The 144,179-nt window shown below is 42.6% G+C and overlaps 1 pseudogene; it reads left to right on the forward strand.

Moving 5' to 3' along the window:
- The first annotated feature begins 9,188 nt into the window (after positions 1-9,188).
- On the forward strand, positions 9,189-61,406 carry LOC127123816 (uncharacterized; annotated as a pseudogene).
- Positions 61,407-144,179: the final 82,773 nt, after the last annotated feature.

The following is a 144,179-nucleotide window of genomic DNA, read 5'->3' on the forward strand; positions in this document are numbered from 1 at the left end:
TGAATACTTTCATCTTCTTTCATCCTCAAATTCTTAAACTTAGTAATAAGTAGCTGCAATCTAGACATTTTCACTCTAGAGGTACCTTCATGAGTGGTTTTGAGAATATTCCAAGCATCTTTAGCCACCTCACAGTTTGTATGCGTGTAGGTGTACGTGTACGTGTGTGTGTGTGTGTGTATGCATGTGTGTGTATGTATGTGTGTGTGTATGCGTGTTTGTGTACGTGTATGTGTGTATGCATGTGTATATGTGTGTGTGTGTGTGTGTGTGCGTGCATGCGTGTGTATGTACACGTGCATGCCTGTGTATGTGTGATTTCGTGTGTGCCTTGTATTGACATTACATGACATGCATTCCATTCACATAAATATATGAAAATTCAATTCATTTTTGGAGGGAAAAATTCAAGTTCAAAATTGGTGAGTTATTTGCACATGCTACTATCACCATTGGTCTTAAAACATTATTTTGAGTGAAATCAAGGCCAAAAACGTGCACTATTCACATGCCATGTCCATGCATAAGGTGAAAAGTTCAATTTTGCACTTACACTCTAAATTCCCTAATTTTCATTAGCATTTGGTTAAGCATGATTAGGACTTGATTAGGAGGGACTATAAATGCCTAACCCTAACAGAATTTCATAACCACACTTCACAAATTTCAGATCTACAAAATTTCTCTAAAACTTTCTCTCAATTTTCCTTCACAATTCTTCAATCCAATTGCATTTTCCTTGCCAAATTCATCATCTAGCATCATCATAGAGCAAGATGCAAGCAAGAATCACATGAATTCGTGGAGTTTGAAGCCTATGCAAGCTTGAAGATCATCAATGGTGGAATTCAAAATCTGTTGAATCGTGCTCAATTGAATATCAAGACTTCATCCATTCACTCATACAAGCTTTGTAGAGGAAGATTTAAGCATAGCCAGGCCTGGAAAACGCGAATTCAAGAACTGCTCTTCAAGAGGTCATAAATTCGTGTCTCTTATTTCTCAATTTTGTTATGCTAAACTTGTAGATCTTGATTGTGTGAGCATGCTGAGCTTTGAATCACTTAAAACCGTGCATTATTCACTGAGATTCATTGATTTAAAGTTTGCATGATAAATGTTGATTTGCTCGATCCACATGATTCTTGATGTTAAATGCCATTCCATTAATTGATTCTTGCTTCTTGATGTGTAAGCTACATGATGATGTATTAGTTTTTAAGATCTGGAGATTTTGTTCTTGGAGTGTTCTTGAGTGTGTTGTTCATGTGTGTCGCGTTTAAGAAGATGAAGTGCAGGTCCTAAGGCAACGGTTTTGATTTTAAATATGCTACAGAAATCCGTTGTCAAAAGTTTCGCTAAACCGTTGCCTTTGCTCTTAGGGTTGCGCGCTATTGGCCCATGCAGCACTCCATGCGTGCTCGCTGATTGGCCAGCGTTTCCACTTATTGAAACGCGGCGTTTAGGTAGCGCGCCAAGAGCCAATTTCAAATTTAATTCATATTATTTCTTTATTTCATTTCCTTTGTTCAATTTTCATTTCATTTTTTTGCATCTTTAAAAAATCATAATAAATCAAAGAATGATCCAAATAATATGGGAATTTTTGCTATGGTTTTCTCTTTTCCTCTAGTTTTTCATCAGCATGATAATCAAAGTTGTGCCTGGCCTGAATTTAATTTTGCCTAGGGTTCTTGTATGTGTGTGCATTTTGCTATTGCTTTGCCTTTTCCTTTGTGAAATAATGGTTGTTAATCCAATGCTTTTGAAATTTTACATGCTTAAACTAAACATCTTGCTGGACATTTTGGTGTTGAGTTTGCATTTTTATCGTTTGTGGTTGCTGAGGTATGCTCATGTTAATGTAGGTGTGACAATGTGTGTCACACCTTTGCTTGTCCAACTTGTTTAATTTCTTTGCCATGCCAAATAAATTCCAATTGATGTTATTTTTTGTATGATGCTTCCTATGCATGTTGTGAATGCTCATGAATTGTCTTGTAATTTTTGGAATCATTTCTGATTTGTTTGAGATTTTTCTTTCTGGATTGTCATTTGTGAGCCTTTGAATGGTCTTGAACTTCAATGATTTATGAAATTATGGTTGTTTCTCCTATGAATGTGAAATTTTGCACATTGTTTCTAGACATGTTGATGTTTATTGTGGCTTTGGTTTGAGGTCTTTATCATTTGCCATTTCTGTTCTGGGCTTGTGTTAAGTTGATGTGCCAAATTGTGCCCCATTTGAGCTTGCTTTGGTTGCCTTGACTTGATGGATTTGATTACGATGCCTAATCATGTCCAATTGCCCTAATTTTTTGTGTAATGATCATGTTGTGTGTTCTGTTTACCCATGATTTTTTCCAAAATTAATTGAAGCATTTTTGAATTAATGTGCATTTGTTCATTCTGTTGTCACAATGTGCTTTCAATGTGCATACCTTGCCATATTTTGTTCATGAAATGGAATTGGTAATAGATATTGATGTGGGATTTTTTGGATGAAGTTCTTAATTGATTAAAGTTGATTCATGTCAATTTTCATGTTCTGTTTTGAATTTTTTTCTCCCTCTTTGACCCTAGGCCTTGACCTAGTGGTTTGTCTCATCTTTGAGCTTTGATTTCAGGTTGAACATCCAAGTTATATGGTTCATGATGCAATCTCACTTGAGCATTTGATGCTTGCTTTTGACTACTAACATTGTGTGTTTTGTAGGATTGTTAACTCATTTGAGTTTGACTTGTGGCTTATGCCTTTGCTCATTGGGTTTGACTGTTGATGTTCATGTTGTCTGTTTGTCTGTACAGTTTAACTGATTTGTGTGATGTTTCTACAGGTACATAAGTTGCTTAAGTTCAATTTGAACTTGCTTTTGCTTGGTTGCTTAACCACATAAGTATAACTCTCTGACTTCATGTAGTCTGGAAGACCTGTCCTGTTACTTGGGCAGGCACCTGTCTGAAGCCCTCCTTAAGAGGCAATGCTTGTGTTTGATTATCTTTGTGCCAAGCAGGAAAAGTCCTTTGATAAGGCAATTGGCAGATAAAAGAGATGTGTAATTCATCTCCTGCTATTCAGTGTGTCTTCCACTTTGCTCACACACCTTGTGTTGATGCATTGTGGATATTAACCCAAGATCTTTGTTGAGTCAGTCATATGTGGAGAAGAGTTCCAACTTTCTGAACTCCCACACTTTCATTTGTCTGAAGCTCTCCCAGGCCAGGGATAAGAGCTGTGAGGTCTTACCCTCACTTCCCATTTCATCTGCTTCACCCTAACTCTCAATGTTAGGGTTAAGAGCTAACTACACCCGATTCCAGTTGGCTTGTGTTTCACAGCCTAACCTTGTGTGAGCCCACTTTGTTTGTATATAGTGTGTGCTAATTGTGTGTATGTTTGCTTTGCCCGTGCTATTTAGGATAGCTTGCTGCCTGTGCAAGTTAGATAGAAACCTCAACCTAGGACCATTGTGGATTACATGATAACTATTAGGCTCGAGTCAGTCTCCCTTCTAGTTTGTCATTTCCCAGTCTCTGGTTAGGAGAAAGTTTCTCCCCTGTTAAGGGGAACTACGTTGCCCTGATCCTCATACCAGATGAGGTACGTAGGCAGGAGATCGTACGAGATCTCTCCGGGCACCTTTTTTCTTTTTGTGTGTGTTTGCTTGACAGTTATTAGGCTCGAGTTCCAGACTCCCTATTAACTTGTTTGGTTGTTAACCCTTCTCTTGTGTGTTAGGAGATGGATGTAAGACCAGCGATTGGCATTCCGTATCCTATTGGTGTTTGTTTGTGTGGAGTCTGACGTAAGTCCAGCGATTGGCAGTTGGTTTCCGGTGTGGGTTTGTTTGGTTCGGAGCCTGATGTAAGTCCAACGATTGGCGTTCGGTTTCCATGTTTGCCTGTATGCGTGTGTTTTGTTTCGGTGTGCGTGAGCCGAACTACGATAGCTCTGATTCTCATTCCAGATGAGATACGTAGGCATAGGATGCGATATCCTAGCGAGCCCGTTCCCCTTTCCTCCCACCTGTGTTGTTTCCAGTGTGTGTGTGTGTGCATTCTTTTGAGCAGCGTTTAGCAACCTTTTTCTTTCCTTTTGAGCGTGGATCCCGTCGAGTACGACGGATGCGTAGGGGTGCTAATACCTTCCCTTCGCATAACCGACTCCCGATCCCATCTCTCTTTGGTCGCGAGACCATGTCTTTTCCAGGTTTACTTCGAGCGTTTCCTTTCCCTCTTTGGGATAAATAACGCACGGTGGCGGCTCTGTTTGTTTTTGTTTTAGCCCGCCGATTGTTTTTCGCGGATGCGACAGCTGACGACTCTGCTGGGGACTAGAAGTTGACCTATTGCTGGTCCATCTTCCCTAAGCGAGTCTCTCCTAGCGCTCTCTAGGATAGTTTAGGTTGCTTGTGTTGCTCTATTTATTGCATTTATGATTATTATGTTGTGTATATATTTGCATAAATATTTGCATGCATCATACTATCATGTTGTTGTTCTCTGTACAGGTGGTTCCTCTATTATGGGGGGTGTTCTGAGTGGGGCTAAAACCCAGGCCCGAGTATACACCTAGGATTAGTGTGGTCTCACGTTCCTCACATGTTGGTTGGGCATGTTGTTGCGACGTGACATACCACAAGCCGGACGAGGTTCATCTGAGAGAGCTCTTCCATTGTGGAGTATTCCACTTTGGTTGGGTTACCTCTTTTGAGCTATTGACTTCGGTGACCGTTCTTTCCCGGATCTTTGGTTTAGACGATCTTATGAGAGCTGCAACGGCACACCCGAAAGGGCAAACCCGTTGAGTATCTTTGCCTGATTGTCGAGATTATTATCCGCCTTAGGATGACCTGATTAGAATTCACCTGTGAGGGGAGGGTTGATTCTTACAGATGCATGTTCTGATGGTGACTTTGTTGGTGACTAATGGTTCAGCCGTTGATCAGAGTCCTATTTATAAGTCGGATTTATGGACATTTATTTCTGAGACGCCGGAGTTCTGTCCGTGTTATTTATCAGTGGGGATCCGTTTATTTCAGGATTCCCCGGGCTGGTTCAGAGGGTCTTGTGGTTATCTGTTCAGAGGACTTTCTGGTGATGATGATGGTGTATCTTTTAGTTTCGTTTATTTCGGAACTCCCAAGTCAGATTTGTGGTTGCTCAGTACCTCAGATGGTTGTGATCAGTTCAGAGGCCGTAACTCAGTGCAACAAACGATCAGATGACTTGGAGGATGGCACTATGCATTGCATTCATACATCAGCATCATTCTCATTTTGCATTTATCCACATCTAACTCATGTTTATCCATATGCAGGGACATTCTTCATTAAGATCCTGGTTGAGAGACTCCTTTGTTCAGACATGAGGCCTGGTTTGAAAGACGATGTTGTCTATAGTTTCTTTGACCCAGAGATCAGTGTGCTAAAGGAGATGATAGCATTGATTACACCTGACCATGTGGGGATGTTCCGTGAGATGTATGGGGGTATTCTGAAGATGGTTTTCAGGCTCACTGACAGGGATAGGAGCGCCATCCATACTTTTCTCCAGTTTTATGACCCTGGTTTGAGGTGTTTCGTCTTCCCGGATTACTTATTGGGGCCTTTGATGGAGGACTATGCTGGTATTTTGGGCATTCAGATCAGAAATCAGGTTCCTTTCTATGCTACTAAGGAAGAACCAGATATTGGTGGGATCTCCCGTGCTCTGTATTTGAGTCCAGAGGTGACTAAAGGAGGTCTGAAAGAGAAGGGGAAGTTGCCTGGTTTTCATTTGAGTTTCCTAGAAGCTAAGGCCAAGGAGCATGCTGAGTTGGGTAACTGAAAAGTTGTCTGTGCTTTGATTGCTGTGGGCATCTATGGTATCGTCCTATTCCCTAACCAGAAGAACTTTGTGGATATTAATGTCGTCTGTTTGTTTGTTCAGAGGAATCCTATCCCTACTTTGGTGGGAGATGTTTATTACTCGGTCCACAATCGGAACGAGAAGAGGCGTGGAGGATTGATTAGATGTTGCGCTCAGTTATTATACAAACGGTTCATGGGATATTTGCCTTCCAGGGGTGCTTTTGTTCTCCTTGACCATACTGTCAATTGGGCGACCAAGTTGATGGGTTTGCGGGCCAAAGACATAGCTTGGACTCACAGTAGTGGGGTTGGACAGGACTTCATTTGCAGTTGTGGGAGTTTTCCCAATGTACCTCTTATAGGAGTTCAGGGTTGCATTAATTATAACCCGGCGCTTCTTAAAAGGCAAATGGGATTCGCTATGGAGGTTCCTCCTCTCAAGAGTGAGATTCAGGAAACTTTGTACTTCCCGGTTGAGGGCAATCAGGCTAGGTTGAGGCAAGTATCTGATGCATGGCGCAGTATTCAAAGGAAAGGCAAGTTTTCTTGGGGTAGAGCTAATAACAGGTCTTTTCCTCCGTTTGATGACTGGCTCAGCAAGAGAGTGGAGCTCACTTGTCTACCGTTTCCTGTGGTTGATCCTTGGTATCCGTTGATTGAGGAATCTCCTTCTTCTGTCAGTATGAGAGAATTCCTAGAGATGAAGAAGGAGAGAGATCATCTGCAGGCAGAGAAGACTGAATTAGAGATGAGTGTCGCTAGAGTCCAATTGGCTAATCAGGAAATCAAAGGGAGGATGGAAGATCAGGATAAGAGACATGCTCTTGTGTTGAAGCGCTTTGAGATGGATACCGCTTACTATGGCAAGGTCAGCCAAGCTTTAGAGTCATCCATAAGGGAGCACGACATCACCAAGGAGAGGTTGGCCAGAGCTTTGAAGGTCATTGAAGATGAGAAGAGGAGGCAAATCCTTGTGAGGGATCAGAGGGAAGACAGAGTCAGAGTCCTTATCGCTGAGTGGGAGGCAAAACTGAAGATTAAGGAAACCGAGAAGGTAAAGATCATTGCTGAGAGGGATCATTATATCGCCGAGAGAGATCATTATCTTGCTGAGAGGGATCATTACTTCAGACAGATGAAGATTCACCAGAAGGAGGTGGGGAGATTGCAGCAGGAGAACACTGAGCTTAGGTTCGCGGTGAAGTTTACCAAGATGGTAGATGATGCGGAGTCGTCTGTGGGGCCTTCTTCAGTGTAGCCTTTTGGTTATCATTTGTGTGGATTACCGTCAGGCTTGTTGACGGAATTTACTTGTTTGTATTTCCTTTCTGATTCTGGAGAATTGTATTTGATTTGTATCAGACTTGATGTATGACTCTGTCACTTATTGTGCACTTTTGATGTGCAATGATTGTTTTCATTCAGTGGTCGATCTTCAAGCTTTATTTGCTTTCCTGTATGCTCTCACATAGCACACACATGGTTGGATGGTATTTTGTTAAATCATATATCTCTGATCTGTATGATGAATCATTCGATGAACGTCAGAATACTACTGCCGGATTATTATCTGTCTCGATGAAGCCAGGATCGAAAGACAGAGTGTTCCTCATGTGGATAGATATTGCATTCATGCATTATCATAATAACTTGTCTTTTATTTTGCAGGTATCAGTTCTAATGTGCTTGATTGTTTCAGGAATCATTGCTCGTGCACGTAGAGTTGCACCCTTGCATTCAACACGTCCACACAGATACTTCACCAGACGCAACACATCAAGGCTGATGGATCTACCTAACATAGATGTTCTCGAGCTGAAGGAGAAGATGAATGAGTTGATTAACATCATGCAAGGTTTTGCTATGGGCCAGAAAGCACTGGCTGATAAAGTTGAGAAGCTCGAGCGGGCTTCGGCTGCCAACAGTGGTGTCAATCTGGATGGTGTCTCTAACCAGGGTCTTGGTGGTTCTAGGAACGGTGGAAAGAGGACAACTGTGGGTGTAGTGACTAATAATGCCGGTGGTTTTGGCGCTGCCACAGGTGGTGGACCCGGTCAGATGGGCAATAATATGAAGGATAGTTTGTTTCCTCCTTTCTTCGGGGCTAAGGATGATAGAGAGGAAGACAGAGAAGCAGATCAATTCTCCATGCATAATGAACCATTTGGGCAGTATGGTGTCCAACCACCAAACAAGGAGATCCAGTTGCTGGCGGAGAAAATCAGAGCTCTAGAAAGCTATGCCACTCCAGGGGTTGTGAATATGTCAAATATGGGGCTGGTTGAGGGGATTGTGATCCCACAGAAGTTCAAGGCGCCCGCATTTGATAAGTACAATGGGAGTTCTTGCCCGGAGACTCACCTTCAAGCTTTTGTCCGCAAGATTTCTGCATATACGATGGATCAGAAGCTGTGGATGTACTTCTTCCAGGACAGTCTGTCCGGAGGATCCCTGGAATGGTACACCAAGCTGAAGTCTTCTGACATTAAGAGCTGGCAGGATCTTGGAGATGCATTCTTTAAACAGTATCAGTTCAACGCTGACATGGCTCCTAGTCGTACCCAGCTGCAGGGTATGTCTCAGAAGCCTAGTGAGGGGTTTAAGGAGTATGCTCAAAGGTGGAGGGAGCTGGCTGCCAGAGTGCAACCTCCATTGGTGGACCAAGAGATGTCGGACTTGTTTATGGGTACCCTTCAGGGGACATTTGCTGAAAGGATGGTTGGATGCCCGGTTACTAATTTTGCCGATATTGTGGTGGTCGGGGAGAGAATAGAGAGTTGGTTGAAGCTGGGGAAAATCCAGGGTGGTAATGCTTCGTCGTCTGGATCGAAGAAGCCCTTCGGAAATGGTCAGAGGAAGAAGGAGGGTGATACAAGTGTTGTGTATACCCAAAGAGGACCGAGTAGGGATCGTTACTATCAGCACACTGCTGCAGTAACCATTCCTGCTGATAATCAGCCTGCACAAAAACAGCAACAACCGCAACAACAACGACAACCATTTCAGCAGAGACCGCAGAGGGCCGGGTATCAAGTCAGAGGGCGAATGAATGATCGTCATTTCGATAGGCCACCTGTGACTTATTCATTCCTGTTGAAAAAGCTGAAGGATTTGGGGTTGGTACAATTGAGAACTTTGGCACCTTTGAGACCTGATCAGAGGCCAACCAGTTTTGATGAGAATGCTAAATGTGAATTTCACTCGGGTGCACCTGGACACAACGTAGAAAACTGCAAAGCTTTTAAGCATGTGGTCCAGGACTTGGTGGATTCTAAGGCGATCAATTTTGCACCGTCTCCAAATGTGAATGCTAATCCCATGCCCGCGCATGGTCAAATGGGGGTGAATGCAATCTCTGATGAGGGTAGAATTGGGCTATTGCATGTGGACCAGTTGAAGACTCCGTTGGCTGAAGTCAAGAGGTATTTGTTGAAGAACGGGGTCTTTCCGGGCTGTGATGTTGGTTATGCTGCGTGCACTGTTGTTCCGAATGGGTGTATACTATTAAGGGAGGCTGTCCAGAGGCTGATGGACGAGGGAAGTCTCAGGTTTGAGAAGGCTGATTTGGGGAAGGAGGATGTCTCTACCATAACCATCTACTTCGACCCGGTTGATTTGTCAACGCTGGCAGATGCGGCTCCAGTTACTATCACGGTACCTGGGCCAATTCCTTATGACAAAGATGATGTCGTGCCGTGGCATTATGGTGGGGAGGTTTATTGTAATGGAGAGAAGTTGGAGGACCAGACTGCGGATGAAACCACCGTTTCAAAGGTGGATAATGTCGGACCTAGTGGTTTCACTCGCAGTGGAAGGCTATTTGCTCCTGATGCTTTGAGGGGTGGAGACGGAGAAAAAGAAAAGAAAGAAAAGGCCGAGGCTTTAGCCAGGGCAAGAGGAAAACAAGTAGTGAATGAAGGTACTCCTGTGGTGACACCGGCGCCTGGTGGGTCGGAGAGAGAACTTGATGATGAAGCAGAAGAATTCCTTAGAATCATCAAGAAGTTAGAGTACAAACTTGTTGACCATCTGCAGCAGACGCCGTCTAAGATTTCGATCTTGTCATTGTTGCTAAGCTCTGAGGGGCATAGAGAGGCTTTATTGAAAATTCTGAAGAGAGCCTATGTTCCTCAAGAGATCACGATCAATCAGTTGGAGACGGTGGTGTCGAATGTCAATGCCAGTCATGGGTTGGGTTTCACCGATTTGGATCTGACTGTGGATGGGAGGAATCATAACCGGGCTTTGCACATTGCAATGGAATGTAAAGGAGCCGTGCTTTCACACGTGTTGGTTGATACCGGCTCCTCATTAAATGTGTTGCCAAAGAAAGCCTTGGCAAAGCTGGACTGTGAAGGGTTGATCCTGACGCCCACTGACCTGATAGTGAGGGCTTTTGATGGTTCAAAGCGGGCGGTATTTGGAGAGGTAGAGCTCCCGGTGAAGATCGGACCCGAGGTGTTTAAGTCAGTATTCTATGTCATGGATATTCAGCCGGCATACAGTTTCCTGTTGGGTCGTCCATGGATTCATGCTGTTGGGGCAGTGACTTCGACTTTGCACCAGAAACTGAAGTATATCTGGGACGGGCAGGTCGTCACCGTTTGTGGAGAGGAGGACATCTTCGTCAGCCACCTATCCTCGTTCAAGTACGTGGAAATGGACGGTGAGATATGGGAAACCCCGAGTCAAGCATTCGAAACCATCAAGGTGGAGAATGCTCTTTTTGCTAAAGAAGAGGAGAAACCGTCCATTTCTTCATATAAGCAGGCCGCTGAGGTGGTGAAGAGTGGAGAAGCTCCTGGTTGGGGGAAGATGATGGACATCTCCGCCAAGAAAGACAGGTTCGGAGTGGGTTATCAGCCGGGCCGAGGCTCGTCTGGACAAGGAAGAGGACGTCGTCCATCGTTCACATTCACCAGTGCTGGAATGCTGGATCCATATCACATTTGTATGGTGGATGGGGAAGTTGACAGTGACTGTGAGATGGATCGATGGATAAAGCCGTGCGCACCAGGGATGGGAGTCCAGAACTGGAAGGCTGAAAAGATCATCACTGTCACTCTACTTGAAGAGTAATATTTTCTTGTTTTTCAATTTTATTTGCATGGAAACCATACGTTTTGCCCGAAACGTAATGGTTCATTATAAGGGTCACCTCATGTTTCATTTTGCAACTTTTTGCATCATAAATAAAAGGATGTTTTTCAATTAAAAGCGGTGTTCCCTATTTATCGTTTATTTTTGCAGTTTAAAAATAAAAACAAAAATAAAAATGGCAATGTTTTCATTTTTCTTTTCAATTTGTCTCGCTCCGGTTCTAAAGCAATGCATGAATCAACATTCATGCAGATGCGATCGTTCGCCGGATCTCATTGATAACAATCCTGTTACACCCTCGTATGACTTCGACAATCCGATCTATCATGCCGAAGAAGAAGGCGAAGAAGATTGTGAACTGCCGGAGGATTTAGCCAGGTTGTTGAAACAAGAGGAGAGGGTGATTCAGCCGCATGAGGAGCAAGTTGAAATTGTGAATCTGGGTACCGACGAGGTCAGAAAGGAAGTGAAAGTTGGGGCTGCTTTGGAGGCGAGTGTCAAGAACAGACTGGTAGCTTTGTTGAAAGAGTATGTCGACATCTTTGCCTGGTCTTATCAAGATATGCCAGGGTTGGATACCGATATCGTTGTACACAAGCTACCGTTGAGAGCAGATTGTCCTCCTGTGAAGCAGAAGTTGCGCAGAACTCGACCTGAGATGGCCATGAAAATTAAAGAGGAAGTGCAGAAGCAGTGGGATGCTGGTTTCCTTGCTGTCACTAATTATCCGCCTTGGGTTGCGAACATTGTGCCAGTGCCGAAGAAGGATGGGAAGGTGAGAATGTGTGTGGACTACCGGGATTTGAACAGAGCTAGCCCGAAGGATGATTTCCCATTACCACACATTGATGTGTTGGTAGATAATACAGCTTAATTGTCGGTGTTTTCCTTCATGGACGGCTTTTCTGGCTATAATCAAATCAAAATGTCGCCAGATGATATGGAAAAAACAACGTTCATCACACCGTGGGGCACTTTTTGTTACAAGGTGATGCCATTTGGTCTCAAGAACGCCGGTGCTACTTATCAGAGAGCCATGGTGACTTTGTTTCATGATATGATTCATCATGAAATCGAATGCTATGTTGATGACATGATAGCAAAGTCTCAAACAGAAGAGGGGCATTTGGTGGATCTGGCCAAGTTGTTTGACCGACTGAGACAATTTAGACTGAGGTTGAATCCGAATAAGTTCACTTTCGGGGTGCGGTCCGGTAAACTGCTGGGGTTTATTGTAAGTGAAAAAGGAATCGAGGTTGATCCTGCTAAAGTAAAAGCAATAAGAGAAATGCCTGAACCGAGGACGGAGAAGGAGGTTCGTGGTTTCTTAGGTAGATTGAACTACATTTCACGGTTCATATCTCATCTAACAGCCACATGTGAACCTATATTCAAGTTGTTGAGAAAAAATTAAACGGTCAGGTGGAATAATGATTACCAAGCGGCATTTGAAAAAATAAAAGAGTATTTGCAGGAGCCTCCGATTCTGATGCCTCCTGTGGATGGACGACCGTTAATTCTGTACTTGACGGTCCTCGAGGGGTCTATGGGGTGTCTATTGGGGCAGCATGACGAGTCTGGTCGAAAAGAGCATGCTATATACCACCTTAGCAAAAAGTTTACCGACTGTGAAACAAGATATTCACTGCTCGAGAAAACTTGATGTGCTTTGGTCTGGGCTGCTCGCCGACTGAGGCAGTATATGCTGGTTCATACCACTTTGTTGATTTCCAAGATGGATCCAATCAAGTACATTTTTGAGAAGCCAGCATTGACCGGACGGGTTGCGAGGTGGCAAATGATTTTGACTGAATATGATATCCAGTATACCTCTCAGAAAGCAATCAAGGGGAGTGTATTGTCTGATTACCTCGCCCAGCAACCTATTGAGGATTATCAACCGATGAAGTTTGAATTCCCTGATGAGGACATCATGTTTCTCAAATCGAAAGATTGTGAGGAACCAATCCCGGAGGAGGGGCCTGACCCTGAATCCGAATGGATTCTGATGTTTGATGGGGCCGTTAACGTGAATGGTAGCGGTGTTGGTGCTGTTTTGGTTACGCCGAAAGGATCCCACATTCCTTTTGCTGCCCGGCTAACATTTGAGTGTACCAACAACGTGGCTAAATACGAAGCTTGTATCCTGGGGATTGAAGAGGCGATTGATTTGAGGATCAAGAACCTTGTTATATATGGAGATTCAACTTTGGTTGTGAATCAGGTTAACGGAAAATGGTATACGCATCAGTCTCATTTAGTGCCATACCGGGATTATACGAGGAGATTGTTGACGTTTTTCACCAAGGTGAAAATGCATCATGTGCCTAGAGAAGAGAATCCGTTGGCAGATGCTTTGGCTACTCTGGCTGCTTTGATTAAGGTACAATGGTGGAATCAGTTCCCCAGTGTTGAGGTAGGACGTCTGGATAGACCGGCTTATGTGTTTGTTGTTGATACAGCGCTTGATGATGAGAAGCCGTGGTATTACGATATCAAGCGCTATCTGGAAACTCAAGAGTATCCTGAGGGAGCATCCAAAAAGGACCGAAAGACTCTGCGGAGGTTGGCCATGGTGTTCTACTTGAATAAGGATGGGGTTTTGTACAAGAGAAATTTCGATTGGGTCTTGCTCAGATGTGTTGATGATAAAGAAGTAAGCCAATTGATGAAAGAGGTTCACGAGGGATCGTTTGGTACCCATGCCAGTGGGAATGCGATGGTGAAGAAGCTGCTGAGGGCAGGTTATTATTGGATGACAATGGAGGCCCAATGTTTCAATTTCGTGCGGAAGTGTCATAAATGCCAGATTTATGCTGACAAGGTGCACGTGCCTCCAAATCCGTTGAGCTTAATGTCGTCTCCGTGGCCGTTTGCTATGTGGGGCATCGATATGATTAGGAAGATTGAGCCTACGGCTTCGAATGGACACCGGTTCATATTAGTGGCTATTGATTACTTCACCAAGTGGGTTGAAGCAGCCTCTTATACGAATGTGACGAAGCAGGTCGTTGCCCGATTCCTGAAGAGAGACATCATTTGCCGATATGGGGTTCCCGAAAGAATCATTACTGATAATGGTTCTAATTTGAACAACAAGATGATGGCAGAACTGTGCCGGGAATTCAAGATCGAACATCACAATTCTTCTCCTTATCGTCCGAAGATGAATTGGGCGGTTGAGGCAGCCAATAAGAATATAAAGAAGATTGTGCAGAAGATGGTCGTGACCTATAAAGACTGGCATGAGATGTTGCCGTTTGCATTGCATGGGTATCGAACTTCGGTGCGTACATCTACTGGGGCAACGCCTTTCTCGCTGGTATATGGAATGGAAGCCGTGCTACCGGTTGAGGTTCAAATTCCCTCTTTGAGAGTCCTAATGGACGTGAAATTGCAAGAGGCGGAATGGGTAAGGACCCGGTATGAAGAGTTGAGCCTGATTGAGGAAAAGAGGATGGCAGCCATCTGTCATGGGCAGTTGTACCAGCAGCGGATGAAGCGTGCTTTCGACCGAAAGGTGTGACCTCGGGTATATCACGTAGGTGATATGGTGCTGAAAAGGATCCTTCCTCCTCAGAACGATCGTAGGGGCAAATGGACACCCAATTATGAAGGTTCATTCGTGGTCAAGAAGGTTTTCTCTGGCGGAGCCTTGTTGTTAACGACCATGGATGGCGAGGATTTTCCATTCCCTGTGAATGCGGACGCAGTTAAAAAATACTTCGTATAAAGAGACCCGCTGGACGATAAGAATAAAATAGTCCAAGCAAAAATGGGCATCCCGGCGAACCGAAAAAATGATGAAAAGGTTCGGGCAAAAATTAGGGATAAAATGAAAAAATTGTACACCCGACAAGTCGAAAACCTGAAAAGGCAGCTGGGGCAAAAAAGGGTATCCCGGTGGACTGAAAACCTGAAAGGGCGGTTCAGGCAAAAGAGGGATTGAAACGAACAACTGCGTCTGGCATGATCGTTTGTACTTTGGATATGACACGTGGATAATACCCGGTGGGGATCAGTCGGAAGCGTCTTGTTCAGAAGGTAGAAAGCACGGAAAGTCTGAGGACATATGGGGTGTAACCGAGTTGAAACTTGATGAGATCACGGTCTCACATTGCCATTAGGATAGATTTTTCCTTTTGTGCGCAATTACCTCTTTTCAGGAATTGCTTCCTTTGTATTGCTCAATTTGAGCCACACTTTTCAATCAATAAAATGCATATTCAGTAAAATAATTTCGTTTTTGTTTTTCATTACTGCTTTGATTGCAAAAACATCCAATTGTTTGTGATAAAGAATCTTGCATTTTAAGACATACAGGTCCCTTCCAATGCATGCTTATAAGATTGAAAACTTGAAATCTTATTCGGAAGGTTGAGTGACTCAAGTGTTAAATCTTGACACGCCTGGGGCACGTTTTTATCTAACGATCTCTTTTGCAGGTACTGTTAGATATTTTCACTCACTTGCAGGTTGTGATGTGGAAGCTTTTGATAAAAGATCCCCGTGGAGTCCGATCAGGGAAGAAGGAATTGAGGAATGGTAAAAGACGGCGGGAGACGGACGACGATCCTGGATATTAATCAAGAAGACTCTTCAAAGTCTGAAGATTAGAAAGGTTGTACCAATCTAAGGAGTTCGCTCTCCGTAGAGTACGGAGAAGTCGGGAATACAAGGTGATGAATCAGAAAAGTCCAGACGAGTCTGGGAGTTCTAAAAATTGGAAAGCTGACAGTGGATTTAGACGGTGAATGCCATGGTTCGATGAGTCGACGGGTGTTCTGTGCCAGAATTTCCTGGTTTCCCCAAGCAGAGTGGGGATTGTTACCTCCTCAGCAGATTCAAGGTCTGTGTCTTCCCTAGCAGGGTCGGGATGGTTATCTCCCCCAGCAGGTTTGAGATCGGTGTTTCCTCAGCAGCCAGGTCTGAAGGTTGCTATCTCCCAGTGAAGGTATCTATTGGTATTAGTTTCTCCAGGCAGGGTCGAGATTATTGTATCCCCAGCAAGCCAGAGACTGGTGTTATCCCCACAGAGTGCGTTGGTGGTTCTTTCCCCAGCGAAGTCCCCCAAGCGGATCGGGTGCAGAGGAGTTCATCCCTGGTAAGGGTGGCCTATTTCCCAGCAGCAGTGTTATTCCCCAGCAGGGTGGAGATCGGAGTGTTGGCGAGTTCCTCAGCAGAGTGCCTTGAGCTCCCCAGAAGAGTCCCTTAAGGGGGATACGTTGTTATGCATTCATCATGTAGACAAGCATAGCATATTGCATAATAAATCGCGTAGCATTTCCATGATTATGGAGCATTACGCTGAAAAAAATCATGCATCATCATTGCAAGCATAAGCTAGTCTCGAGCCGTGGTTACCGTTTGAGATTTGGTTTTGCCAGTGGGTGAAGATGCTAACTCAAGCCGTGGTTACCATCCAAGAATGGGTTTTGCCGGTCGGTGAAGATGATACTCCGAGGAGTTCAGCATCGTGATGTTGGGTCAACAATATTCCCCAGTAGTGCGATACTGGAGGAAATTTCTGTCGTGCGAGATAGAATTTGGAGGTGTTACTCTGAGGAGTTTAGCATCATGACGTCAGGTTAGCAATGTTCCCCAGTAGTGCGATATTGGAGGAAACTTTTCCGTTGGGCGGAGATGGAAATAAAATCAAAGGACGTTACGCGATCAGCGCGAAAATACAGTTCAATTGGAGAAAAGGAAGTGTTGAGACATTTTCTGGAGAGCGGGGTTCAAATGGAGATTGGAGTTGAAGATTATATCCGGGATGAGGTCCTCAGGATTATCTTCTGTTCATGTGTCACCTTAGACTTTGGCTGAGGTCAACAGAGGTCGTTATGGGTGTCTTCTGAGGAAGAGATGCACATGTTACCTTCCTTTTGTAAAGGTGTACCCTCTGATATGTCGCCATCAGAGTGGTATTTTGGTGTTATTTCCGACGTTGCCAGCGGAATTATCACAAGTTTCTGGAGAGCGGGGTTCAAATGGAGAAAAGGAAGTGTTGAGGAATTTTCTGGAGAACGGGGTCCAAATGGAGAAAGGGAGACACAGGGTGTTTTCTGGAGAACGGGGTTCACAATGGCGATCACGAGTTATCGTCAGGCGACTGGGGTTCAAAATGGAGAGCGGGGTTCATTATTTGGCAAACAAGACAACTATGAAGTTGTCGGGGTTCGACTGCGGTGGTCCGGGATCATGCGCGCAAAAGGAAATATTGGTTCGGGGTTCAAGAAAACGAAAAAAATATCACTCAGAAAGTTTCGGGGTTCAAGAAAAGTAAAAAAAAAATAATAATAATCCCCAGCGGATGTGGTGTTCAGGCCATGGTTATTCTTGTGTTACCATTTATTTTGGTATCCAGTCCATATTATGTCCGGTGTTCAGGCCGACTTTTCTCCGTACCAGACGGATTCTTCTTTCAAGATTGCTTCTTTGCCGATTCTGACAGGCATTGTTAATTATTTCCCATCAGAGTGCAAATTGTTCGTCTGTTCTTGGTATTCAATCACTCTTCACCCTGATCATCTGAAAGCCGAGGCTTCCTATCGACAAGTTCACAGTGGATTGAATAGGGGTAGCTGTAACACCTCAAAATTTGCCCTCCTCTCTTGGGACTAGCTTAGCATACTGCATTTCATCTTTTAGGACATTAGTCATTGTATCTTTGCATATCATGTGGAAACAATAAGCAAGTCATCCTCCTAGGTCTTTCTCAGAAGATGGAGGAGTTAAAAGATTCAAGCCTGAGGGTCTCATGAATTGATCACTAGCCATCTGAGGGTTTGTGCTTCCATTAGGGTTTCTTGGTTCCTCAAGGAGATTGATCATTATCTTGGTTGAAGTGGTACACCATCATCATGGATATATCATCATCATCACCAAGAGGTTCATTGTGCCTGGTCATGTTCCTTGAGATTAGGGTTTTTGACCTCGGGTCAACCCTAATCAGTTGTGTTATGCCAATCAGGGTTTTGCAAGGAGATGAGGTCTTTATTGAGATGGGGATCATCGTATGCTTTTATTGAGCTTGTGAAGGCTAGGGTTTCATTTTGGAGCCATTTCATCAAGAGATTGAGGCTCAAATTCATCTGTGCATGACCAAGTCATTTATCAACTGAAAAAGTCAACCAAAAGTCAACTGTTGGATTTGGAGGTGGGAAGTGGTTAGAAATACTTCATTCATGTTTAAACAAGTTTCATTTGACATTTCAAACATCAACATTGAAGAAAATAAAGTCAGGACAAAACTTTCCAAAAATAGAAAGTGACTTATAATTTGAAATTGCCAAAAATGGAAAGGTTTTCAACTCAAGATTACAACATCAAGAAAGCTTCAAATGAAATTTTGTTGAACATGAAAGTTGTAGATATTGTTCTCCCATTTCCAAAAAGTCCAAGATCATGAATTTCTCATGTGTGGTTGAGGAGATATGGATCAATCTTGGCCAAGTGAACATTGAACTTCAAAGGGGCATAACTTTCAAACCATAAGTCCAAATCATGTGGCTCTTTTTGAAACATTCTTGTTTTAATTTCTAGTTTCCAAAATTGGCATTACATGACATGCATTCCATTCACATAAATATATGAAAATTCAATTCATTTTTGGAGGGAAAAATTCAAGTTCAAAATTGGTGAGTTATTTGCACATGCTACTATCACCATTGGTCTTAAAACATTATTTTGAGTGAAATCAAGGCCAAAAACGTGCACTATTCACATGCCATGTCCATGCATAAGGTGAAAAGTTCAATTTTGCACTTACACTCTAAATTCCCTAATTTTCATTAGCATTTGGTTAAGCATGATTAGGACTTGATTAGGAGGGACTATAAATGCCTAACCCTAACAGAATTTCATAACCACACTTCACAAATTTCAGATCTACAAAATTTCTCTAAAACTTTCTCTCAATTTTCCTTCACAATTCTTCAATCCAATTGCATTTTCCTTGCCAAATTCATCATCTAGCATCATCATAGAGCAAGATGCAAGCAAGAATCACATGAATTCGTGGAGTTTGAAGCCTATGCAAGCTTGAAGATCATCAATGATGGAATTCAAAATCTGTTGAATCGTGCTCAATTGAATATCAAGACTTCATCCATTCACTCATACAAGCTTTGTAGAGGAAGATTTAAGCATAGCCAGGCCTGGAAAACGCGAATTCAAGAACTGCTCTTCAAGAGGTCATAAATTCGTGTCTCTTATTTCTCAATTTTGTTATGCTAAACTTGTAGATCTTGATTGTGTGAGCATGTTGAGCTTTGAATCACTTAAAACCGTGCATTATTCACTGAGATTCATTGATTTAAAGTTTGCATGATAAATGTTGATTTGCTCGATCCACATGATTCTTGATGTTAAATGCCATTCCATTAATTGATTCTTGCTTCTTGATGTGTAAGCTACATGATGATATATTAGTTTTTAAGATCTGGAGATTTTGTTCTTGGAGTGTTCTTGAGTGTGTTGTTCATGCGTGTCGCGTTTAAGAAGATGAAGTGCAGGTCCTAAGGCAACGGTTTTGATTTTAAATATGCTACAGAAATCCGTTGTCAACAGTTTCGCTAAACCGTTGCCTTTGCTCTTAGGGTTACGCGCTATTGGCCCATGCAGCACTCCATGCGTGCTCGCTGATTGGCCAGCGTTTCCACTTATTGAAACGCGGCGTTTAGGTAGCGCGCCAAGAGCCAATTTCAAATTTAATTCATATTATTTCTTTATTTCATTTCCTTTGTTCAATTTTCATTTCATTTTTTTGCATCTTCAAAAAATCATAATAAATCAAAGAATGATCCAAATAATATGGGAATTTTTGCTATGGTTTTCTCTTTTCCTCTAGTTTTTCATCAGCATGATAATCAAAGTTGTGCCTGGCCTGGATTTAATTTTGCCTAGGGTTCTTGTATGTGTGTGCATTTTGCTATTGCTTTGCCTTTTCCTTTGTGAAATAATGGTTGTTAATCCAATGCTTTTGAAATTTTACATGCTTAAACTAAACATCTTGCTGGACATTTTGGTGTTGAGTTTGCATTTTTATCGTTTGTGGTTGCTGAGGTATGCTCATGTTAATGTAGGTGTGACAATGTGTGTCACACCTTTGCTTGTCCAACTTGTTTAATTTCTTTGCCATGCCAAATAAATTCCAATTGATGTTATTTTTTGTATGATGCTTCCTATGCATGTTGTGAATGCTCATGAATTGTCTTGTAATTTTTGGAATCATTTCTGATTTGTTTGAGATTTTTCTTTCTGGATTGTCATTTGTGAGCCTTTGAATGGTCTTGAACTTCAATGATTTATGAAATTATGGTTGTTTCTCCTATGAATGTGAAATTTTGCACATTGTTTCTAGACATATTGAAGTTTATTGTGGCTTTGGTTTGAGGTCTTTATCATTTGCCGTTTCTGTTCTGGGCTTGTGTTAAGTTGATGTGCCAAATTGTGCCCCATTTGAGCTTGCTTTGGTTGCCTTGATTTGATGGATTTTATTACCATGTCTAATCATGTCCAATTGCCCTAATTTTTTGTGTAATGATCATGTTGTGTGTTCTGTTTACCCATGATTTTTTCCAAAATTAATTGAAGCATTTTTGAATTAATGTGCATTTGTTCATTCTGTTGTCACAATGTGCTTTCAATGTGCATACCTTGCCATATTTTGTTCATGAAATGGAATTGGTAATAGATATTGATGTGGGATTTTTTGGATGATGTTCTTAATTGATTAAAGTTGATTCATGTCAATTTTCATGTTATGTTTTGAATTTTTTTCTCCCTCTTTGACCCTAGGCCTTGACCTAGTGGTTTGTCTCATCTTTGAGCTTTGATTTCAGGTTGAACATCCAAGTTATATGGTTCATGATGCAATCTCACTTGAGCATTTGATGCTTGCTTTTGACTACTAACATTGTGTGTTTTGTAGGATTGTTAACTCATTTGAGTTTGACTTGTGGCTTATGCCTTTGCTTATTGGGTTTGACTGTTGATGTTCATGTTGTCTGTTTGTCTGTACAGTTTAACTGATTTGTGTGATGTTTCTACAGGTACATAAGTTGCTTAAGTTCAATTTGAACTTGCTTTTGCTTGGTTGCTTAACCACATAAGTATAACTCTCTGACTTCATGTAGTCTGGAAGACCTGTCCTGTTACTTGGGCAGGCACCTGTCTGAAGCCCTCCTTAAGAGGCAATGCTTGTGTTTGTTTATCTTTGTGCCAAGCAGGAAAAGTCCTTTGATAAGGCAATTGGCAGATAAAAGAGATGTGTAATTCATCTCCTGCTATTCAGTGTGTCTTCCACTTTGCTCACACACCTTGTGTTGATGCATTGTGGATATTAACCCAAGATCTTTGTTGAGTCAGTCATATGTGGAGAAGAGTTCCAACTTTCTGAACTCCCACACTTTCATTTGTCTGAAGCTCTCCCAGGCCAGGGATAAGAGTTGTGAGGTCTTACCCCCACTTCCCATTTCATCTGCTTCACCCTAACTCTCAATGTTAGGGTTAAGAGCTAACTACACCCGATTCCAGTTGGCTTGTGTTTCACAGCCTAACCTTGTGTGGGCCCACTTTGTTTGTATATAGTGTGTGCTAATTGTGTGTATGTTTGCTTTGCCTGTGCTGTTTAGGATAGCTTGCTGCCTGTGCAAGTTAGATAGAAACCTCAACCTAGGACCATTGTGGATTACATGATAACTATTAGGCTCGAGTCAGTCTCCCTTCTAGTTTGTCATTTCCCAGTCTCTGGTTAGGAGAAAGTTTCTCCCCTGTTAAGGGGAACTACGTTGCCCTGATCCTCATACCAGATGAGGTACGTAGGCAGGAGATCGTACGAGATCTCTCCGGGCACCCTTTTTCTTTTGTGTGTGTTTGCTTGACAGTTATTAGGCTCGAGTTCCAGACTCCCTATTAACTTGTTTGGTTGTTAACCCTTCTCTTGTGTGTTAGGAGATGTATGTAAGACCAGCGATTGGCATTCCGTATCCTATTGGTGTTTGTTTGCGTGGAGTCTGATGTAAGTCCAGCGATTGGCAGTTGGTTTCCGGTCTGGGTTTGTTTGGTTCGGAGCCTGATGTAAGTCCAGCGATTGGCGTTCGGTTTCCATGTTTGCCTGTGTGCGTGTGTTTTGTTTCGGTGTGCGTGAGCCGAACTACGGTAGCTCTGATTCTCATTCTAGATGAGATACGTAGGCATAGGATGCGATATCCTAGCGAGCCCGTTCCCCTTTCCTCCCACCTGTGTTGTTTCCAGTGTGTGTGTGTGCATTCTTTTGAGCAGCGTTTAGCAACCTTTTTCTTTCCTTTTGAGCGTGGATCCCGTCGAGTACGACGGATGCGTAGGGGTGCTAATACCTTCCCTTCGCATAACCGACTCCCGATCCCATCTCTCTTTGGTCGCGAGACCATGTCTTTTCCAGGTTTACTTCGAGCGTTTCCTTTCCCTCTTTGGGATAAATAACGCACGGTGGCGGCTCTGTTTGTTTTTGTTTTAGCCCGCCGGTTGTTTTTCGCGGATGCGACAACAGTCTTTTCACCTAATCTCTACCCGTGTGACTTCTATCTAAGAACTCTTAGATATGAGACCCTACTCACTCCCCCTCAATCACAGCGATGATATAAAAACAAATATTACAAATAAAGAAGACACTCTTCAAGAACACATACTTGATCTTGCTTAAAAGCTTCAACCAAGTAAACACACACTCATGCTTCAAAGCTTAGAGTGGACAAATTACAACACAAAAGTCAATCCAATTCAACCATCAATAAGATGAATGAATGGCTCACAATATACAAGCTCACACAAGACTAAAACCTTGAAACTCTCTCACTATTTCGTTCGTTTCTTGTGTGTTAAAACCGGGTTTTACATGGCCTTTAAATAGAAGCTTTTGAATGGGTCTGGGCATCATAAAACCCTAAATCTATTTTCCTTGTGTATCTTCTTATTCACGATAGCTAATCATCCCTTATTGGAAAATAAATCAGTCTCGTTTTAAATCAAATTACTCCTTCAATAGCGCATTCAAACTCCATGTAATCACACACAAATTTGCATGAAAAGCGCAATCTTAAGATATATAACATTCAGACTGAATGTTCTGTATACACATATCTTAACATCGGGTCTGACATCTTAGCTAAATCCTGCACAACCATATTTAAACATCCTGCAGGGAACTGATATCACATGTCAAGACAACACACGTGACAACTTGTGATAACTCTAGGTTTTACCAAAATTGATGCCAACACATAGAACCAACAGCGTGCATGCACGTTTATGTGTGAGTTTGGGTGTGCGTGGGTTCACGTGTGTGTGTATGTGTGTATGTGTGTGTGGGTGTGTGCGTGCGTGTGCGTGTGCGTATGTGTGTGCATGTACGCATGCATACGTGTGAGCTTTTATGTGTGTGTGCATGTAGGCGTGCATGCGTGTGTACATGTGATTTTGCGTGTGCGCGTGCGTATACGTGCATGTGTATGTGCGTGTACGTGCACGTGTTGCATGCGTGTGTGTGTGCGTTAGCATTTGCGTGTGCGTGAGTGTTGGTGTGTGCTTGTGTATGCGGGTGTGTTTGCGTGTGCGTGTGCGAGCTTACGCATGTGTGTGTGTGTGTATGTGTGTCTGCCTGTGAGTTTGCGTGTGCATGTGCATCTATGTTCTTGTGTATGCGGGTGCGTCTGCATGTGCATGTGTGTGCGGGTGCGTCTGCATGTGCATGTACGCGTGCGTGTGTGTGTGTATGTGTGTGTGCATGTACGCATGCATGTGTGTGTGTGTGCGTGTGCGTGTGTTTTAGCATGTGCATGTGTCTACAAGTGTGTTTGTATGTGTACGTGTGCAAGCTTGAGGGCGCGTGAGTTTGTGTGTGCGTGTGCATGAAAGCGTGCATGCCTGTGCGCGTGTGAATTTGAATGTGTGTGTGCATATACGCGTGCATGTGCGTATGCATGTGTATGTGTGTGTTTTCGTATGCGTGTGTGCGTGTGTATATGTATGCGTGTGTATGCGTATGCGTGTGTGTGTGCGTGCATATGTATGTGTGCGTGTGTGTGGGGGTATACGTGTGCGGGTGCTTGTGAGTATCGTGTGTGTGTGCATGTATGTTTGCATGTGCGTGTATGTGCATGTGTGTGTGTGTGCATGTACGCGTGCATGCATGTGTACTTGTGAGTTTGCGTGTGCATGTGTAAGTACGCATGCATTCGTGTGTACTCGTGATTTTGGATGTGCGTGTGCATGTGCACGTAATCGTGCATACGTGTATACGTGGTTGTTTACGTGTGTGCGGGTTCACGTATGTGTGTGTGTGTGTGTGCGTGTGTGTGTACGTGTGCATACGTGTATACGTGAGAGTTTGTGTGTGTGTGCATGTACGCGTACATGCGTGTGTATATGTGATTTTACGCGTACCTGTGCATGTACACGTGCATGCGTGTTTACGAGTGAGTTTGGGTGTGTGTCGGTTCACATGTGTGTGTGTGTGTGTGTGTATGTGTGTGTGCATGTACGCATGCATACGTGTGTATGTGTGAGTTTGCGTATGCGTGTGCATGTAAGCGTACATGCGTGTGTACGTGAGATTTTACGCGTGCGTGTGCATGTATGCGTGCATGCGTGTGTATGTATGAGTTTACGTGTGCGCGGGCTAACGTGTGTTTGTTTGTGTGTGTTTGTATGTGTGTGTGTGTGCTTGTGCGGGTGCGGGTGAGTGTGCGTGAGCATGGGTATGTACGTGTGCATGCATGTGTGTGTTTGAGTATGTGTGCGTGTCTGTATGCATGTACGTGTACGAGTGCGTGTGTATGCATGTGCGTGTGTGCGTGCATGTGTGTGCGTGTTTGTGTGTATGTGCGTGTGTGTTTATGCGTGTGCGTGTGTATGCATGTGTATGTGTGTATGTGTGTGTGTACGTGCATGTGTGTGCATGTAAGCGTGCATACCTGTGTATGTGTGATTTTGCGTGCGCTTGCGCATGCACGCATGCATGCGTGTGTACGTGTGACTTTGCATGTACGTGTGCAAGTACGCGTGCATGTGTGTGTACGTGTGAGTTTGCATATGCACAGGTTCACGTGAATGTGTGTGAGCGGGTGCATGTTAGTGTGTGTGTGGGCGTGTGCACGTGTACGTGTGTGTGTTTGTGTATGTGTTTGTGTGTCTGTGTGTGTGGGTGTGTGTGCATGTGAGTGTATGTATATGTGTGTGCATGCGTGTGTCTGTGTGCGCATGCATGTATGCGTGTGAGTTTGCGTGTGCGTGTCCATGTACACGTGCATGCGTGTGTGTGTGTGTGTGTGTGTGTGCGCGTGTGTGTGCGTGTTCATGTACGTGTACGTTTCCATTTGCGTGTGCGAATACGAGCTTGCACGTGCATGTGTGTATGTTTGTGTGTGTGTATGCGTGTGCATCTCCGTGTGAGTTTGCGATTGCGGGTGCATGTACGTGTACGTGTGCGTGTATATGCATGTGTATGTGCGTGTGCATGTATGCGTGCATGCATGTGTACCTGTGAGTTTACGTGTGTGTGTGTGCGTGTGCAAGTACGTGTGCATTCGTGTGTACGTGTTATTTTGGGTGTGCGTGTGCATGTGCATGTAATCGTGCACGCGTGTATATGTTGTAGTTTTGTGTGTGTGGGTTCACGTATGTGAAGGTGAGAAAAACAAGAAAGGGGGGTTTGAATTGTTTTGGAAAATAAGCGCTTTTTCAGAATAAGAACACACAGAATTTTATACTGGTTCGCTTATAACACAAAGCTACTCCAGTCCACCCGGCCAAGGTGATTTCGCCTTCAAAAAAGGACTTAATCCACTAATCTTAAAAGATTATTACAACCAACGTCTAAGAGAAGGATCTCTTAGTTCTCCCAAGTATACAGACTACGCAGAGTCACTTGAGGAACAAAATCAATTAAGCAAAAAAGAATTGTAATCTAAAGGTGCTTCTAAGATAAAGCAAATATTACAGCAAATAGAGCAAGCAAGTGATTTCACGTTTGAGCAACAACTCGTGAAATACTAATAGAGAGAGAGATAATTTTTCTGTGCGTTCGGGTGTGTCTCTCAAGAAAGTTCGCCGTCCTTTATATAGAGGTGGAAGGACCGTTGTAGTGATGGCAGAATATTTGACTTTGATGAGAGTTTAATGCCATTACTTCTGTGTTTCTTGCCATAACAAATTTGTCTCCCTGAATAACTTCTTTCCAAATATACTTTCTTTCCATTTGAAGTTGTAGTTTCCGTTACTCTTTCTGGATAAGGGGATTCTTCGTCAGAATCTGTGTTAACTCTGTTAATCTGAGATTGTTGTGATGTGACATCAGAGCTTCTGATAGTCCTGGTCTTTTAGATCAACAGCGTTGGTTCCAGAGGAAGTTTAGAGCTTCTGGTATTTTGCTAGCTGTTTTGCTCAGAGTCAGAACTTCTAGAGCGCGCTTCTTCTTCAGATGCTTCTGATCTTCTAATGCTTTGTATCTGATTCGATTCTGTATCTGATAAAGCGATCAGATTCTTTTGTTCTTGTTTAGAGTCCTGCACACTTAGAGAAATTTCGTTAGAGTGCCAGTTTTGGTTTCATCCTTTGTTATCATCAAAATCTTGGAATCTGTTGTAGAATAATTTTTGTTCTTACAATCTCCCCCTTTTTGATGATGACAAAACAAACTAAATTAATAGATGAAACATTCAGATATAAGAGTTTTATCAGATCGGATAGAAGTGAGCTCCCCTGAGATAAGCTAGGGAGTTCAGAAGTTCTTACCAGAGCTTCCAAGCAATGAAGTTTCTAGATACCCTTCTGCAACTTTCTGATTCAAAGAGTGTTAGATAGATTTTTATTGAAGAGTATGTTTGTAGAGTACTGAAGGAATTAGATAATTTTTCATCAGAGCTGTTTTGATTTCGCCCCCTTTTTGTCAGAATCAAAAAGACTTAAAAAATAATAAGTAGGAAGAAATTATATATATATATATATATATATATATATATATATATATATATATATATATATATATCCAGATAAGAGCATAAACATCAAAGACAAAACACAAAGCAACAAGCAAGAAAAAAATCCTAGGTGCCTAAGGGTTGGGAGGAGGAGGCATCCTCTGAAGCAGTTGGGTCAGCAGATTCTGGATGTTAGCGTTGACTGTGTCCTGTTGATCCAATCTGGCTCGGACTTCCTTCTGCTCTTTCTGAAGCTCCTCAAGGGTCTTGAGAACCAGAGAGGAAAATGTAGAGGACTCCTCCTGAGTCATAGCATTATGTTCTTCAGCACGAAGAGCTTCAGCGTCAGTAGCGGCTTTAGCTTCAGCTTAAGCAGCAACAGCGTCAGCTAGAGCTTTGGCTTCAGCTTCCTTAACCCTTTGAATCTCTTCTTGTCTTGCTCTTTCTTCTTCTTCTTCCCTTCTGGCCTGTTCCTCAGCTTCTCTAGCTAAGCGCTCATGTAGTCTTGCCTCAGCGTCTCTGATAAAGTCGTTTCTGACTTGCTCATAGAGGTTTTTCAGCTTGAAGGCCTCAGAGGTCATCCAGCCAATAACCCTGTTCCAGTGTTTCCTAACAGAGGAAGGATCATCACTGATGCCAAAGTTGATGGTCAGAGACTTGACCTTTTCAACTGATGCTCCTGCAAATCGCATAATTGCTTCCTCTAGGGTTGGCAGGGAGTTTCCTGGTTCAGATGGTGGAGGTGAAGAGTTTGGAGGGCTTAGGTTGAGAGTTTGAGGTTCAGCGGAAGTGTTTGGAGGGGTAATGTCAGAGGTGTTGAGGTCAAAGGGTTGAACTTCAGATGGAGAGATGTTTGGTTGTTCTGTGGGTGGTGAGGTTACTTCAGGTTCAGGTGGAGGTTGTTATGGTTGTTGTGAGGTAAGGTTCTGAGTCTGAAGTTGGGCTAGAGTAGGGGAAGAGGGGTCAGAGGGTTTTGTGTCAGATGAGATGACAAAGTAAGGAGGTGATTCTGGGGCTGAAGATGAGGAGGTGGTTTCATTCATTTTTTCAGCTTCAGTTCGGGGTAAGGAGGTAGTGGTAAGATTGAATTTTGGGAGAGGTTGAGATGTTCTGGTGGTTGAAGGAGGGGTTTCAGATGGAGTGTACAAAGGTGTTGGTAGAGGGATAGAGGAAGCAAGTTGTCGTGTCTGTGCAGAGGGAGCAAGAGAGACAGACTTACCAGAAGACTCATGCAGAGGTGCTAGAGGTCTTGATCCAGAGGATTCTCCTAGCTTTGCTTTCTTAGCCTGTGATGTCTTCTCAGATGGACCTCTTTTATGCCTCACGAAGTTGGGAGCTTTATCTGGCAGTTCGTTCAAATTGAATTCTGAGATATCCACTCCTTCATCCTTCAGACCTTGTAGATAGAGGAGGATTGCCTCTTTAGGTTCTTCCTTGGAGAACAGATATAGACCATGGGGTATTTTCCTCTGATCTTTCAAGGCTTCCTAGGAAGTGTCCAGAGTAGGTCTAACGTTGACCTTATCCAGAATCCCCATGCTCTTCAGATTCTTTGAGTTCAGAGGCTTTCCAGTGTCGATTGCCATGTCTTCCATGAGCCTGAGCTTTACCAGATGGTCCACGAGACCACTCTCTATCAGTACATCTGAGATGAGTCTTCCCAGAGGAATGTAAGTTCTGGGCTTCATGTGATTTCTGGTTTCTCGTACAGAATCTCTGAGGTATTTGAAGAGAAGTGCAGGGAGGCATAGCTTCAGACCTTTGTGAATGCAGTACAGAATACATTTCTGATCTGTGTTGATGTAGTCTGAGGAGTTTGACGTTGGGCGATGATGGATTGTACCCAGAATGATTTTGAGCCAAACCCAGAGGTTCTGAAGTAGTTCCTTGTTCTTTGAGGGGTTGCCTTCTGCGTTTTGTTTGAAGATTGTTGGGTTGATTTCTTGAGATATGTATTTCGCCCTGGGATTGATGTTGTAAATTCTTCTGCCTCCATCTTTTTCCATGTTTAGAAGAACAGTGATGGACTTCTCAGTTATCACCATCTTTACTCCCAAAACATAGTAGACGATGAAGTGATCGTCAGCATCAGCAAATCTCCAGAATTCTTTAATAAGATTTGGGTAAACTGGACCGTAGAGGCGTTGAAAGTAGTTTCCCCAACCTTGTTTGCGAAGTTCTTCAGTGAGGTCTACGCCATTTCTTCTCATGTTATCAAAATCCACCAAGGATTCACATAACACTTCCAGTTTATCAAAGGGCGTTGCAAGATGGATATGGGGCTCACGATCGAGAATGTGAGGCTCCTTGTAGATTGGTGTTGTAGCTACGCCTGTGATCGTTAGAGTAGGGTTGCTGGTGCTTTGAACTTGATCACTTGAACCCATTTGCTGAGAGTAGTTGAACACAGCTTGTTGTTGAGCATCCATGATGTTGATGAAGAACTGAGATGAAGATGAAGAACTGCTTGCAGAGATGCCTTGAGAGAACTGAGGTTGAAGAGTGACTGAGAGTGAAATGTGTGCAAAGTGAGAAATGAGTGTTTAAGTACCCAAATTAGGGCGCATGCAAAACGACACACAAATCAGAGTTTTAGCACAAAAACCAAGTTGGCACGTTTAGAGGGAGAAATGATTATAGCTCATAAATGATGTCTAATCCCAACAGTCAGCACACTGCTCGAGGAGATCTCAAGAGACTCTTCCTTGATTACTGCTGGACAGCTGTCTAGAAGTTCCAAGGTCAGACGCAAGACACTCCACGTGTTTTGATTTATCTGATCTTCAGGAATACCAAAGGATTGGTTCCTGGAGATTTCCAACTCAGATAACTACTAACTAGGTAGAAGTATCAGAGTCAGAGGCAGAATCCATTTGTTTATGTCAGAGTCTCATTTAACTACCTCAGAGGCACATTTTATTCAGGGCAGTTTTGAATGTTTAGATTTTCTAAGATAAAGAGGAATCTATCTTCAGCTAAGGGTTTAGTAAAGATATCTGCCCATTGATGATCTGTATCAATGAACTTCAATGTTACTATCCCTTTCTGAACATAGTCTCTGATAAAATGGTGTTTTATTTCAATGTGCTTAGCTTTGGAGTGCAAAATGAGATTCTTACTTAAACAAATGGCAGCAGTATTATCACAAAAGATAGGGATGTTACTCTCGAAGATTTGCAGATCTTCTAACTGATTCTTCATCCAGAGCATCTGAGTAGTGCACAGTGATGCTGAGATGTATTCTGCTTCTGCCGTGGACAGGGCTATAGTTGATTGTCTTTTGCTGGCCCAGGATATCAGATTGTTTCCCAAGAGCTGACACTTCTCAGATGTGCTTTTTTGTTCCATTCTATCTCCTGCGTAATCTGCATCACAATAACCAGAAATTCTATACTCTGATGTTTTCTCATACATCAGGCCCAGGTTAGGAGTTCCTTTCAGATATTTGAAAATTCTCTTAACTGCTGTTAAGTGAGTTTCTCTAGGATCTGATTGAAATCTGGCACAGAGACAAACACTAAAGAGAATATCAGGTCGAGTAGCAGTCAGATAGAGAAGGGAGCCTATCATACCATGATAGAGCTTCTGACAAACCTTTTTACTGACTTCTTCCTTTTCAAGAATGCATGTTGGATGCATGGGAGTCTTTGCAGAGTTGCATTCAGCCATGTCAAATTTCTTCAGAACATCTTTTATGTATTTGCTTTGATGAACGTACGTGACTTCTGAAGTTTGGTTAATTTGAATTCCTAGAAAGAACTTTAGTTCTTGCATTAAGCTCATTTCAAATTCTGCCTGCATTAACTCAGAGAATTCTTGACAAACAGAGGCGTTAGCTGAACCAAAAATGATATCATCAACGTATATCTGGCATATCATGAGATCATTGTTAAGGTTTTTATAGAAGAGTGTGAAGTCAACTTTCCCTCTGATAAAATTATGTTCCAGAAGAAAGTTACTTAATCGTTCATACCAAGCTCTGGGAGCTTGTTTAAGTCCATATAAGGATTTTTTAAGTTTAAAAACATGTTCTGGATAATTTGGATTTTCAAAACCTGGAGGTTGGTTGACATGCACTTCTTCTGATATATAACCATTAAGGAATGCGCTCTTGACATCCATTTGATACAATTTGATGGAATAATTTATAGCGAAAGATACAAGAAGACGAATAGATTCTAACCTGGCGACTGGAGCAAAGGTTTCATTGTAGTCAATACCTTCTTGTTGACTGTAACCTTGAGCCACCAGTCGAGCTTTGTTTCTGACGACTTCTCCTTTCTCATTTAGCTTGTTTCTGAATACCCATCTGGTTCCGATAACGTGAGTGCATCTGGGCTTAGGAACAAGATCCCAGACATCGTTCTTTGTGAATTGATCTAGCTCTTCTTGCATGGCTAGAACCCAGTCGTTATCTTGAAGTGCCTCATCACAGGACGTAGGCTCAATCAGAGATACTAGTCCAAGAGGAGTTTCTTCAGAGGTCTTGAAGGTAGACCTGGTTCTGACAGGTTCGTCCTTGTTACCCAGAATCAACTCTTCAGATATGTTGAGGCGACTTTTAGCTTTCTTTGGGATTAATGGAAGGTTAATTTCTTCAGGATTTTGAATGGCAGTTGCCTCTGGAGCTTTGTCAGATCCTGCAAGAGTGATTTCCAAATCTGCAAAATTCTCAACTAGCTTTGACTTTTCAGGGTCAAGCTTATCGTCAAATCTGACATGAATTGATTCTTCCATAACTTTGGTTTCTGTATTGTATACTCTGTAGCCTTTAGAGCGTTCTGAGTATCCTAACATAATACCTTTCTGTGCTTTGGAATCAAACTTGTTCAAATGTTCTTTAGTGTTTAAAATAAAACAGGAGCATCCAAAAGGATGAAAATATGAAATGTTTGGTTTTCTTCCTTTACACAGTTCATTGGGAGTCTTTTCCAGAATAGGTCTTATGGAGATTCTACTCTGAATATAACACGGTGTATTTACAGCTTCGGCCCAAAAGTGCTTAGCCACATTTGTTTCATTGATCATAGTTCTGGCCATCTCTTGGAGTGTCCTATTCTTCCTCTCTACAACTCCATTTTGTTGTGGAGTTCTAGGGCAGGAGAAATCATGGGATATTCCATTAGAGTCAAATAATTCCTCAAAAAATTTGTTTTCAAATTCCCCACCATGATCACTTCTGACTCTTACAATTTTAGAGTCAAATTCTTTTTGCACTTTGGAACAAAAGCTAGTGAATACAGAGTGAGACTCACTCTTGTGCTTTAGGAATTTCACCCATGTCCAGCGACTGAAATCATCAACAATGACTAGTCCATACTTCTTTCCATTGACTGATGCTGTTTTCAGAGGACCAAATAAATCAATGTGAAGAAGTTCCAGAGGCTTAGAGGTGGTAACAATAGTTTTCTTTTTGAAAGATGATTTTGAAAATTTTCCTTTCTGACATGCTTCACATAGAGCATCTGAAGAGAACTTCAGCTTAGGTAGGCCTCTGACTAACTCGAGTTTATTTAGCTGGGATAATTTCCTCATGCTAATGTGGCCCAAGCGTCTATGCCATACCCATTGCTCTTCGTGAACGGACATCAGACACTTCACATTTTGTTCTTTTAAATCAGAAAGATTTATTTTATAAATATTGTTTTTCCTCTTGCCTGTGAATAGGACAGAACCATTGTTTTGATTTATGGCTTTACATGTTTTTTGATTAAAGATTACATCATAACCGTTATCACTTAATTGACTTATGGATAACAGGTTATGCATTAATCCTTCTACATAAAGGACATCAGATATAGAGGGAAGAGTACTATTACCAATAGTTCTGGAGCCTCTGATCCTTCCTTTCTGATCTCCTCCGAAGCCTACGAATCCAGCGTCTTTAAGTTCCAGGCTTTGGAACATAAACTTTCTTCCCGTCATGTGTCGCGAGCATCCAGAGTCCAGGTACCATGACTGGTGTTTGAACTTTGCTGCATAAGATATCTGCAACATAAACAATCTTATCTTTTGGTACCCAGAGTCTCTTGGGTCCTTTATGATTAGTTTTCCCAGAGTTTCTTATCACTTTGGGTTTTCTAGCATTATCAAATTTTTGCTCTTGCATGTGTGTATAGTGATATGAAAATGGAGATTTAGGTTGATCACTAGTAGAAGTTTTATCTTCCTTAGGATCATACCCAATTCCTTTTCTATTGTTCTGACTGACTCCATAAATCATGGATGCCATTACACTCCTTCCTATCCCATTTTTCAGAAACTTTTGAAAGACTTTTTCGTATTTATAAATTATCGTGTTTGACGTTTGTGGAGCTTGAGATAACGCTTCTTCCAGTTTTAAACAATTTTTCTTTGCTGCATCTCTTAGTGATGTCAAAACTTTGTTTTCATCTTTTAGTTCTAGAATTGTTATCTCAAGCTTGCCATATTCTTCAAATTTTTCTTCAAGGCAGCCTTTTATTGCTTTAAATTTTGTTTTAGTTTCTGATATGAGCTAAGAGTTTCAGACAAGCATGATTCTAGGTCAGATCGAGAGAGTTCAGAAAATACCTCTTCTGATTCAAATTCTTCATCTGAAGTGTTCCTGGATGTGGTAGCCATGAACGCCACATTTGCCTGTTCATCATAGTCAGATTCTGATGAGTCAGATTCACTATCATCCCAGGTAGCCATCAATCCCTTCTTGGTTCTAAGGGAATTCTTCTTTCTCTTTTCTGGAATTGTCTTTCTTTAACTTGGGACATTCATTCCTGTAGTGACCTGTTTCTTTACATTCATAACAAGTAACATCTTTGTTAGTTTTACCTTTTGAGGTTGATTTTGCTCGATCCCCTATGGGTCTTGGTCTCCTGAAGTTATTATTCCTCTTTTTCCAGAGTTGTTTAACTCTTCGGGTTAGAAGGGACAATTCTTCTTCATCATCAGAATCTTCCTGTTCAGAGTCATCAGCATCTTCTGTTTCGGCCTGGAAGGCTTTGTTTTTGTCAGATTTGCGCTTTTCAGATCTGGACTTTAATGCTACAGACTTGTTCTTCTTCTGAGGCTTATCTTCCTCTAGTTCTATCTCATGACTTCTGAGTGAACTGACAAGCTCTTCAAGACTGATGTTATTCAGATCCTTTGAAAGCTTTAAGGCAGTGACCATGGGTCTCCACTTCTTTGGCAAGCTTCTGACTATCTTTTTGACATGGTCTGCTGTTGTGTATCCTTTGTCTAGAACTTTGAGACCTGCAATAAGAGTTTGGAATCTAGAGAACATTACCTCTATGGCTTCGTCATCCTCCATTTTGAAGGCTTCATATTTCTGGATTAGAGCCAGAGCCTTTGTTTCTTTGACCTGAGAGTTTCCTTCATGAGTCATCCTCAGGGAGTCGAGTATGTCTTTAGCTGTTTCCCTGTTGGTAATTTTTTCATACTCGTTGTAAGATATGGCATTGAGAAGTATCGTTCTGGCTTTGTGATGATTCTTGAATTCTCGCTTCTAATCGTCTGACATCTTACTTCTGGGAACTTCAACTCCAGCATCTGTTACAATAGGTTTGTATCCATCTGTGACAATGTCCCAGAGATCAGAGTCATAGCCTAGAAAGAAGCTTTCAATTCTATCTTTCCAGTAATCGAATTTCTCTCCATCAAAGACAGGAGGCTTAGCATTGTAACTGTCTCTTTCATTTGTGTGGGTCATAGTTTTTCTCGTTCTGGATCTCTCTACACTATTAAGTGTTTGATTAGAAAATCAATAACAGAGCCGAAGCTCTGATACCAATTGAAGGTGAGAAAAACAAGAAAGGAGGGTTTGAATTGTTTTAGAAAATAAGCGCTTTTTCAGAATAAGAACACACAGGATTTTATACTAGTTCACTTATAACACAAAGCTACTCCAGTCCACCCGGCCAAGGTGATTTCGCCTTCAAAAAAGGACTTAATCCACTAATCTTGAAAGATTATTACAACCAACATCTAAGAGAAGGATCTCTTAGTCCTCCCAAGTATACAGACTACGCAGAGTCACTTGAGGAACAAAATCAATTAAGCAAAAAAGAATTGTAATCTAAAGGTGCTTCTAAGATAAAGCAAATATTACAGCAAATAGAGCAAGCAAGTGATTTCACGTTTGAGCAACAGCTCGTGAAATACTAATAGAGAGAGAGAGAGAGAGTTTTTCTGTGCGTTCGGGTGTGTCTCTCAAGGAAGTTCGCCGTCCTTTATATAGAGGTGGAAGGACCGTTGTAGTGATGGCAGAGTATTTGACTTTGATGAGAGTTTAATGCCATTACTTATGTGTTTCTTGCCATAACAGATTTGTCTCCCTGAATAACTTCTTTCCAAATATACTTTCTTTCCATTTGAAGTTGTAGTTTCCGTTACTCTTTCTGGATAAGGGGATTCTTCGTCAGAATCTGCGTTAACTCTATTAATCTGAGATTGTTGTGATGTGACATCAGAGCTTCTGATAGTCCTGGACTTTTAGATCAACAGCGTTGGTTCCAGAGGAAGTTTAGAGCTTCTGGTATTTTGCTAGCTGTTTTGCTCAGAGTCAGAACTTCTAGAGCGCGCTTCTTCTTCAGATGCTTCTGATCTTCTGATGCTTTGTATCTGATTCGATTCTATATCTAATAAAGCGATCAGATTCTTTTGTTCTTGTTTAGAGTCCTGCACACTTAGAGAAATTTCGTTAGAGTGTCATTTTTGGTTTCATCCTTTGTTATCATCAAAATCTTGGAATCTGTTGTAGAACAATTTTTGTTCTTATAGTATGTGTGTGTATGTGTATGCGTGTGTGTGTGTGTACATGTACATGTACGCATGCATGCGTGTGTATGTGTGATTTTACGTGTGCGTGTGCATGTACGCATGCATGCGTGTGTACGTGTGATTTTGTGTGTGCGTGTGATTGTACGCATGCATGCGTGTGTACATGTTAGTTTGCATGTGTGCGGGTTCATGTGTGTGTGTGTGCGCGCTGGTGCCTGTACATGTGCATGTACACGTGCATGTGTGTATATGTGCGTGTGTATGTGTGTGTGTGTGTGCATGTGTATGCATGTATGTGTGTTTGTGTGTGTGTGCTTGTGCAGGTGCGTGTGAGTGTGCATGGTAGTGAACATGTACGTGTGGATGCATATTTGTGTGTATGTGTGCGTATGTGTATGGGTGTACGTGTGCATGGGTATGCATGTGTATGTGTGTGTATGTGTGTGTACGTGTATTCATGTGCATATGTGTGTATGTGATGTGTGTGTGTATGCATGTGTATGTGTGTGTGTGTGTGTCTGTGTGTGCATGTACGCGTGCATGTATGTGTGTGTGTGTGATTTTGCATGTGTTTGTGCATGCACACGTGCATGCGTGTGCACGTGTGAGTTTGTGTGTGTGCATAAATTCATGTGTGTGTGTGTGAGAGAGCGGGTGCATGTGAGTATGTGTGAGTGTGTGCTCATGTGTGTGTGTGTGCATGCACTTGTGCATGCGTGTATGCGTGTTCGTTTCCACGTACACGTCCATGCGTATGTGCGTGTGCGTGAGCGTTGGCGTGTCTGTGTGTGTGCATGTGCATGTACGTGTGCGTTTGCATTTGTGTATGCGAGTGTGAGCTTGCGTGTGCATGTGTGTGTGTTTGTTTGTGTGTGTGTATGTGTCTGTGTATGCGTGTGAGTTTGCGTGTGTGTGTGCATGTTTGTGTGTGTGTGCGTGTATGTGCATGTGTGTGCGTGTGCATGTACGCATGCACGCATGCATGCATGTGTACCTGTGAGTTTACGTGTGCGTGTGCATGTGCAAGTACGTATGCATTTGTGTGTACGTGTGATTCTGGGTGTGGGTGTGCATGTGCATGTAATCGTGCATGCGTGTATACGTTGTAGTTTGCGTGTGTGGGGTTCACGCATGTGTGTGTGTGTGCGTTTACATGTGATTTTGCGTGTGCGTGCGAATGTACGCGTGCATGCATGTGTATGTGTTAATTTGCGTGTGCATCTGCATATACGCGTGCATGTGTGGATGTGTGTGTGTGTGTGTGTGTGTGTGTGCATGTGCGTGCATGTGTTTTTATGCATATGCGTGTGTATGCGTGTGCTTGTGTGTGTGCATGGACGCGTGCATGCGTGTGAGTTTGCGTGCGCTTGTGAAGGTACACGTACATGCGCGTGTGTGTGTACATGTGTGTGTGCGTGTGTACGTGAGTGTGTGTGTGTGTATGTGTGTGTGTGTGTGTGAATATGCATTTACGTGCGTGCGTGTGTGTGTGTTTGTGTGTGCGTGTGCGAGTTCGTGTGTGTGTGTATGTATGTGTGCATGTACGTATGCGAGTGCGTATATGTGCATGTATGCGTGCGTGTGCATGTACGCCTGCATGCATGTGTACTTGTGAGTTTTCATGTGCATGTGCAAGTACGTGTGCATTTGTGTGTCCGTGTGTTTTTGCGTATGTTCGTGCATGTACGTGTGTGTCTGTATACGTGCATGTGTGTGCATGCGTGGACATGTGCGCTTGCATTTGCGTGTGTGTGTGTGTGTGTGTGTGTATGTCTATGTGTGCATGTGTATGCATGTGTGTGTCTACGTGTGCATGTACGCGTGCATGCATGTGCGTGTGCATGTACGCGTGCATGCGTGTGTGTAGAAGAGTTTGCGTGTGCGTGTGCGTGTACGCATGCATTCGGGTGTGTGTGTGAGTTTGTGTGTGCGTATGCAGATATACATGCATGTGTGTGTCAGTGTGCATGTGCATGTACGCGTGCATGCATGCGTATGTGTGAGTTGGCATGCGTAGCGATTCACGTGTGTGTGTGTGTGTCTGTATACGTGCATGTACGTGTGCGTGTGCGTGTGCGTGTGCGTGTGTCTGCGTGTACGTGCATGTGTGTGTATGTGTGTGCGTGTGCATTTGCATGTGCATGTGCATGTGCGAGTACTTATGCGTGCATGTGCGTAAACATTGACGTTTGCGTGTGCGTGTGTGTGTATGTGCGTGTGCATATACGTGTGTGTCTGCATTTGCATGTGCGTGTGCAAGCTTGCACATGCATGTATGTGTGTTTGTGTGTGTGTTTGTGTGTGTGTATGTATGCGTGTGCGTGTGTGATCTTTCGCATGTTTGTGTGTGTGAGTGTGTGCGTGTGTGTCTGCTTGTGAGTTTGTGTGTGTGTGTGTGTGCATGTACGTATGCGTGTGCGTGTATGTGCATGTGTGTGTTCGTGTGCATGTACGATTGCATGCATGTGTACTTTTGAGTTTGTGTGTGCATGTGCAAGTACGCGCGCATTTTTGTGTACGTGTAGATTTGGGTGTGCGTGTGAATGTGCATGTAATCGTACATACATGTATACTTGGTAGTTTGCGTGTGTGCGGGTTCACGTAAGTGTGTGTGTGTGTGTGTATGCATGTAAGCGTGCATGCATGTGTACGTGTGATTTTTAGTGTGCGTGTGCATGTACGTGTGCATGCGTATGTATGTGTAATTTTTTTGCATGTGCGTGTGTACGTGTGAGTCTGCATGTGTGTGGGTTCATGTGTGTGTGTGCGGGTGCGTGTGCATGTGCATGTGTGTGCGTGTGCGTTTGCGTGTGCGTGTGTATGTGTGTGCGGGTGCGTGTGCATGTGCATGTACGCGTGCATGTGTTTGTGTTTGTGTGTGTGTGCATGTGCATGTGTGTGCAAGTGTGTTTGTGCGTGTACGTGTGCAAGCTTGTGTGCGTGTGAGTTTGTGTGTGCGTGTGCATGAAAGCGGGCATGCGTGTGTGCGTCTGAGTTTGCCTATGCGTGGGCAGATACGTGTGTGTGTGTGTGTGTGTGTGCGTGCGTGCGTGTATGTGTGTGTGTGCGTGTGTGTGTGTGTGTACGTGTGTAATTGTGTGTACATGTACGAGCTTGCGTGTGTGTGTGTATGTGTGTGTGCGTGTGTGTGTGCGTGCCTTTGAGTTTGCGTGTGCGTGTGCATGTATGTTTGCATCTATGTGTATGTGCATATATGTGTGCATATGCATGTACGCGTGCATGCATGTGTACTTGTGAGTTTGTGTGTGCATGTGCAAGTACGCGTGCATTCGTGTGTATGTGTGATTTTGGGTGTGCGTGTGCATGTGAATGTAATCGTGCATGCATGTATACGTGGTTGTTTGCGTGTGTGCGGGTTCATATATGTGTGCGTGTGTGTTTGCGTGTGTACGCATGCATACGTGTGTACATGTGAGTTTGCGTATGCGTGTGCATGTACGCGTTCATGCGTGTGTACAGGTGGTTTTGCGCGTGCATGTGTGTTTACGTGTGTGTGCGTATGTGTGTGTGTGCATAGGAGTGTGCATGTATGCATGCATACGTGTGTACGTGTGAGTTTACGTGTGTGTGTGTGTGTGTGCATGTACGCGTGCATGTGTGTATATGTGTGATTTTACCAGTTGTGTGTGCATGTATGCGTGCATGTGTGTGTACGTGTGAGATTGTGTGTGCGTGGATTCATGTGTGTATGTGTGTGTATGTGTATTCGTGGGCGTGGGCATGTATGTGTGCATGCATGTGTGTGTGTGTGTGTGTATGTGTGTGTGTGTGATGTATGCATTTTTGTATGCGTGTAGGTGTACGTGTGTGTGTGTATGCATGTTCGTGTGTGTGTGCGTGCATGTGTGTGCATGTGTGTGTGTGTATGTGTGTGTGTATGCGTGTATGTGTACGTGTGCGTGTGTATGCAAGTGTATGTGTGTGTGCGTGCATGCATGTGTATATACGCGTGCATGCTTGTGTATATGTGATTTTGTGTGTGCTTGTGCATGCACGCGTGCATGCGTGTGTACGTGTAACTTTGCACGTATGTGTACAAGTACGTGGGCATGAGTGTGTACGTGTGAGTTTGCGTATGCACAGGTTCACGTGTGTGTGTGTGTGTATGTGTGAGCGGGTGCATGTGTTTGTGCGTATGCGTGTGCGTGTGTGTGTGTATGTATGTGTGTGTGTGTTGGCGTGTGTATGCATGCGTGTGTGTGTGTGTGCGTGCGTGTGTGTGTATATGCATATGTGTGTGTGTGCATGCGTGTGTCTGCGTGGGCATGTACGCGTGCATGCGTGTATGCGTGTGAGTTTGTGTGTGCATGTCCAAGTATACGTGCATGCGTGTGCATGGACATGTGCGTTTGCGTTTGCGTGTGCGTGTGTGAGCTTACGTGTGCATGTGCGTGTGTGTTTGTGTGTGTGTATGCGTATGCATGTATGTACATGTGTGTGTGCATGTACGTGTGCATGCATGTGTACCTGTGAGTTTGCGTGTATGTGTGCATGTGCAAGTGCATTCGTGTGTACATGTGATTTTGGGTGTGTGTGTGTGCTTGTATGCGTGCATGTGTGTGAATTTGTGTGCGTTAGTGAAGGTACGCATGCATTCACGTTTGCGTGTGCATGTGCGTGTGCGCGTACGTGCATGTGTGTGTGAGCGTGTGCGTGTGTATGCGTGTACATGTGTATGCGTGTGCGTGTGCATGTGCTTGTGCATGTGTCTTTGCGTGTGCCTATGCGAACTTGCATGTGTGTGTGTGAGTGAGTTTACATGTGTGTGTGCATGTACATGTGCATGTGTGCATGTGTGGATGTGTGTACATGTACGTCTGCATGCATGTGTACTTGTGAGTTTGAATGTGCATGTGCAAGTACGCGTGCATTCTTGTGTCCGTGTGTATGTGTGTGTGTGTGTGTATGTGTGTGTGCGTATGTGTGCGTGTATGTGCATATATGTGCATGCATCTACGTGTGTGCTTGCATTTGCCTGTGTGTCTACGTGTGCATCTGTATGCATGTGTGTGTGCATGTGTGTGTCTACGTATGCATGTACGCGTGCATGCGTGTGCATGTGCTTGTACACGTGCATACCTGTATGCGTGAGAGTTTGCATGTGCGTGTGCATGTACGCTTGCATGCGGGTGTGCGTGTGAGATTCCTGCGTACGTGTGAGTTTACGTGTGCGTGTGCATGTACGTGTGCATGCGTGTGTACGTGTGATTTTACGCGTGAGTGTACATGTGTGCGTGCATGCGTGTGTACGTGTGAGTTTACGTGTGCGCGGGTTCACGTGTATGTGTGTGTGTATGTGTGTGTATGTGTATGTGCGTGAGCGTGGGCATGTACGTGTGCATGCATGTGTGTATGCGTGTATGTGTGCGTGTGTGTATGCATGTACGTGTGCATGCATGTGTGTGTATGTGTGTACGTGGGTGTGTGTGTGTGTGTCTGTGTGTGTATGTACGTGTATCTGTGTGTGTATGTATGTGTGTGTATATGTGTGTGCGCGTACATGCGTGTGGATGTACGTGTGCATGCTTGTGTATATGTGATTTTACATATGCATGCGCATGCACGCGTGCATGCGTGTGTAGGTGTGATTTTTCACGTACGGGTGCAACTACGGGTGAATATGTGTATACTGTGCACAGGTTTACATATGTGCGTGTGTGTGTATGTGTGAATGGGTGCATGCGAGTGTGTTGCGTGTGTGTGTGTGTGTGTTTCTGTGTATGCGTGTGTGTGTGCATATGTGTGTGTGTGCATGCATGTGTGTGCATGTGTGTGCATGTCTATGTATGCTTATGTGTGTGCATGCGTGTGTCTGCGTATGCATGTACGTGTGCTTACGTGTGAGTTTGCGTGTGCGTGTCCTTGTACACGTGCATATGTGTGTGCGTGTGAGATTGCATGTGCGCGAGCGTTGGCGTGTGTGTGTGAATGTACGTGTGCGTATGCGAGCTTGCGCTTGCATATATGTGTGTTTGTGTGTGTGTGTATGCAGATGCGTCCGCGTGTGAGTTTGCGTCCCCGTGTGCATGTACCTGTGCGTGTACGTGTATGTGCATGTGTGTGAGCGTGTGCATGAACGCGTGCACACATGTGTACCTGTGAGTTTGCGTGTGCGTGTGCATGTGCAAGTACGTGTGCATTCGTGTGTATGTGTGATTTTGGGTGTGCGTGTGTGTGCATGTAATCGTGCATGCATGTATACGTTGTGGTTTGCGTGTGTGCGGGTTCACGTATGTGTGTGTGTGTATGTGTGCGTGTGTGCGTTTGTGTGTATGTGTGTGTGTGTGTGTGCGTGTGCGTGTACGCATTCATGCGCGTGTACGTGTGATTTTGCGTGTGCATGTGCATGTACGCATGCATGCGTGTGTATGTGTGATTTTGTGTGTGCGTGTGAATGTACGCGTGCATGCGTGTGTACGTGTTAGTTTGCGTATGCACAGATTCATTTGTGTGTGTGTGTGTGTTTGCATGTGTTTGCATGTGTGTTTGTGCATGTACGCGTGTATGCATGTGCGTGCGTGAGTTTGCGTGTGCTTGTGTGTGTGCATGAACGCGTACATGCGTGTGAGTTTACATGCGCTTGTGAAGGTACACGTGCATGCGCGCGTGTGTGTGTATATGTGTGTGTGTGCGTGTGTATATGTGAGTGTGTGTGTGTGTGTGTGTGTGTTTGTGTGTGCGTGTGCATGTGTGTGTATATGCGCGTGTGGGTATGCGTGTGTATTTGCGTGTGCGTATGTGAGTTTGTGTGTGTGTATGTGTGTGTGTGTGTCTATATGTGTGTGTGAGTTTACATGTGCGTGTGCATGTACGTATGCGAGTGCGTGTATGTGCATGTATGTATGCCTGTGCATGTACGCCTGCATGCATGTGTACTTGTGAGTTTTCATGTGCATGTGCAAGTACGTGTGCATTTGTGTGTCCATGTGTTTTTGCGTGTGCGCGTGCATGTACATGTGTGTGCGTGTGCGTGCATGTGTCTATGTGTGCATGTGTATGCATGTACGCGTGCATGCGTGTGCGTGTGCATGTACGCGTGCATGCGTGTGTGCGTGAGAGTTTGCGTGCGCGTGTGCATGTATGCGTGCATTCGGGTGTGCGTATGCAGATACGCATGCATGCGTGTGTCCGTGTGCCTGTGCGTGTACGCGTGCATGCGTGTGTACGTGTGAGTTGGCATGCGTAGAGGTTCACGTGTGTGTGTTTGTGTGTGTGTGTGTCTGTACGTGCATGTACGTGTGCGTTGTGCGTGTGCGTGTACGTGCATGTGTGTGTATACGTATGCTTGTGCATTTACATTTGCATGTGCATGTGTGTGTGCATTTGCGTGTGCATGTGCGAGTACTTGTGTGTGCATGTGCGTAAACGTTGGCGTTTGCGTGTGCGTGTACGTGTATATGCGTGTGCATATATGTGCGAGCTTGCACATGCATGTGTGTGTGTTTGTATCAGTGTGTCTATGCGTGTTCGTGTACGAGCTTTCGCCTATGTGTGTGTGTTTGTGTGTGTGAATGTGTGCGTGTGTGTCTGCCTGTGAGTTAGCGTGTGCGTGTGCATGTACGTGTGCGTGTGTGTGTATGTGCATGTGTGTGTTCGTGTGCATGTACGATTGCATGCATGTGTACTTTTGAGTTTGTGTGTGCATGTGCAAGTACGCGTGCATTTGTATGTACATGTAAATTTGGGTGTGCGTGTGAATGTGCATGTAATCGTACATACATGTATACTTGGTAGTTTGCGTGTGCGCGGGTTCACGTAAGTGTGTGTGTGTGTGTGTGTGTGTGTGTGTGTATGCATGTAAGCGTGCATGCATGTGTACGTGTGATTTTACGTGTGCGTGTGCATGTACACGTGCATGCGTGTGTACGTGTGATTTCCGTGTGCGGTGTGTACGTGTGAGTCTGCGTGTGCGCGAGTTCATGTGTGTGTGTGTGTGCGGGTACGTGTGCATGTGGATATACGCGTGCATGTGTGTGTGTGTGTGTGCGTCTGAGAAGCCCCCTAAAACAGATACAAAATTGTCATACACCGCTGGCATTGAAAACAGAACACTTGGTCAAAACAGCTTGCTGGATTCGCAAGGTTCGCGGCGCGAAGGAAGATCGTGGCGCGAACTGAAGCTACTTCAGCTTCCTTACCTTGCAAGCTTTATGCAATTATTCTTCCAAGTGTTAATCTTCAAAAATAGGCCTCCAAATTGCATTCAACGCTTCTTCCAAATTATGATTATGCATTCCGAAGCTCTCTTGTCCAAAAATTCTACAAAACTAACAAATACTTGAAATAACCACTCAAAACAACATCAATTAAACCTACTTGCATTTATACAAAATTATGAGAATAAAAGTGTGTAATTACATCAAAAATTGGTAAAAGGGACCAATAAAATTATATAAAAAGTAGTACTAATTGGTCCCTAACATCTTCGTGTGTATGTGTGTGTATGTGTGTGTGCCTGTGAGTTTGCGTGTGCGTGTGCATGTATGTTTGCATCTACGTGTATGTGCATATGTGTGTGTGTGTGTGTATGTACGCGTGCATGTATTGTACTTGTGAGTTTGCGTGTGCATGTGCAAGTACGCGTGCATTCGTGTGTACGTGTGATTTTGGGTGTGCGTGTGCATGTGAATGTAATCATGCATGCGTGTATACGTGGTTGTTTGCGTGTGTCTGGGTTCATATATATGTGTGTGTGTGTGTGTACGCATGCATACGTGTGAGTTTGCATGTGTGTGTGCGTATACGCGTTCATGCGTGTGTACATGTGATTTGGCATATGCATGCGTGTGTGTGGGTTCACGTGTGCGTGTTTGTGTATGTGTGTGTGTGTGTGTGTGCGTGGAAGTGTGCATGATGTGTGCATCTACGCATGCATACTTGTGTACGTGTTAGTTTGTGTGTGCGTGTACATGTATGCGTGCATGCGTGTGTAAGTGTGATTTTACCAGTGCGCGTGCATGTATGCATGCATGCGTGTGTACGTATGAGATTGCGGGTGCGTGGGTTCACGTGTGTATGTGTGTGTGCATGCATGTGTGTGTGTGTTTAATGTATGTGTTTTTGAATGCGTGTAGGTGTACGTGTACGTGTGCGTATGTATGCATGTGTGTGTGTACATGTGTATGCATGTGTGTGTGCGTGTGTGCGTGCATGCGTGTGCACGTGTGTGTGTATGTGTGCGTGTGTGTATGCATGTACGTGTACATGTGTGTGTGTATGCATGTGTATATGTGTATGTATGTGTGTGTGCGTGCATGCGTGTGTATGTATGCATGCATGCCTGTGTATGTGTGATTTTGCGTGTGCTTGTGCATGCACGTGTGCATACGTGTGTACGTGTGACTTTGCACGTACGCGGGCATGTGTCTGTACGTGTGAGTTTATGTGTGCACAGGTTCACGTGTGTGTGTGTATGTAAGAGCGGGTGCAAGTGTGTGTGTGTGTGCGTGCGCGTGCATGTGTGTGTGTGTGCATGCGTGTGTGTGCATGCGTGTGTGTGTGTGTATGCATATGTGTGTGCATGCGTGTGTCTGCGTGTGCATGAACGCGTGCATGCATGTATGCGTGTGAGTTTATGTGTGCATGGCCCAGTACACGTGCATGTGTGTGAGTTTGCATGTGTGTGAGCGTTGGCGTGTGCATGTGTGCGCTTGTGCATGGAAATGTGCGTTTGCGTTTGCGTGTGCGTGTGCGAGCTTATGTGTGCATGTGTGTGTGTGTGTGTGTGTGTGTGTGTGTGTGTGTGTTTTTTGTGTGTGTGTATGCATGTGCGTATGCGTGTGAGTTTGCATGTGCGTGTGCATGTATGTGCATGTGTGTGTGCGTGTGCATGTACACGTGCATGCATGTGTACCTGTGAGTTTGCGTGTGTGTGTGCATGTGCAAGTACGTGTGCATTCATGTGTACGTGTGATTTTGGGTGTGCGTGTGGGTGTACGCGTGCATGCTGTGAGTTTGTGTGCGCTTATGAAGGTACACATGCATTCGTGTTTGCGTGTGCATGTGAGGATGCGCGTACGTGCGTGAGCGTGTGCATGTGTATGTGTGTGCATGTGTGTGTACGTGCATGTGTGTGTGTGCGTGTATCTTTACGTGTGCCTATGCGAGCTTGCGTACATGTGTGTGTGAATGTACGTGTGTGTGTGTGTGTGTGTATGTGCATGTGTGTGTGCGTGTGCATGTACGCCTGCATGCATGTGTACTTGTGAGTTTGCATGTGCATGTGCAAGTACGCGTGCATTCGTGTGTCCGTGTGTATGTGCATGCGCGTATGTGTGCGTGTACGTGCATGTATGTGCATGCGTGTGCGTGTGTGCTTGCATTTGCTTGTGCGTGTGTGTGTCTACGTGTGCATGTATATGCATGTGTGTGTGCATGCAGGGTGTCTACATATGCATGTACGCGTGCATGCGTGTGCATGTGCTTGTACGCGTGCATACGTGTATGTGTTAGAGTTTGCGTGTGTGTGTGTGTGCATGTATGCGTGCATGCGGGTGTGGGTGTCAGATTCCTATGTACGTGTGAGTTTACGTGTGCGTGTGCATGTACGCGTGCATGCGTGTGTACGTGTGATTTTACGCGTGTGTGTGCATGTGTGCCTGCATGCGTATGCACGTGTGAGTTTACGTGTGCGCGGGTTCACGTGTGTGTGTGTATGTGTGTGTGTATGTGAGTATGCTTATACGGGTGTGTGTGAATGTGCGTGGGTGTGGGCATATACGTGTGCATGCATGTATGTGTATGTGTATATGTGTGCGTCTGTGTATGCGTGTACGTGTACGTGTGTATGAATGTGTGTGTGCGTGTGTGCCTGCATGCGTGTGCATGTGTGTGTGTATGTGTGCGTGTGTGTATGCGTGTATGTGTGTATGTGTGTGTGTGTGTGCGCGTACGTGTATGTGTGCGTGTGTATGTATGTGTATGTGTATGTGTGTGTGTGTGTGTGTTTGTGTGCATGCGTGTGGATGTACGCGTGCATGCATGTGTATATGTGATTTTGCACATGCTTGCGCATGCACGCGTGCATACTTGTGTAGGTGTGATTTTTCACGTACGTGTGCAACTACGGGTGCATGTGTGTGTGTGTTTCTATGTATGTGCGTGTGTGTGTGTGTTGTGTATGTGTGTGTGTGTGCACTTGTGTGTGTGTGCGTGTCTGTGTATGCATATGTGTGTGTTTGTGTGTGCATGTATGTGTACTTACGTGTGAGTTTGCGTGTGCGTGTCCTTGTACACGTGCATGCGTGTGTCTGCGTGTGCATGTATGTGTGCTTACGTGTGAGTTTACGTGTGTGTGTCCTTGTACACGTGCATGCGTGTGTGCGTGTGAGCTTGCATGTGCGGGAGCGTTGGCGTGTGTGTGTGCATGTACGTGTGCATTTACGAGCTTGCGCGTGCATGTGTGTGTGTGTATACAGGTGTGTCTGCGTATGAGTTTGCGTCTGCGTGTGCATGTACCTATGTGTGTGCGTGTATGTGCATGTGTGTGAGCGTGTGCATGAACGCGTGCACACATGTGTACCTGTGAGTTTGCGTGTGCGTGTGCATGTGCAAGTACGTGTGCATTCGTGTGTACGTGTGATTTGGGTGTGCGTGTGCATGTGTGTGAGTTTGTGTGCGCTTATGAAGGTACGCATGCATTCGAGTTTACGTGTGCATGTGAGGGTGCGTGTACGTGCGTGTGTGTGTGTGTGTGTATGTGTGTGTACGTGCACGTGTGCGTGTGCGTGTATCATTACGTGTGCCTATGCGAGCTTGCGTACATGTGTGTGCATGTACGTGTGCGTGCGTGTGTGTGTATGTGCATGTGTGTGTGCGTGTGCATGTACGCCTACATGCATGTGTACTTGTGAGTTTCCATGTGCATGTGCAAGTACGCCTACATTCGTGTGTCCGTGTGTATGTGTGTGTGCGTATGTGTGCGTGTACGTGCATGTATGTGCATGCGTGTGCGTGTGTGCTTACATTTTCTTGTGCGTGTGTGTGTCTACGTGTGCATGTGTATGCATGTGTATGTCTACATATACATGTACGTGTGCATGCATGTGCATGTGCTTGCACGTGTGTATGCGTGAGAGTTTGCGTATGTGTGTGCATGTACGCGTGCATGCGGATGTGCGTGTGAGATTCATGTGTACGTGTGAATTTACGTGTGCGTGTGCATGTATGCGTGCATGCGTGTGTACGTGTGATTTTGCGCGTGCGTGTGCATGTGTGCGTGCATGCGTGTGTATGTGTGAGTTTACGTTTGCACGGGTTCACGTGTGTGTATGTGTGTGTGTGTGCGTGTGCTTATGTGAGTGCGTGTGAGTGTGCGTGGGCCTGGGGATGTACGTGTGCATGCATGTGTGTATGTGTGTATGTGTGTGTCTGTGTGTGCGTGTACGTGTACGTGTGTATGCATGTGTGTATGTGCGTGTGTGCGTGCATGCGTATGCATGTGTGTGTATGTATGTGTGCGTGTGTGTATGTGTGTACGTGTGTATATGTGTGTGTGTGTATGCGCGTACATGTATGTGTGCGTGTGTATGTATGTGTATGTGTATGTGTATGTGTATGTGTATGTGTATGTGTATGTGTATGTGTGTGTGTGCGTGCATTTGTATGTACATGTAAATTTGGGTGTGCGTGTGAATGTGCATGTAATCGTACATACATGTATACTTGGTAGTTTGCGTGTGCGCGGGTTCACGTAAGTGTGTGTGTGTGTGTGTGTGTGTGTGTGTATGCATGTAAGCGTGCATGCATGTGTACGTGTGATTTTACGTGTGCGTGTGCATGTACACGTGCATGCGTGTGTACGTGTGATTTCCGTGTGCGGTGTGTACGTGTGAGTCTGCGTGTGCGCGAGTTCATGTGTGTGTGTGTGTGTGTGCGGGTACGTGTGCATGTGGATATACGCGTGCATGTGTGTGTGTGTGTGTGCGTCTGAGAAGTCCCCTAAAACAGATACAAAATTGTCATACACCGCTGGCATTGAAAACAGAACACTTGGTCAAAACAGCTTGCTGGATTCGCAAGGTTCGCGGCGCGAAGGAAGATCGTGGCGCGAACTGAAGCTACTTCAGCTTCCTTACCTTGCAAACTTTATGCAATTATTCTTCCAAGTGTTAATCTTCAAAAATAGGCCTCCAAATTGCATTCAACGCTTCTTCCAAATTATGATTATGCATTCCGAAGCTCTCTTGTCCAAAAATTCTACAAAACTAACAAATACTTGAAATAACCACTCAAAACAACATCAATTAAACCTACTTGCATTTATACAAAATTATGAGAATAAAAGTGTGTAATTACATCAAAAATTGGTAAAAGGGACCAATAAAATTATATAAAAAGTAGTACTAATTGGTCCCTAACATCTTCGTGTGTATGTGTGTGTATGTGTGTGTGTGCCTGTGAGTTTGCGTGTGCGTGTGCATGTATGTTTGCATCTACGTGTATGTGCATATGTGTGTGTGTGTGTATGTACGCGTGCATGTATGTGTACTTGTGAGTTTGCGTGTGCATGTGCAAGTACGCGTGCATTCGTGTGTACGTGTGATTTTGGGTGTGCGTGTGCATGTGAATGTAATCATGCATGCGTGTATACGTGGTTGTTTGCGTGTGTCTGGGTTCATATATGTGTGTGTGTGTGTACGCATGCATACGTGTGAGTTTGCATGTGTGTGTGCGTATACGCGTTCATGCGTGTGTACATGTGATTTGGCATATGCATGCGTGTGTGTGGGTTCACGTGTGCGTGTTTGTGTATGTGTGTGTGTGTGTGCGCGTGGAAGTGTGCATGATGTGTGCATCTACGCATGCATACTTGTGTACGTGTTAGTTTGTGTGTGCGTGTACATGTATGCGTGCATGCGTGTGTAAGTGTGATTTTACCAGTGCGCGTGCATGTATGCATGCATGCGTGTGTACGTATGAGATTGCGGTGCGTGGGTTCACGTGTGTATGTGTGTGTGCATGCATGTGTGTGTGTGTTTAATGTATGTGTTTTTGAATGCGTGTAGGTGTACGTGTACGTGTGCGTATGTATGCATGTGTGTGTGTACATGTGTATGCATGTGTGTGTGCGTGTGTGCGTGCATGCGTGTGCACGTGTGTGTGTATGTGTGCGTGTGTGTATGCATGTACGTGTACATGTGTGTGTGTATGCATGTGTATATGTGTATGTATGTGTGTGCGTGCATGCGTGTGTATGTATGCATGCATGCCTGTGTATGTGTGATTTTGCGTGTGCTTGTGCATGCACGTGTGCATACGTGTGTACGTGTGACTTTGCACGTACGCGGGCATGTGTCTGTACGTGTGAGTTTATGTGTGCACAGGTTCACGTGTGGTGTGTGTATGTAAGAGCGGGTGCAAGTGTGTGTGTGTGTGCGTGCGCGTGCATGTGTGTGTGTGTGCATGCGTGTGTGTGCATGCGTGTGTGTGTGTGTATGCATATGTGTGTGCATGCGTGTGTCTGCGTGTGCATGAACGCGTGCATGCATGTATGCGTGTGAGTTTATGTGTGCATGGCCCAGTACACGTGCATGTGTGTGAGTTTGCATGTGTGTGAGCGTTGGCGTGTGCATGTGTGCGCTTGTGCATGGAAATGTGCGTTTGCGTTTGCGTGTGCGTGTGCGAGCTTATGTGTGCATGTGTGTGTGTGTGTGTGTGTTTGTGTGTGTGTGTATGCATGTGCGTATGCGTGTGAGTTTGCATGTGCGTGTGCATGTATGTGCATGTGTGTGTGCGTGTGCATGTACACGTGCATGCATGTGTACCTGTGAGTTTGCGTGTGTGTGTGTGCATGTGCAAGTACGTGTGCATTCATGTGTACGTGTGATTTTGGGTGTGCGTGTGGGTGTACGCGTGCATGCTGTGAGTTTGTGTGCGCTTATGAAGGTACACATGCATTCGTGTTTGCGTGTGCATGTGAGGATGCGCGTACGTGCGTGAGCGTGTGCATGTGTATGTGTGTGCATGTGTGTGTACGTGCATGTGTGTGTGTGCGTGTATCTTTACGTGTGCCTATGCGAGCTTGCGTACATGTGTGTGTGAATGTACGTGTGTGTGTGTGTGTGTGTGTGTATGTGCATGTGTGTGTGCGTGTGCATGTACGCCTGCATGCATGTGTACTTGTGAGTTTGCATGTGCATGTGCAAGTACGCGTGCATTCGTGTGTCCGTGTGTATGTGCATGCGCGTATGTGTGCGTGTACGTGCATGTATGTGCATGCGTGTGCGTGTGTGCTTGCATTTGCTTGTGCGTGTGTGTGTCTACGTGTGCATGTATATGCATGTGTGTGTGCATGCAGGGTGTCTACATATGCATGTACGCGTGCATGCGTGTGCATGTGCTTGTACGCGTGCATACGTGTATGTGTTAGAGTTTGCGTGTGTGTGTGTGTGCATGTATGCGTGCATGCGGGTGTGGGTGTCAGATTCCTATGTACGTGTGAGTTTACGTGTGCGTGTGCATGTACGCGTGCATGCGTGTGTACGTGTGATTTTACGCGTGTGTGTGCATGTGTGCCTGCATGCGTATGCACGTGTGAGTTTACGTGTGCGCGGGTTCACGTGTGTGTGTGTGTATGTGTGTGTGTATGTGAGTATGCTTATACGGGTGTGTGTGAGTGTGCGTGGGTGTGGGCATATACGTGTGCATGCATGTATGTGTATGTGTATATGTGTGCGTCTGTGTATGCGTGTACGTGTACGTGTGTATGAATGTGTGTGTGCGTGTGTGCCTGCATGCGTGTGCATGTGTGTGTGTATGTGTGCGTGTGTGTATGCGTGTATGTGTGTATGTGTGTGTGTGTGTGTGCGCGTACGTGTATGTGTGCGTGTGTATGTATGTGTATGTGTATGTGTGTGTGTGTGTGTGTGTTTGTGTGCATGCGTGTGGATGTACGCGTGCATGCATGTGTATATGTGATTTTGCACATGCTTGCGCATGCACGCGTGCATACTTGTGTAGGTGTGATTTTTCACGTACGTGTGCAACTACGGGTGCATGTGTGTGTGTGTTTCTATGTATGTGCGTGTGTGTGTGTGTTTGTGTATGTGTGTGTGTGTGCACTTGTGTGTGTGTGCGTGTCTGTGTATGCATATGTGTGTGTTTGTGTGTGCATGTATGTGTACTTACGTGTGAGTTTGCGTGTGCGTGTCCTTGTACACGTGCATGCGTGTGTCTGCGTGTGCATGTATGTGTGCTTACGTGTGAGTTTACGTGTGTGTGTCCTTGTACACGTGCATGCGTGTGTGCGTGTGAGCTTGCATGTGCGGGAGCGTTGGCGTGTGTGTGTGCATGTACGTGTGCATTTACGAGCTTGCGCGTGCATGTGTGTGTGTGTATACAGGTGTGTCTGCGTATGAGTTTGCGTCTGCGTGTGCATGTACCTATGTGTGTGCGTGTATGTGCATGTGTGTGAGCGTGTGCATGAACGCGTGCACACATGTGTACCTGTGAGTTTGCGTGTGCGTGTGCATGTGCAAGTACGTGTGCATTCGTGTGTACGTGTGATTTTGGGTGTGCGTGTGCATGTGTGTGAGTTTGTGTGCGCTTATGAAGGTACGCATGCATTCGAGTTTACGTGTGCATGTGAGGGTGCGTGTACGTGCGTGTGTGTGTGTGTGTATGTGTGTGTACGTGCACGTGTGCGTGTGCGTGTATCATTACGTGTGCCTATGCGAGCTTGCGTACATGTGTGTGCATGTACGTGTGCGTGCGTGTGTGTGTATGTGCATGTGTGTGTGCGTGTGCATGTACGCCTACATGCATGTGTACTTGTGAGTTTCCATGTGCATGTGCAAGTACGCCTACATTCGTGTGTCCGTGTGTATGTGTGTGTGCGTATGTGTGCGTGTACGTGCATGTATGTGCATGCGTGTGCGTGTGTGCTTACATTTTCCTGTGCGTGTGTGTGTCTACGTGTGCATGTGTATGCATGTATATGTCTACATATACATGTACGTGTGCATGCATGTGCATGTGCTTGCACGTGTGTATGCGTGAGAGTTTGCGTATGTGTGTGCATGTACGCGTGCATGCGGATGTGCGTGTGAGATTCATGTGTACGTGTGAATTTACGTGTGCGTGTGCATGTATGCGTGCATGCGTGTGTACGTGTGATTTTGCGCGTGCGTGTGCATGTGTGCGTGCATGCGTGTGTATGTGTGAGTTTACGTTTGCACGGGTTCACGTGTGTGTATGTGTGTGTGTGTGCGTGTGCTTATGTGAGTGCGTGTGAGTGTGCGTGGGCCTGGGGATGTACGTGTGCATGCATGTGTGTATGTGTGTATGTGTGTGTCTGTGTGTGCGTGTACGTGTACGTGTGTATGCATGTGTGTATGTGCGTGTGTGCGTGCATGCGTATGCATGTGTGTGTATGTATGTGTGCGTGTGTGTATGTGTGTACGTGTGTATATGTGTGTGTGTGTATGCGCGTACATGTATGTGTGCGTGTGTATGTATGTGTATGTGTATGTGTATGTGTATGTGTATGTGTATGTGTATGTGTGTGTGTGCGTGCATTTGTATGTACATGTAAATTTGGGTGTGCGTGTGAATGTGCATGTAATCGTACATACATGTATACTTGGTAGTTTGCGTGTGCGCGGGTTCACGTAAGTGTGTGTGTGTGTGTGTGTGTGTGTGTGTGTGTGTATGCATGTAAGCGTGCATGCATGTGTACGTGTGATTTTACGTGTGCGTGTGCATGTACACGTGCATGCGTGTGTACGTGTGATTTCCGTGTGCGGTGTGTACGTGTGAGTCTGCGTGTGCGCGAGTTCATGTGTGTGTGTGTGTGTGCGGGTACGTGTGCATGTGGATATACGCGTGCATGTGTGTGTGTGTGTGTGCGTCTGAGAAGCCCCCTAAAACAGATACAAAATTGTCATACACCGCTGGCATTGAAAACAGAACACTTGGTCAAAACAGCTTGCTGGATTCGCAAGGTTCGCGGCGCGAAAAAAGATCGTGGCGCGAACTGAAGCTACTTCAGCTTCCTTACCTTGCAAACTTTATGCAATTATTCTTCCAAGTGTTAATCTTCAAAAATAGGCCTCCAAATTGCATTCAACGCTTCTTCCAAATTATGATTATGCATTCCGAAGCTCTCTTGTCCAAAAATTCTACAAAACTAACAAATACTTGAAATAACCACTCAAAACAACATCAATTAAACCTACTTGCATTTATACAAAATTATGAGAATAAAAGTGTGTAATTACATCAAAAATTGGTAAAAGGGACCAATAAAATTATATAAAAAGTAGTACTAATTGGTCCCTAACATCTTCGTGTGTATGTGTGTGTATGTGTGTGTGTGCCTGTGAGTTTGCGTGTGCGTGTGCATGTATGTTTGCATCTACGTGTATGTGCATATGTGTGTGTGTGTATGTACGCGTGCATGTATGTGTACTTGTGAGTTTGCGTGTGCATGTGCAAGTACGCGTGCATTCGTGTGTACGTGTGATTTTGGGTGTGCGTGTGCATGTGAATGTAATCATGCATGCGTGTATACGTGGTTGTTTGCGTGTGTCTGGGTTCATATATATGTGTGTGTGTGTGTACGCATGCATACGTGTGAGTTTGCATGTGTGTGTGCGTATACGCGTTCATGCGTGTGTACATGTGATTTGGCATATGCATGCGTGTGTGTGGGTTCACGTGTGCGTGTTTGTGTATGTGTGTGTGTGTGTGTGCGTGGAAGTGTGCATGATGTGTGCATCTACGCATGCATACTTGTGTACGTGTTAGTTTGTGTGTGCGTGTACATGTATGCGTGCATGCGTGTGTAAGTGTGATTTTACCAGTGCGCGTGCATGTATGCATGCATGCGTGTGTACGTATGAGATTGCGGGTGCGTGGGTTCACGTGTGTATGTGTGTGTGCATGCATGTGTGTGTGTGTTTAATGTATGTGTTTTTGAATGCGTGTAGGTGTACGTGTACGTGTGCGTATGTATGCATGTGTGTGTGTACATGTGTATGCATGTGTGTGTGCGTGTGTGCGTGCATGCGTGTGCACGTGTGTGTGTATGTGTGCGTGTGTGTATGCATGTACGTGTACATGTGTGTGTGTATGCATGTGTATATGTGTATGTATGTGTGTGTGCGTGCATGCGTGTGTATGTATGCATGCATGCCTGTGTATGTGTGATTTTGCGTGTGCTTGTGCATGCACGTGTGCATACGTGTGTACGTGTGACTTTGCACGTACGCGGGCATGTGTCTGTACGTGTGAGTTTATGTGTGCACAGGTTCACGTGTGTGTGTGTGTATGTAAGAGCGGGTGCAAGTGTGTGTGTGTGTGCGTGCGCGTGCATGTGTGTGTGTGTGCATGCGTGTGTGTGCATGCGTGTGTGTGTGTGTATGCATATGTGTGTGCATGCGTGTGTCTGCGTGTGCATGAACGCGTGCATGCATGTATGCGTGTGAGTTTATGTGTGCATGGCCCAGTACACGTGCATGTGTGTGAGTTTGCATGTGTGTGAGCGTTGGCGTGTGCATGTGTGCGCTTGTGCATGGAAATGTGCGTTTGCGTTTGCGTGTGCGTGTGCGAGCTTATGTGTGCATGTGTGTGTTTTGTGTGTGTGTGTGTGTGTGTGTGTGTGTGTTTGTGTGTGTGTGTATGCATGTGCGTATGCGTGTGAGTTTGCATGTGCGTGTGCATGTATGTGCATGTGTGTGTGCGTGTGCATGTACACGTGCATGCATGTGTACCTGTGAGTTTGCGTGTGTGTGTGTGCATGTGCAAGTACGTGTGCATTCATGTGTACGTGTGATTTTGGGTGTGCGTGTGGGTGTACGCGTGCATGCTGTGAGTTTGTGTGCGCTTATGAAGGTACACATGCATTCGTGTTTGCGTGTGCATGTGAGGATGCGCGTACGTGCGTGAGCGTGTGCATGTGTATGTGTGTGCATGTGTGTGTACGTGCATGTGTGTGTGTGCGTGTATCTTTACGTGTGCCTATGCGAGCTTGCATACATGTGTGTGTGAATGTACGTGTGTGTGTGTGTGTGTGTGTGTGTGTGTGTGTGTATGTGCATGTGTGTGTGCGTGTGCATGTACGCCTGCATGCATGTGTACTTGTGAGTTTGCATGTGCATGTGCAAGTACGCGTGCATTCGTGTGTCCGTGTGTATGTGCATGCGCGTATGTGTGCGTGTACGTGCATGTATGTGCATGCGTGTGCGTGTGTGCTTGCATTTGCTTGTGCGTGTGTGTGTCTACGTGTGCATGTATATGCATGTGTGTGTGCATGCAGGGTGTCTACATATGCATGTACGCGTGCATGCGTGTGCATGTGCTTGTACGCGTGCATACGTGTATGTGTTAGAGTTTGCGTGTGTGTGTGTGCATGTGTGCGTGCATGCGGGTGTGGGTGTCAGATTCCTATGTACGTGTGAGTTTACGTGTGCGTGTGCATGTACGCGTGCATGCGTGTGTACGTGTGATTTTACGCGTGTGTGTGCATGTGTGCCTGCATGCGTATGCACGTGTGAGTTTACGTGTGCGCGGGTTCACGTGTGTGTGTGTATGTGTGTGTGTATGTGAGTATGCTTATACGGGTGTGTGTGAGTGTGCGTGGGTGTGGGCATATACGTGTGCATGCATGTATGTGTATGTGTATATGTGTGCGTTTGTGTATGCGTGTACGTGTACGTGTGTATGAATGTGTGTGTGCGTGTGTGCCTGCATGCGTGTGCATGTGTGTGTGTATGTGTGCGTGTGTGTATGCGTGTATGTGTGTGTGTGTGTGTGTGTGTGTGTGTGTGTGTGCGCGTACGTGTATGTGTGCGTGTGTATGTATGTGTATGTGTATGTGTGTGTGTGTGTGTTTGTGTGCATGCGTGTGGATGTACGCGTGCATGCATGTGTATATGTGATTTTGCATATGCTTGCGCATGCACGCGTGCATACTTGTGTAGGTGTGATTTTTCACGTACGTGTGCAACTACGGGTGCATGTGTGTGTGTGTTTCTATGTATGTGCGTGTGTGTGTGTTTGTGTATGTGTGTGTGTGTGCACTTGTGTGTGTGTGCGTGTCTGTGTATGCATATGTGTGTGTTTGTGTGTGCATGTATGTGTACTTACGTGTGAGTTTGCGTGTGCGTGTCCTTGTACACGTGCATGCGTGTGTCTGCGTGTGCATGTATGTGTGCTTACGTGTGAGTTTGCGTGTGTGTGTCCTTGTACACGTGCATGCGTGTGTGCGTGTGAGCTTGCATGTGCGGGAGCGTTGGCGTGTGTGTGTGCATGTACGTGTGCATTTACGAGCTTGCGCGTGCATGTGTGTGTGTATACAGGTGTGTCTGCGTATGAGTTTGCGTCTGCGTATGCATGTACCTATGTGTGTGCGTGTATGTGCATGTGTGTGAGCGTGTGCATGAACGCGTGCACACATGTGTACCTGTGAGTTTGCGTGTGCGTGTGCATGTGCAAGTACGTGTGCATTCGTGTGTACGTGTGATTTTGGGTGTGCGTGTGCATGTGTGTGAGTTTGTGTGCGCTTATGAAGGTACGCATGCATTCGAGTTTACGTGTGCATGTGAGGGTGCGTGTACGTGCGTGTGTGTGTGTGTGTGTGTATGTGTGTGTACGTGCACGTGTGCGTGTGCGTGTATCATTACGTGTGCCTATGCGAGCTTGCGTACATGTGTGTGCATGTACGTGTGCGTGCGTGTGTGTGTATGTGCATGTGTGTGTGCGTGTGCATGTACGCCTACATGCATGTGTACTTGTGAGTTTCCATGTGCATGTGCAAGTACGCCTACATTCGTGTGTCCGTGTGTATGTGTGTGTGCGTATGTGTGCGTGTACGTGCATGTATGTGCATGCGTGTGCGTGTGTGCTTACATTTTCCTGTGCGTGTGTGTGTCTACGTGTGCATGTGTATGCATGTGTATGTCTACATATACATGTACGTGTGCATGCATGTGCATGTGCTTGCACGTGTGTATGCGTGAGAGTTTGCGTATGTGTGTGCATGTACGCGTGCATGCGGATGTGCGTGTGAGATTCATGTGTACGTGTGAATTTACGTGTGCGTGTGCATGTATGCGTGCATGCGTGTGTACGTGTGATTTTGCGCGTGCGTGTGCATGTGTGCGTGAATGCGTGTGTATGTGTGAGTTTACGTTTGCACGGGTTCACGTGTGTGTATGTGTGTGTGTGCGTGTGCTTATGTGAGTACGTGTGAGTGTGCGTGGGCCTGGGGATGTACGTGTGCATGCATGTGTGTGTATGTGTGTATGTGTGTATCTGTGTGTGCGTGTACGTGTACGTGTGTATGCATGTGTGTATGTGCGTGCATGCGTATGCATGTGTGTGTATGTATGTGTGCGTGTGTGTATGTGTGTACGTGTGTATATGTGTGTGTGTGTATGCGCGTACATGTATGTGTGCGTGTGTATGTATGTGTATGTGTATGTGTATGTGTATGTGTATGTGTGTGTGTGTGCGTGCATGCTTATGGATGTACGTATGCATGCCTGTGTATATGTGATTTTGCATATGCTTGCGCATGCACGTGTGCATGCGTGTGTAGTGTGATTTTTCATGTACGTGTGCAACTACGGGTTCATGTGTGTATATTGTGCAAAGGTTTACGTATGTGTGTGTGTGTGTGAACGGGTGCATGTGAGTGTGCATGTGCGTGTGCGTGTGTGCATTTACGTGTGTGTGTGTGTGTGTGTGTGTGTTTCTGTATATGTGTGTGTGTGCATGTGCGTGTGTGCATTTGTATGTGTGTGTGTGTTTCTGTGTATGTACGTGTGTGTGTGTGTGCATGTGTGTGTGTGTGTGTGTGTTTGTATATGCATATGTGTGTGCATGTGTGTGTGTGTGTGTCTGTCTATGCATATGTGTGTGCATGCGTGTGTTTGCGTGTGCATGTACGTATGCTTACGTGTGAGTTTGCGTGTGCGTGTCCTTGTACACGTGCTTGCATGTGCGTGACTGTTGACGTGTGTGTCTACATGTATGTGTGCATGCGAGAGCTTGTGCGTGCATGTGTGTGTGTTTGTGTGTATGCGGATGCATTTGCGTGTGCATGTACCTATGTGTGTGCGTGTATGTGCATGTGTGTGAGCGTGTGCATGAATGCGTGCACACATGTGTACCTATGAGTTTGCATGTGTGTGTGCATGTGCAAGTACGTGTGCATTCGTGTGTATGTGTGATTTTGGGTGTGCATGTGCATGTAATTGTGAATACGTGTATACGTTGTAGTTTGCGTGTGTGCGGGTTGACGTACGTGTGTGTGTATGTGTGCATGCGTGTGTTTGTGTGTGTGTGTGTGCATGTATGCATGCATGTGCGTGTACGTGTTATTTTGCGTGTGCATGTACGCGTGCATGCGTGTGTACATGTGATTTTGTGTGTGCTTTGTGAATGTACGCGTGCATGCGTGTGGACGTGTTAGTTTACGTGTGCGCGGATTCATGTGTGTGTGTGTGTGTGCACGGATGCGGGTGCATGTGCATGTATGCGTGTATGTGTGCATGTGTGTGTATGTGTATGCGTGTGTGCGTGTGGGTGTGTGTTTCTGTGTGTGTGTGAATGTGTGCATGTGTGTGTGTGCGTGTGTATGCATATGTGTGTGTTTGCGTGTGCATGCGTGTGAGTTTGCGTGTGCGTGTCCATGTACACGTGCATGTGTGTGTGCGTGTGAGCTTGCATGTGTGTGAGCGTTGGCGTGTGCGTGCGTGTGCGTGTGCATATATGTGTGTGTGTGTGTGTGTGTGTGCGAGCTTGCACGTGCATGTGTTTGTGTTTGTGTGTGTGTGTGTATGCAGGTGCGTCTCCGTGTGAGTTTGCGGGTGCGCCTGCGTGTGAGTTTGCGTGTGCGTGTGCATGTACCTGTGTGTGTACGTGTATGTGCATGTGTGTATGCGTGTGCATGTACGCGTGCATGCATGTGTACCTGTGAGTTTGCCTGTGCATGTGCATGTGCAAGTATGTATGCATTCGTGTGTACGTGTAATTTTGGGTATGCGTGTGCATGTGCATCTAATCGTGCATGCGCGTATACGTTGTAGTTTGCGTGTGTGCGGGTTCACGTATGTGTGTGTATGTGTGTGCGTGCATGAGTTTGTATGTATGTGTGCGTGTACATGTACGCATGCATGCACGTGTACGTGTGATTTTCCGTGTGCATGTGTATGTACGCGTGCATGCATGTATACGTGTGATTTTGTGTGTTCGTGTGAATGTACGCGTGCATACGTGTGTATGTGTTAGTTTGCGTGTGCGCGGCGAATTCATGTGTGTGTGTGCGCGGGAGCGTGTGCATGTGTATGTATGCGTGCATGTGTGTATGTGTGCGTGTGAGTGTGTGTACGTGTGCATTTGTGTGCATGTGTGTTTGTGCATGCATGTGTGCATGCGTGTGCGTACGTGAGTTTGCGTGTGCATGTGTGTATGCATGTACACGTGCATGCGTGTGTGTGTATGAGTTTACGTGCGCTTGTGAAGGTACGTGTCCATGCATGTGTGTGTGGGAAAGTGTGTGTGTGTGTGTGTGTGTGTGTGTGTGTGTGTGTGCGTGTACGTACGTGTGTGCGTGAGCGTGTGCGTATGCATGTGCATGTACGTGCACGTGTGTGTGAGTGTGTGCGTGTGTATTTACATGTGCGTGCGCGAGCTTGCGTGTGTGTCTGTGTGTGTATGTGTGTGTGTGAGAGAGAGAGAGTTTATATGTGCGTATGCATGTACGTGTCGTGTGCGTGTTTGTGCATGTGTGTGCGCGTCTGCATGTACGCCTTCATGCATGTGTACTTGTGAGTTTGCATGTGCATGTGCAAGTACGCATGCATTCGTGTCTCCGTGTGCATGTGCGTATGCGTGTGTGTGTGTGTGTGCACGTGTACGTGCATGTGTGTACATGTGTGTGCGTGTGCGCTTGCATTTACGTGTGTGTGTGTGTGTCTACGTGTGTATTTGTATGCATGTGTGTGTGCATGCTGTCATACCCCAATTTTGTCCGGGCATTTTAAAGTTTTGGTCAAGCATTCATTCATCTCATGACTCTTGGTTTTGATATAAGTTATTTTTCATCTACTGTTTGAACTCTTAAGACATGGTACATCTCAGTCTTTGTCGGGCCTATGTCGCATGAGTGTCACTAGCCATTCAGGTCCTAAATCTTGGGTATCACTCATGATTAAGTCAAAGTCATACTATCTATTGCGCTACATGTCCGAAGATTCATTATTCATGTAAAAAGAGAGCAAAAATTCACGCACGAGGTTAAAGTCTATAGAGTTGAGTTTCCATAAAGAGCCGCACCCTTGGTTGTTGTAGTAGCAGTGCCGGCACATAATTTCCGATTACTGCACTCATTCACTCCACAAGATTTGATGGCATCAAAGTCAAAGTCGTTGCAATCAAAGCATGTCAAGCATCACAGTTTATATCCAGGCATGGAAATGTTTACGACAAGTAATTGATTGGAACGAAGCAAAGAGTACATTCAGGAGCCTACTACAATTGAGAAATACAACCTTTTGTCAAAGCAATTGTTTTACACTTGCCTTACTAGCATTCTTGGTCGTTGTAAGGCCTTAAAGAAGAAACTTGATTATGACAAGCAACTATGAAGGAACAAATAAGACTTAAAGGTTGAAGATGCAGACATTACTGTTTTGCGTGGAAACCTAGGCATGGTATTGTGCTGGTAAGATTGATTGGAAGGGGATTCGCTTTCATTGGTTACTATGTCTGAAAATAGCCACCTCCAAATGTAGATTTTGCAGTCCTGCATAAATGCCTATGACGTTCTAGATATATTCATATGTGGCATTCCGCATGGCAATATGTTATTCTGATTTTATTTACTCTGGGAAGACATGGTTGAATAACTAGTGGTTGGCTTTGATAATCCTCAAATAATCCCTTATATTTGAATTGGGAATGACCTTGCGTTTTACGTGACTGTTCAATAATGGTGCTCCATCATTTTTAGAAAAATAAGTGTTACTGCTCTTGGAAATGATAATACTGTTTTTATTTTTTTTGCCATGATCAAAACATTTACTGAGATTTCTTTCATTTGTAAATGTTGCTCTAACAGAGAGTATGGATTTCTGAATGAAAGAAAACAGGCTAAGCCAAGCAATAAAGCAAATATAAAACCGGCACGATCAAAACACACCGTAATTGAAACAGGCTTGAAACTTGTACATACTCATTACAATACAATGCGTGTGCTTCTACAAACAATGGAACCGCATTTCGACATCACGAACCACAGCATTCTGACCACCAAACATCAAAGAGGGCTGCAATCCGCCTTGGCCAAGCAACTGCAAGTCTGCAGGTCTTCTGCAGCAGAGGGGCCACTGCGTATCCTTTGTCACACGGTTCACACCCCACAATGCATCAGTACAACATCACGATGAATAAACAGAACATATAGGATGGCAAGCACCTTGAGCAGTTCTGCCACAAACCCGCTTCAGAACTTTGAAATACAAGCCAATGGATGAGGAAACCTTGGTCGAGACAACATGTTCAACATAACCATGGAATCAACAGGCCTAACTGGAGAACCCGACCTGCAGCAAGAAGAATTAGCCACATACCAAGATTAAACCAAGGTACCTATTGTCGAAGTATAAATCCAGCATCAAAGGAAGGTTCAACAAAAGTCTCAGCAATCCTCACAAGAAAATTCCAAGGCATATCAGTTAGCATATTCAATGATCAATTTTCAACCTAGTCCAGCAGCATACATCAAAGACATTGCAAGTATCAATGCACTTCAGTATAAAGGCAATAACACACAACAATCGAGCATTTCAAATTGCAGTCATATACGATAGTACAAAATAACAAACCTGGTAGGAGGGAGTCATATTGTGACCTGCAACATAAAGGCAGCATTTCACCTTGATCAGTATGCACTGCCTTGCTTCCATCCGAATTACCAACCTGAGATTGTCAAGCAATGTGCATCAATCCAAAACATGCAATAATCAGTCAAGCCAAAATAACATGAAGCTGCAACTAAAACCATAAGCAAAAGTGATGAATAGCTAAGACACCACACGGAATCAACAGGAAATGTCATACCTGAAGAACAATTCACATCAATACGAGAATTGGTGACAGCACACTGTGATAGCAACAAAACCGACATCCGCTACGTATTATCTCAAGATGAATGCGTACCAGCTCAAATTAACGGTCCTGTCACCATCCATAACCAAATGGGACTGACATTAGAAAGCCGTTGTATGTAAGAAATGATTAAAGGTCAAGCATCAGTTAAAAATTCCATTTTACAGAAGAGTAAATAATTTGACAAGCATGTGTTTTACAGCAGTAAAGAGGCAGTGAAAAGTTCAACAAAAGGCCACACGTTTTTGGAAGGATTTCACTACAGACAAAACAGGAAAATGACTCACATACCTTGGTCCCCACCAAATCCAGCCCAAAAATTCCTCTCTAACGGAATGATTCTGAATAGATTTGCCAGCTCATGAAGGATAAGGACGTATGAACCTCGTACCACCTCTCTATAAGAAGGGAGTGAAATCCACTGAAGAGGGATCCGAATTTCTGCACCGTTACTCTGGAAAAATCACTCCAAAACCCTCATTAAAAAAAAGCTCCGTTTTGAACTTGTTGAGATTCTCACATCGAGGCTCAACAAGCTCGAGCTAAGCCCCTGTCAAGCCAATACACCCAAGATCAGTAACAAAGAACGAAGAAGAAGAAGTAACGAGCGCAAGAGGACGGAAAGAAGGAAAGAAGGAGTAGATACCTGAAGCCATCACCATCGCCAGAATTGCGCCGGATTTCCAAAGTTTCCACGAAACCCATTCGCCTTCACTTTAGGGTTTGCTCCTTTCCACTCTTTGAGAGATTTTTGCATCTGTTTTTGTGTTTGTTTTAAACTAGATGACTATTGATGTCGGTTTGGGATGTGTTTTAGATCTGTGACATTTTTGTGTCGTTCCCGAAGCTTAGTGATGTATCTAAGGTCTGTGTCTCCATTAAAACTCATGGGTAGGGATGGTTTGTGGTTCGGAAATGGTCATCCCAGTTTCGAATGAGGTAGATGTTAGAAATTTTTTTTGGTCTTATAATATTTGAAGGGTGTTTTTGTTGGAAGTAAGTTTTAAGAATGAGGAAGAAGGAGACCTATCGTTCCTTTCAGTATCAACACCCAACGATGATTCCTTTTAAAAACTCACATTTAATCAAATCATTAATATTTTGTTTTTCAAAAGTCTGCCATTCATTGATGACGGCTGGGTGCATGAATGCCACCTCAAGCCTATTGTCTGTGTTAATCCCCACGCGTCCCACTAACGGGAAGACCAAAGGTCGTCCATCAAGGACAAGCGCAGGACAGCTGTACAGCTGCCTGCCTTTTTTTGTTTTCAAAATGAACTTAGGAGGTTTAAGTTTAGGGCCTTTTTTTTTCTCTTGTTGATCTCCGGATCATTTCTTTGTAGGATGAGTTTTGGGGCCTTAGGGCCCATTATGAACTCTGGTTGGTTTGAGGCTTGCTGTGTTTTTAGGTGTTTATTTTTGAGGATTTCCTTTTGATCATTTTTCACATATTTGGATTTATAGTCTTTGATATGTGTATTATCTTCTAAGTATTTTTATTAAGACGATTAGTTCTAAATAATGATAGTAGAAATGTTCATTAGCTTAGTTTTATTTCCAATTCATTTTTATCTCATTAACTAATCATATGATGGATTAACGGTTAATGTCAACAAATAATTTACTTTATTTTCTAATAAATAAATTTGATGTTGGTCCAATACCAAATAGTCTTTCTCAAAAGTATATTAATTCTAAATAAATTCAAATCCACCATATTTAAATAATATTTTCTTAAAATTATTTGATAATTAATTTTGAATGAAAAGGAGAATAGTAAGCTTCCGCTTCACTATCTCTCGACTATTCGAATAATTGGCGTACGCCATATTGCTCGGGTTTTCGTCATTCAATTAAACCCTAAAAAATTCTACGAAATTAAAATCACTCTCCAAATTATTTATAAATTCTAAAAACCTTATTTTAAATTAATCTTGAATGAAAAGGATAATAGTAAGCTTCCGCTTCACTATCTCTCGATTACCCGAATAATTGGCGTACGCCATATTGCTCGGATTTTCGTCATTCAATTAAAATCCTAAAAATCCATAAAATTAAGATATTCCCCAAATTAATTAATTATATTCTAAAAGTTTTTTTAATAATTAATATTTAAATGAAAAGGAGATTAATAAGCTTCCGCTTTATTATCTCTCGATTATTCGAATAATTGGCGTACGCCATATTGCTCGAATTTTTGTCATTTAATTAACACCTTAAAAACTCTATAAAATTAAAATCATTTTCCCAATTTAATTATAAATTCTAAAAGCTTTATTTTAATAATTAATCTTTGAATGAAAAGGAGAATAGTGAGCATCCGCTTCATTATCTCTCGATTATTCGAATAATTGGCGTACGCCACATTGCTCGAATCTTCGTCATCAAATTAAAACACAATCGAATAAATTCAAAACACTTTCACAAATCAAATTTAATTCTTCGCCCCCGTGCGACCAACAACTTAAAAAAAATTCTTTTCAAAAGAACACTGTTAATCCTTTCTAATGCGCACAACAAACCAACGCTTAAGCCTCCGCCGAGAGTAGACAAGCCAGCGTTTAGCCTTTAGGACGCGATCTACACAGTCGTTCATTAAAAGACACCAACAAAAACCGTAGTTTCCCGAACTACAAATGCTCTGATTTCCTTATTGCACCATAAGGATACGTAGGCACGAGATTGCGAAATCTTGGCGAGCACACTAATAAAAAAACCTCCCATTTCCCCCTCCTGAGGTCTTCACCCATCTCTATTATAACCTCTAATTACTAGAAGAAAGCAAACAACATTTAACTAACATTCAAATAGCAAATTAGACTAAAAGGTTCCCGTTGAGTACAACGGACGTGAGGGGTGCTAATACCTTCCCCTTGCGTAATCGACTCCCGAACCCGAATATGGTTGCGACGACCATTATTCTATTTTCTAAAAGGTTTTATCGATATTTTCCCATTCCTTCATTGGAATAAATAAAGTTCGGTGGCGACTCTGTTCGAACATAATTTTCCGCGACCATCGCGAGGAATCGTATTTTCCGAGATGCGACAGATGGCGACTCTGCTGGGGATTATCGCTCCAAGCAAGAGAGAGTCAAGCCTAACTTAGTCAATTTGCTATGAATGTTAAAATACCGTTTTTTATTTACTTATGTATATCTTGATGTATTATTTATGCTATGTAATTTATTTTGCTATTATCTTGGGTGATCTATGGTATTTGATATATGTTGTGAGATAAGCTCCGTACCCGAGCTTTGAGAAGAACTTAGAACCCGGAGTTGTGTAGTATTGAACCGGGGGGTGTACACCTCATTGGGACAATACGAGAACTCCACCTAGAGTAGATCTGTTCAGAGTTTCCATCATAATATGGCTAGCCCATCATTGCGAGGAAACGTTGAACATGGTCCATGACTCTGGGAACCTCATCTTAAACTGAAGTCCGTCTTCATGATTGGCGATCGTGTAGTATTGAACCGAAGGGTGTACACCCTGTTCGAACAATACGAGGATCCCACTTAGAATAGACCGATTCAGAACTTCCATTTCAATGTGGCTATCCCATTATTGCGATGGAAGACTGAACTTGGTCCATGACTCTAAGTTCTTATCATGAAAATGGATAACCTTATGAGCAATCCTTGATGTGTGGGGTAAAAGACATAGAACCGTTGTTAAGTTGAACCCTGTGATATATGTGAAACCTGGATCCTGGTCATTGCATAAACATCATGTTGCATTCATTATGAGCATAGCAAAATCATTTACACACTTTTTATTTTCAGGGAATTTCAAAATTTTCAGTTAATTAAGCATTCAAGAACAAATGGAGTCAGGAAAGAAAAAAACATTCCAAATCAAAGCTAAGGTACCGTGTGTGAAGAAGTTCATTGCATTCAGAGATGGGTTGACTAATATCCGTCGAGACGCATTCACACTTAAATATGGGAAGATTCTACACTTGTTATCTGTACCGGTGCAGAAAGAAGCTATTACCGTACTAGCCCAGTTTTATGATCCACCACTCAGAAGTTTCCTCTTTAGAGATTTCCAGTTGGCCCCGACTTTGGAAGAATTCGGAAGAATATTGGACTCTCCTAAGCAGAAGAAGGGACCATACAGGGGGCTAGGTCAAATCCCTAAACCCGAAGAGTTGGCAGAAGTACTAGACATCCCAGTCAAAGATCTAACCCCTAACATCAAAATTTGGGGGAAGGTGCAAGGAATTCCACAAGAGTACCTGGAGAAAACTGCTCAAAGCTTTGCCAAAGCCCAGAAGTGGGAAGCCCATGATACTATTATGGCTTTACTTATTTTTGGATTGGTGTTATTTCCTAACATGGAGAAGTTAATTGATGTAGCAGCTATTAGCGTGTTTTGGGCCGTCAAGGTTAAGAATGAAGATCCAGTACCCGCACTCCTAGCAGATGTCTATCACACCTTGCACTTACGCTTTGAGAAGGAGGGAGGACTGATGTTATGTTGCATACCACTCCTTTACCAATGACTTGTCTCTCATGTGTTCAAAGAGGTTGATACAATTGAAAATATGGATGGATATGAGTGGTCTCAAAAGCTAGTAGGACTCACTGAAAATACCATTATTTGGTATCCTCATGGCTTGAATATGGGAGATACAATTACTAGTTGCGGAGAATTTCCGAATGTACCATTGATAGGGTCAAAAGGATGCATTAACTACAATCCTATTTTAGCGATGAGGCAGTTGGGTTACGCTATCACCTATAAGCCGGACGACCAGTTGTTAGAAGGTTTTGTGTTCCATGATATGGACGATCCCGTTATGCTGAGAAGGGTTATCCGAGCCTGGGAGAAAGTTCGCTTCAGAGGACAAGACAAAGGAAAGGGTGTCGTAGGGGATAGAGAACCCTATCATAAATGGGTCACCAGAAGAAGTCTAGAGATCAAACTGCCATTCGTCCTCGATCCTCCGACTCAGCCTCCACCACCAGAACCCATCCCTGTCTCCATGGAAGAGGTGGAAGCGTTGAGAGCTACTATAGCAAGACTTGGACGAGAAAATGAAGAGCTACAGACCAAATTCCAGCAAGTTTCAAATGAAAGAAATGAAATAAGATGGGAACTAGAGAGGAAGAAGGCCCAGCTTGAAGCGACTGAGGAAAAGGTCGACAAGGAAGAACATAAGAGAAAGAAAGTGAAGGTAGGCATGGAACAAGCTGATCACTGCCTAGAAACCCTTAAAGAGCAATTAAGACAAGTTGAGAAAGAATGCCAAAAGAATAAGCGGTGGTGGCTACGAGCTACAGAAGAGAAAAAAGAAGTTAGAGAGATATTGGAAGCTAAGGTCCAAGATCTCACTATCTCCCTCCATAATGCTGAGACCCAAGCCGAGCACGAGCGCCGACTTAAGGAAAGAGCCCTTGAAGCTTCTCGAGTCACACCTACGATTTGGGCTGAGAAATGTCAAGAAGCAAAAGATGCCAGAGGAGTCGCTCAACATTGGAAGGATAGATTTGAAGCATTCCATCAAGACAGTGTGATATGGCTAAGGGAAAGAGAGCAAGTCATTGAGGATTACGATACCTTTAGGAGAACTATCAATTTCTTGCAAGCGGACAAAGATGGGTACCGTGCAAAGCTCAACGGTTTGGTACAATTCTGCAACTGGACGACCCAAGAAATGCCTTGGAGGTTGAGAGAGGCAGTGGAAGGATTGGACCAACATGGCACACATCCCGCTGTAATCCATTTTGTTATGATGTGTCAGGGGATGGTGAAGAGGTTCAAGCTTGAATTAGAATAACTCATAACTCGAAAGACTGCTGTGTGATTCTGTTGTTTTTCTTATATTCAGTTTAGTATTTGAGCTGTATCAATTTGGGCGGTTATGCCTTTGTGCTCCGTACTTTAAACATCTGAATGAAGGAGGATGATCCTCATTTTTATTTACTGACTTTATGTTTTCTTCGAATGCTTAATCTAACTACAACTGTGATGAAAATTCCTTGAAAATAAAATATGCATAACATTCGCATCCTCATGCATCACGCTTCATAAAAACGAAAAAAACAAAAAAAACTTACCCAACCTTTTGCCCTCTATCCAGTAACGCTGACTAATCAACACCGGTACGAGACGCGAAGCAACTACAAGATGACATTAGAGCAAGTGGAGGCCAACCAAGCTACCATGAGGTCAGACATCAATACGATCCAAGAGAAGATGGAGCAACTGCTGGAAACAATGCTCACTATCGCCCAGAGAGAGAGGGTTGCTGATGCAGAAAATGAGGCTAGAAGGAATGATAACCCATCAAGTTTGGTCCACCCAGATGAGAGCTACGTCCACGCCAAGAAGAGTCTGGTTCATATACCAATAGGAAGCAAAGGAGAGGGGGATCGTGCAGAGCCTTCTGAGGCGCCTGCTCATTATGGGTCCGAAATAGGAGATGATCCATACGAAGCTTTCTATGTGCCTGATCATCCGAAGCCTAAGACACTTCCAGACCCATCTGCAGATAGGCTTCCTACCTTGGAAAAGAAGATCAAAGCTATTGAAGGGAATAATATCTTCGGTGCCTCTGCCATGAACATGCGCTTAGTATCAAATTTGGTCATTCCGGCTAAATTTAAAACTCCTGATTTCGAGAAATACAAAGGCCAGACTTGCCCAAGAAGTCACCTAGTGATGTATTTCAGGAAAATGGTTGCTCATACCGAAAACGACAAACTGCTCATACACTGTTTCCAAGATAGTTTGAGTGGAGCGTCTCTAAGATGGTACATGAGCTTAGAGCAAGGGCGGATTCAAAGCTGGGAAGATTTGGCTGACGCATTTCTCCGTCAATACAAATATAATTTGGATATGGCACCCGACCGAATGCAGTTGCAAGGGATGGCAATGAAAGAAAATGAGTCCTTTAAAGAATACGCCCAGCGATGGAGAGAGTTGGCTGCTCAGGTAGAGCCACCATTGTCTGAAAAGGAAATGACTGGAATATTTGTGGACACGTTGAAGGACCCATTTTTTGATAGATTAGTGAGCAGCGCAGCATCCGATTTTGCACATCTGGTCACAATCGGAGACCGCATAGAAAAGGGTCTGAGGGATGGAAAGATTTCAGGAGCCGTAGCAACCTCTAGCGCACCGAAAAAGTATTCTGGAGGCTTTCAGAAGAAAAGAGAGGGCGAAACGAATGCTGTATCTAGAGGCTATAAGGGGAAGCAACAGGCTTCATATGGCCAAGTCGCTGCCGTGGTACCCATACCCTATCAACAACCCATACAACAACAACCAATGTATCAACCACATCATCAACAACCTCGTCAACAACAAAACACAGCACCACCAAGACAATTCAAGCCAAAGCCTCCAAGAAGGCAACTTGACCCTCTACCAGTACCTTATAGCCAAATATTCCCATATTTGCAAAAGGAGGGCCTTCTGACATTGAGGGAACTGAAACCGGCTGTTTTTCCGTATCCACCAGGATATGATGCTAACGCCCATTGTGAATTTCACATGGGAGCGCCCGGCCATACTCTGGAGAATTGTTTTGCATTCCAAAATAGAGTACAAGACCTGATTGAAGCAAAAGTTGTTACTTTCACTCCAAGACGCCCGAACGTGAACACTAATCCCATGCCAACCCATGGAAATGCTTCCGTCAGTGCCGTTGAGGAGAGTGATCAGGGAGAACTGATTCTTAAAGTTGAAGAGATTCAAACCCCTATTGCCATGATAGGGGCACAACTGCTAAAAAGTGGTCTAGTCCCGGAGGAGCTAGTCAATGATGAGAATGATAAAGGGTTGAAGAATTATATACAACAAATGCTAGATCAAGGCGAGTTACAAGGAAGAGAAAGAGATAGCCGTTGTGGTGGATATCCTTTATGATGAAGTTAACGTGGACATCCCTTTCGATGAGGTTAATGTGGACATCCCTTATGATGAGGTTAATGTGGAAATCCCCATAAACCCGTTGGTGATAGAGTTCCCAGCACCATTCGCGTATAAGGATGAGAAGGCGGTACCATGGATATATCAGCCCAGAGCTTTTAAGCAAGGGCAGGAAGACCGACCCGTGGTAATCAACGAACCAAATGTTACCTCAATTGTGGGGCCAGCCGGAATAACGCGCAGTGGCCGAGTGTTTGCACCAAGGGCTGTTGATGCTTCTACAAAAGCCAAAGGGAAAGAAGTTGCTACTCCTATCCAAATTCCTGTCCCTAATCAAGAAATGCAAGAAATGCATCTGTCGCCTAAAGCTGCGGTCACTCGTGAGGAGGCTGAGGAATTTCTAAGGATAATCAAGAAAAGTGATTATAAAGTGGTAGACCAGTTGAATCAAACACCTTCAAAAATCTCCATGTTATCTCTGTTGCTTAACTCAGAAGCACACAGGAATTCATTATTGAAAGTGTTAAGCGCAGCACATATCACAAAAGACATAACAACAGAACAGTTTGACGATGTGATAGCTTGCGTAACCACTGGAAATTTTTTGGGGTTTAATGATGATGAGCTGCCGGTTGAGGGAAAGAACCATAACAAGGCCCTACATATCTCCTTGAAATGCATAGACACTATACTATCAAGGGTATTAGTAGACACAGGTTCCTCACTAAACGTCATGCCAAAAACCACTTTGATAAAGCTGCCGATGGAGGGGATGAATATGAAGCCCAGTACCCTAATTGTGAAAGCATTCGATGGCTCAAGACGAGCAGTGATAGGAGAGGTTGACCTACCAGTCAAAATAGGCCCAACTTTCTTCAATATCACATTCCAAGTTATGGACATACATCCCGGTTATAGTTGCCTACTTGGAAGACCATGGATCCACTCTGCAGGTGCCGTCACCTCCACTTTACACCAAAAGCTAAAATTCATTACCAATGACAAGATGATTGTGATTGGAGGGGAGGAGGATATCTTGGTTAGCCACTTAACATCTTTCCGATATATCGAAGTGGATGGCGAGATAACCGAGACACCATTCCAGTCCTTGGAAGTGGTAAATATAATGGCTGTCCAAAAGACATTGGAGACTCCGAAGTCAGGACCGTCCATGGCCTCGTGGCAAGGAGCTAAGGCTGTGATGGAAAGTGAAAGTGCTCAAGACTGGGGCAAAGTGGTGGAAGTGAACCAGAAGCGAGACAAGTTTGGGTTAGGATATGACCCATCGTCAATTGAAGCCGGTAACCAACATGATAAGGAGCATATTCCTCTTGTAAAGGAAACGTTCACCAGCGCTGGCCACATTTTTGGCAACCAGGTGGCAATGATCAACGTTGAAGATCATGAGGAGGAGGTATCTAGCTGGATACGACAAGCCGCGCCCAATGAAGAACTGACAAACTGGAAGGCTGTGGAAGTTCCTCAATTTTTTCAAAAGTAATTTTATTATTTTAGACAAAACCCTGTGCTCTGCCCAAGGCACAGTGGCGTGTTGTAGGGCCTCCTTTATCTTTTTCAAGAGTTTTTCTATATCAATAATAAATGGAGATTTGCATTCAAATTTTTGTTCCTTTCCTTTCGTTTTTATTACAAAAATGGCATCAATTTTTAATGCACGCACTTTCTAAATAAACTGCATAAATCATAACATGCAGAGACACCACCGAGACCATTGATAACGACACTGCTAGGGTCTGGCATGACTTTGATTGTCCAATTTACCAAGCTGAAGAGGAAGTGGGTGAAGAGTGCGAACTCCCTGAAGAGTTGGCCAGATTGCTCAGACAAGAACAGAAGGTCATTCAACCACACCAGGAGGACGTCGAAGTTATCAACCTGGGATCAGAAGAAGACAAAAGAGAAGTAAGGGTAGGCGCCGCGCTTCAAGATGCAGTGAAGACTAGATTGATAGAGCTCCTCCATGAATATAACGATGTGTTTGCATGGTCATACCAAGATATGCCCGGATTAGACACTGATATCGTAACCCACAAGCTTCCCCTTAAAGAAGAGTGCTCTGCCGTCAAACAGAAGCTAAGAAGAACTCGACCAGATATGGCTCTCAAGATCAGAGAGGAGGTGAGAAAGCAGTTTGACGCTGGTTTCCTGGAAGTCGCTAAGTACCCACAATGGGTTGCCAACATTGTACCGGTACCAAAAAAAGATGGGAAAGTCCGCATGTGTGTAGATTACCGAGACTTAAATAGAGCTAGTCCCAAAGACGATTTCCCATTACCTCACATCGATTTATTGGTAGATAACACAGCCCAGTTCTCTGTATTTTCCTTCATGGATGGCTTCTCCGGATACAACCAAATTAAAATGGATCCCGAGGACATGGAGAAGACCACGTTCATTACCCCTTGGGGCACCTTTTGTTACAAGGTAATGCCGTTTGGGTTAAAGAACGCTGGGGCAACATATCAACGCGCTATGGTGACCCTCTTTCATGACATGATTCATAAAGAGATCGAAGTATATGTTGACGACATGATTGCCAAATCCCAGACAGAAGAGGAACATATCACTAATCTGGAGAAACTGTTTGCTCGATTGAGGAAGTTTAGGTTGAGACTCAATCCTAACAAATGCACATTTGGGGTTCGATCTGGGAAGCTTTTAGGCTTTATTGTAAGCCAAAAGGGAATCGAGGTAGATCCTGACAAGGTTTGAGCCATTCAGAACATGCCTGCACCAAGGACTGAGAAGGAAGTCCGTGGTTTCTTGGGAAGACTGAATTACATCGCTCGATTTATCTCTCATCTTACTGCCACATGTAAACCAATATTCAAGCTTCTGAGGAAGAATCAAGGCGTGGAGTGGAATGATGACTGCCAAATAGCCTTCGACAAAATCAAAGAATACTTACAAGAGCCGCCGATTCTGATGCCCCCTGCAGAAGGGAGACCCCTCATCATGTACTTAACAGTGCTCGACGAGTCCATGGGTTGTGTATTGGGACAACAAGATGAGACTGGTAGAAAGGAACATGTCATATATTATCTGAGCAAGAAGTTTAATGATTGCGAGACCAGATATTCCTTACTCGAGAAGACTTGTTGTGCACTCGCATGGGCCGCCAAACGTCTCAGACAGTACATGCTAACTCACACGACTTGGTTGGTATCTAAAATGGATCCCATCAAGTACATATTCGAGAAGCCAGCTCTTACCGGTAGGATCGCCCGATGGCAGATGTTGTTATCAGAGTACGATATTCAATACGTTGCACAAAAGGCAATCAAAGGAAACGTACTAGCAGACCATCTTGCCCACCAACCGTTAGAGGATTACCAACCTTTGAAGTTTGATTTCCCAGATGAGGACATCATGGTTGTCAAGGATGATGAAGACTCTGAACAAGAGGAGAATCTCGAGCCAAAAGCAGGATGGACTCTCATGTTCGATGGCGCCTCAAATGCAATAGGCCATGGAATTGGGGCAGTGTTGATGTCTCCCAAGAATTTCCATCTACCGTTTACTGCAAAGCTCTGTTTTACCTGCACAAATAACATGGCTGAGTATGAAGCATGCATACTAGGGTTGGAAGAGGCTATTGAGATGAAGATCAAGGTGCTAGAAGTGTTCGGGGATTCCGCCCTAGTGATACATCAGATCAGAGGTGATTGGGAAACAAGACATGCCAACCTAATTCCATATCGGGATTACGTGCTGAAGTTACTCCCAAAATTCGACAAAATCACTTTCTCTCATATTCCTCGAGAAGAGAATCAGATGGCAGATGCGTTAGCAACCTTGGCTTCCATGTACAAGTTAATATGGCCCAACCATCAGCCTCACATTGAAGTTAGGCGTTTTGATGAACCCGCGCATTGCTTGACGACAGCAGAAGAGCCAGATGGTAAACCCTGGTTCTTTGACATTAAACGATATCTAGAGAAGTAGGAATACCCGGCAGAGGCCTCTAGCCTTGACAAAAGGACCCTCCGGAGACTGGCATCGAAGTTCCTCTTGAATGGGGAGGTATTGTACAAGCAGAATTATGACATGGTTTTGTTGAGGTGTGTGGACAAACACGAAGCTAATCAGCTTATGAAGGACATACAGGAAGGGTCTTTCGGCACACATGCAAATGGGCACTCCATGGCGAAGAAGATCCTTAGGGCAGGTTACTATTGGTTAACGATGGAAGTTGACTGTTATCATTACACCAGAGCATGCCACAAATGCCAGATTTATGCTGATAAAATACATGTACCGCCTACCCCGCTGAATGTTATAGCATCACCTTGGCCTTTCTCTATGTGGGGCATTGACATGATCAGGATGATAGAACCCAAAGCATCTAATGGGCATAGGTTTATCTTGGTGGCCATAGACTACTTTACCAAGTGGGTGGAAGTCGCGTCTTATGCGAATGTCACAAAGCACGTAGTCGCCCGTTTCTTAAAGAACAACATCATATGCCGATATGGGGTTCCCAACAAAATCATCACTGATAATGGGTCCAATCTCAACAACAAGACCATGAAGGAATTATGCACAACGTTCAAGATCGAGCATCACAACTCATCACCATATCGACCTAAGATGAATGGGGCTGTTGAAGCTGCGAACAAAAATATCAAGAAGATCATCCAGAAGATGGTAGTCACGTATAAGGATTGGCATGAGATGCTACCTTTTGCGTTACATGGTTATCGTACGTCAGTACGAACTTCAACAGGGGCAACCCCATACTCCTTAGTATATGGCATGGAAGCAGTTCTTCCCATAGAAGTGGAGATTCCCTCGATGAGAGTCTTAATGAAGGCTAAGTTAGACGAGGCAGAATGGGTTCAATCAAGGTACGACGAGCTCAACCTTATTGAGGAGAAACGCTTGAAAGCGTTAGGTCACGGTCAACTCTATCAGAGGCGTCTTAAGAAGGCATTTGATAAGAAAGTTCGTCCCAGGGTGTTTCAAGAGGGTGATTTGGTGCTAAAGAAAATCTTGCCCATTCACAAGGACTCTAGGGGGAAGTGGACACCGAATTATGAAGGTCCATTTGTGGTGGTTAGAGCCTTTTCCGGAGGCGCTCTAATCCTGGCAACTATGGATGGTGATGAATTGCCACTTCCCACTAATGCTGATACTGTTAAAAAGTACTTTGCCTAGAAAAGTGGAATGATAAAAGGCCGCTAAATCGAAAACCTGAAAAGGCGATTTAGGCAAAAAATGGCTATCCCGGTGGATCGAAAACCCGAAAGGGCAATCCAGGCAAAAATTAGGGATAAAAATAAAAAAAAAATTAACCCGCTGAGTTGAAAACCCGAAAGGGCGGCTCAGGCAAAAATGGGTATCCCGGTGGATCGAAAACCCGAAAGGGCGATCCAGGCAAAAGTTAGGGATTAATTCCAAGGCAAAGAACTGTACTTTCAGGCATCTAGCATGTCCCTCGAAGACAAAAGAATCAATCCACCCGACTTTTTTCAAAGGCAAGGTGCTCGGACTATCAAAGACATAAGGATCATAGCAGTGTGGAGACTCAATAGGAACTCAATCTTATTGCCACTTTGTTTCTATACACAACAATTACCTCATTAAGGAATTGCATCTTTATGTACAATCGCCCATTCAAGGGTCAAATCAATAAAAGAGAAATCTTCTCGACAAAAGTTGTGCCCAAATTATTTTGCATTTTTATCTGTTTGTTTGCAAAGCACCTTTATTTTTGATAAACATCACTCTTAAAGATTTTGGAGAAAATAAAAACACATAATTGAATAAAGTAATAAAATTGCTTTTGAAATAGTAAAAGGAGGAACCTCTTAGTTCCCAAGTTTGCTCTTGTTGTTCATAGAGGTATAGGACTGTGTGCAGGCACCTATGCCCATTCCAATTCGCTAATCAGCACCTCTCAAAGATATACTCATGGTACAGCCAAACCGGGGCAAGTCTCTAATGCATTTCCAGCAGAAACATTAAATCGTAGTTGGAGTATCGCGTGTTGAGAAGTCTGAACCCTTCAGTGGTTTAGGGCACCCCCAGATATATTCCCAAAATCACCCCGTGGAGCATCAAATTGTGATCTCCATCATAACAAAAGTCCACACCATTGGCATCATCACCCAAAGCAAAAACGCCCTAACCAGGGCAAATCCCAATTATCCATTCGCATGCCCGCATGCATCACATGCGCCATGTGCATCAATTACATACATAATTTTCTTACCAAATAGGAAGATTCACCATTAAGAAATCATATCAATCATTGGCATCCATCTGCATAGCCTTATACGATTCGCATTCCTGTATGCGTAGTTAAAAATCCCCAGCAAATGCATAATGCATACACTTCATGGATCCTCCCATGCATGGCATTTCCACCCAAAGTGGAACATCATACAAAAATCAAACATAATATGATAAGGATCTAAGGTCATTCATGTCTATCTTATGCATTTCTCATTTCCCAAATAAAGTTATTACCCTATGTACGCCCAAGGAATCATTTCCTGGCCAGTCATGTCTCTCAACTTCGTGGTTGATAGTGATATTCCCAACATTTTCTTTGCTACCACTGCTCCCCAAGCAGAAGTTACCATAAAGGTCTCTTGTGAGCTTCTTCCCTACAGAGCTTCTTCATCAGATTTCCTCCAAAAGGAATCTTTTCTAAAAATATCCCCCCAACAGACATTCATTCTTTGAGATATTACTTCATTTATATGGAGAATCTCATCTTTTGCTGTTTGAGATGCTGTCTCATCAATATGAGGAGTCTCATTCCAGTTTTTCTTTTGAGATACTGCTCTAGTATTCTCGAAGAGTCTCAGATTCAATTAAGGTATCATTCCCTTGTTCGGAATATCTTAATTCTATCACATGAGATGCTGCTTCGACTTGATACAGAGAATCTCATCTTTTCCTGTTTGAGATGCTGTCTCATTAATATGAGGAGTCTCATTCTAGTTTTTATTTTGAGATACTGCTCTAGTATCCTCGAAGAGTCTCAGATTCAATTAAGGTATCATTCCATTGTTCGGAATATCTTAATTCTATCATATGAGATGCTGCTTCAACTCGATACAGAGAATCTCATCTTTTGCTGTTTGAGATGCTGTCTCATCAATATGAGGAGTCTCATTCCAGTTTTTCTTTTGAGATACTGCTCTAGTATCCTCGAAGAGTCTCAAATTCAATTAAGGTATCATTCCATTGTTCGGAATATCTTAATTCTATCATATGAGATGCTGCTTCGACTCGATACAGAGAATCTAATCTTTTGCTGTTTGAGATGCTGTCTCATCAATATGAGGAGTCTCATTCCAGTTTTCTTTTGAGATACTGCTCTAGTATCCTCGAAGAGTCTCAGATTCAATTAAGGTATCATTCCATTGTTCGGAATATCTTAATTCTATCATATGAGATGCTGCTTCGACTCGATACAGAGAATCTAATCTTTTGCTGTTTGAGATGCTGTCTCATCAATATGAGGAGTCTCATTCCAGTTTTTCTTTTGAGATACTGCTCTAGTATCCTCGAAGAGTCTCAGATTCAATTAAGGTATCATTCCATTGTTCGGAATATCTTAATTCTATCATATGAGATGCTGCTTCGACTCGATACAGAGAATCTCATCTTTTGCTGTTTGAGATGCTGTCTCATCAATATGAGGAGTCTCATTCCAGTTTTCTTTTGAGATACTGCTCTAGTATCCTCGAAGAGTCTCAGATTCAATTAAGGTATCATTCCATTGTTCGGAATATCTTAATTCTATCATATGAGATGCTGCTTCGACTCGATACAGAGAATCTCATCTTTTGCTGTTTGAGATGCTGTCTCATCAATATGAGGAGTCTCATTCCAGTTTTTCTTTTGAGATACTGCTCTAGTATCCTCGAAGAGTCTCAGATTCAATTAAGGTATCATTCCATTGTTCGGAATATCTTAATTCTATCATATGAGATGCTGCTTCGACTCGATACAGAGAATCTCATCTTTTGCTGTTTGAGATGCTGTCTCATCAATATGAGGAGTCTCATTCCAGTTTTTCTTTTGAGATACTGCTCTAGTATCCTCGAAGAGTCTCAGATTCAATTAAGGTATCATTCCATTGTTCGGAATATCTTAATTCTATCATATGAGATGCTGCTTCGACTCGATACAGAGAATCTCATCTTTTGCTGTTTGAGATGCTGTCTCATCAATATGAGGAGTCTCATTCCAGTTTTTCTTTTGAGATACTGCTCTAGTATCCTCGAAGAGTCTCAGATTCAATTAAGGTATCATTCCATTGTTCGGAATATCTTAATTCTATCATATGAGATGCTGCTTCGACTCGATGCAGAGAATCTCATTTTCTTTACTGTTTGAGATGCTGCTTCATCAACATGAAGAGTCTCATTCATTTTTAGAAACATTGTTTCGCTTATTACCAGACAGTCTTGGATACAGTTGGGGTATCATTCCTTTAAAGGGATACTTCGATTGTAATTATCCAAGATACTATGCTGACGATTCCTTCTCATACTGTATTTCTTACTACATTTTTTCTGTATGAATTTACTTCTTCCACTTCAAAGGACAAAACTCGGGTCTTCTTGTATTTAATTACCGTTCACTATGAACGCATGAAGACCACTGTCGTTTCTGCTTTCTAGTTCACTGTAATTAAATAGGGGCAGCTGTCATACCCCAATTTTGTCCGGGCATTTTAAAGTTTTGGTCAAGCATTCATTCATCTCATGACTCTTGGTTTTGATATAAGTTATTTTTCATCTACTGTTTGAACTCTTAAGACATGGTACATCTCAGTCTTTGTCGGGCCTATGTCGCATGAGTGTCACTAGCCATTCAGGTCCTAAATCTTGGGTATCACTCATGATTAAGTCAAAGTCATACTATCTATTGCGCTACATGTCCGAAGATTCATTATTCATGTAAAAAGAGAGCAAAAATTCACGCACGAGGTTAAAGTCTATAAAGTTGAGTTTCCATAAAGAGCCGCACCCTTGGTTGTTGTAGTAGCAATGCCGACACATAATTTCCGATTACTGCACTCATTCACTCCACAAGATTTGATGGCATCAAAGTCAAAGTCGTTGCAATCAAAGCATGTCAAGCATCACAGTTTATATCCAGGCATGGAAATGTTTACGACAAGTAATTGATTGGAACGAAGCAAAGAGTACATTCAGGAGCCTACTACAATTGAGAAATACAACCTTTTGTCAAAGCAATTGTTTTACACTTGCCTTACTAGCATTCTTGGTCGTTGTAAGGCCTTAAAGAAGAAACTTGATTATGACAAGCAACTATGAAGGAACAAATAAGACTTAAAGGTTGAAGATGCAGACATTACTGTTTTGCGTGGAAACCTAGGCATGGTATTGTGCTGGTAAGATTGATTGGAAGGGGATTCGCTTTCATTGGTTACTATGTCTGAAAATAGCCACCTCCAAATGTAGATTTTGCAGTCCTGCATAAATGCCTATGACGTTCTAGATATATTCATATGTGGCATTCCGCATGGCAATATGTTATTCTGATTTTATTTACTCTGGGAAGACATGGTTGAATAACTAGTGGTTGGCTTTGATAATCCTCAAATAATCCCTTATATTTGAATTGGGAATGACCTTGCGTTTTACGTGACTGTTCAATAATGGTGCTCCATCATTTTTAGAAAAATAAGTGTTACTGCTCTTGGAAATGATAATACTGTTTTTATTTTTTTTGCCATGATCAAAACATTTACTGAGATTTCTTTCATTTGTAAATGTTGCTCTAACAGAGAGTATGGATTTCTGAATGAAAGAAAACAGGCTAAGCCAAGCAATAAAGCAAATATAAAACCGGCACGATCAAAACACACCGTAATTGAAACAGGCTTGAAACTTGTACATACTCATTACAATACAATGCGTGTGCTTCTACAAACAATGGAACCGCATTTCGACATCACGAACCACAGCATTCTGACCACCAAACATCAAAGAGGGCTGCAATCCGCCTTGGCCAAGCAACTGCAAGTCTGCAGGTCTTCTGCAGCAGAGGGGCCACTACGTATCCTTTGTCACACGGTTCACACCCCACAATGCATCAGTACAACATCACGATGAATAAACAGAACATATAGGATGGCAAGCACCTTGAGCAGTTCTGCCACAAACCCGCTTCAGAACTTTGAAATACAAGCCAATGGATGAGGAAACCTTGGTCGAGACAACATGTTCAACATAACCATGGAATCAACAGGCCTAACTGGAGAACCCGACCTGCAGCAAGAAGAATTAGCCACATACCAAGATTAAACCAAGGTACCTATTGTCGAAGTATAAATCCAGCATCAAAGGAAGGTTCAACAAAAGTCTCAGCAATCCTCACAAGAAAATTCCAAGGCATATCAGTTAGCATATTCAATGATCAATTTTCAACCTAGTCCAGCAGCATACATCAAAGACATTGCAAGTATCAATGCACTTCAGTATAAAGGCAATAACACACAACAATCGAGCATTTCAAATTGCAGTCATATACGATAGTACAAAATAACAAACCTGGTAGGAGGGAGTCATATTGTGACCTGCAACATAAAGGCAGCATTTCACCTTGATCAGTATGCACTGCCTTGCTTCCATCCGAATTACCAACCTGAAATTGTCAAGCAATGTGCATCAATCCAAAACATGCAATAATCAGTCAAGCCAAAATAACATGAAGCTGCAACTAAAACCATAAGCAAAAGTGATGAATAGCTAAGACACCACACGGAATCAACAGGAAATGTCATACCTGAAGAACAATTCACATCAATACGAGAATTGGTGACAGCACACTGTGATAGCAACAAAACCGACATCCGCTACGTATTATCTCAAGATGAATGCGTACCAGCTCAAATTAACGGTCCTGTCACCATCCATAACCAAATGGGACTGACATTAGAAAGCCGTTGTATGTAAGAAATGATTAAAGGTCAAGCATCAGTTAAAAATTCCATTTTACAGAAGAGTAAATAATTTGACAAGCATGTGTTTTACAGCAGTAAAGAGGCAGTGAAAAGTTCAACAAAAGGCCACACATTTTTGGAAGGATTTCACTACAGACAAAACAGGAAAATGACTCACATACCTTGGTCCCCACCAAATCCAGCCCAAAAATTCCTCTCTAACGGAATGATTCTGAATAGATTTGCCAGCTCATGAAGGATAAGGACGTATGAACCTCGTACCACCTCTCTATAAGAAGGGAGTGAAATCCACTGAAGAGGGATCCGAATTTCTGCACCGTTACTCTGGAAAAATCACTCCAAAACCCTCATTAAAAAAAAGCTCCGTTTTGAACTTGTTGAGATTCTCACATCGAGGCTCAACAAGCTCGAGCTAAGCCCCTGTCAAGCCAATACACCCAAGATCAGTAACAAAGAACGAAGAAGAAGAAGTAACGAGCGCAAGAGGACGGAAAGAAGGAAAGAAGGAGTAGATACCTGAAGCCATCACCATCGCCAGAATTGCGCCAGATTTCCAAAGTTTCCACGAAACCCATTCGCCTTCACTTTAGGGTTTGCTCCTTTCCACTCTTTGAGAGATTTTTGCATCTGTTTTTGTGTTTGTTTTAAACTAGATGACTATTGATGTCGGTTTGGGATGTGTTTTAGATCTGTGACATTTTTGTGTCGTTCCCGAAGCTTAGTGATGTATCTAAGGTCTGTGTCTCCATTAAAACTCATGGGTAGGGATGGTTTGTGGTTCGGAAATGGTCATCCCAGTTTCGAATGAGGTAGATGTTAGAAATTTTTTTTGGTCTTATAATATTTGAAGGGTGTTTTTGTTGGAAGCAAGTTTTAAGAATGAGGAAGAAGGAGACCTATCGTTCCTTTCAGTATCAACACCCAACGATGATTCCTTTTAAAAACTCACATTTAATCAAATCATTAATATTTTGTTTTTCAAAAGTCTGCCATTCATTGATGACGGCTGGGTGCATGAATGCCACCTCAAGCCTATTGTCTGTGTTAATCCCCACGCGTCCCACTAACGGGAAGACCAAAGGTCGTCCATCAAGGACAAGCGCAGGACAGTTGTACAGCTGCCTGCCTTTTTTTGTTTTCAAAATGAACTTAGGAGGTTTAAGTTTAGGGCCTTTTTTTTCTCTTGTTGATCTCCGGATCATTTCTTTGTAGGATGAGTTTTGGGGCCTTAGGGCCCATTATGAACTCTGGTTGGTTTGAGGCTTGCTGTGTTTTTAGGTGTTTATTTTTGAGGATTTCCTTTTGATCATTTTTCACATATTTGGATTTATAGTCTTTGATATGTGTATTATCTTCTAAGTATTTTTATTAAGACGATTAGTTCTAAATAATGATAGTAGAAATGTTCATTAGCTTTGTTTTATTTCCAATTCATTTTTATCTCATTAACTAATCATATGATGGATTAACGGTTAATGTCAACAAATAATTTACTTTATTTTCTAATAAATAAATTTGATGTTGGTCCAATACCAAATAGTCTTTCTCAAAAGTATATTAATTCTAAATAAATTCAAATCCACCATATTTAAATAATATTTTCTTAAAATTATTTGATAATTAATTTTGAATGAAAAGGAGAATAGTAAGCTTCCGCTTCACTATCTCTCGACTATTCGAATAATTGGCGTACGCCATATTGCTCGGGTTTTCGTCATTCAATTAAACCCTAAAAAATTCTACGAAATTAAAATCACTCTCCAAATTATTTATAAATTCTAAAAACCTTATTTTAAATTAATCTTGAATGAAAAGGATAATAGTAAGCTTCCGCTTCACTATCTCTCGATTACCCGAATAATTGGCGTACGCCATATTGCTCGGATTTTCGTCATTCAATTAAAATCCTAAAAATCCATAAAATTAAGATATTCCCCAAATTAATTAATTATATTCTAAAAGTTTTTTTAATAATTAATATTTAAATGAAAAGGAGATTAATAAGCTTCCGCTTTATTATCTCTCGATTATTCGAATAATTGGCGTACGCCTGTCGCATCCGCGAAAAACAACCGGCGAGGCTCGAAAACAAAACACACACAGAGCCGCCACTGCGCGTTATTTATCCCAAGATAGGGAAAGGAAACGCTCAGAGAAACCTGGAAAGGAAATGGTCTTGCGACCAAAGAGAAAGGGTAAGGGAGTCGGTTACGCAAGGGGAAGGTATTAGCACCCCTCACGTCCGTCGTACTCGACGGGATCCACGTTCTAGAATAAAGAATAGGTTGCTAAACATCACACACACACACGGGGAACGCAGGTGGGGTTAAGAGAAGGGAGCTCGATAAGGTATCGCACCTTATGCCTACATATCTTGTCTGGAACAAGAATCAGAGCCACTGTAGTTCGGCTTACGCACGCCAAACAACACAAAACATACAAACAAGCAAGGGTGGCAAACATGGAGCCCGACAACCACTGAATGGAATTACGTCGGCATCCGAACCAAAACACACTCACAAGGGCAAACGTGGAGCCCGACTGCCAATCACTGGGCTTACGTCGGCATCCGAACCAAAACACACAGTCAGATAACAAGTAAACACACACAAAAAAGAAAAAGGTTGCCCGGAGTGGTCTCGCACGACCACCTGCCTACATACCTCGTCTAGAACAAGGATCAGGGCGATGTAGTTCCCCTACACAGGGACAAGGATCTAGCCTAACCAAATAACAGAGGGAGACACAACACTAGGGAGACTACGACTCGAGCCTAGATGTTGTCATGTAAAGTCAACCCTAAGTTAAGGTTTCTAGCTAAATGGCACACGGGCCAACCTATCCTAAGCACGAAAGAAGCAAGCACACATCAAATGAGAACAAGCATCTCAAACAAGCATGTCAATCAGATATCCATATAGCACACGCTATAACCAAACAAGGGGGCTCAATCAATAGGTTTGACTGCCTCAGCAAGTCATCTGTACAGGCTGTTTTTGCTCTTAACCTTGCCATTGAGGGGCTAAGGTGAAGCAGATGAAAGGATGAAGTGAGGATAAGACCTCACAGCTCTTATCCCTGACCAGGGAGAGCTTCTGACAAATGAGCATGGGTCCAGAATGGGGGAACCCTTCTATACTCAGAGACTCTGACACAATGTGCACTGCACGAGATCTTGGGCTTGGGTCTCAATGCTACAACCATGTAATGGGAGCAAGGAGAAGACTCAACTGAATAGTGGGGGATAGATTGCTTATCCCTACCTTCCACCAATTGCCTTGATTAAGGACTTTACCTGCTTAGGCACAAAATTAAACAATCACAATCATCGCCTCTTAAGGAGGACTTCAGACATTTATTTGCCCGGCCCGGTAACAGCCGGGTCTCCAGACTACATGAAGTCAAGAGGACCTACCTCAATGCAAGTTGCTTAAGCAAAGCAAAGCAAAATTTCACAAGGAACTGAGCAACTAAAAGTACCTGGAAACAGTCAAACACAGTTAGTACTCAAACAGACAAAACTAAACAGCAAAAGTTCAATCAGTTAATCTATATAGATCAATGCACAACAAAGCAAACTCAAAACTCAAGCCCAAGCTTCACAACCTACAAAACAATGTTATGTTAGTGTACAAACATCAAACAACATCAATTGCATTTAACTTGATTCATTCTCCATGTGCATTATGCTTTTGATCCTGAAAAATCAAGCAAACATTAGCAACTAGACCACTAGGCCAAGCCTAGGGTCCAAAGGCAATAAAAATTCCTAAACAGCAAGGTATTCACCAACCAAAGTCAAATTAATGTCAAACAAGAGTCAACACAATTAGTCCTATGTCCACATCATTCATCATGTTCATTTTAAGCACAAAACAATCCAAACTAGTTCAAATGGAACACCAAACACCCAAACAGAACTATTGCATTCAAATCCCCATCAAAACAACTTCAAAAATTCTCAAATAAATTACACCTAAACAGGACCTAATCCAGGTATGGCACACCAAATTTCAGCTTAATTGGGCAAATAGAACCATGTCAATGAAAATCAACAAAAACAGACACAATTATAGGCTCCAAATCACAACATCAACACATACATCCACTTCAAAAATTCATAACTCAATGAAAACAGTAAAGAAATGAGTGAGACCAAAACAGGGATGTTCTATCATGTGTCTATTACAAGCATGTCAAATTTCATGATTATCCAATACCATATGAGCATTTCACATCCAAATTACAAACATGTACCACATGGACTTGCATATTTGACCAACAGAAATGAAAAATCACAATCAATTTGAAAATGCAATGTAAAATTCCACAAAATTCATACAACATCTCAACATGTTAATGATTCACCATGCAAAATTTCATTTCATTCTACCAAGCCTAGGTCACACAATTAAATCCAGCAAGTTGACATCAAGAGGTGTGACACAAATTGTCACACCTAAGTTCAAAAATTTGTAACTCAATGACCAGGTATCAAAAATTCAAGAAATTTACATGGAAATAAACCTCAGCCAGTCAACATTCATCACAAAATTTTTCAGACATTTATTTTATGATATGAGAATTTCATGATCAAAATGGTAGAAGGTGTCAAAATGTACCACATGTGAAAGAAGCCTAAGTCAATCAAAAATATACCATGCACAACTTTGACCAATAGGTCAAAAAAATTCTACACTCAACAACAAAGTCAACACAATAATTCTCACATTTTTCTGATTTTTTTACAATTTTTTATGAATTTTAAACATGATTATGTATTTTTTATGATTTTAATGAATTAATTATGAATTAAATAAATATCCAATGGCAGATTCGTAAATAGGCAAAGGCGGGGGAGGGAAACATCGAATTTGAAAATTCAAAACGCTTTTTGGATCAAACACGCTGTTCTTCATCGTTTCAGCCACGAAATTTCCAGAAATATAACAAACGCTCAAGAACATGAAATTTTCAAATCGTCACCAAAACGGACAAACGAATATCCGTTAGAACCGCACGAACAAGTAGAGTAAGAATATGAACTCCAATCAACCTAACAGTTCCTAAATCATGCGAATCGATCGATCTAGGGTTTGACATCCAATCTTAATTTCCAGATTTACTACGCTATGGTTCATCATTTACAAATCTAAAGCCATCACGATGCCCTACGATCCATGGACTACAGAACGCACATAATCATTTGGCAAAGCATGATAATCGAATTTCGAAGATACCTGCTATGGCAGTGCTGAAACTGGATGAATTGGCACGTGTGAGCTCCAAACAGATGCAGTGCAAGCTAGTGGAAAGGAGATTTGAAGCTTTGATTCACTCGATCTTGCTCCTATTGCTTGAAATCACCATTCACCATTGATGGATCTTGAAGATGCAGTCAAGATTGGCACGGTTTTGGAAGCTGAAAAGCACAAACAGATGAAGTATATTGTGATGCAAGATTGATGCAACAAAATTTTTGCCAATTGATCAAAGATTGATGAAGTTTTGATCAATTTTGGTTTTTGGTGTTCTTGAATGAGTTGAGAGAATTGTGATGATTTTGATCTGGTTTTGTGTTGAATGATTTTCTGTTTGTTTAGGAAGATGATTAAAAATATATATGTGAGCTTAAACCATGCTTAATCATATCATTAACCAAAATGCAATTGTTAAGTGAAATGGTTAACTTTCAAAGTGAGGGCAAAAGTGGAATTTCCATAGGACAGCTCATGCCACCTCAATGACAGCTCACACAACATCCAAATGCCATGTGTGAGCTGTAGAAACTTGTCTCACTCTCATTGGTTATGTAATTCTCAAATTCACATGTATTTGCATTTTGTCCAATTTTACCACTTCCATTTTTCAAGCCAATTCTCAAATTATGAAGCCTAGCCATGAAATGATGATTCCAACAATTTTAAATGCCATTCATGAAGTGTAGCAAAAATCCCCACTCAAAAATTCCAATTATTTCACAAGTTGGACAATTTTGCCCCTGGTCCATTTTAACTGTCCAGTTGAAATTTGACTTTTTGCATCGACCACCTTTGGAAAAATCCAATTATGCACCATGAAAGTACATGTCAAATGGAATTTGTGCATATAAAGAACTTGCAATTTGGACAAACCATATGGAAGTTATGGCCTCCTGATTATGGGTCATTTCTGAAATTCACTGAGCCCTAATTTTCCAACCATGCATTGGATTTTCAAGTTCTTGGACTTTTTGGAAAGGTGAGATCAATATCTTCAACTTTCATGTTGGACAATTTTCCATTTGAAGCTTGTATGATGAAGTTATTTTGAGGGGAAAAAGTTTCCATTTTGGGCAGCTGAAATTACAGGTCACCTGCTATTTTTGGAAACTTTCTGTCTGACCTCCAAATCTTCAACCTTGGTCTTTGGTATGTCAAATGAGACTTATATGGACATGAATGAGGCCTTTCAAACCATCTCTCACCTTCCAATCCATAAAATCAGGCACATTTGACCACAGATGACTTTCTAGGGTTTCTGGCTGACTGAACAATGACTGGTGACTTCTGAGCATCCAACCTTTGGCCAAACCACTTCAAAATGATCCTTAGACCATATGAGCTTGATAAATCAACCCTAGGGCTTTGTTCCAATGAAAATAGCACATGCTTGCTTGATTGACTGATTCTCCTGATCAGTCTGACCCAATCCATCAATTGAGCTTGCACTTGGGCAAATGGACAATGCAATGTTATGCAGTGGACATTGTTATGCTATGACCTAATATGAAATGAATGTAAACAATGGTAGGGTGCAAATTTGAGGTGCTACAGCTGCCCCTATTCAATCAACTGGGAACCCGAATGGATGAGAGCAACGGCTGTCAGACTTTCAGGGTAAACAGGGATTGAATACCAAGAACCGTAGAAATTTGCACACTGCTGGGAAATTTTCTGTTTTCTTGTTTTTATTGTTTGTTTTTTTTTCCAGAGGTACAAGCACATCCAAACCCCGACACACGATGCATGGGAACAGAAATCATCTCAACTAGATGCCAACGGACAACTAGGAAACACTCAACGTTTACCAAGACCAACGGAGAGGTAACTCAACTCTACTGGGGATAACCAGGAAAGGATACAACCATACATCAACGGACGTAATGGGGAAAAACTCAACGTTTACCAAGACCAACGGAGAGGTAAATCCACATGGGGACAGGTACAACTAGACGTCATAGGACGAATAGGGAAAAACTCAACGTTTACCGAAACCAACGGAGAGGTAACCAATCATTATAGGATGAATGGGAAGACTCGACCAGACGTCATAGGACGACAGGGAGACTCAACGTTTATCGACACCAACGGAGAAGGAGAAAACTCAGCCAGACGTCATAGGACGAAAGGGAGACTCAACCAGACATCATCGGACGAAAGGGAGAAGGAGAAAACTCAGCCAGACGTCATAGGACGAAAGGGAGAAGGAGAAAACTCATCCAGACGTCATAGGACGAAAGGGAGACTCAACCAGACATCATCGGACGAAAGGGAGAAGGAGAAAACTCAGCCAAACGTCATAGGACGAAAGGGAGAAGGAGAAAACTCAGCCAGACGTCATAGGACGAAAGGGAGACTCAACCAGACGTCATCGGACGAAAGGGAGAAGGAGAAAACTCAGCCAGACGTCATAGAACGAAAGGGAGAAGGAGAAAACTCAGCCAGACGTCATAGGACGAAAGGGAGAAGGAGAAAACTCAGCCAGACGTCATAGGACGAAAGGGAGAAGGAGAAAACTCAGCCAGACGTCATAGGACGAAAGGGAGAAGGAGAAAACTCAGCCAGACGTCATAGGACGAAAGGGAGAAGGAGAAAACTCAGCCAGACGTCATAGGACGAAAGGGAGAAGGAGAAAACTCAGCCAGACGTCATAGGACGAAAGGGAGAAGGAGAAAGCCACTTCACGAGGGAAAGGCACCACAACCGGAAACCGAATAGGACGTCTACTGGGGATTCTGGCTGGGAAATCAACCAGACATTAATGAATGAATGGGAATAGGGTACACAATCAAACGTTCGCGGACGAATGAGAAAAACACAACGTTTATCGAAACCAACGGGGAGGTAGATCCACTTGGGGAAGGGTACAACTAGACGTCATAGGACGAATAGGAAAAACTCGACGTTTATCGACACCAACGGAGAGGAGGACTCTGAGGGGAATCATAAGGCATTACCAAATGATCTGTGGGGAATAAACAACTATACGTCATCGGACGCATAGGAAAAACTCGACGTTTATCGACACCAACGGAGAGGAGGTTCAACTGGGGAAGACCCTGTAGGGAAAGATATCAACTATACGCCAACGGACGCATAGGAAAAACTCGACGTTTATCGACACCAACGGAGAGGAGAAAACTCCACTAGGGAAGAGTGAACACAACCAAATCATCAACGGATAATCGGGAAAAACTCGACGTTTATCGACACCAACGGAGAGGAGGAACTTCACTAGGGAAGAGACGACGTTACGCACATCGAAAGATGATGTTTACCGACACCAAAGAAATAACACACGCGGGTGCTGACAGGCTACCGAAATTTACCAAATGACAGGGCAAGGCTGAACACTTGCAGGGGGTCTCATTGGGGGAGAAACAGGCTTTCCTTTCACCAACGGATGAGGAAATAAACCTCTGTGGGGATTATCAATCCTGAATGCTGTCAGGAGCAACTGTAACAAACGTGCCGTACAGGTTGAACAAACATCCGCCTCTGCCGGGGAGATGGTCTGATTGGGTTTTGAACACATGAATGCATATGTTTGAATTTTTCTATGGCGTAATACTCCACATTGAATGGAAATGCTACGCGTTTTGAGAATGCAATGATTACTACATGCAAAATGCAAATGCACCCTGGCTACGGAGCCAAAAGATCAGGTACTCCAACTTTGCGGGGAGACCCCTCATCCACCGACTTCTCACTCATGCTGGAGAAACAAAACTGTTGCCGGGAATAGGATAGACTTCGCTGGGAATATCCTTCACAGGATCCAATCCACCCGGGGACTCCGCTTGGGAAGCACTCAATACTCTGCTGGGGAAGATAACACCAAGCAACTCTTCGGGGATGACACTCGCTGAGGAGTAACAAGATCACTTTACTGGGGAATGATATACCACTTTGTTGGGGGAAGACTTAACCAAACCTCTGATAGGACCACTCTACTTTGGGGAATATCTTCTTCTCCACTGGGGATGACCCACACAATCCCTAGGTAGACTAAACTCAGCTGGGGATGCCAATACTGATCTGCCACGGGAATTCAACCAATTCACAAGTAGGATGAACTCTGCTGGAGAAATATTTCTTCGAAACCCGCTCCACTCGGGGAACTTGCTGAAGAACAAACCCACACCATTCTGCTGAGGAGAACAACTCTGGTGGGGATGATAACACATCATATCATACTGGAGATAGACCTTCACAACCCTGCTGGCAGAAGTACTCACGACCGTGCTGGGGATAACATATCACAAACCCAACTGTTGGGGAACAACATTCTCATGACAAACTCCGCCAGGGGAACTCCTGGGGAAACGTCTGCCAGGCACTCAGTGGGGATCCCAGCTGGGGAAACCTGCCAACACAAGCCTGCTAGAGGTAGGCAATCCTTAGACCTGCTGAGGAAAGAAGGCACTACCCACAGACCTCTGCAAGGGAACACAGCTCCGACAGCTCTCAAACTTGCTCCGAGAAGGTCCTGCTGGAGAAACGACACAGAAGGCGACCTGTAAGACAGCACAACACAATGCCCCAGGGGTACATGGACAAGATATGCTCAAGTGTCCTCAACATTCAAAATGATTTTCAAATGTTTTATCCTTCTGCAAGTTATTGTTAAGCCTTCATGTTTTATTATATGCAATGTTTATCAAAAATTCGGACGTTTTTGCAAACAAAACAGTAAAAATAAAAACAAGAGAGCTATTTATCTGAATAACGACTTTTATTGATTGAAAATGTGCCTGAAAAGGCGAATACATTGGGAAGCAATTCCTAGAAAGAGGTAATTGCGCACAAAAGGAAAATAAACTATCCTAATGGCAATGTGAATACGGCATCCACTATTTCCCAATTCTGTTATAACCCACAGATCATCAGTTTTCCTCCCAACTCCTTGCTTTCTGAGAAGACTGACTGGACCGATCACATCTTTCGAGATGGCAGACGAATGAAGCGCGATGAAGTACAGACATCAGACTGTAGTCTTCGCTTTAATCCCTCTTTTGGCTGGATCGCCCTTTCGGGTTTTCAATCCACCGGGATACCCATTTTTGCCTAAGTCGCCCTTGCGGGTTTTCGACTTACCAGGTGTACAAATTCTTTTCATTTTATTCCCTAATTTTTGCCCGAACCTTTTCTTTCTGTTTTTTGGTTCGCCGGGATGCCCTTTTTTGCCTGGACTCTTTTATCTTTTTTGTCCAGCGGGTCAATTCATGCGAAGTATTTTTTGACTACATCTGAGTTAACAGGGGACGGAAAATCTTCACCATCCATTGTTGTAAGCATCAAGGCTCCACCGGAGAAAACCTTCTTCACAACATATGGACCTTCGTAATTAGGAGTCCACTTGCCCCTGTTATCTGTACCGGGAGGAAGGATCCTCTTCAAAACTAGATCACCAGTCTGAAATGTCCGAGGACGCACTTTCTGATCAAAGGCCCGCTTCATCCTTCTCTGATACAACTGCCCATGGCACACAGCGGCTAGCCGTCTCTCTTCGATAAGGCTTAACTCATTAAACCTTGTACGAATCCACTCGGCTTCGTCCAGCTTGACATCCAATAATACTCTCAGAGAAGGGATTTCCACTTCAACAGGCAGGACTGCTTCCATACCATACACAAGGGAGTACGGGGTTGCCCCGGTCGACGTACGCACTGAGGTACGGTACCCATGCAAAGCGAAAGGCAGCATCTCGTGCCAATCCTTGTACGTAACGACCATCTTCTGCACAATCTTCTTGATATTCTTGTTAGCTGCCTCTACAGCACCGTTCATCTTCGGTCTGTAAGGAGAAGAATTGTGATGTTCGATCTTGAAATCTCTGCAAAGCTCTTTCATCATCTTGTTATTGAGATTCGAACCATTGTCAGTGATGATCCTCTCAGGAACTCCATAACGACATATGATTTCTTTCTTGATGAACCGGGCAACCACTTGTTTGGTAACATTAGTATAGGAAGCCGCTTCCACCCACTTAGTGAAGTAGTCAATCGCAACCAAGATGAAGCGATGTCCATTCGAAGCAGTAGGCTCAATCTTCCCAATCATATCAATGCCCCACATGGCGAACGGCCACGGCGAATTCATGACATTCAACGGGCTTGGTGGTACATGCACCTTATCAGCATAGATCTGGCATTTATGGCATTTCCGAGCATACTTGAAGCAGTCGGATTCCATAGTCATCCAGTAATATCCGGCTCTCAACAGCTTCTTCGACATTGCATGACCACCAGCATGGGTACCAAACGAACCCTCGTGCACTTCTTGCATTAACATGTCTGCTTCGTGTCTATCCACGCATCTGAGCAAGACCATGTCAAAGTTCCGCTTGTACAACACATCATCCTGATTCAGATAAAAGCTTCCAGCTAGCCTTCTCAGGGTTTTCTTGTCATTCTTCGATGCACCCTCAGGATACTCCTGAGTTTTGAGAAAGTTCTTGATGTCATAATACCACGGTTTCTCATCAATCGCAACAACAGACTCGGCTGCAAACACATACGCAGGCCTCTCGAGTCGATTTACTGCAACATGTGGCACATGATTCCACCAATGAACTTTTATCATAGAGGATAAAGTAGCCAAGGCATCAGCCATCTGATTCTCGTCCCGAGGGACATGATACAACTTCACCTTTTTGAAGAACGTCAGTATTCTTCTGGTGTAATCTCTGTAAGGAATCAAATGTGGCTGGTTCGTATTCCAGTCTCCATTAACCTGATTGATCACTAGAGCGGAATCTCCAAATATGTCAAGAGTTTTGATTCTCAAATCAATGGCTTCCTCTATTCCCATGATACAAGCCTCATACTCAGCTTCATTGTTGGTGACATCAAACGTCAATCTGGCAGAAAAAGGTATATGAGCACCTTTAGGATTGATCAATACTGCACCAACACCATTACCATTCACATTCACGGCCCCATCAAACATCAATGTCCACTTGTCATCAGGATCCGGTCCTTCCTCGACAAGAGGCTCTTCACAATCTTTCATCTTTAGATACATGATGTCTTCATCAGGGAATTCAAACATCATAGGCTGATAGTCGTCGATCGGTTGTTCGGCGAGATAGTCTGACAATACACTACCTTTGATAGCCTTCTGCGACGTGTACTGGATATCATATTCAGTTAAGATCATCTGCCAACGGGCAACACGTCCAGTGAGAGCCGGCTTCTCAAAGATGTATTTCACTGGATCCATCTTAGAAATCAACAAGGTAGTATGGTTCAACATATACTGCCTCAGTCGGCGAGCAGCCCAGGCCAAAGCACAGCAAGTTTTCTCAAGCTGTGAATATTTGATTTCACAGTCGGTAAACTTTTTGCTAAGGTAGTATATGGCATGCTCTTTTCGACCAGACTCGTCATGCTGTCCCAATACACACCCCATTGAATTCTCGGTAACTGACAGGTACATTATCAGTGGTCTCCCTGGGACGGGAGGGATCAGGATTGGAGGTTTCTGTAAATACTCTTTTATCTTGTCAAAAGCTTTCTGACAATCATCATTCCACTTGATCGCCTGATTCTTTCTAAGCAATTTGAAAATTGGTTCACACGTGGCAGTTAGGTGAGATACGAACCTTGCAATGTAGTTCAGTCTCCCTAAAAACCCACGAACCTGCTTCTCTGTTCTCGGTTCAGGCATCTCCTGAATAGCTTTGACTTTTGCTGGATCAACCTCAATCCCTTTCTCACTGACAATGAAGCCTAACAGCTTCCCTGATCTCACACCAAACGTACACTTGTTCGGATTCAGCCTCAGTTTGAACTTGACCAACCTGTCAAACAACTTCTGCAGATTTACCAGGTGCTCCTCTTCTGTCTGTGACTTCGCAATCATATCATCCACATACACTTCAATCTCTTTGTGCATCATGTCATGAAAGAGAGTCGTCATTGCCCTCTGATAGGTAGCACCGGCATTCTTCAGCCCAAATGGCATCACCTTATAGCAGAACGTGCCCCAAGGTGTAATGAATGTCGTCTTTTCCATGTCCTCTGGCGCCATCTTGATCTGATTATAGCCCGAGAAACCATCCATGAAAGAGAATACCGAGGATTGAGCCGTGTTATCAACCAATACATCAATGTGAGGTAATGGGAAATCATCTTTCGGACTCGCCCTATTCAAATCCCGGTAATCGACACACATTCTGACTTTGCCATCCTTCTTCGGCACAGGAACAATGTTGGCTACCCACGGCGGGTAAGTTGTTACTGACAAGAACCCAGCATCGAACTGCTTCTGAACCTCTTCCTTGATTTTAACTGCCATATCAGGACTCGTTCTACGAAGCTTCTGCTTAACCGAAGGACAATCATCTCTGAGAGGTAGTCTATGAACCACAATATCAGTATTCAGCCCTGGCATATCTTGATAAGACCAGGCGAATATCTCCATGTACTCTCTCAGCATCTCAATCAACCTGCTCTTGACCTCAGGTTTCAAAGCAGCCCCAATCTTGATATCCCTTCTGGCGTCCTCAGTACCAAGATTCACAATTTCCAATTCCTCCTGGTGAGGTTGGATGACTCTTTCCTCTTGCTTCAACAATCTAGCCAATTCTTTCGGGAGTTCACTGTCTTCGTCACTCTCCTCTTCAGCTTGGTAGATGGGATTGTCGAAATCATACTGAGCCATAACAGATTTGTTCATAGTGGATGCCATATCAATTCTGCATGTTTAATGCTTTATTTTAGAAAAAGAGTTCAAGAAAGTCACAAAAACAAAAACATTGCCATTTTTATTTTTTGAAAATTAAAAACAAATAGAAAGACAGGGATCACAAAATTGTTTGCAAAACGTCCTTTATTAATGATAATCATTGAAAACATGAGGCCCTACAATGAACCACTACGCCTTGGGCAGAACGTAGGGTTTTATGCAGAATGAAAAAAAACAAAAGAAAATTACTCTGTCTGAAGAGTAACTTGGACTATATCCTCTGCAGTCCAGTTGTTGATCACTTCCCCTGGCGCACTCGGGCGGACCCAGCAGTCAAGATCATAATCACTGTCAACATCTTCCACCTCAGTAGCAAAGACATCTCCATGATTCATCAGCCCAGCGCTGGTAAAGGTACTGGGACCTGCTGCCCCCTGATCTGCTCGGAGAGGCTCATAACCAATGCCAAATTTGTCTTCTTTGACGGGCAAGTCCACCATCTTGCCCCAGCCCTCGGCCTTACCAGAGTCAACAACCTCCTTAGCTTGCTTGTAAGAAGTGATCGAAGCACCTGGCTTCCTCTGCTCAGCATAGGCTACCTTCTCAAGCGCCACAGTCTCAAATGCCTGGCACAAAGTCTCATGGATCTCGCCATCCACCTCGACATATTTAAACGAGGATAAATGACTCACCAAGATGTCCTCTTCACCGCATACGGTCACAATCTGACCGTTCCAGACGTATTTGAGCTTCTGCTGGAGAGTCGATGAGACTGCTCCCGCTGCATGTATCCACGGACGTCCCAGAAGACAACTGTAAGCAGGCTGGATGTCCATGACATAGAAGACAATGTCAAACTCCTCCGGACATATCCTTATAGGCAAAGTGATTTCACCAAAGACAGAACGCTTGGATCCATCAAATGCACGAACCACTAGGTCACTCGGCGTCAGCACAACCCCTTCAATCGGTATCTTCTTCAAGATCTGCTTCGGCAGCACGTTCAATGAAGATCCGGTGTCCACCAAGACATGAGATAGTACAGCCCCCTTGCATTCCATGGTGATGTGCAAGGCCTTGTTGTGATTCCGACCTTCGGGTGTCAAATCAAGATCTGTGAACCCCACGCCGTGTCGGGTGCTCACATTAGCAATGACACCTTCCAGTTGATTGACCGAAATCTCCTGAGGTACATACGCAATATTTAACATTTTCAGCAAGGCGTCTCTATGTGCCTCAGAACACAACAGCAGAGACAGGATAGAAATTTTGGAGGGAGTTTGATTGAGCTGATCTACAATCTTGTAGTCACTCTTTTTAATTATCCTCATAAATTCTTCCACATCCTTTTCAAACGAGCCGCCAGGCACATTCGCTTGAGCAGGAACTTCATCAACCACGGCCTGTTTGCCCTTAGCTTTAACAGATGCCTCAGTATTGGCATCTCTCAATTGTTGAGGCGCAAACAGCCGTCCGCTGCGGGTAAAGCCTCCTGGTCCACCCACGTTGTCCACAGCAGGACTCGCAACGACCGGAGCTTCACTAGCAGGTGCATAAATTGTCACGGGCGCTTGATTCGAAGGCTTGACCCTGTTCTCAGCCCTCCGATTACTTCGGTAGGCATTATCATACCTCCAAGGCACAGCATTATTATTCTCGGCTCTTCTGACCGGAGCGACGATTGTTGTAGGAGTGTTGGCAGCAACTGGTGCGGATATGGTAACTGGATTACCACTGGTTGTAGGCGCACGCCCTTCAGATGGTTTGAAAAAGATGGTGACAGTAGACACTGCCTCATGATCTCTGTTATCGGCCCTACCAAACTGAATACAGCCTCGATCCATCAAACCCTGGATACCAACCCTCAGTAGTCCACACCCATTCTCTGACTCTGCACAGCCCAAACAAGTTTCAGCACAACCCGGATGAACACCAGCTCTCAGCAAACGGTCTTTGACAACCAACAGAGAAGTCTGAATCTCATCCACACTGATCACCAGATCTTCAGATTCAACCCCTTCAATACAGTTTACCCGGTGAGCGCCATGCGCGGGCATGGGATTGTTAACAACATTCGGCACAGGGGAGAAATTGATCGCCTTAGAATCGATCAGATCTTGGACTTTATGCTGAAAAGCCCGACACTTCTCTATATTATGCCCGGGTGCTCCGGAATGGAAATCACACCGAACATTTGCATCGTACCCAGGTGGCAAAACAGTTGGCGGAGCCATCGTTCTCAATTCTACGAAACCCAACTTGAGCAACTCAGGTAGAAGCTCAGCATACGACATGGGCAACGGGTCAAACCTTCTATCCGGCTGCAGCCTCTGCCTCGGCTGATAAGGCCGTTGCTGTTGTTGTTGTTGTCTGGGTTGTTGCGGAGGTTGACGTTGTTGCGGTGCAGGAATGGTCACCGCAGCAACCTGTCTATACTGATTTCTGTTCTGGCCTCGGCGGTGCTGAACAGCATTAGTTTCACCTTCTCTACGGCGAGGTGCCCCAGAGAAAGGTTTCTTTGATGAAGAGGAACCCACATCGTTGATCTTTCCAGCTTTGATCAAACTCTCGGTCCTTTCACCGCAGATCACCACATCAGAGAAGCTTCCGAATGGGCAACTCCCCATTCGGTCCATGAACACTCCCTGAAGTGTGCCAAGGAACATATCCGTCAACTCCCTTTCCAGCATAGGGGGTTGAACTCTGGCAGCAAGCTCACGCCACCTCTGGGCGTACTCTTTGAAACTCTCATTATTTTTCTGGCACAGACTCTGCAGCTGAGTCTGGCTCGGTGCCATGTCCATGTTGTGTTTATATTGTCTGATAAAAGCTTCTCCCAGATCCCTCCAACATCGGATAGAATCTCGCTTGAGTTCCATGTACCAATCCAGAGATGCCCCAGATAGGCTATCTTGAAAGAAGTACATCCACATTTTCTCGTCATCTGTATATGCCGAGATCTTCCGATAATAAGCCTGCACGTGGGTGCGAGGGCAAGAAGTACCGTTGTACTTGTCAAAGGTGGGCGCTTTGAATTTGTGGGGAATCCTCAGACCTTCCACTAACCCCATGTTCGTGACATCGAACCCCAGAGAGTTCTGGCATTCCATCGCTCTTATTTTTTCAGCCAGGGCATCCACCTTCCGATCCCTATCTTCCATTCTAGCAACATCACCATCATCCTCACTCATCATCGTGAACATGTCTTCTTGTCTGTCGACAAGAGGAGCTGGATGACGCACCGGAGCCCTGGTAGCTCTGGCATTAACCTCGGCAGCAATAGGCTGACCATTGATTCTTATACCTTGGAGTTCTTCTCCCGTAGCATAGCCATGACCGGGAGCAGCAGCAACATTAACAGTCTCAAACCCAGGTGGAGCAACAGGTGAACCGCGGTTAGACGCCTGAATAACCGTTTCCTCTCTCTGAACTAAAGCACGGAGCTCCTCTTGACCCTGAGCAACCCCTTGCATCATAGTCAAAAACTGGGCCATGTTCGCCCTCATCTCAGCTAGTTCAGTCTGAACCTGATCCATACTTCTTCGCTGATTAAGTCTTGTAGAATACCGGTGTGGTCGCTGATCAGCTATCCTGCCTGACACAGGAACCAGAGTGAGAAATCGGCCCAAGAACACCTGTTATGCAAATGTTATGAATATGATGCTAATGCATATGATGCACATGAAATGTTCATCTCTCAGGCATTCAAGGAGCCTGATTCATCTTCGAAAAAAAAGCAATCTGCAGCAACGACACAGTATACAAGAGCAATGAGTACCGAGTGAAACCAACAATTTCATCTGTAAATGAGCACCCGGATCTATCAGTGAACAGACTCTGGAATGTACCTGAGAAATGATATGCATGCAGCGATCATTTTTTTTTCTTTTTTTTTTTTCAATTTTTTTTTATTGATTCTTTTTTTTTTGTTGATTGCGTTTCTTTTGAAAAATAAACATGCTATGATGCACATGATGCAGACACGACTGGCAAGCTGTGCATATCTGGACACAGGATCGAAGCTTCGGCTCGAACTCTGATCACAACCATCTGAAACCCCAAAGTCAACTGGTCAACTGTCATCTGAACCCAATCTGATGAACCGAGTCACCAACGGAGCAACCTTAAATTCAGCCCAGGGATCCGAAATAAACGGAACCCTCTGATCAATACCGGGGTCAAACCTCCGGCGTCCAGAAATAATGATCCATAAATCCGACTTATAAATATGACTCTGATCAACGAAACCAAAAGTCACCATCAACGTCACCATCAGAACATGCATCTGTAAGAATCACCCTCCCCTCACAGGTAAATTCTAAACAGGTCATCCTAAGGCGGATAATAGTCTCAACAATCGGGCAGAGATACTCAATGGGTTTGCCCTTTCGGGTGTGCCATCGTAGCTCCCTTAAGACCGTCTAAACCAAAGATCCGGGAAATGATCGGTCACCAGAGTCCACAGCTCAGATGAAGTAACTAAGCCAAAGTGGATACTCCACAGAGGAAAGCACTATCAAATGAACCTCGTCCGGCTTATGGTACATCACGCCGCCAGGCACATGTTAACCTAACACGAAAGAGGCGACATGAGACCACACTAGTCCTAGGTGTATACTCGGGCCTGGGTTTTAGCCCCACTCAGAACACCCACCCCAAACAGAGGGAACCACCTGCACAGAGGACGGCAACAACATGATAGTATGATGCATGCAGACATTAATGCAAATATATACAATGGTTAGAATAATAAATGCAATAAATAATACAAAACAAGCAACCTAAACTATCCTAGAACGCTAGGAAGGACTCGCTTAGGGACGATGGACCAGCATAGGTCTACATCTTATCTCCCCAGCAGAGTCGCCAGCTGCCGCATCCGCGAAAAACAACCGGCGAGGCTCGAAAACAAAACACACACAGAGCCGCCACTGCGCGTTATTTATCCCAAGATAGGGAAAGGAAACGCTCAGAGAAACCTGGAAAGGAAATGGTCTTGCGACCAAAGAGAAAGGGTAAGGGAGTCGGTTACGCAAGGGGAAGGTATTAGCACCCCTCACGTCCGTCGTACTCGACGGGATCCACGTTCTAGAATAAAGAATAGGTTGCTAAACATCACACACACACACGGGGAACGCAGGTGGGGTTAAGAGAAGGGAGCTCGATAAGGTATCGCACCTTATGCCTACATATCTTGTCTGGAACAAGAATCAGAGCCACTGTAGTTCGGCTTACGCACGCCAAACAACACAAAACATACAAACAAGCAAGGGTGGCAAACATGGAGCCCGACAACCACTGAATGGAATTACGTCGGCATCCGAACCAAAACACACTCACAAGGGCAAACGTGGAGCCCGACTGCCAATCACTGGGCTTACGTCGGCATCCGAACCAAAACACACAGTCAGATAACAAGTAAACACACACAAAAAAGAAAAAGGTTGCCCGGAGTGGTCTCGCACGACCACCTGCCTACATACCTCGTCTGGAACAAGGATCAGGGCGATGTAGTTCCCCTACGCAGGGACAAGGATCTAGCCTAACCAAATAACAGAGGGAGACACAACACTAGGGAGACTACGACTCGAGCCTAGATGTTGTCATGCAAAGTCAACCCTAAGTTAAGGTTTCTAGCTAAATGGCACACGGGCCAACCTATCCTAAGCACGAAAGAAGCAAGCACACATCAAATGAGAACAAGCATCTAAAACAAGCATGTCAATCAGATATCCACATAGCACACGCTATAACCAAACAAGGGGGCTCAATCAATAGGTTTGACTGCCTTAGCAAGTCATCTGTACAGGCTGTTTTTGCTCTTAACCTTGCCATTGAGGGGCTAAGGTGAAGCAGATGAAAGGATGAAGTGAGGATAAGACCTCACAGCTCTTATCCCTGACCAGGGAGAGCTTCTGACAAATGAGCATGGGTCCAGAATGGGGGAACCCTTCTATACTCAAAGACTCTGACACAATGTGCACTGCACGAGATCTTGGGCTTGGGTCTCAATGCTACAACCATGTAATGGGAGCAAGGAGAAGACTCAACTGAATAGTGGGGGATAGATTGCTTATCCCTACCTTCCACCAATTGCCTTGATTAAGGACTTTACCTGCTTAGGCACAAAATTAAACAATCACAATCATCGCCTCTTAAGGAGGACTTCAGACATTTATTTGCCCGGCCCGGTAACAGCCGGGTCTCCAGACTACATGAAGTCAAGAGAACCTACCTCAATGCAAGTTGCTTAAGCAAAGCAAATCAAAAGTTCACAAGGAACTGAGCAACTAAAAGTACCTGGAAACAGTCAAACACAGTTAGTACTCAAACAGACAAAACTAAACAGCAAAAGTTCAATCAGTTAATCTATACAGATCAATGCACAACAAAGCAAACTCAAAACTCAAGCCCAAGCTTCACAACCTACAAAACAATGTTATGTTAGTGTACAAACATCAAACAACATCAATTGCATTTAACTTGATTCATTCTCCATGTGCATTATGCTTTTGATCCTGAAAAATCAAGCAAACATTAGCAACTAGACCACTAGGCCAAGCCTAGGGTCCAAAGGCAATAAAAATTCCTAAACAACAAGGTATTCACCAACCAAAGTCAAATTAATGTCAAACAAGAGTCAACACAATTAGTCCTATGTCCACATCATTCATCATGTTCATTTTAAGCACAAAACAATCCAAACTAGTTCAAATGGAACACCAAACACCCAAACAGAACTATTGCATTCAAATCCCCATCAAAACAACTTCAAAAATTCTCAAATAAATTACACCTAAACAGGACCTAATCCAGGTATGGCACACCAAATTTCAGCTTAATTGGGCAAATAGAACCATGTCAATGAAAATCAACAAAAACAGACACAATTATAGGCTCCAAATCACAACATCAACACATACATCCACTTCAAAAATTCATAACTCAATGAAAACAGTAAAGAAATGAGTGAGACCAAAACAGGGATGTTCTATCATGTGTCTATTACAAGCATGTCAAATTTCATGATTATCCAATACCATATGAGCATTTCACATCCAAATTACAAACATGTACCACATGGACTTGCATATTTGACCAACAGAAATGAAAAATCACAATCAATTTGAAAATGCAATGTAAAATTCCACAAAAATTCATACAACATCTCAACATGTTAATGATTCACCATGCAAAATTTCATTTCATTCTACCAAGCCTAGGTCACACAATTAAATCCAACAAGTTGACATCAAGAGGTGTGACACAAATTGTCACACCTAAGTTCAAAAATTTGTAACTCAATGACCAGGTATCAAAAATTCAAGAAATTTACATGGAAATAAACCTCAGCCAGTCAACATTCATCACAAAATTTTTCAGACATTTATTTTATGATATGAGAATTTCATGATCAAAATGGTAGAAGGTGTCAAAATGTACCACATGTGAAAGAAGCCTAAGTCAATCCAAAAATATACCATGCACAACTTTGACCAATAGGTCAAAAAAATTCTACACTCAACAACAAAGTCAACACAACAATTCTCACATTTTTCTGATTTTTTTACAATTTTTTATGAATTTTTAAACATGATTATGTATTTTTTATGATTTTAATGAATTAATTATGAATTAAATAAATATCCAATGGCAGATTCGTAAATAGGCAAAGGCGGGGGAGGGAAACATCGAATTTGAAAATTCAAAACGCTTTTTGGATCAAACACGCTGTTCTTCATCGTTTCAGCCACGAAATTTCCAGAAATATAACAAACGCTCAAGAACATGAAATTTTCAAATCGTCACCAAAACGGACAAACGAATATCCGTTAGAACCGCACGAACAAGTAGAGTAAGAATATGAACTCCAATCAACCTAACAGTTCCTAAATCATGCGAATCGATCGATCTAGGGTTTGACATCCAATCTTAATTTCCAGATTTACTACGCTATGGTTCATCATTTACAAATCTAAAGCCATCACGATGCCCTACGATCCATGGACTACAGAACGCACATAATCATTTGGCAAAGCATGATAATCGAATTTCGAAGATACCTGCTATGGCAGTGCTGAAACTGGACGAATTGGCACGTGTGAGCTCCAAACAGATGCAGTGCAAGCTAGTGGAAAGGAGATTTGAAGCTTTGATTCACTCGATCTTGCTCCTATTGCTTGAAATCACCATTCACCATTGATGGATCTTGAAGATGCAGTCAAGATTGGCACGGTTTTTGAAGCTGAAAAGCACAAACAGATGAAGTATATTGTGATGCAAGATTGATGCAACAAAATTTTTGCCAATTGATCAAAGATTGATGAAGTTTTGATCAATTTTGGTTTTTGGTGTTCTTGAATGAGTTGAGAGAATTGTGATGATTTTGATCTGGTTTTGTGTTGAATGATTTTCTGTTTGTTTAGGAAGATGATTAAAAATATATATGTGAGCTTAAACCATGCTTAATCATATCATTAACCAAAATGCAATTGTTAAGTGAAATGGTTAACTTTCAAAGTGAGGGCAAAAGTGGAATTTCCATAGGACAGCTCATGCCACCTCAATGACAGCTCACACAACATCCAAATGCCATGTGTGAGCTGTAGAAACTTGTCTCACTCTCATTGGTTATGTAATTCTCAAATTCACATGTATTTGCATTTTGTCCAATTTTACCACTTCCATTTTTCAAGCCAATTCTCAAATTATGAAGCCTAGCCATGAAATGATGATTCCAACAAATTTTAAATGCCATTCATGAAGTGTAGCAAAAATCCCCACTCAAAAATTCCAATTATTTCACAAGTTGGACAATTTTGCCCCTGGTCCATTTTAACTGTCCAGTTGAAATTTGACTTTTTGCATCGACCACCTTTGGAAAAATCCAATTATGCACCATGAAAGTACATGTCAAATGGAATTTGTGCATATAAAGAACTTGCAATTTGGACAAACCATATGGAAGTTATGGCCTCCTGATTATGGGTCATTTCTGAAATTCACTGAGCCCTAATTTTCCAACCATGCATTGGATTTTCAAGTTCTTGGACTTTTTGGAAAGGTGAGATCAAGATCTTCAACTTTCATGTTGGACAATTTTCCATTTGAAGATTGTATGATGAAGTTATTTTGAGGGGAAAAAGTTTCCATTTTGGGCAGCTGAAATTACAGGTCACCTGCTATTTTTGGAAACTTTCTGTCTGACCTCCAAATCTTCAACCTTGGTCTTTGGTATGTCAAATGAGACTTATATGGACATGAATGAGGCCTTTCAAACCATCTCTCACCTTCCAATCCATAAAATCAGGCACATTTGACCACAGATGACTTTCTAGGGTTTCTGGCTGACTGAACAATGACTGGTGACTTCTGAGCATCCAACCTTTGGCCAAACCACTTCAAAATGATCCTTAGACCATATGAGCTTGATAAATCAACCCTAGGGCTTTGTTCCAATGAAAATAGCACATGCTTGCTTGATTGACTGATTCTCCTGATCAGTCTGACCCAATCCATCAATTGAGCTTGCACTTGGGCAAATGGACAATGCAATGTTATGCAGTGGACATTGTTATGCTATGACCTAATATGAAATGAATGTAAACAATGGTAGGGTGCAAATTTGAGGTGCTACAACGCCATATTGCTCGAATTTTTGTCATTTAATTAACACCTTAAAAACTCTATAAAATTAAAATCATTTTCCCAATTTAATTATAAATTCTAAAAGCTTTATTTTAATAATTAATCTTTGAATGAAAAGGAGAATAGTGAGCATCCGCTTCATTATCTCTCGATTATTCGAATAATTGGCGTACGCCACATTGCTCGAATCTTCGTCATCAAATTAAAACACAATCGAATAAATTCAAAACACTTTCACAAATCAAATTTAATTCTTCGCCCCCGTGCGACCAACAACTTAAAAAAAATTCTTTTCAAAAGAACACTGTTAATCCTTTCTAATGCGCACAACAAACCAACGCTTAAGCCTCCGCCGAGAGTAGACAAGCCAGTGTTTAGCCTTTAGGACGCAATCTACACAGTCGTTCATTAAAAGACACCAACAAAAACCGTAGTTTCCCGAACTACGAATGCTCTGATTTCCTTATTGCACCATAAGGATACGTAGGCACGAGATTGCGAAATCTTGGCGAGCACACTAATAAAAAACCTCCCATTTCCCCCTCCTGAGGTCTTCACCCATCTCTATTATCAACTTTAATTACTAGAAGAAAGCAAACAACATTTAACTAACATTCAAATAGCAAATTAGACTAAAAGGTTCCCGTTGAGTACAACGGACGTGAGGGGTGCTAATACCTTCCCCTTGCGTAATCGACTCCCGAACCCGAATATGGTTGCGACGACCATTATTCTATTTTCTAAAAGGTTTTATCGATATTTTCCCATTCCTTCATTGGAATAAATAAAGTTCGGTGGCGACTCTATTCGAATTAAATTTTTCCGCGACCATCGCGAGGAATCGCATTTTTCGAGGTGCGACACATGCGTGTGTCTATGTGTGCATGTACGCATGCATGTATGTGTACGGAAGAGTTTGCGTGTATATGTGCATGTATGCGTACATGTGGGTGTGCGTGTGAGTTTACTTGTGCGTGTGCAGGTACGCGTGCATGCGTGTGTACGTGTGAGTTGGCGTGCATAGAGGTTCACGTGTGTGTGTGTGTGTGTTTGTGTACATGCGTGTACGTATGCATGTGTGTGTGTGTGCATGTACGTGCATGTGTTTGCATGCGTGTGTGTATGCGCTTGCATTTACGTGTGTGTGTGTGTGTGTGTGTGTATGTGTGTGTGTGTGTGCATGTGCGAGTACATGTGCGTGTATGTGCGTCAGTCTTGGCGTTTGCGTGTGTGTGCATGTACGCGTGCGTTTGCATTTGTCTGAGCGTGTGCGAGCTTGTGCATGCATATATGTGTGTTTGTGTGTGTGTGTGTATGTGTGTGCGTCTGCGTGTGAGTTTGGGTAGGCGTGTGCATTTGTATGCTTGTGCATGTACGCGTGCATCCATGTGTACTTGTGAGTTTGCATGTGCATGTGCAAGTACGCGTGCATTCGTGTGTATGTGTGATTTTAAGTGTGCGTGTGCATGTGCATGTAATCGTGCATGCGTGTTTACGTGGTAGTTTGTGTGGGGGGTTCAGGTAGGTGGGTGTGTGTGTGTGTATGTGTGTGTATATATGCGTGAATGCGCGTGTACGTGTGATTTTATGTGTACGTGTGTATGTATGCGTGCATGCGTGTGATTTTCCGTGTGAGTTTGAATGTACACGTGCATGCGTGTCTACGTGTAAGTTTGCGTGTGTGCGGGTTCATGTGTGTGTGCGAGTGTGTGCACGCCAGTGCGTGCGTATGTGCAGATACGCGTGCATGTGTGTATGTGTGCATGTGCGTGTGTGCGTGCGTATGCATGTGTGTACATGTGTGTTTATAAATGTACGCGTGCATGCGTATGTATGCGTGAGTTTGCGTATGCGTGTGCGTGTGCATGTACGTGTGCGTTCATGTGTACATGTGAAGATACGTATGCATGCGCGTATGCGTGTGTATGTGTGTATGTGTTTATGTGTGTGTGTGTGTGTGTTTGGTGCGTTTGTGCCTAAGCGTGTGTGTGTATGTGTGTGTGTGTGTGCGCATATGTGTATGCATGTGAATATGTGTGTGCATGTGCGTATGCGTGTGCATTTGTGTGTATATGTGCGAGCATGCGCGCCCGCGTGTATGTGCCCGTGTGCATATCCGTGTGCGTGTGCGTGTGCATTTGCTTGTGCGAGTGCGAGCTTGCGCGCGTGTCTGTTTGTGTGTGCGTGTGCATTTGAGTTTGCATGTGCGTGTGCATGTACGTGTGTGTGTGTGTGTGTGCGTGTATATGCATATGTGTGTGCGTGTGCATGTACGCGTGCATGCATGTGTACTTGTGAGTTTGCATGTGCATGTGCAAGTACGTGTGCATTCGTGTGTATGTGTGATTTTGGTGTGCGTGTGTATGTGCATGTAATCGTGCATGCGTGTATACGTGGTAGTTTGCGTGTGTGCGGGTTCACGTATGTGTGTGTTTGTGTGTGCTGTAACACTCTCTAATTTAAATAATTAAGTAGAAACCATATTTTAATTTAATTATATAATATGAATATAAGATTATTATTTTTATGCATGATGTTGAAAACTTAAATCAAGTAATAGATAATTAATCCACTATTAAAGTGATAATATTTTGACTCGTGTGAATAATTTAGAGTTAGTAATAATTAAATAAATTAATTATACTTATACGTAGAATAATAGTAATAGTAGTGACATAGATAAATTATGAGACACCTCACATTTTCACCCATATAGTTATAGGAAGGAAATTCATGAACAAAATATCTTTATTAATATATGGAATTAGTATGTTAGAGAGGAATATTATTTAAATTAAATTAAAATTAGATGACTATTTAGTTAGAACCGTGCTAAATCATATGCCACGTACATCCGGTTGTAAAAGATCATTGGATTATTGTTTTCCAAGTTCCAAGCATTTATCAAATATCAGTATCACATTGGGAGAAACAAATCTAGCAATAAAGAGGGGAATGAGAGACAAGGTAGGTGTGCCTGTACTATTCACATGGTTACAAAAATATAGTAATATATGATGATAACCTAACATAAGGGATATGATCTAAAGACCAAGTAACCATCCTATACTATTTTCTCTCCTTAAATTTTGGGAGTCAAAGAATTGGTGTAGTCAGAAACTTTATTCCAATAACCAAGTCACATGAATCACTCACATATTTAAACTCATCATTAGTCTTACTACTCTACATAATCGTACCAACATCTTGAATTCTAGTGGAATTCTGAACTTTAAAGAACCTTCAAGTTTCGGATCGTGTGATCAACGGTAGAATTTTTAAAGTCAATATTATCATAAGAGCATCCACAAAGGTAAAGGCTTTTTCCCCATACATTCATGCTACATAAGATATGTCATAGAATAATAGTGAAACTTTTATCTATATTGAAAATTTAGTAACTCTGACATAAAGAAAAAAAAAGAATAATTTATATGAATTTTTGTTTATTAATTAAGAAACCCATGCTACATGGTTGGATTTGTTTATTAATTGTGTTCTAATTATATTAAGACTTTGAGTTCTATTTTTGCAATTAGTGGTATAGTGTTTTATTTGTTTGAATTAAATATGATTACTCCTACTGGTAGATTTCTATGTTTCCGGTAGAGTTCTATTTCCAGTGGTATTAAAGTTAAATAAAAAGTAGCAGGGGATTACCTTACTTTATATATATATATATATATATATATATATATATATATATATATATATATATATATATATATATATATATATATATATATATATATATATATATATATATATATATATATATTAGTTAAGTACTAGTATATGCTTATGAGATGATTTTATTAGAATGTAGCATGTGATTTTATTATCAATATATTCTTCAATTGCAATTAGTTGATACATGTCCTGTTGTTGGATTTAGTGATGAGGTATCATGTATATGTATAGTGATAAGTAACTTTGGCTCCAGTATACTCATACTGTGTTTTTCTAGCGTGGTTGGTGTGTTTACGTGGTTGTTCGTTATTTTTCGTATAAACACTTGATAAATTCCATTGGGTGCATCAATTAAGTATACATACATATACAACCATCAAGTTCTAGAATGACGTGTATGATCGATAAAAATATTTATACAAAAGATGTGGTTAATGTGAGTCATATAAAAATAAATCACAAATAGAAATAAGATATAAGATTAGTTTCTCTTAGTCTCTAACTATTATTGGGGCATGCATCATGTAGAAATGTGTTAGTAAAGTTACCATGTGTTACCGTTGTGGTAAGTTTGATGTTCTCGGGCCTTGGTGGCAGGAGCCTTTTTGGCAGAAGCCTTTGTGGCAAGTTTGACGTTTTTCGGGCCTTTGTGGCAGTCCCCGTTGGAATGGGATTATTTTATTTATCCGGATCATTTGTGTCTCATATAGTAGTATCAATCACATTGCATTTCATATAAAATAAGTAATCACATAAAAAGAAAATATTAATTATATTTATATTTTTGAAGTTTTATTATTGGTTTATGATATTTTCTTATGGTGAGTGTGATTCAATATGGATATGGAATTTGACCTTTACAATTAATATTTTAGGTACTCAAGGAGAAAGGCATGATTGAATGTGTTGCTTGAATCGCGTGTGGGGAAGAAAACAGGGTTTTTGCAAAATTAGCATTTTATTTAATAAGAGAAGAATACCACTTTATTTCACTTATTGCTAGCATCCGAACTCGTTTAGAAATATGAATATTGATTTTATTCTATTAGGGATTTTCCAACTATCTCTAAATTTTCTTAATTCTATTATTCTCTAAATTTTATTTCAGTTATCGTTATAATTACTCCATTTTTATAAAAAAGAAAATAGAATAGTTTCAATTTTGATAACATCCATTAAATAATATCTTGGGAAAAAATCCGGGATGTTACATTTTGTATCAGAGCCATACATCTCCCAGTACGATGTAGTTCGGGGACGAACCAAACGGAAGCTGGTGGGCATGTAACACCCGAGGTCGGAGAGGCCGAAAAGTGGTTACATGTAACATCTGAGGGTGATGGAGTGGTTGTCGATGCATGATGCATGACAATGAGACACTCCTAGCAGCTTCTAGGGGAAAAACCGAATTCACATCGGAATGAGAGGGATCCTAAGGTTATGCAGGTATGGGACTGCATGGTTGAATGAAGGCTTATAATGATTAATTGGTACTACCTATACCAACAAGATGCATCTTCTTTTCGGTAGCCTAATAGATAAGAACTTCATAGTTAAGAGTGTTTGACTTGAAGTAGTATTTGGATGGGTGACCTTCTGGGAAGTTTCTCAGAAAGTGTGTGAGTGAGGTCAAAACATGCTGAAAAGATTCGTGTTGCTTTGTGGGGTCAGTCGGTAATTCTGAAAGCAGTCTGGGGTGTTATAAATGGTATCAGAGCAATAATCCTTGGACTCGCATTTTTGGGGTGGGACGATCTTGTATAATGTATGAGTATGAAAATTTTGTGATGCCTGAGTTGTTTAGTCTTCTAATATTTTATATAAACATTGTGACTATTTACGGATTTAATTACTTATATGATGTACTAACAAGTGTGAAAAATTATATGTAGCAAATTTCTTTGGATACCACTTACTTATAGCTCAAGTGTTAGGATGAGATCTTAAAAATCCTTCTAATGCAAGTGTAATTGTAGGAAGTTACAATGAGTCGACGAAGAACTTCTACCGACCCACAAAATACCCAGCCAATTGCTGACATGGCAGACGCCATTCAAGCAATTCATGCAATGGCTACTGCTATTGCAAAACAATCTGCCACTACTGTCCAACAAGCGGAAACTTCTGTCCAACAAGCTGCAATCTGAGCTCAACGTGAGGCGCTAAGGGATCAGAGAGAAGAAGTTGTTGCTGCTGCGAGAGAACTGACAGATTTTAATTGTCAAAACCCACCAAAATTCAAAGGGGAACATGATCCAGACAAGGCTGATCTTTGGATACAAGAAATTGAGAATTTTTTTGAAATGCTGCATTGCACAGATGCTAAGAAGGTGGAATATGCAACCTTTTTACTTAGGGCAGAGGCTGAATCCTGGTGGCGGGGTGCGAAGCAGCTAATGGAGAGTAACAATGAAGCACTGAACTGGACAACTTTTAAACAGAAATTTTTGGACAAGTATTTCCCATCAAGTGCTAGATCTGAGAAAGAAGCTCAATTCCTTAGATTGTACCAAGGTAATATGACTATCTCTGAGTATGCTGACAAATTTGACTCACTAGCCAAATATTTCCGCTATTTTCGTGACCATGTGGATGAGAACTATAAGTCTGAGAGGTTTGAGCAAGGACTCAGATATGAGATTAAGGAATATGTGGAGCCCTTGGAGATCCATCAGTTCCAAGTTCTAGTGGAGAAATGTAAGAAGGTGGAACGGATGAAGCAAGGACGTCCGAATAGATGGGTTGCTGGAGGACCGTCTAGACACCAGGTAGAATCTGAGAAATTCTCCTTAAATTTGTTAAGAATTTTATATCACTAAGCCTTTTTAAAACAGGGACATCAGGACCGCAATAATAGGGGCAAGCCACAACAACCATACACCCGACCTCAAAGGAGTGGAAGAGACCAACCTCAAACATAGTTCAAGGGAGGTCAGAGGCCACAAAATTCAAGTAGTATTCGCTGCTACAACTGCAATAAGGAGGGACATGTGAGTACTCAGTGCCCAGGAAGAGCAAGAGTCTGTTATCTTTGCCAGCGACCGGGACATTTTGCTAGGGATTGTCGAGCACCAAGGAGAGATCATGTTCCACCTACCAACAACAACCATGATGTTATCCGGCCTACTGTGAGGGACGTGCCTATCACATTGGGGGAGAGGAAGCTTCAAATGCCTCAGGATTAATCCAGGGTGAGTGTGAAATTGCAGACAAACTATTTCCAATATTATTTGATTCTGGTGCTACTCATTCTTTCATATATATGGAATGTGCAAATTATGTACAACTACTTGTTACTTCACTGCCTTTTGATTTGATGGTCACAATACCATCTTCTGAACCTGTAATACTTAATGAAGCTTGCTTACAATGCCCCTTAACTATCTTGGGCATGAAATTCAAAGTCGACCTGATTTGTATTCCCCTAAAACATCTGGGAGTGATCCTTTGGATGGACTGGTTATCTAGTCATCATGTTCTGTTGGATTGTGCTCGAAAGTCTGTAATCTTTCCAGACCCCGATGTTTCTCGATTTCTAAATAGAAACCGAATGAAAATATCTTTGAAGGGAGGCATCCAGAAGTACGTGTTCCTAAATTCTGTCAGCATGAAGCCAGAAGTAACGATTAATGAGATACCAGTGGTAAGAGAGTTTCTAGAAGTATTTCCATTAGGCGTGTCGGGGTTACCTCCAGTACGTGAGGTTGAATTTTCTATCGATGTGATCCCAGGAACTGCACCTATTCATATTGCTCCATACAGAATGGCTCCGTCTGAGATGTTAGAACTAAAAAGACAACTAGAAGACCTGCTATCAAAGAATTTTATCCGACCAAGTGTCTCACCATGGGGAGCTCCTGTATTATTGGTGAAGAAGAAGGATGGGAAGTCGAGATTGTGTGTTAACTATCGACAACTTAATAAAGTCACTATCAAGAATAGATACCCTTTACCACGCATTGATGACTTGATGGACCAACTTAGAGGCGCTGTGATATTCTCGAAGATTGATCTGAAGTCTGGATACCACCAGATTCGAGAGAAGGAACAAGATATATCCAAGACAGCATTCAGAACGCGTTATGGGCATTATGAGTATTTGGTGATGCCTTTTGGAGTGACCAATGCACCAGCGATTTTCATGGACTATATGAATCGTATCTTCCATCCTTTCTTAGACAAGTTCGTGGTGGTTTTCATTAATGATATCCTTATATACTCCAGGAGTAGAGAAGAACATGAGGAGCACTTACGCCTAGGCTTGCAAGTGTTAAAGGAGAAGCAGTTGTATGCTAACCTGGGGAAGTGTGAATTTTGGTTGGAGGAGGTGAAATTCTTAGGCCATGTAATCTCAAAGGAAGGTATTGCAGTTGACCCATCCAAGGTTGAAGCCGTAGTTTCTTGGGGACAACCAAAAACAACCACTGAAATTAGAAGTTTTGTGGGATTGGCAGGATATTACAGAAGATTCATTGAAGGATTCGCCAAGATTGTAGCTCCATTGACACAACTCACTCGAAAAAATCAAATTTTTGCATGGACAGAGGAGTGCGAGAAGAGTTTCTAACTAATGAAGGAGAAATTGACCACATCACCAGTGTTAGTGCTACCACGGCCAGAAGAACCTTACGAAGTTTATTGTGATGCTTCATATCAAGGTTTGGGTTGTGTACTTATGCAGCATAAACAAGTTGTGGCTTATGCCTCAAGGCAATTGAAAATTCATGAGAAGAACTATCCCACTCATGATTTGGAGCTCGCTGCTATAGTATTTGCACTTAAGATCTGGAGGCATTACTTATACGGTTGTAGCTTTGGAGTGTTCAGCGACCATAAGAGCTTAAAATATTTATTTGATCAGAAAGAGCTTAACGCTAGGCAGAGGCGATGGATGGAATTCATCAATGATTATGACCTCACTTTGCAATATCACCTAGGAAAATCAAATGTAGTGGCAGATGCATTGAGTAGAAAGCGAGTATGGCTCTCAACTGTTGCATTGAAGGGGTTGGAACTATTAGAGAAGTTTCGAGACTTGAACTTAGATTTAGATTCTTCAAATGAGAGAGTGCATTATGGAATGATCACTATCGAGAATGAATTGATGATTAAGATTGCGACCCTTCAGGGAGACGACGGAGAAATTCAGGAAAAGAGGAAGTTGATGGAGACCGAAAGAGCACCAGAGTTCAAATTAGGACCATACAACATTCTGCGTTGTAATGGGTGTGTGTGCATTCCTAATAATGCAGAGTTGAGAAAGACTATTTTGGATGAGGCCCATAAAAGTAAGCTGAGTATTCACCCCGGGACGACAAAAATGTATCAAGACTTAAAGCAGAGATTTTGGTGGTCAGGAATGAAAAAGCATGTGGCCGAGCATGTGGCTTCTTGTTTGACATGTCAGAAAGCTAAGGTAGAACATCAGAAGCCAGCTGGATTATTACATTCTCTGGATGTTCCACAGTGGAAGTAGGATAGCATTTATATGGACTTTGTAGGGGCGTTACCAAAGACTCAGAGCAAGTTTGATTCCATTTGGGTGATCGTGGATAGGTTGACGAAATCAGCTCACTTCATACCCGTGCGAACCAATTATAATGTAGCCAAGCTTGCAGAGATATATATTGCCGAGATTGTGAAACTACATGGGGTACCTTCTAGCATTGTGTCAGATAGAGATCCAAAGTTTACTTCCCACTTTTGGGGAGAATTATAGGAGGCCTTAGGGACGAAGCTAAGACTAAGTTCTGCTTATCATCCTCAGACAGATGGACAAACCGAGAGGACTATTCAGACCTTGGAAGACATGTTAAGTGTTGGTGTAAGCCCTAGAGGCCAATACATTTTGGTACTTGTATCGAATAATAAAAGGCATTCTCTTTATTATGGTTGATTAATAAAGTCCCTGGAATAGATAGTCCGTTTAATGTATTAAGTGTGACTTAATCATGAGAACACATTAAACATAAGGACACTATTCCTAAATGTAAGAACAAAAATAGTTCTACAATAGATTCCATGATTTTGATGATAACAAAGGATGAAACCAAAAGTGGTACCCTAACGAAAAGTTTCTAAGTGTGCAGGGTTCTAAAGAAAGAAGAAATAAATCTGATGATGTCATCAGATGCAAAACAAGATCAGATGCAAAATCTCAAGTATCAGAAGCATCTAAAGAGGAATCTCGTTTTAAGAAGCTCTGACTCTGGACAAAACTGCAAGTATCAGAAGCATCTGAACATGAAGTAAAGTCTAGAAGCTCTGACTCTGAACAAATGCCTTCTGTAAACTCTGAAGTTATCAGCGCTATCTGAACATTCAAGAAATAACATCAGAAGCCAATTTCTCCAGATACACAAAGACTCTAATCAGAATTGTTAATCATGATGAAGTAACGTTTAAGCCAAGTTAAAGTTCTGCAAACGGATTTCCTCAATTAGAAAGAGACGTTAATCTCCACTTCCAAGAGAAAAGATACTAATTGTGGTAAGTAGTCACTTCTAAGTGAAAAAGTCTACTGCAGAAGCTATTAATGGAATGGCGTAATTACATCTCAATATCCAATAGATTCAACGCTACTTCAATTCTACTTCAACTCCTATAAATAGAGAAGAAATCTCATTCAGTAAACACGAAGAAATCACTAGCCAAAACTATACTGAAATTATATCACGCTCAAGAAAAACATCTTTGTTCCTCAAAGATTTTCACTAAGCTGTTGCTTATCAAGTGAAAAATTTGTTCTTAAGTTTGTAATATTTGCTTTCTTAGAAGCACTCTAGATTACACATCTTGTATCTATTCTTATTTGATTTCCTCAAGTGACTTGTTGTAGTCTGTAGACTTGAGAGGACTAAGAGATTTTCTTTTCTCTTAGGGGTTGTTTGTAATCTTTCAAGATTAGTGGATTAAGTCCTTGTTGAAGGCGAAATCACCTTGGCCGGGTGGACTGGAGTAGCTTTGTGTTATAAGCGAACCAGTATAAAATCTTTGTGTGATTTTCATTTAACAAAAGCGCTTAATTTTTCAAACAATTCAAACCCCCCTTTCTTGTTTTTCTCACCTTCAATTGGTATCAGAGCTCCGGCTCTGTTATTGATTTTCAAATCAAACACTTAACCGTGTAGAGAGATCCAGTGCGAGAAAAACAAATGGCCCACTCAAATGAGAAAGATTCTTACAATGCCAAGCCTCCTGTTTTTGATGGAGAAAAGTTTGATTACTGGAAAGATAGAATCGAAAGTTTCTTTCTTGGTTATGATGCTGACCTCTGGGACATTGTCACAGATGGATACAAACCTCCAACCTTAAATGGAGCTGAAGTTCCCAGAAGCAAAATGTCAGAAGATCAGAAACGTGAGTTCAAAAATCATCACAAGGCCAGAACAATACTTCTAAATGCCATATCATACAACGAATATGAGAAGATCACCAACAGAGAGACAGCCAAAGATATACTTGACTCTCTAAGGATGACCCATGAAGGAAACTCCCAAGTCAAGGAGACGAAGGCTCTGGCGTTGATCCAGAAATATGAAGCCTTCAAGATGGAAGATGACGAAGCTATAGAAGCTATGTTTTCCAGATTCCAAACTCTTATTGCAGGTCTTAAAGTGCTAGACAAGGGATACACAACTGCAGATCATGTTAAGAAGATTGTCAGAAGTCTGCCAAAGAAATGGAGACCTATGGTTACTGCTCTGAAGTTATCAAAGGATCTGAACAGTATCAGCCTTGAAGAACTTGTTAGTTCTCTCAGAAGCCATGAGATAGAACTAGAGGAGGATGAGCCTCAGAAAAGGAACAAGTCAGTGGCGCTGAAGTCCAGACCTGAAAGACGGAAGTCAGACAGAACCAAAGCTCTCCAGGCAGAAACTGCAGATACTGACGACTCTGAACCTGAAGACTCTGATGATGAAGAAGAACTGTCCTTACTAACCAGAAGAGTTAAGCAACTCTGGAAAAGAAGGAACAACAACAACTTCAGAAGATCAAGACCCAGAGGGGATAGATCAGAGTCAACTTCAAAAGGTAAACCTAATAAAGATATTACCTGTTTTGAATGTAAAGAAACAGGTCATTATAGAAATGAATGCCCCAAGATGAAGAAAGATAACTCTAAGAAGGAAAGCTTCAAGAAAAATGCCTTCAGAACAAAGAAAGGATTAATGGCCACCTGGGACGATAGTGATTCAGGATCATCAGAATCTGACTCTGATGAACAAGCCAACGTAGCATTTATGGCTACCACATCCAGCAGCTCAGATGAAGAATCTGAAGAGGTATTCTCTGAACTTTCTAGATCTGACTTAGAATCATGTTTATCAGAAACTCTTACCTCTCTTCAGAAATTAAAACAAAAAGTTAAAAGCATTAAAGGTCTTCTTAAAGCAAAATCTGAAGAATGTAGTGAACTTGAGACAACAATTCTAGCACATGAAGATACAATCAAATCTTTAACGTTAGAAAGAGATGGAGCTAAAACAAAAAGCTTAAAATTAGAAGAAGTGTTGTCTCAAGCACCACAAACTTCAAATGAAATTATTTATAAGTATGAAGAAGCCTTTCAACAATTTCTGAAGAATGGGATAAATAGGAGTATTATGGCATCCATGATTTATGGAGTAGGTCAGAATAATAAAAGGGGAATTGGGTATGATTCTGATTCTGATAAAACTTCTACCAGTAACCAAATTAAATCACCTTTTTCATACCACTATACACACACACAAGAACACAAATTTAAAAATGCTAGAAGACCCAAAGTTGTAAGAAACTCTGGGAAAACTAATCTAAAAGGACCCAAGAGATTCTGGGTACCGAAAGATAAGATTATCTATGTTGCAGATATCCTATGCAGCAAAGTTCAGACACCAGTCATGGTACCTGGACTCTGGATGCTCGCGACATATGACGGGAAGAAAGTCTATGTTCCAAAGCCTGGAACTTAAAGACGCTGGCTTTGTAGGCTTCGGAGGAGATCAGAAAGGAAGGATCAGAGGCTCCGGAACTATTGGTAATGGTACTCTTCCCTCTATATCTGATGTTCTTTATGTAGAAGGATTAATGCATAACTTGTTATCCATAAGTCAATTAAGTGATAACGGTTATGATGTAATCTTTAATCAAAAAACGTGTAAAGCCATTAATCAGAACGATGGCTCTGTCCTTTTCACAGGCAAGAGGAAAAACAACATTTATAAAATAAATCTTTCTGATTTAAAAGATCAAAATGTTAAATGTTTAATGTCAGTTCACGAAGAGCAATGGGTATGGCATAGACGCTTAGGCCACATTAGCATGAGGAAACTTTCTCAGCTAACTAAACTTGAGTTAGTCAGAGGCTTACCTAAACTGAAGTTTTCTTCAGATGCTCTGTGTGAAGCTTGTCAGAAAGGAAAGTTTTCAAAAACATCTTTTAAAAAGAAAAATGTTGTTTCTACCTCCAAGCCTCTGGAGCTTCTTCACATTGACTTATTTGGTCCTGTGAAAACAGCATCAGTCAATGGAAAGAAGTATGGACTAGTAATCGTTGATGATTACAGCCGCTGGACATGGGTAAAATTCCTAAGGCACAAGAGTGAGTCTCACTCTGTATTCACCAGTTTCTGTTCTAAAGTGCAAAAAGAATTTGACTCTAAAATTGTTAGAGTCAGAAGTGATCATGGTGGAGAATTTGAAAATAAAGATTTTGAAGAACTATTTGATTCTAATGGAATATCCCATGATTTCTCCTGCCCTAGAACTCCACAACAAAATGGAGTTGTAGAGAGGAAGAATAGGACACTCCAAGAAATGGCCAGAACCATGATCAATGAAACAAATGTAGCAAAGCACTTTTGGGCAGAAGCTGTAAATACAGCGTGTTACATTCAGAATAGAATCTCTATTAGACCTATTCTGGATAAGACTCCCTATGAACTGTGTAAGGGAAGAAAACCCAACATTTCTTATTTTCATCCTTTTGGATGCATTTGTTTATATTAAATACTAAAGAACATCTGAACAAGTTTGATTCCAAAGCACAGAAAGGTATTATGTTAGGATACTCAGAACGCTCTAAAGGCTACAGAGTATACAACACAGAAACCAAAATTGTGGAGGAATCAATTCATGTTAGATTTGATGATAAGCTTGACCCTGAAAAGTCAAAGCTAGTTGAAAAGTTTGCAGATTTAGAGATCACTCTGGTAGAATCTGAGAAAACTCCAGAAGCACCTGTCACTCCAGACTCTGAAGAAATTAAATCTCCAGAAATTCCAAGGAAAGTCAAGAGTCGTAGCAACGTATCTGAAGACTTGATTTTGGGAAACAAAGATGAACCTGTTAGAACCAGATCTACCTTCAGAACTTCTGAAGATATTCCTCTGGGACTAGTGTCTCTGATTGAGCCTACGTCCTGTGATGAAGCTCTTCAAGATAATGATTGGGTGGCAGCTATGCAAGAAGAGCTAGATCAATTCTCCAAGAATGATGTCTGGGATCTTGTTCCTAAACCCAGAGGCACTCATGTCATTGGAACCAGATGGGTGTTCAGAAACAAACTGAACGAGAAAGGAGAAGTTGTCAGAAACAAAGCACGACTGGTAGCTCAAGGTTATAGTCAACAAGAAGGTATTGATTATAATGAAACTTTTGCTCCAGTCGCAAGGTTAGAGTCTATTCGTCTTCTTGTATCATTTGCTATTAATCACTCTATAAAATTATACCAAATGGATGTCAAGAGTGCATTTCTAAATGGTTATATTTCAGAAGAAGTGTATGTTAATCAACCTCCTGGTTTTGAAAACTCAAATTTTCCAGAACATGTTTTCAAACTTAAGAAATCCTTATATGGACTTAAACAAGCTCCCAGAGCTTGGTATGAACGCTTAAGTAATTTTCTTCTGGAACAAAATTTTATCAGAGGGAAAGTTGATTCTACACTTTTCTGTAAAAATCATAAAAATGATCTCATGATATGCCAAATTTATGTTGATGACATTATTTTTGGTTCTGCTAATATCTCTGTTTGCCAAGAATTTTCTAAGTTAATGCAGGCAGAATTTGAAATGAGTCTAATGCAAGAACTAAAGTTCTTTCTGGGAATTCAAATCAATCAAACTCCAGAAGTCACGTACATTCATCAAAGCAAGTACATTAAAGACGTTCTAAAGAAGTTTGATATGTCTGAATGCAATTCTGCAAAGACTCCCATGCATCCAACTTGCATTCTGGAGAAGGAAGAGGTAAGCAACAAGGTTTGTCAGAAGCTCTATCGAGGTATGATAGGCTCTCTTCTCTATCTGACTGCTACTCGTCCTGATATTCTCTTTAGCGTCTGTCTTTGTGCCAGATTCCAATCAGATCCTAGAGAATCTCATTTAACAGCTGTTAAGAGAATTCTTAAGTATCTGAAAGGAACCCCTAACCTGGGCCTGATGTATGAGAAAACATCAGAGTATAGGCTTTCTGGTTATTGTGATGCAGATTATGCAGGAGATAGAATAGAACGTAAAAGCACATCTGGAAATTGCCAGCTTCTGGGAAACAACTTAATCTCCTGGGCTAGCAAAAGACAGTCAACAATTGCTCTATCAACTGCAGAAGCAGAATATATCTCAGCGTCACTATGCACAACTCAGATGCTCTGGATGAAGCATCAGCTAGAAGATCTCCAGATATTTGAGAGTAACATTCCTATCCTTTGTGATAATACTGCTGCTATTTGTTTAAGTAAGAATCCCATTCTACATTCCAGAGCCAAACACATAGAAATTAAACATCATTTTATTAGAGACTATGTTCAGAAAGGAATAGTAACGCTGAAGTTCATTGATACAGAACATCAATGGGCAGATATCTTTACTAAGCCTCTAGCTGAAGATAGATTTCGTTTCATCTTAGAAAATCTGAACATTAAAAATTGTCCTGAGTAAAATTTGGCTCTGAACATGTAAAATGAGACTCTGATAAAAACAAATATACTTCTGCCTCTGACTCTGATACTTCTACCAAGTTAAGAAGATATCTGAGTTAGAAATCTTCAGAAATCCTTTTGTATTCCTGAAGATCAGAAACATCAACACGTGGGGAACATGCGTCTAACCCTAGAACTTCTAGACAGCTGTCAAGAGAAATCAAAGGTCAGAACGCTTGAAATCTCCTCGAGCAGTGTGCTTACTGTTGGGATTAGACATTCATTAATGAGCTGTAATCATTTTCCCCCAAACGTGCCTTTTGGTTTTTGTGCTAACGCTGGTATGTGTGTCGTTTTGCATGTGTTTACCCTTAGGTATATAAACACTTTTCTCACATTTCACACACTTATCACTCTCACTCACTCTTAAACCCTAAACCCTCTCTCGAAGTTTTCTCTGCAACCTTCTCAGTTCTTCATCTTCTTCATCAATCTTCATCATGAATCCTCAAGAACAATCTGTTTTTGACTTCTCCCAACAAATGGAAGCTGCTTCTAACCCCCAAACCTCAAACACTCAAACACCCATGGTTGTAGATGTTACCACGACCCCAGTTTACAAAGAACCTCATATTTTGGAACGTGAACAACACATTCATCTTTCAACTCCCTTTGAAGGTTTGGATGTACTATGTGAATCGCTGGTGGATTTTGAAATTTGAGAAGAAATGGCGTTGATTTAACTGAAGATCTTCGCAAGCAAGGTTGGGAAACCTACTTCAACAGATTGTATGGTCCAATCTATCCTCTTCTGGTGAAAGAGTTCTGGAGATGTGCAGATACTGATGATGAGTTCATCGTTTCTTTTGTTCTGGGAGTGAAGATCATCATCACAGAAGCATCTATTGCCTCTTTGCTGAACATGGAGAGAACTGGAGGTAAAAGGATTTACAACATTCCTCCAAGGTCCAAGCGCATCACAGAAGTCATTAACCCTACAATCTTCAAAGCAAATGTTGAAGGAAATCCCTCTAAGAACAAGGAGCTTCATCAGAACCTCCGAGTTTGGTTGAAGATTATTCTGGGAACAATCCATCATCGTCCAGCCTCCAACTCTTCAGATTATATAAATGCTGATCAGAAGTGCATCCTCTACTGTATTCAGAAGGGTATTCCAATCAACCTCCCTGTTCTTCTCTTCAGATATCTGAGGGATTCAGTCAGAGAAACAAGGAACAATATGAAGCCCAGATCCTACATCCCTCTGGGAAGATTGCTCTCTGACATCTTCATTGAGCATGGGCTGGTAGATGCTCTGGAGAAGACCAGATGTATGGATGATCTGGCAATTGACGTTGGAAAGCCTCTGAATGCCAGAAATCTGAGGAGTATGGGAATCATCAAGGACATCAGAGTCAAGCCCACTATGAATGTGACCTGGGAAGCTCTGAAGGATCAGAGGAAGATGCCTCATGGCCTTGAAAGGTTCTTCAAAATGAACCCAGAGATGCCATTGCCATCTACCTTCAGGATCGTCTGGATGAAGGCATTGACGTTTCTGATTTCCGCCTTGAAGACTGTCTGGATTCTGTAGAAGATCTGGTCAGATACAAAAGAGGCCTTTCTGAGAAGAAGATAGCTGAGGAAGCAAGGAAGGCAAAGAAACCCAGAACTGGAGAATCCTCTGGAACCAAAGCTCCTCTGAAAGTCTCTTCTTCTTCTGGTAAGTCCATTCCTCCTGCTACTTCTGTACCTGTAATGGCTTCTTCTACTCCTCTCCCAACACCTCCCATATTCACTACCTCTGAAATACCACCCTCAACCATTAGAACCTCTCAACCTCCACCTGTTCTAAATATTGCCCGTACTTTTACAACAACCTCTGACCCTAATCAACTATATCACCACAGTTCTTCCTCATCCTCTGAGTATGAGTCACCACCTTATCTTTCCCCTTCTTCTAACCAAGAGTCCTCTGATCATGAGTCTTCTGATCAAGAACACTCTGACCCAAACTCCCCAACAATAGCTGAAATTTATGCTAAAATTTCGCCCCACAAACTCAAACACAAACTGAAGTAACCTCACCCCTCCGAACCTCACTTCCACCACAAACAACCACCACACCCTCTGAAACCCAACCACCTGTGATTCAACCATCTGAACCTTATATCACTCCACCACTTATTCCCGCTGTACCTGAACCAGACTCTGACCCCCTAGATGTAAACCCACTCTATGCTTCTTCCCCAGATTCTGAACTTCAACCAGAAGCAGAATCTGAACCCCAGCCAGAACCAGAAACTGAAACTCCCTCTCTGAATCTCAGCTCCCCAAACTCTCCAACTAATACTCCTGAACCTGAACCTGAACCTAAAATTATCACACCTACCCTTGAGGAGGCCATTATGCAGGTTGCAGAATCCTCAGTCCAGAAGATCAAGTCTCTGGCTAAAAATTCTGAAGTCAGTGATGATCCTAAATCTGTTAGGACACACTGGAACAGAGTTATTAGTTGGATGACCTCTGAGTCTTATAGGCTGAAGAGTATCTCTGAACAAGTCAGAAATGGCTACATCAGAGACTCTGAGGAAAGACTCCAGGAAAGACTGGCCAGAGAAGCTGAGGCCAGAAGGATAGAGGAAGAGAGACTGGCTAGAGAAGCTGAGGCTAAGAGATTGGAAGAAGAAAGATTAGCTAAGGAAGCAGAAGAAGAAGCTAAGAGGTTGGAAGAAGAACGCCTGGCAAAGGAAGCAGAACTTCTGAGAATTCAGGAAGCTGAAGCCAAGGCTAAGGCAGATGCAGAAGCCCAAGCTGCTGCTGAAGCTGAAACTCAGCAGGCTCTGATTCAGGGGGAGTCTTCCTCTGCGATCCCTCTGATTCTTAACACTCTGAAGGAGATCAAGCAAGATCAGAAAGAGATCAAGCAAGATCAGAGTGAGCTCCGGGCAAGGATGGACAAACAAGACGCTCTGAATGAAAACCTCCAGAATATGTTTGCCATGCTACTACAGAGACTTCCTCCTCCTCCAAACCCTTAGGCACTTAGGATTTATTTTGGTTGCCTAGTGTTTTTGCTTCTGTCTTTTCTTTTTTAGCTCTGATATTCTCTTGAATCTGTTGTTTTTTGACTGCTGTTTGCCTTTGTGCTGTTTAAATGAAGTGTTTTTCTCTCTATTATTCTTTTTATTTTTATGCCTTTTTGATTATGCCAAAAAGGGGGAGAAATTATTAAATAGCTCTGATGAAAACTATGTCTAAAACCTTAAGCATTCTGCAACAATTGTAGAAATAGTTCTGATATAAATAGCTCTGATTAAATAATAGCTCTGATTAAATAACTCTAACTTTAAAGTTAAGCATTTGCAGAAAGTTTTCAGAAACCTAATTACTTGGAAAGCTCTGGTAAGAACTTCTGAACTCCCTAGCGCTAACTCAGGGGGAGCTTTTGTTTATCTGATCTAATATTTTTCATGTTTCATCTGATAATTTTATTTGTTTTGTCATCATCAAAAAGGGGGAGATTGTAAGAACAAAAATAGTTCTACAATAGATTCCATGATTTTGATGATAACAAAGGATGAAACCAAAAGTGGTACCCTAACGAAAAGTTTCTAAGTGTGCAGGGTTCTAAAGAAAGAAGAAATAAATCTGATGATGTCATCAGATGCAAAACAAGATCAGATGCAAAATCTCAAGTATCAGAAGCATCTAAAGAGGAATCTCGTTTTAAGAAGCTCTGACTCTGGACAAAACTGCAAGTATCAGAAGCATCTGAACATGAAGTAAAGTCTAGAAGCTCTGACTCTGAACAAATGCCTTCTGTAAACTCTGAAGTTATCAGCGCTATCTGAACATTCAAGAAATAACATCAGAAGCCAATTTCTCCAGATACACAAAGACTCTAATCAGAATTGTTAATCATGATGAAGTAACGTTTAAGCCAAGTTAAAGTTCTGCAAACGGATTTCCTCAATTAGAAAGAGACGTTAATCTCCACTTCCAAGAGAAAAGATACTAATTGTGGTAAGTAGTCACTTCTAAGTGAAAAAGTCTACTGCAGAAGCTATTAATGGAATGGCGTAATTACATCTCAATATCCAATAGATTCAACGCTACTTCAATTCTACTTCAACTCCTATAAATAGAGAAGAAATCTCATTCAGTAAACACGAAGAAATCACTAGCCAAAACTATACTGAAATTATATCACGCTCAAGAAAAACATCTTTGTTCCTCAAAGATTTTCACTAAGCTGTTGCTTATCAAGTGAAAAATTTGTTCTTAAGTTTGTAATATTTGCTTTCTTAGAAGCACTCTAGATTACACATCTTGTATCTATTCTTATTTGATTTCCTCAAGTGACTTGTTGTAGTCTGTAGACTTGAGAGGACTAAGAGATTTTCTTTTCTCTTAGGGGTTGTTTGTAATCTTTCAAGATTAGTGGATTAAGTCCTTGTTGAAGGCGAAATCACCTTGGCCGGGTGGACTGGAGTAGCTTTGTGTTATAAGCGAACCAGTATAAAATCTTTGTGTGATTTTCATTTAACAAAAGCGCTTAATTTTTCAAACAATTCAAACCCCCCTTTCTTGTTTTTCTCACCTTCACTAAAGTATCCGTAGTCGAGCTTTAGTGTGAAGTGGGATAACATTAAAGCATTAAGACTATTATGTTTGTAGACTGATGATCACATCTCATGGATCATGGATAAAGAGTTATCAAGTCTTAAACATAGGTATGAATATTAGGAGTAATATTTATACCGGATTGACCCGCTATGAGAATACTATATAGAACGTTATGCAAAGTGTCATAAGTTATTCTCATGGTGATAATAGTGTATTCCACTCTTCGACCTGAAACCACTATGGATCCTAGGTGTAGAGTCGAGTGCTTTATTGCTGATCCAACGTTGTCCGTAACTGGATAACCATAAAGACAGTTGATGGGTACTCCACGAAGCATGCTGAGGGACATGAGTGACCTAGATGGAATTTGCCCATCCTGCATAACAGGATAAATGTCTACGGGCCCAATATTGAACTGGACAAGGATGACACGGTCTATACCTTGTGTTCAATATAGACATAAGGGCAAAAGGGTAATTATACACATAATTATTATCACAGAAGGAATTGTCATATCACATGACATTTTCGTGTCTTGGGTAGCAGTGATGTGTTGCTAGATACCGCTCACTGTTTATTATGTTAAATGCGTGATTTAATATAATTGCCAACGTCACGAAAACCTACAGGGTCACACACAAAGGACGGATTGATGAGAGATAGAGTAACTAAGGAATACCGTAAGGTACGGTGCCCTTAAGTGAATTATAGAACATCGTAAGGTACGTTGTACTTGAGTAGAATACGAAGTATGGTAAGGTACCATGGGCTTAAGTGATTTTGGGCATATTATAAGATATGGGCCAAAATACACTTAAGTGGGCTTTTTAGCTTGAAGCCCACACAAGTGGTTCTATAAATAGAACCCTTGTGCAGAAGCAAAAATTTGCGGTTGCATTCTTTTCGTTTTCTCTCTCTCTCTCTCTCTTACTCAAAGCCTTCATTCGTACCAGCTAGCACTGAGATTGAAGGAAACCGTTCGTGTGGACTGAGTAGAGACGTTGTCATCGTTCAACGTTCGTGATCGTTTAGTGGATCTGCATCAAAGGGTTTGATCGTCACAAGAGATCTGCATCAAAGGGTTTTGATCGTCAGAAGAGATCTTCACCAAAGGTTTCAACCGTCATAAGAGGTAAATATTCTATCACTGATCATGACCATTCGTAAGGATCTCTAAAGGAGAAATTTTTAATTTCCGCTGCGCTTTGGGTCGCAATTCTCCTTCAGTGGTATCAGAGCCACTTACGAAACCATGAATCGGATAGCTGTTTAATTTCTGTATTAATATGATTAAAAGACAGAATGAATCGATTAATTAAACGGGCAATTAAATTTGGCATCATGAGTGTACGAGTTGGATGATTGATGTTGACTATGCTTCGGAATCCGACATTAGTATGGTGAAGCAGCGATACATCGATCGTCCATAGGTTACGCAATTGAGACCGATCAACTTATATATGATATAAGTAATCCTAATGCAAAATACGGTATATGTGATATACTGTTTCTGTTTCGTTCATTCGAACACTAAATGATTGTTTTCCTTTGAGCGATCAATGGTCATTTGCTTCGGAAACTGACATTAGTATGGTGAAGCAATGACCTGTTGATCAATCATACTGAATCAACAATCGAGGTGTGTTTGACGGTCTGAAATTGGCGCATTAGGGTTGGTGACGGCGCAAGGGTTGTGCCGTCAAGGAGTTGTCAATTTAGGGTTTTTTTTGGAACACGTGTGTTGACTGTTTCAAAGTTTGTTATTTGGCCGCGTGAAGCTCGTGTGACGAGCGTAACAAGCGTAACAAACTGGATGCGTAACGGTCGTAACAAGACGCGTGACGTTCGTAACAGACCCATAAATTGACCTGTGACGGTCGTAACAGACTCACAGAATTTTAGGCATTTTTGTTTTGACCTGTGACGGTCGTAACAACCCTATGACGCTCGTCACACTTACATGGCCTGTGACGGTCGTCACATGCCTGTGACGGTCGTCACACTCACAGAGTCAAAATTTAGGGGTTTCTGTTTTGTGACTACGCAAGGGTTGTGTTGATGCAAAACAATGTCCATTTCAAATGAATTGTTCATTAAAATTTTTGGACAGGGGCGCTGCCCCTCCAACCCCGCAAGGGCGCTGCCCCTTGACCCTGTCCGCTGACCGGGCAGCGGAACCCCCGGCTAACTCTGCGTAGTGTGATCGGTCGCCGAAATTTAATTTGGTTTTAATTAATTAAAGGAATTAAAATTAACAATAATAATGTGTTTGTTATTATTGCCTTGTTGTGATCAGTTATGGCCTTAGTCTTTCTTTATTTTATTTTGGGTTTTTAAATACGACCTGCGTGTCGTGCCTCTCCTTTTGATCTCTTAATGTAACTTCTTTTCTCATCTCAAACCCTCGTATGAAAAACGAGTTTCTTCTGTAATGTAATGATATGAAGAAAGAGAAGAATTCAATATCAAAGGAGAATAATGATATGAAGAAAGAGAAGAATTCAAGATCAAAGGAGGACAACCTTGAAGATCTTGCTTGGAGAAGCTTAGAGAAGAATTCAATACTAAAGGAGGACAACCTTGAAGATCTTGCTTAGAGAAGCTTAGATCGTTATTAGGTTAGCTTAGGTTCTCTCATTGGCTTGGGAGAACAATTGCGCTAGGGGCCATAACTGTTTCATTGTGTATGTATGTTGATGCATGTGAATGTATGTTGATGCATGTGAGAGACGATTTATATGATAAACAAGCCGGTGAGATCATAACAATTGCAATTCCCTCAAACTAAAATATTAAGTTTATGCTTTCCAAGTTTTAGCACTCATCAAGACTAGTATCGAATAATGTAGGTTTCGCCAAAGCGAGGTGCATGTTCTATATTGGTAAGGTGCGATGGGATAATTGTAATATCCAACTGCTAAAACAATGGGTCAAACTTAACTAAACAAATTATGAGAATATTATATATGTTTTCTTTCCAAGTTTTAGGACTCATCAAGACTAGTATCGAATAATGTAGGTTTCGCCAAAGCGAGGTGCATGTTCTATATTAGTAAGGTGCGATGGGATAATTGTAATATCCAACTGCTAAAACAATGGGTCAAACTTAATTATAATTTTCTTATATATGTTTTAGAAGCAAGAGTTGGGAATGATCCATATGATGGATTGGAATAAGGAGTTATTCACCCAACTGAAATTTTCGAGAGTTGTATGAGATACAACTGGAAGGAGTTCCTACCTAAATAACCTAGTTTTGTGTAATCCGCCTACGCGGACTTAGAACGAAGTGAAATATGGATCTCGACCCACTAGAAAATCTTCCAACGGGATTTTCCGAATCAAATGATGAGGGTCATTTGTTTTGAGTAAAATAGTGGGAGCATATTTGATTAAAGGCCTAATTAAATATGTCAATGATACTTATATTTTCTTAATCCTTATGTAGATAACCATGACAGCAAACACCTCTAACAACATCTTGGGATCAATCCTTGATAAGGAAAAATTGTCTGGGACAAATTTTCTGGATTGACACCGAAACCTGAGGATTGTCCTCAAACATAATAGAAAGCTGTATGTCTTGGAGACACCTGTTCCTGAAGAGGAACCTCCTAGTTCTGCACCTAAGGCAGAAAGAGATGCTTATAAGAAGCATGTCGATGATGCCAATGAAACTGCTTGTCTCATGCTGGATGTCATGAACTCAGAGTTGCAAAAGCAACATGAGAACATGACAGCGTTCGATATGATCGAACACATGAAGATGCTCTATCAAGAGCAAGCAAGGCATGAGAGGTTTGAAGTTTCAAAACCCCTTTTTTTAAGGCAAGTTAGCTGAGGGAGCCCCTATAAGTCCCCATGTGCTCAAGATGATTGGGTATATGGAAAAGCTTGAAAGGTTGAGTTTTCCCCTCGGAAAGGAACTTGCGACTGATTTGGTCTTGCAATCGTTGCCAGATAGTTTCAGTCAATTTGTCCTAAATTTTAATATGATTGATATGGACAAATCTCTTCCTGAACTGCTCGCCATGTTAAGAACTGCCGAGCAGAATCTGAAGACAAAAGGGAAGTCCATTCTGATGATCGGAAATGGAAAGAGACAGAATAAAAGGCCCACCAGGCAGGGTGATAAAGGGAAGGGAAAGGAAGTTGCCAAACCCAGACCCACTGTTACTGTTTTGAGGCCTAGTGGAGGCATAACAAAGGCAGGCACCTGCTTCCATTACGGTAAGACCGGACACTGGAAGAGAAACTGCCCAAAGTACTTGGAAGATGACAAAATCTCCATTCACAGGAAAAGGTGAAAGAGCTAATGATCTTTTGGCCCTCATACATACTGATGTATGTGGACCACTGAACATTCCAGCCAGAGGAGGTTTTCAGTACTTCATTTATCGATGATTTCAGTAGATACGGTTGTGTGTATTTAATGAAACACAAATCAAAGTCCTTTGAAAAGTTCAAGGAATTCAAGAATGAAGTACAAAACCAACTAGGTAAGAATATTAAAACTCTTCGATCAGATCGAGGCGGTGAGTATTTAAGCCTAAAGTTTGATGACCATCTGAAAGAGTGTGGGATCCTATCCCAACTTACTCCTCCTGGAACACCCCAATGGAATGGTGTATCTGAGAGAAGAAATCGAACCCTGTTAGACATGGTCCGATCCATGATGAGTCACGCCGATCTTCCAAACTCCTTTTGGGGACATGCGCTATTGACAGCAACTTACACACTTAACCGTGTTCCATCCAAAAAGGTTGAGAAGACACCATATGAGATATGGAGTGGTAAGAAACCACATATGTCTTACATAAAGATTTGGGGTTGCGAGGTTTATGTGAAATGACAAGTTTCAACTAAGCTTGAGCCCAAATTTGACAAATGCTTATTTGTGGGGTATCCTAAAGAAACAAGAGGATATTATATCTACAATCCTTCTGAGGGCAAAATGTTTGTCGCTCGAACCTGAGTTTTCCTAGAGAGGGATTTTATTTCCAAAGGAACCAGTGGGAGGAAAGTAGAGCTTGAAGAAATTCCAGAATCACAAAGCATCGACACGCCTATGGAGGAATTGGAGCAGGAAACACAAGTAGTTGTGTAAGAGCAACCTGCTCAAGTAGAACAAGACCAGCGTAGGTCAGGCAGGATACGTCACCTACCTGAGATATATGGATATCTGATCAAAATGATATATTACTCATGGATCAAGATGAGCTTGTGACCTACTCATGGAATCTTCGTTTTGATGAAACAGTAAAACAATATGGATTCATCAAGAACGAAGATGAGCCTTGTGTCTACAAGAAGGTTAGTGGGAGCATGATCGTCTTCCTGGTATAATATGTAGATGACATATTACTTATTGGAAACGATATCCCTACTCTGCAACAAGCAAAGTCTTGGGTGGGGAAATGCTTTTCTATGAGGGACCTAGGTGAAGCAGCCTATATATTAGGAATTAGAATCTATAGAGATAGATCATAAAATGCTCGGCCTGAGTCAGAGTACATAGACAAGGTGCTGAGACGCTTTAATATGAATGATTCCAATGGTTATGTGTTTTGCTTAAATGGTGGCGCTGTGAGCTTGAAAAGTTCAAAGCAAGATACAGTTGCTGATTCTACAACCGAGGCCGAGTATATTGCTGCCTCAAGTGCAGCAAAAGAAGTTGTTTGGATCAAAAAGTTCATTAGTGAACTTGGCATAGTCCCTAGCATTGTGGATCCCATTGGTCTCTATTATGATAACAATGGTGCTATCGCACAAGCTAAGGAGCCTAGATCTCACCGACGATCCAAACACATACTTAGACGTTGTGTGAGAATATGCAGAGTACCTACACTTGACAATATAGTTGACCCACTGACAAAGCCTCTTGCGCAGCAGAAGCATGATGGCCATACTAGATCAATGGGCATACGGGGTATGCCTGATTGGCTCTAGTGCTAGTGGGAGATTGTTGGTGTAAGCCCTAGAGGCCAATACATTTTGGTACTTGTATCGAATAATAAAAGGCATTCTCTTTATTATGGTTGATTAATAAAGTCCCTGGAATAGATAGTCCGTTTAATGTATTAAGTGTGACTTAATCATGAGAACACATTAAACATAAGGACACTATTCCTAAAGTATCCGTAGTCGAGCTTTAGTGTGAAGTGGGATAACATTAAAGCATTAAGACTATTATGTTTGTAGACTGATGATCACATCTCATGGATCATGGATAAAGAGTTATCAAGTCTTAAACATAGGTATGAATATTAGGAGTAATATTTATACCGGATTGACCCGCTATGAGAATACTATATAGAACGTTATGCAAAGTGTCATAAGTTATTCTCATGGTGATAATAGTGTATTCCACTCTTCGACCTGAAACCACTATGGATCCTAGGTGTAGAGTCGAGTGCTTTATTGCTGATCCAACGTTGTCCGTAACTGGATAACCATAAAGACAGTTGATGGGTACTCCACGAAGCATGCTGAGGGACATGAGTGACCTAGATGGAATTTGCTCATCCTGCATAACAGGATAAATGTCTACGGGCCCAATATTGAACTGGACAAGGATGACACGGTCTATACCTTGTGTTCAATATAGACATAAGGGCAAAAGGGTAATTATACACATAATTATTATCACAGAAGGAATTGTCATATCACATGACATTTTCGTGTCTTGGGTAGCAGTGATGTGTTGCTAGATACCGCTCACTGTTTATTATGTTAAATGCGTGATTTAATATAATTGCCAACGTCACGAAAACCTACAGGGTCACACACAAAGGACGGATTGATGAGAGATAGAGTAACTAAGGAATACCGTAAGGTACGGTGCCCTTAAGTGAATTATAGAACATCGTAAGGTACGTTGTACTTGAGTAGAATACGAAGTATGGTAAGGTACCATGGGCTTAAGTGATTTTGGGCATATTATAAGATATGGGCCAAAATACACTTAAGTGGGCTTTTTAGCTTGAAGCCCACACAAGTGGTTCTATAAATAGAACCCTTGTGCAGAAGCAAAAATTTGCGGTTGCATTCTTTTCGTTTTCTCTCTCTCTCTCTCTCTCTCTCTTACTCAAAGCCTTCATTCGTACCAGCTAGCACTGAGATTGAAGGAAACCGTTCGTGTGGACTGAGTAGAGACGTTGTCATCGTTCAACGTTCGTGATCGTTTAGTGGATCTGCATCAAAGGGTTTGATCGTCACAAGAGATCTGCATCAAAGGGTTTTGATCGTCAGAAGAGATCTTCACCAAAGGTTTCAACCGTCATAAGAGGTAAATATTCTATCACTGATCATGACCATTCGTAAGGATCTCTAAAGGAGAAATTTTTAATTTCCGCTGCGCTTTGGGTCGCAATTCTCCTTCATTAAGGGCCTGTGTCTTGGATAATGGAGGTAGTTGGGACAATTTATTACCACTTATTGAATTTACTTACAATAACAGTTACCATTCAAGCATTGGCATGGCACCGTATGAGGCTTTATATGGACGCAAATGCCAGACCCCATTATATTGGTATAAGGATGGTGAGAGCATGTTAATAGGCCTTGAGTTAGTCTTGCAAACCACTGAGAAGGTCAGGTTAATCCAAGAACGAATGAAAACAATCCAGAGCAGACATAAGAGTTATGCATATCAACGGAGGAGACCTCTAGAGTTTCAGGAAGGCGATCATGTATTTTTTAGGGTGACGCCTACAACTGGGGTAGGTAGAGCGCTGAAATCCAAGAAGCTTACCCCTAAGTTTATTGGGCCATACCAAATTCTTAAGCGTGTAGGTCCGGTGGCGTATGAGATTGCTTTGCCTCCAAATTTGGCCAACCTTCATAGTGTATTCCATGTGTCTCAATTGAGGAAGTATATGGTTGATGATTCACATGTTATCACACCAGACGACATTCAACTAAAGGATAATCTTTCGTTTGAGGTCCTTCCAATGAGTATTAGTGGTCAATCCAGTAGACTTCTGAGAGGCAAGGAAATCCCATTGGTCAAAATAATTTGGAACAAAAAGACTGGTGACGCTACATGGGAGCGAGAGGATCAAATGCGAAAACTCTATCCTGAACTTTTTGCATTTGTCTAGTTTCGAGGAAGAAACTATTTTAAGGGGGTAAGTATTGTAACACTCTCTAATTTAAATAATTAAGTAGAAACCATATTTTAATTTAATTATATAATATGAATATAAGATTATTATTTTTATGCATGATGTTGAAAACTTAAATCAAGTAATAGATAATTAATCCACTATTAAAGTGATAATATTTTGACTCGTGTGAATAATTTAGAGTTAGTAATAATTAAATAAATTAATTATACTTATACGTAGAATAATAGTAATAGTAGTGACATAGATAAATTATGAGACACCTCACATTTTCACCCATATAGTTATAGGAAGGAAATTCATGAACAAAATATCTTTATTAATATATGGAATTAGTATGTTAGAGAGGAATATTATTTAAATTAAATTAAAATTATTAGATGACTATTTAGTTAGAACCGTGCTAAATCATATGTCACGTACATTCGGGTGCAAAAGGTCATTGGATTATTGTTTTCCAAGTTCCAAGCATTTATCAAATATCAGTATCACATTGGGAGAAACAAATCTAGCAATAAAGAGGGGAATGAGAGACAAGGTAGGTGTGCCTGTACTATTCACACGGTTACAAAAATATAGTAATATATGATGATAACCTAACATAAGGGATATGATCTAAAGACCAAGTAACCATCCTATACTATTTTCTCTCCTTAAATTTTAGGAGCCAAAGAATTGGTGTAGTCAGAAACTTTATTCCAATAACCAAGTCACATGAATCACTCACATATTTAAACTCATCTTTAGTCTTACTACTCTACATAATCGTACCAACATCTTGAATTCTAGTTGAATTCTGAACTTTAAAGAATCTTCAAGTTTCGGATCGTGTGATCAACGGTAGAATTTTTAAAGTCAATATTATCATAAGAGCATCCACAAAGGTAAAGGCTTTTTCCCCCATACATTCATGCTACATAGGATATGTCATAGAATAATAGTGAAACTTTTATCTATATTGAAAATTTAGTAACTCTGACATAAAGAAAAAAAAGAATAATTTATATGAATTTTTGTTTATTAATTAAGAAACCCATGCTACATGGTTGGATTTGTTTATTAATTGTGTTCTAATTATATTAGGACTTTGAGTTCTATTTTTGCAATTAGTGGTATAGTGTTTACTTTGTTTGAATTAAATATGATTACCCCTACTGGTAGATTTCTATGTTTCTGGTAGAGTTCTATTTCCAGTGGTATTAAAGTTAAATAAAAAGTAGCAGGGGATTACCTTACTTATATATATATATATATATATATATATATATATATATATATATATATATATATATATATATATATATATATATATATATATATATATATATATATATATATATATATATATATATATATATATATATATATATATATATATATATATATATATATATATATATATATATATATATATATATATATATATATATATATATATATATATATATATATATATATATATATATGTATATATATATTAGTTAAGTACTAGTATATGCTTATGAGATAATTTTGTTAGAATGTAGCATGTGATTTTATTATCAATATATTCTTCAATTTCAATTAGTTGATACATGTCCTGTTGTTGGATTTAGTGATGAGGTATCAAGTATATGTATAGTGATAAGTAACTTTGGCTCTAGTATGCTCATACTGTGCTTTTCTAGCGTGGTTGGTGTGTTCACGTGGTTGTTCGTTATTTTTCGTATAAACACTTGATAAATTTCATTGGGTGCATCAATTAAGTATACATACATATACAACCATCAAGTTCCAGAATGACGTGTATGATCGATAAAAATATTTATACAAAAGATGTGGTTAATGTGAGTCATATAAAAATAAATCACAAATAGAAATAAGATATAAGATTAGTTTCTCTTAGTCTCTAACTATTATTGGGGCATGCATCATGTAGAAATGTGTTAGTAAAGTTACCATGTGTTACCGTTGTGGTAAGTTTGATGTTCTCGGGCCTTGGTGGCAGGAGCCTTTTTGGCAGAAGCCTTTGTGGCAAGTTTGACGCTTTTCGGGCCTTTGTGGCAGTCCCCATTGGAATGAGATTATTTTATTTATCCGGATCATTTGTGTCTCATATAGTAGTATCAGTCACATTGCATTTCCTATAAAATAAGTAATCACATAAAAAGAAAATATTAATTATATTTATATTTTTGAAGTTTTATTATTGATTTATGATATTTTCTTATGGTGAGTGTGATTCAATATGGATATGGAATTTGACCTTTACAATTAATATTTTAGGTACTCAAGGAGAAAGGCATGATTGAATGTGTTGCTTGAATCGCGTGCGGCGAAGAAAACAGGGTTTTTGCAAAATTAGCATTTTATTTAATAAGAGAAGAATGTCACTTTATTTCACTTATTGCTAACATCCGAACTCGTTTAGAAATATGAATATTGATTTTATTCTATTAGGGATTTTCCAACTATCTCTAAATTTTATTAATTCTATTATTCTCTAAATTTTATTTCAGTTATCGTTATAATTATTCCATTTTTATAAAAAAGAAAATAGAATAGTTTCAATTTTGATAACATCCATTAAATAATATCTTGGGAAAAAATCTGGGATGTTACATGCGTGCGTGTGTGTATGCATGTGCATGTACGCGTGCATACGTGTGAGTTTGTGGGTGTGTGTGTGTGTGTGTGTACATGTACGCGTACACGTATGTGTACGTGTGATTTTGTGCGTACACGTGCATGTACGCGTGCATGCGCATTTACGTGTGAGTTTGGGTGTGCGTGGGTTCACGTATGTGTATCTGTGTGTCTGTGTCTATGTATGTGCGTACGTGTGTGTGTGTGTATGTGATGCATGTTCGTGTGCATACATGTGAGTTTGTGTGTGCATGTATGCGTACACGTGAGTGTATGTGTGATTTTGCACGTACATGTGCATGTACGTGTGCATGCGCGTTTACGTGTGAGTTTGGGTGTGTGTGGGTTCGCGTGTGTGTGTGTGTGTGTGTGATTGTGTTAGTGTGTGTGTGTGTGTGCGTGCGTGGGCGTGTGTGTATGTGTGTGCATATACGCGTGCATACGTGTGAGTTTTTATGTGCGTGTGCATGTCTGCGTGCATGCGTGTGTACATGTGATTTTACCTGTGTGCGTTTGTGTGTGTGTGCAAGTACGTGCATGTGTTTGCATGTGTGTGTGTGTGTGTGTGTGTGTGCGCGCTAGTATTTGCGTATGCGTGAGCATTTGTATGTGTGTGTGCGTGTGCTTGAGTGTTGACGTGGGCTTGTGTATGCGTGTGTGAGTGTGTGTGCGTGTGCGTGTGCGATTGCATGTGCGTGTGCGTTTGGAAGCTTGTGCATGTGTGTGTGTGTGTTTGTGTGTGTGTGTGAGTGTACGTGTGCATCTGCCTGTGAGTTTGCGTATACGTGTGTGTGTGCCTGTATGTGCATATGTGTATGCGTGTACATGTACGCGTGCATGCATGTGTACTTGTGAGTTTGTGTGTGCATGTGCAAGTACGCGTCTATGCATATGTACGTGTGAGTCTGCGTGTGCATGGGTTCATGTGTGTGTGTGTGTGCGGGTGTGTGTGCATGTGTATGTAAGCATGTGTGTATATGTGTGTATGTGCCTATGCGTGTGTGTATGCATGTGTGTGCAGGTGCGTGTGCATGTGTGTGTGTGTACGTATGTGTGTGTGCGTATGTGTGTGTATGTGTGTGTGCGTGTGCGTGTGCATGTGTGTGCAAGTGTGTTTGTGCGTGTACGTGTGCAAGCTTGTGTGCGCATGAGTTTACGTGTGTGTGTGTGTGCATGAAAGTGTGTATCTGTGTGTGTGTGTGTGTGTGTGTGTGAGTTTGCATGCGCGTGTGCATGTACGCATTCATGCGCATATGCGTATGCGTGTGTGTGTGTGCGTGAATGTGTACGTGTGTAGATGTATGCGTGTGCATATGCGTGTGTGTGCGTATGCGTGTGTGTGTGCATATGCATGTGTATGTGTGTTTGCATTTGTGTGTGCATATGTGAGCTTACGTGTGTGTGTGTGTGTGTTTGTATGTGTGTGCCTGTGAGTTTCGTGTGCATGTGCATATACGTTTACATGTGCGTGTATCTGCATGTGTGTGTGCGTGTGCATGTACACGTGTATGCATGTGTACTTGTGAGTTTGCGTGTGCATGTGTAAGTACGCGTGCATTCGTGTGTACGTGTGATTTTGGGTGTGCGTGTGCAGGTGCATGTAATCGTGCATGTGTGTATACGTGGTTATTTGCGTGTGTGCGGGTTCATGTATGTGTATGTGTGTGTGTGTGCATGTACACGTGCATGTGTGTGTGTGTGTGAGCTTGCATGTGCGTGAGCGTTGGCGTGTGCGTGTGTGTGTGCATATATGTGTGCGTGTGTGAGCTTGCACGTGCATGTGTTTGTGTTTGTATGTGTGTGTATGCGGGTGCATCTCCGTGTGAGTTTGCGGGTGCGCCTGCGTGTGAGTTTGTGTGTGCGTGTATATGTACCTGTGTGTGTACGTGTATATGCATGTGTGTATGCGTGGGCATGTACGCGTGCATGCATGTGTACCTGTGAGTTTGCGTGTGCGTGTGCATGTGCATGTGCAAGTATGTATGCATTCGTGTGTACGTGTAATTTTGGGTATGCGTGTGCATGTGCGTTTAATCGTGCATGCGTCTATACGTTGTGGTTTGCGTGTGTGTGGGTTCACGTATTTGTTTGTATGTGTGTGTGTGTGTGAGTTTATGTGTGTGTGCGTGTGCATGTACGCATGCATGCACGTGTACGTGTGATTTTCCGTGTGCATGTGTATGTACGTGTGCATGCGTGTGTACGTGTAATTTTGTGTGTTTGTATGAATGTACGCGTGCATACGTGTGTACGTGTTAGTTTGCGTGTGTGTGGGTTCATTTGTGTGTGTGTGTGTGCGGGTGGGTGTGCATGTGTATGTACGCGTGCATGTGTGTATGTGTGCATGTGCGTGTGTCTACGTGTGCATTTGTGTGCATGTGTGTTTGTGCATGTACGTGTGCATGCGTGTGCGTGCGTGAGTTTGCGTGTGCATGTGTGTATGCATGTACACGTGCATGCGTGTGTGCGTGTGAGTTTACGTGCGCTTGTGAAGGTACATGTCCATGCACGTGTGCGTGGGAATGTGTGTGTGCGTGTGCGTATGCATGTGCGTGTACGTGCACGTGTGTGAGCGTGTGCATGTGTATTTACATGTGCGTGCGCGAGCTTGCGTGTGTGTCTGTATGTGTATGTGTGTGTGTGAGAGAGAGAGTTTATATGTGCGTATGCATGTACGTGTGCGTGTGCGTGTTTGTGCATGTGTGTGTGTGCGTCTGCATGTACGCCTGCATGTGTACTTGTGAGTTTGCATGTGCATGTGCAAGTACGCGTGCATTCGTGTGTCCGTGTGCATGTGCGTATGCGTGTGCGTGTGTGTGTGTGTGCGTGTACGTGCATATGTGTACATGTGTGTGCGTGTGCGCTTGCATTTGCGTATGTGTGTGTCTACGTGTGCATTTGTATGCTTGTGTGTGTGCATGTGTGTGTCTATGTGTGCATGTACGCATGCATGTATGTGTACGGGAGAGTTTGCGTGTGCATGTGCATGTATGCGTGCATGCAGGTGTGCGTGTGAGTTTACTTGTGCGTGTGCAGGTACGCGTGCATGCGTGTGTCCATGTGCTTGTGCATGTACGTGTGCATGCGTGTGTACGTGTGAGTTGGCGTGCATAGAGGTTCACGTGTGTGTGTTTGTGTACATGCGTGTACGTGTGCATGTGTGTGTGCATGTGTGTGTGTGTGTGTGCATGTACGTGCATGTGTTTGCATGCGTGTGTGTATGCGCTTGCATTTGCGTGTGTGTGTGTGTGTGGGTGTGTGCATGTGCGAGTACATGTGCGTCAGTGTTGGCGTTTGCGTGTGTGTGCATGTACGTGTGCGTTTGCATTTGTGTGAGCGTGTGCGAGCTTGTGCATGCATATGTGTGTGTTTGTGTGTGTGTGTGTGTGTGTATGTCTGTGCGTCTGCGTGTGAGTTTGGGTAGGCGTGTGCATTTGTATGCTTGTGCATGTACGCGTGCATCCATGTGTACTTGTGAGTTTGCATGTGTGTGCATGTGTGTTTATGCATGTACGCATGCATGCGTATGTATGCGTGAGTTTGCGTATGCGTGTGTGTGTGCATGTACGTGTGCATTCGTGTGTACGTGTGAAGATACGTATGCATGCGCGTATGCGTGTGCATGTGTTTATGTGTGTGTGCGTGTGTGTTTGGTGCGTTTGTGCGTGAGCGTGTGCGTGTGTATGTGTGTGTGTGTGTGTGTACATATGCGTATGCATGTGTGTGTGTGTGTGTGTGTGCATGTGCGTATACGTGTGCATTTGCGTGTACGTGTGCGAGCATGCGCGCGCGTGTTTGTCCGTGTGCATATGTGTGTGCGTGTGCGTGTGCATTTGCTTGTGCGAGTGCGAGCTTGCGCGCGTGTGTGTGTTTGTGTGTGCGTGTGCATGTGAGTTTGTGTGTAGATGTGCATGTACGTGTGTGTGTGTGTGTGCGTGTATATACATATGTGTGTGCGTGTGCATGTACGCGTGCATGCATGTGTACTTGTGAGTTTGCATGTGCATGTGCAAGTACGTGTGCATTCGTGTGTACGTGTGATTTTGGTGTGCGTGTGTATGTGCATGTAATCGTGCATGCGTGTATACGTGGTAGTTTGCGTGTGTGCGGGTTCACGTATGTGTGTGTTTGTATGTGTGTGCGTGTGTGTATGCATGTGTATGTACGCCTGCATACATGTGAGTTTGTGTGTGTGTGTGTGTACATGTATGCGTACACGTGTGTGTACGTGTGATTTTGTACGTACACATGCATGTATGCGTGCATGCGCGTTTACGTGTGAGTTTGGGTGTGCGTTGGTTCACGTGTGTGTATCTGTGTGTCTGTGTGTGCGCGTGCGTGTGCTTGTGTGTATGTGTGTACGTGTGTGTGTGTATCTGTGTGTCTGTGTGTGTGGGTGTGCGCGTGCGTGTGCGTGTGTGTATGTGTGTGCATGTTCGTGTGCATACATGTGAGTTTGTGTGTGCATGTGCATGTATACGTACAAGTGAGTGTATGTGTGATTTTGCGCGTACATGTGCATGTACGTGTGCATGCGCGTTTACGTGTGAGTTTGGGTGTGTGTGGGTTCACGTGTGTGTGTGTGTGTGATTGTATTAGTGTGTGTGTGCGTGTGCGTGTGCGTATGTGTGTGCATATACGCGTGCATACGTGTGAGTTTTTATGTGCGTGTGCATGTATGCGTGTGTACATGTGATTTTACGTGTGCGCGTGCGTGTGCATTTGTGTGTGTGTGTGTGTGCAAGTACGTGCATGTGTTTGCATGCGTGTGTGTGCTAGTATTTACGTGTGTGTGTGTGCTTGAGTTTTGGCGTGTGCGTGTGCGTTTGGGAGCTTGTGCATGTGTGTGTGTGTGTTTATGTGTCTGTGTGTGTGTGTGTGTGTGCGTGCATCTGCCTGTGAGTTTGCATATACGTGTGCAAGTGCTTGTATGTGCATGTGTGTATGCGTGTGCATGTATGCGTGCATGCATGTGTACTTGTGAGTTTGTGTGTGCATGTGCATGTACGCGTGCATGCATATGTACTTGTGAGTTTGTGTGTGCATGTACAAGTACGCGTGTATGCGTGTGTACGTGTGAGTCTGCGTGTGCATGGGTTCATGTGTGTGTGTGTGTATGCGGGTGTGTGTGCATGTGCATGTAAGCATGCATGTATGTGTGTGTATGTGCCTGTGCGGGTGTGTATGCTTGTCTGTGTGGGTGCGTGTGCATGTGTGTGTATGTGTGTGTGCGCGTGTGTGTGCGTGTGCGTGTGCGTGTGCGTGTGCATGTATGTGTGCATGTGTGTGCAAGTGTGTTTGTGCGTGTACGTGTGGAAGCTTGTTCGCACGTGAGTTTACGTGTGTGTGTGCATGAAAGCATGCGTGTGTGTGTGAGTGAGTTTGCATGCCCGTGTGCATGTACGTGTTCATGCGCGTATGCGTATGCGTGTGTGTGTGTGTGTGTTTGCGTGCATGTGTACGTGTGTAGATGTATGCGTGTGCATATGCGTGTGTGTGCATATGCGTGTGTGTGCGTATGCGTATGTGTGTGAATATGCATGTGTATGTGTGTCTGCATTTGTGTGTGCATATGTGAGCTTACGTGTGTGTATGTGTGTTTGTATGTGTGTGCCTGTGAGTTTCGTGTGCATGTGCATATACGTTTACATGTGCGTGTATGTGCATGTGTGTGTGCGTGTGCATGTACGTGTGTATGCATGTGTACTGGTGAGTTTGCGTGTGCATGTGTAAGTACGCGTGCATTCGTGTGTACGTGTGATTTTGGGTGTGCGTGTGCAGGTGCATGTAATCGTGCATGTGTGTATACGTGGTTATTTGCATGTGTGCGGGTTCACGTATATGTGTGTGTGTGTGTGTGTGTGTGTGTATGTGTGCATGTACGCGAGGATACATGTGTACGTGTGAGTTTGCGTATGCGTGTGCATGTACGCGTACATACGTGTGTACATGTAATTTTACGCGTACATGTGCATGTATGCGTGCATGCATGTTTACGAGTGAGTTTGGGTGTGTGTCGGTTCACGTGTGTGTGTGTATGTATATGTGTGTACGTGTGCATGTACGCATGCATACGTGTGTACGTGTGATTTTAAGCGTCCGTGTGCATATATGTGTGCATGCGTGTGTACGTGTGAGTTTGAGTGTGCGTGGGTTCACGTGTGTGTGTGTGTGTGGGTGTGTGCTTGTGCGGGTTCGAGTGAGTGTGCGTGGGCGTGGGCATGTATGTGTGCATGCATATGTGTGTTTGAGTATATGTGCGTGTGTATGCATGTGTGTGTGCGTGCATGTGTGTGCATGTGTATGTATGTGTGTGTTTGTGTATATGTGTGCGTGTGCATGAACGCGTGCACACATGTGTACCTGTGAGTTTGTGTGTGTGTGTGTGCATGTGCAAGTATGTGTGCATTCGTGTGTACGTGTGATTTTGGGTGTGCGTGTGCATGTGCATGTAATCGTGCATGCGTGTATACGTGGTTGTTTGCGTGTATGCGAGTTCACGTATGTGTGTATGTGTATGTGTGTGTGTGTGTACGTGTGCATGTACGCGTGCATTCGTGTGTACGTGTGAGTTTGCGTGTGTGTGCATGTACGCGTATATGCATGTGTACATGTGATTTTACACATACATTTGCATGTACGCGTGCATGCATGTTTACGAGTGAGTTTGGGTGTGTGACGGTTCACGTGTGTGTGTGTGTGTGTATGTGTGCATATACGCGTGCATACGTGTGTACGCGTGAGTTTGCGTATGCGTGTGCATGTACGTGTGTACGTGTGATTTTACGCGTGCGTAAGCATGTTAGCGTGCATTCGTGTGTACGTGTGAGTTGCATATGCGCGGGTTCACGTGTGTGTGTCTGTGTGTGTTTGTACGTGTGAGGGTGAGTGTGCATGGGCATAGGCATATACGTGTGCATGCATGTGTGTGTTTCAATATGTGTATGTGTACGTGTACGTGTGCATGCATGATTGTGTTTGCGTGCATGTGTGCATGTGTGTGCATGTGTGTGTGTGTTTGTGTGTGTTTATGCGTGTACGTGTACATGTGCATGTGTATGCATGTGTGTGTGTGTGCGCGTGCATGCGTGTGCATGTACGTGTGCAGGCCTGTGTATGTGTGATTTTACGTGTGCTTGCGCATGCACGCGTGCATGCGTGTGTATGTGTGACTTTGCACGTACGTATGCAAGTACACGTGCATGTGTGTGTACGTATGAGTTTGCGTGTGCACAGATTCACGTGAGTGTGTGTGAGCGGGTGCATGTGAGTGTGTCTGTGCATGTGCGTGTGTGTGTGTGTGTGTATGTTTGTGTGTGTGTGAGGGGGTGCATGTATATGCATATGTGTGTGTGCATGTGTGTGTATGCTTGTGCATGTACGCGTGCATGCGTGTGAGTTTGTGTGTGCGTGCTCATGTACACGTGCATGCGTGTATGCGTATGCGTGGGCGTTTGTGTGCGTGTTCATGTACGTGTACGTTTCCATTTTCGTGTGCGAATGCGAGCTTGCACGTGCATGTGTGTATGTTTGTGTGTGTGTGTGTGTGTGTGTGTGTGTGTATGCGTGTGTGTCTCCGTGTGAGTTTGTGATTGCGTGTGCATGTACGTGTGCGTGTATATGCATGTACGCGTACACGTGTGTGTACGTGTGATTTTGCACGTACATGTGCATGTACGTGTGCATGCGCGTTTACGTGTGAGTTTGGGTGTGTGTGTGTGTGTGTGTGTTTGTATATATGTGTGTATGTGTGTGTGTGTATGTGTGTACATGTGCATGTACGCGTGCGTGCGCGTTTACGTGTGAGTTTGGGTGTGTGTGTGTTTGTATATGTGTGTGTATGTGTGTGTGTTTGTGTGCGCGCGTACATGTGCATGTGTGTGTGTATGCATGTACGTGTGCATACGTGTGAGTGTGTGTGTGTGTATGTGCATGTACGCGTACAC

Source organism: Lathyrus oleraceus, chromosome 2 (genome assembly GCF_024323335.1).
Source record: "Lathyrus oleraceus cultivar Zhongwan6 chromosome 2, CAAS_Psat_ZW6_1.0, whole genome shotgun sequence".
NCBI classification, from domain to species: Eukaryota; Viridiplantae; Streptophyta; class Magnoliopsida; order Fabales; family Fabaceae; genus Lathyrus; species Lathyrus oleraceus.